Here is a 113,920-nt window from a genome sequence, read left to right as displayed (position 1 = left end):
AGAAACTATGCATCTATGCCCTTTACGTAAAAGTAAACATTAAGCATGCTTTTCTAGAAGAAAAAAAATACACGAAGCATAGAATTTAAATATCTTGGATGCTTGCAAAGCCGGGAAAAAATCCGAGCTCAAAAAATGAGGTTACGCGAAGAAAACAGAACTCGGGAAAAAGACGAATAACGAAAAAAAAAAAAAAAAAATTTGCCAAAAAAGAAAAAGGGAGTAAATGACCGAGTCATTACATTCCAAGTCCAAATCTCCATCACCACTGCCTTTCGCCGCATCACCGCCTTCCCCAACCGCCACACCTTCCCCTGTTTCCGCCACCACCATCGCCTTCCACCACTTTCATCGCCACCACCTTTCACCACTACCACTTAGAATGGTGATTATCATTTTATTTTTTCATCATTTCATAATTGCAACCAAATAAGGGAAGGCATAGTTTGGTATGGACATTTCATTCCATTTCAATCATTTCCTTGTTTGGTATGACATTTTAGAGTTTATCGGTTGTGGGTTAACTCCCTTTTTTCCCGGACCCCCAAACTGTTATCTGCAGCAACCATTCTACATTAGCAAAGAACTCTCCAATGTGTGTGTTTTTTTATGCTTTTTTTTTTTCAAAATCTGTATTTTTAACCCAATGGGATTTTAAATTGTGTAATGGGGTCGGGTAGGATTCAGTCAATCCTGCCCAAACCCGGCCCGTTGCACATGGTCATATATTAAAAGTAAATGCTGTCGTATAGACACTTTAGTTCTTTAACCTATATGAAATCATGAATAAGGGTGTGCAAAAAAATCATCAACCGGAAAAACTAAATCGGACTGAACCGAATCGGGCGGTTTGGGCTGGTTCCATAATGGCTCGGTCTGGTCACGGTTCTAAAATAATAGAACCGTGAATTTTTGGTTCGGTCCCAAATTAGGATCCTACAGGACCGGACTAACCCAAACCGAACCGTTATAATATGTATATATATATATTTTATATTATATATATATATATATATATATATCTATACTTATATACTGCTCTTAACATTGCAAGGAATTTCAACACAACGATCAAACGTGAGCCAACATTCATCACTATCTAATTTTTTTTTTTTTTTTTTCTTTCTCCCAATGTTTTGATTTTTGGGTACGTTCCAACATCCCTCCACTATCTTATTTTTTGTTATTGTTGCGGTATCTAGTTGTTGATCAATCTCTCTCACGCAACCTTCGAAGTTCGGTCATTGCCGTTGATCTTTTATTACAGCTGTCAGTGACATCCTTTCTCACACTCTCTCCACAGATCTCTCAGTCTGAGAGCGTATTTGTGCCTCAAGCACAATCAACAATCAAGTTTCATAGTTTTCAACCACAGATTTATCATCCTTTTCAGTTTCAGCAAGATTTAATCTTATTTTAATTTCTAAGGTTTAGTTTTTGGGTCTATTTCACCCACCTTCCCTTATGTTTTTCTCTATCTATTTTAATCCTGGATTTGGGAATGTGAATGTTTTCATTATTATTTTTGTTATCTATACAATTCTAAGGGAAAAAAATTTCAGCTAGAACCATAGAACGGGACCGAACCAACCTATTTTTTCACAATTTGGGTTGGTTTGGTTCCATAACTCAAATAGTTTGATTAGATTTCAGATTTTTTGAAACCGTAGAGGGTTGTTTAGTTCCAAAAATCCTCAAAAACCCGACCAAACCCTAATCGTGAACCCGGTAGCCTGGCACAACTCCTCCTCAAACCCTTGACCCTCCTTACTTGTCGCAGTCTCTCTTTATAAACGCAGCAGAGAGAAGCGGAAACACTATAAGTATTTTAGGGTTTTCTACTCGGTCCTGTTCTTAGTTTGCTTTATATCATCACAGGCTCATCTCTTCTCCTCGAGGCACAGTACATTATTCTCTGTTTCTGCTAATCTAATCTTTTTTTTTTTTTTTTAATCACCATTGTAAGGGTTACGAGAGTAATCAAAGACATAAAATTGGCGGATTTTGCAGGTTAATATGGTGTTTAACCGAGTGTTTTAGGATATGATTGTGTTAATGATTATTGCAGGTGTTCTTTGAGGCGTTAAATATGCTTGTGTTGTTTGAAACTCCTGCGGGTTTTGCCCTTTTCAAAGTATTGGATGAAGGGAAGCTCTCCAAAGTTGAGGTAATTGGTTTCATTTTATTTATTTATTTATTTTTAATTCAGCTGTTCTTATCTATCTATATATATAAGTATCAATGTGTGTAGAAATTTGTGGGTGTAAAATTTGTTTGGTTTTAGGTATGAAGCTTGTGTCCTTGTTTAGTAATCGTTTGATTTATATTGCAGGATTTGTGCAAAGAGTTTTCGACAGCTGACTCAGCTAGACAGGTCATATCTGTGTTTCCTCTCTCTCATTAAAAAACATATACTTGTATACTTGTATGCATATGTTTGTGTGTGTGTATATATATATATACATATATATCTTACTATTTGTATTGCTTTTGAGATTCTTGGGTCTTATAGTTTTATTCTCTGGTTACTTTTTATAGATAGATGCTCATAGGTGAAATTGGTTACAAGCTCTGCAATATATCTCAAAAAGAAAAAGGAAAAAAAAAAAAAGTGAAAAACAAATAGAAAGAGGAGTCACTGTAGAATTGGAACTTTGATATGCTATTGAACTATTTTATGATGGTGTAATCAACTTGTTTAAGTTGGTATTTAGGAGTCTTATACATGCAAAGTTGTCTGTCATGGTAACTTCGCATTGATACTAGTTTTTCTTCTCGGAAGAGCATCCATCTAATGGAATGTTAGTTGACATGTTAGAAGGGAAATGAAGCCTGAGTTGGAGTGTCATTTTAATATTGGGTCAACTTGTGATGTCTCCTCTTGCATTGTTTGAAATGCACTTGGACTGTGTTAGACATAGCTGTTATATGCTTTGTAAATTTGCAAAATTTTTGTATTCTATGCATTGGAGTGAGAATTCCCGGATTCTTTGTTTCTTATTTTATTGATGTTTGTGTTAATATCAGTTTATTTTAAGTTTGATAATCCTATCACAGACATCTATGGATCAGTTGCATTGATTGATTTTTTCAATTGTAACCTGATAAGCATTTGTCTATTCCTTGTGTTGTTTCTGAATATTATCAGTTTCTAAAACTGCAAACTTTTTTTCCCTTATGATACTGTTATCATGTCCATTTACCTGATGGGTAAATTATAAGGTTTATGATGCAATAATTTATTTGTTTTCCTCGGAAGTTTTCTGTGTTCTTGTTCTTATTCTTGCTTTAATTTGTCATTAAGTAATTGATCTAATTGTTATTTTTTAAATCAAAATTAGGTTGTGAAACTAAAAGCTTTCTCTAAGTTTGAGAACACATCAGAGGCCCTGTCTGCTGCCACCTTATTGATTGATAGCAAGCCCAGCAAAGGTCTCCGCAAGTTCCTGCGTGCCCATTGTGATGGTGAAACATTGGCTGTGGCTGATTCTAAACTTGGAAATGCAATTAAGGATAAACTGGTCAGCTAACACCTTAAATCTTGAGAAATATCAGATGTCATTACATTGATTCCCTGCTTCCACTTTATTCCATTTTAAGTTGGATCATTTAATGTCCCACAGAAAATTGAATGTGCTCACAACAATACCGTGATGGAACTGATGAGAGGGGTGAGAAGTCAGTTGACTGAACTCATATCTGGTCTAGCGACTCAAGATTTGGCTCCAATGAGCTTGGGTTTATCCCACAGCCTCTCTAGATACAAGCTAAAATTCAGTCCTGATAAGGTGACTTCCTTTTTATAATTGTTATTATTTTTATTGATTGGCAAGGTGGATTTGCTTGTTTTTATATTCTTGGCTTCCACTTTTTTTCCCCCTTTTTTCTTTTCATAAGCAACTACATATGTAGATAGAATCAATGCTTGTAATGAACAATGGATGGATCAAAATAGGAAGTAAGCTAATTAGGTCTGTTTTCTTTTTACTCTTTCAATTAAAACTGAATTCTCAATATTATCACTTAATTTTTGCTGTTCTACTAGGTGGACACAATGATCATTCAGGCCATTGGCTTGTTGGATGATCTTGACAAAGAACTGAACACGTATGCAATGAGGGTTCGAGAATGGTACGGGTGGCATTTTCCAGAGCTTGCAAAGATCGTACAAGATAATATCCTCTATGCCAAAGCAGTAAAGCTGATGGATAATCGTTCAAATGCTGCAAAGCTTGATTTCTCTGAGGTAGAACTTTTATTTTGTTCTCAATCACAATTGTGCTGACTAGGTCTATCCATATGGGCAGCAAATTATGTTACCATTTGTTGTTCGTAGTAGGTTTTGAAATCCGAAATCCGAAATCCGCCTCTTCACTTTATCCTTTTGCTTTTCATATTAAGGCACCATATGCACCCACTAATTTTGGCCCAATTGTACTGCCTGTACGGTTTAATGACAAGTCAGTGGAAATGAAATTGTAACCTCTCCCAACTCCAAGACCCAATCGGGGCAGCATGGAGATCATCCGATGGTATCTTGTTCAATAGTCCTTGCATAATTCTAGCAATTCTTCAATTATTGTGGAAAGGTATTGGGTATTCTGTACAGAAAGTTATGGGTTGGATTGAATCGATAGGGAAATCTGCTAGGTTTATATTGATCTAGGTTATTGAAGTCTGTTGCGCATCAAATAAGTTTTCTGATGCTTGTTCCTGAAACTATGTTTTTAGAGCTAGGAAATTACTTTCTATTTTGGCATTTGAGTTGGTGATTATTAATGCTCATTGTAAATGTTCACAGATATTGCCAGAAGAGATGGAGACAGAACTGAAAGAGGCAGCCATGATTTCTATGGGTACTGAAGTTAGTGAGCTTGATTTGATCAACATTAAGGACCTCTGCGACCAGGTTCTCTCTCTTACAGAGTATAGAGCGCAATTGTATGATTACTTAAAGAGTAGGATGAACACAATCGCGCCAAATCTTACCGCTCTTGTTGGAGAACTAGTTGGTGCCCGTCTTATTGCACATGGGGGCAGTTTATTGAATCTTGCAAAGCAACCTGGGAGTACGGTTCAAATTCTTGGTGCGGAAAAGGCTCTCTTCCGAGCTTTGAAGACAAAACATGCAACCCCCAAGTATGGACTTATCTACCATGCATCTTTAATTGGGCAGGCAGCACCAAAACATAAAGGAAAAATTTCCCGATCTCTTGCTGCCAAAACTGCATTAGCAATTCGATATGATGCTCTTGGAGATGGTGAAGACAACACCATGGGATTGGAGAACCGAGCTAAGGTACTAGGGATCATTAGTTGGCAAGTATCTATGCTTCTTGTACATTCGTCTTTTAGTTAAAAGAAATTCGTGTAATCTTTCATAGCTTGAAGCACGATTAAGGCAGCTTGAAGGCAGAGAATTGAGTCGTTCTGCTGGTTCAGCTAAGGGCAAACCTAAGATAGAATTCTATGACAAGGACCGTAAGAAGGGAGCAGGAGCATTGATAACCTCTGCCAAGGTCTGTAATTTATTTCAAATGGTTGTATAATATTGTTGATTTTTTGTCCTAGTTGCATGCAAGTAATGACTCCTTGTTTTCTGTAGACTTACAATCCTTCAGCGGATTCTCTTCTTGGGCGGACTGAATCAGCAGCTGAGAAAGAAGTCACAAAGAGGAAGCGTGAAGCAGAACCATCTGAGACTGCCGCAGCAGGAGAGGAGATGACTGCTGCAACTGATGAACAGAAGAAAGAAAAGAAGAAAAAGAAGAAGAAGAAAGCTGAAGAAGAGGTTACAGACTTGCCTGAAGATGGGGCCTCTGCTGAACCAGAAAGTGAAGAGCGGAAAAAAGAAAAGAAGAAAAAGAAGAAACATTTGGCTGAGAATGTTGAGTTGGACAACAATGGCAGTAATGTTGAAGCAGGAGAGGAGATGACTGGTGCTACTGATGAACAGAAGAAAGAAAAGAAAAAGAAGAAGAAGAAGAAAGCTGAAGAAGAGGTTACAGACTTGCCTGAAGATGGGGCCTCTGCTGAACCAGAAAGTGAAGAGCGGAAAAAAGAAAAGAAGAAAAAGAATAAACATTTAGCTGAGAATGTTGAGTTGGACAACAATGGCAGTAATGTTGAAGCTGGAGAGAAGAAGAAAAAGAAGAGGAAACATGCTGAACCGGATGAAGAAGAAACTGAAACACAAAGCAAGAAGAAAGAGAAAAAGAAGAAATGTGAAGTATGATGAGGTCAGTTGAAGTTTATGGGTGAGTAGGAAACTTAACAATTTTGGGTTATCTTAGGCGATGGGTTGATGTTCGTGTAAAATTTATGCAAGTTCTCGTGGAATCTCTAGACCACCTTCCACAGCAGCCCATGTATTGATCAGAAATTTGGATCCCCTGCTTTTTCACTTGGATCTAGACCGCAGAATGTTGGTAACCTGATACCTTCTCCATTAGAAATGGGAGCTGGAGATGCTTCATGTTCCACTAGAGCAAAAAATGGAATTTGGAGGGCTGCATTCTCGTTTTGTTGCTCCTGCTGTTTAAATTTCGTCTCGCCTGGGAGAAAGATGCAAAGTTCCAGCGCAAGTTCAGAACTTAACTATGCTTCAAATGTGAGCAGCACATAGATATTTAGAATGCATCTTCCTTTTCCTTCTTTTTTTTCATGTTTATTTTACATATTGATAATTATATATTACGAGGAGCTGCAAGTCTTCAAAATAGTTGGAATAAGATAATATGAGGTATTTATTCGATATCTCCTGGAAATATAAAAAAATTAGAATGCTTTTCTTGCTATCTGCATCTGATAATTTTTTTCGACTTCTTTTTTGCCCTTTTGTGTGTGTGAGGCTATGTTCTAAGATTTTGAGGCTGAAAAAGTATGTTTATTGATTGTAAGCATTTGTGTGAACCTACATAACATAATATATGATCCCATGACCCTTCTATATGCCTGTTTCATAGAGGTATGGAAATTATTGACATCCTAGACACAGGCTCAATTCCATTGTGTGTACGTTTGTGCTCTTTCGCAGTATAATTTATTCATATATTGGAGTCTTTTTTTTTTTTTTTTTTTTTTTTGGCTTTGGCATCTTGAAGCGACAAATCGGAACAATGCGGTGTCATGGGGACCCAAACCAAAACTTGTCTCTTCAATGGAATCTGTCAGTCTCCTCCTTAATGCCCAAGTTTCTGTGCACTATTTAACACATCGTCATCAATGGAATCTGTCAGTCTCCTCCTTAATGCCCAAGTTTTTGGCCCTCTCTGAGAAATCGTCATGACAAGAAAGGGAATGCTAGTTGTTGACCTTGTGTCTGTTGTTGAACTTGTGTGTCAAGGCACGACAAAAACAGAGAATTAACAGACTGTCACTGATGGAGGTGATTCCGACCGCAGAGAGGAATTGAGAAAAGCACGAGTTTCATCAGATGACAACACCTTTGTCGAAATCGGGCACTTATTTTCTTTCACATCGGGAATTCCCCATTTGTCAAAATCCTTTCACATTGGTACGATGTTTTACGGCAAAGATTTCCCCACGATGACGACCATTCATACGGTTCTTCAAAGAATATCTAATGCGGAGAATGATTATCAGGAGAGATTATATGGCCAAAAATACTTTGGCTCCTAGAAAGGAGAGGCGGTGTGCAGAATTATATGGCCGTCATATATACTATATATGTATATATATATATATATTACTTGCCAAAAAGGAAAAGGAGATATTACTTGCTAACAAAGTTTCAGGTTTTGGGAGATTGGCGTTTGGAATTTGGCTTCTTGACAAAAAATCTATAGATAATACATATATAAATGTAGGGTTTCCCTTTCTTTGTTTTCTCATTTACTTCGGTTAATTAGGGTTTACCTTTTATATTTTTATTGGGCAATACAGCCCAACTTTAGTCGGAGAGGCCCATAGGCACAAAGAAAACAAAGGTCACAAAACGCAAATAGTGGCCCAGATTTTGTGGCCCAATCAAACTCTGGAGAACTACTTTTGACATCCGATTCTGAAACAGTAGGTGGTTTGTGCCCTTGTTTTTTGGGCCATGTTTTGTGCTCTTTTGTTCACATGTGCCAATGGCCTGTTTCTTCAGCATAGGCTGAAGCCTACCTTAGTTTATACAACATGCTCTTTATTTATTATTAAAAAAAAAACACCCACTTCTTTATTCTTATGTTTCAAAAATAAATCTTAGCAAATTAATTACAAAAAAATTAAAATTTCTAATTTTCCTGCCATTGAACTGAGGATTGTACAACACCATTCTTCTTGAAATCTAACCATTTTGTCAATCAATTTTTGTTGACTTTTGAGAATCTCAAATTTTTATTTGTAGAATTTTGATGCACAGATGTTAGAAAAACTCCATCTTGCTATTTTGAATGCAACTATCAGAATAATTTTCAAAGAATTAAACAATTTTTAGTTTTTTGAGTGTAAAAATAAACCAGTTTGAAAAAACTACAAAATAGTTTCTAAAAAACAAAAACTACACACATACAACAATATGAGTGCTCTTGTACTTTTAGTGGCACAGTCATTTTAAGTTTGAGTTCTACAACTGCATAGAATGTGTAGATAAATCTATCTTCCCCTTGGGCTCTTTGTAAAGCAAAAACAAGAATTACACAACCAACAAGAGTTTACATGGAACTGAAATTAAAACAAAAATAATTATATCACAATGAGTAACACAAAACAGAGCAGCTACTGGTGTGTTAACATGTTTGACGAAACAGTCTTTAAAACATGGTGTTCTTCCATTGATCCCCCAAAATTCTCCTCAACACTTGAGTTTCATCATATACTGGCCTCATCTCAACCATGATGCCCACGAAAACAAAAGGAACACTACCAGTACGAAAACTTGTGTCATTAATAATGTTGGCACAGCATAAAGAGAGAATGTAATGAAATAAGTGACCAACCACGGAGGTTATTCCGACTAGGCCGGAATTGAGAAAACCATGAGGGTGGTCTGTTAACATGTTTGACGAAACAGAGATCAATTAATGAGTAGTCCAAACTAGGTTAAAAATAAAAAATAAAAAAAAAAGGATTTAAGTAAAACATGACTAGCACAACAATAGAAGAAATGACCAAAAAGGAGGGGGAAAATGACACAAGCACTACCAATTGCAAATAAATCTAACTCCTTCTCAGTGGTGGAGTAATTCAATTAAGCTTCGTTTTGCTTGCATAGTATATGACGCATGGTAGTTTACCCACCCTTTGGCCTAAGACGGCACCCATTGCATGGTCAAACGCATCGCACATGATTTCAAATGGTTGGGACCAATTTGAGGTTGCATGATGGGAACGGATGATAGAAGAGATCGAAGTTGATAAAAAGCATCTAGACATGCTTTATCAAAAACAAATGGAGTCTTCTTGACAAGTAAATTACACAAGGGTCTAGCTATCTTGCTAAGTGACTCTAAGCAATCTAAGATCCTACACTGACACACCATTAATTTTTAAATTTTAGCAGTTACTAAAAAAAATGTTAACAAAGAAAGAAACAGAAATTACCTATCTATTTTACCTATAGTTGTTTGAACACCATAAAACAATATGCAGCCATCAGCTCATCAAGCTGCTCAACAACACATGAACAAACTGAACATCAAGCATTTCCTGGGAAGGCAAACAAGAGAAAAGGAAATATTTTAAAAAAACAATTTTAAATTTATAAAGAACCATCTACAACATAAGAAAATGCAAAAAGGAAAAGAAGACAATTTGCGACCCGATTAATTTTGTTTCATATATTATTCAGCGATTGGGAGCAACCAAGCATATCCTCTCCAGACTCCCATATAACAACATTTCCACAATTGCACATGTAATAAGTATACGTGTTTGTATGCGTGTATATATTAGAAAAGAATGAAGATTTGACATATTTCTACCGTGAAATATGTTTTAAAGATAAATGATTAAAAAATACAAGACACGTAGAGTATACATGTTTGCATTCCTTTAATTTCTTTTTTCCTTTTTTTTTTTTTTTTTTGTACCAAATGTTCCTGGACACTTCTGGTGATAAATAATTTAATGCTTCTAGAATATTGATGACATGGTATGACCGATCTATTAAATGCGTAGATCCTCTATACATAATGTGATAAGTCGATGACAATTTGGGAACAAGTGCCACAGAGCCACACCACAAGAATTGGATGAGTTCGGGTTAAAGGCTTGCCACCTAACTTCTAGGTCATGCCAAGAGGCCTCATCCACCAAATGATAACCTTAGGTTCGTGTTTTAAAAACAATCCTTGTGAAATTACTAAACATCGACTAATGTTGATGCAGAAAATGGTGTTGAGATTGTAATCAAAGTGTTTCAATAGTAGCAAATGTTTATCCAATAATAAACTGCAACTAATGTTGATGCTGATGATAAACCGCCAAGAACAAGTAAATGATTCATCTTTTACTATGACTTCAAATGGAGTGTGCTTGATTTGAGATTCAATTTGAAGTCCTCCTTTTATCAGGTTTGGATCTGCTTTTGAATCTGAATTCAAAAATGGGTTGCATGGATCACATCCCATGTTGTTCATATTACAATTTCGGATTCAAATATGAATCCTGACATTAAGGGTATGTTTGGTTATATAGAATTAGAGTCTTAAAATTGAAATTGAAGAAAATTTTTGTATAACTTTGAACTAAATTTTTCCTCCAATTTCAATTTCATATAACCAAACATTAAATGGATTTAGATATGAATTCATATGAATTTGCTCCATTTTCAACCCTTAGTTCTCAACTTTAACTAATATTTTGGTGTAGATTAGTGTTGCTTGATTAAGAGAGTCGGTAAATTGATCAAGGACTAATTCAACCGCCCATTCCAACACCACTGCCGCTATTCACCTCCACCACCACCGTAATTGCTATCTACCACTGCCGTCATTTCTTTTTTAAAAAATATAGAATAATGTTATTTTGTTATTTTAATTTATTTGTCACTAAAAAGGATATTTTTACAGAAAGAATTTGCCACCCCTAGTTTGGATGCAAATATAAAAATATAGAATTAATGATTATTGCAAATATAGTTTGAGGCATTAGATGCCTAAAAAGACACCTTTACCCTTTCACCTACTCTTAATTTTCTCTTACATTTCCATTTTTATCCAAAACAGACCCATTCTCTCCCTCAAATTCCCTACGCCCATCCTCTATCTCCGCTATATGTTAGACACAGTTTTTATGAAAGAGGCGGATAACACACCGAATATCTCAAACTCAACAATTCACTCTTCACCTTAAAACTAAAGTTATGTTTTGGTTCGTAACTGGTAACTTTGAAAACATATAACTGTTTTCAGATAATTATAAAAGACATTTATTTGCAACACATCTAATTTTATAATTAAATTTTCAAAAAACAATTTTTAAATAATTAAACCATGCAAAGTCTTTGTGCAATTTTTTGATTTTCAATTATCTGAAAATAATTTTTTATTTTCAAAATTACAATCAAGCAAACCCTAAAGTTATCAATTTTCATAATTTTGACACAAAAAAAAAAAAAAAAAAAAAAAAAAAAAAAAAAAAAAAAAAACAACGGATTCAGATTTTGGAATGATCGTTATCGAGTTGATGCAGATTTTGGAATGATTGTTATATGGTGATGCAGATTTTGGAATGATTGTTATATGGTGATGCAATTATATGGTTTTCACAAATTTTTCTTGAAGCCTTCATGTTTATTTTTTGGTATTTTTATAGGTATTTATACATTCGTATATATACGCGCATAAGCGTGCTTATATAAGCTGTGATTTTAGGCATTTTGATTTGAATTTTTTTAGTTAAGTGGGAAAAACAAAAAACAAAAAAAAAAATTTGTTTAGTTGTGTATATATATATGTAACTCAAACCGGTTCAGGGTACGGATGGGTATGCATTAAACCCATTAATTAAACCGGGTTCAGGAGTGTGTCTATATATATAATACAACCTATTTCTCACTTTACTTTTAGGGTTTAAGAGCCGCAGCCCCCTCCCCCTCCCCCTCCACCAAAACCCTAACCCCGCTGCGAGCGACCACACCACTCCTTTACTAAAGCTGCGCTCCCACTCTCTCTGCGTCGACGACCCTCTTCCTCTCCTTTCTCTGGGCCGGCGATCCTCTCATCTCAAAGTATAAATCTGCAACTTAATATGGTGTTTAACTGAGTGTTTCAGAATATAATTGTGTTAACGATTATTGCAGGTGTACTTTGAGGCATTAAAAATGCTTGTGTTGTTCGAAACTCCTGCGGGCTTTGCCCTTTTTAAAGTATTGGATGAAGGGAAGCTCTCCAAAGTTGAGGTAATTGGTTTCATTTCATTATATATATATATATACGTCAATGTGTGTAGAAATTTGTGGGTCTTTTGGGTATGAAGCTCGCGTCCTTTTTTAATAATCGTTTGATTTCTATTGCATTATATATTGAGGTAATTGGTTTCATTATATTTATATATATATAAGTATCGATGTGTGTAGAAATTTGTGTGTATTTGGAGTATGAATCTCATGTCCTTGTATACTAATCGTTTGATTTCTATTGCAGGATTTGTGGAAAGAGTTTTCCACAGCTGACACAGCTAGACAGGTTATTTCTGTGTTTCCTCTCCCTCATAAGCATTATATACTTGCATGCCTATGTTATTGTGTGTATATATATCTTCGTCTTTGTATTGCTTTTTAGAATATGGAGTTTTATTCGATGGTTACTTTTTGGGACATGGTGAATTTCATTACAAGCTCTGCCATAAATCTGAAAAAGAAAAAAGAACAAAAAAGTGTGGAACAAATAGAAATAGGAGTCATTTAGAATTGGGACCTTGATGTGCTATTGAGGTATTATATGTTGGTGTAATCAACTTGTTTAAGTTGGTATATAAGTGTCTTATATCTGTCACGGTATCTTCACGTTTGATTCTATTTTTTTTTTTTGCTTGGAAGAGCATCCATCCAATGGCATGTTGATGTATCTTGCATTGCTTGAAATGCACATGGATTGTGTTAGTCATAGGTGTGTAAATTTTCAAAATTTATGTATTCTAAATATTGGATTGAGAATTTCCGGGTTTCTTTGTTTCTAATTTTATACTACTTTATTGATGTTTGTGATAATATCAGTTTATTTCAAGTTTGATAATCCCATCACGGAAAATAATTCGTATGTTCTTTTCAATTGTAACTTGACAATAATTTACCCATTCCTTGTGTTGGTTCTGACTATTGTCAGATTCTAAAACTTCAAACTTTTTCTTCCTTGTTCTACTGTTATCATGTCCATTTACCTGATCGGTTAGTAATGAGGTTTTTGATGCAATAATTTATTTATTTTCCTCGGAAGTTTTTTGTTTTCTTGTTCCCTGGTTTGGGTTCTTGCTCTTATTCTTTCTTAAATTTGTCATTAAATCATTGATCTAATTGTTATTTTTAAAATTAAAATTAGGTTGTGAAACTAAAAGCTTTCTCTAAGTTTGAGAACACATCAGAGGCCCTGTCTGCTGCCACCTTATTGATTGATAGCAAGCCCAGCAAAGGTCTCCGCAAGTTCCTGCGTGCTCATTGTGATGGTGAAACATTGGCTGTGGCTGATTCTAAACTTGGAAATGCAATTAAGGACAAACTGGTTAGCTCACACCCTAAATATTAAGAAATTTCAGATATCATTACATTGATTCCCTGCTACTTTATTCCATTTTATGTTGAGTCATTTAATCTCCTGCAGAAAATTGAATGTGTTCACAACAACACCGTGATGGAACTGATGAGAGGGGTGAGAAGTCAATTGACTGAACTCATATCTGGTCTAGCTACTCAAGATTTGGCTCCAATGAGCTTGGGTTTATCCCACAGCCTTTCTAGATACAAGCTTAAATTCAGCCCTGATAAGGTGACTTCCTTTTCATATTTGTTATTATTTTTATTGATTCTGGCAAGGTGAATTTGCTTGTTTATATATTCTTGGCTTTCTTTTTCTTTTCTTTTTTTCTATATTTTTTCTTTCTATAAGCAACTACATATATTGCTAGAATCAATGCATGCAATAAACAATGGATTATCAAAATGGGAAGTAATTCAATTAGTTCTGTTTTCTTTCTATTTCAATTAAAAAAACTGATTTCTCAGGATTAGCACTTAATTTTTACTGTTCTACCAGGTGGATACAATGATCATTCAGGCCATTGGCTTGTTGGATGATCTTGACAAAGAACTGAATACGTATGCAATGAGAGTTCGAGAATGGTACGGGTGGCATTTTCCGGAGCTTGCAAAGATTATACAAGATAACATTGTCTATGCCAAAGTAGTAAAGATGCTGGGTAATCGTACAAATGCTGCAAAGCTTGATTTTTCTGAGGTAGGGCTTTTATTTTGTTTTCAATCACAATTGTACTGACTAGGTTTATCCATATGGGCAGCAAATAAGGTTACCATTTTCTGTTTGTAGTAGGTTTTGGATTCCAAAATCCATCTTTTCATTTTATCCTTGAGCTTTATTATCACTTCTTTTTTTCTCTTCCCGAAAGGTCCCTTTAGCTTTTCATATTAAAGGCACCATATGCACTCACCATTCTGCCCGATTGTATTGCCTACCCAGTTTAATGACGACTCTGTGGGAATGAAATTGTAACCTCTCCCAAGTCCCAATCAGGGCAGCATGGAGATCATCAGATGGTATCATGTTCAATAGTTCTTGCATAATTCTGGTTATTCATTAATTATTATGGAAAGGAAATGGATATTTTGAACAGAAAGTTATGGCTTGGATTGAATGGATAGAGAAATCTGCTAGGTTTATGTTTTATCTAAATTATTTGAGTGTGTTGCATGTCAAATAGGTTTTCTGATGCTTGTTCGTGATACTATGGTTTTAGAGCTAGGAAATTATTTTCTATTTTGGCTGATTATGGATTTGGTGATTATTAATTAATGGCCGTTGTAAATGTTCACAGATATTACCAGAAGAGGTGGAGACGGAATTGAAAGAGGCAGCCATGATTTCTATGGGTACTGAAGTTAGTGAACTGGATTTGATGAATATTAAGGACCTCTGCGACCAGGTTCTCTCTCTTTCAGAGTATAGAGCTCAACTGTATGACTACTTAAAGAGTAGGATGAACACCATCGCGCCGAATCTTACTGCTCTTGTTGGAGAACTAGTTGGTGCCCGCCTTATTGCACACGGGGGCAGTTTATTGAATCTTGCGAAGCAACCAGGGAGTACGGTTCAAATTCTTGGTGCCGAAAAGGCTCTCTTCCGAGCTTTAAAGACAAAGCATGCAACCCCCAAGTACGGACTTATCTACCATGCTTCCTTAATTGGGCAGGCAGCACCAAAACATAAGGGAAAAATTTCCCGATCTCTTGCTGCCAAAACTGCATTAGCAATTCGATATGATGCTCTTGGAGATAGCGTAGACAACACTATGGGTTTGGAGAACCGAGCTAAGGTACTTGGGATCATAAGTTGGCAAGTATCTATGCTTCTTTTACATTATCTTTTAGTTAATTTTTTCTCTTGTGTAATCTTTCATAGCTTGAAGCACGATTAAGGCAGCTTGAAGGCAGAGAATTGAGTCGTTCTGCTGGTTCAGCTAAAGGCAAACCTAAGATAGAATTCTATGACAAGGACCGTAAGAAGGGAGCGGGAGCATTGATAACCGCTGCCAAGGTCTCGAATTTATTTCATGTGGTTGTATGATATTGTTGATTTTTTTTTTTACTTGTTGCATGGTAATGACTACTTGTTTTGTGTAGACTTACAATCCTTCAGCGGATTCTCTTCTTGGGCGGACTGAATCAGCAGCTGAGAAAGAAGAAGAAATTGTCCCAAAGAGGAAGCGTGAAGCAGAACCATCTGAGACTGCCGCAGCAGAAGAGGCAGCTGATGAACAGAAGAAAGAAAAGAAGAAAAAGAAGAAGAAGAAAGCCGAAGAAGAGGTCACAGCCTTGCCTGAAGATGGGCCCTCCGCTGAACCAGAAAGTGAAGAGCGGAAGAAAGAGAAGAAGAAAAAGAAGAAACATTTAGCTGAGAATGCTGAGGTAGATAACAATGGTGGGAATGTTGAAGCCGGAGAGAAGAAGAAAAAGAAGAGAAAACATGCTGAGCCGGACGAAGAAGAAACTGAAACCCCAAGCAAGAAGAAAGAGAAAAAGAAGAAGAAGAAAAGTGAAGCATGATAAGGTCAGTTAAGTGTATGGGTGAGTATCGAACCTTAACAATTTTGGGTTATCTTAGGTGATGGGGTGGTGTTCCTGTAAAATTTATGCGTTGCCAGTTATTTATTGTGGATTTCAAAATCAAAGTTGTTTCTAATGTATTTTCAATTTATTGAGATGATATGATCTTGCAAGAGTTTAATTTGCTTGAGGGACATCACCACTTGCTCTCAACATATGACAGTTTCATTTTCAAATGAAAAAGGCATTTTCAACATATGACAGTTCCATGCACATGATTTTGTTGATTGTGTGCTATGTATAGATGTTCTTATGAATCTTTTGCATGGTTAAGAGATCATAAAATTTTTGTTCAGTCCTCCTTGGTGTGTGGGATTGAATTTTGTTAGTTTTTACAGATTAGAGTAGGTGACAAGTGTTGGATTGACTAGTGTGTGCAGATTACCCACTTGAAGCCAACCTCCTGAACTCCATGCAATTTTGTGGTACTAATTTCTTGGTTATGAAGCCATTCAAACACCTTATTATTGTTTATTTTTATTTTTCTCAAGGGAATGAATGATTGGTCTTGGTTCTAGGTTCAATATTTTGTTTTGATGATTTAGTTTGTCCAAATGGGAGATTTGAAGCATTTTTTGGGTGCATTTATACGTTACAAAAGTAGTGGATTAAAAGTAATGTTTCAATGTACTAGGATGGTTATCAACTTATCATACGTAAAAAGTGATGATTTGATTGAGTGAGGTAGTTTGGTCATCATCTTCAAATGAGCAATGATATTTAACATGGACATATTGTTGTATTGAATTTTTGTATAATTATAATTTGAGGGTCATATTGTTGTATTGAAATGTAGTACTTTGGTCAATGATTGGTTAGTTATTTTAATAAGCAAAATAGACTTTCAAGGCCCAACCCGTCTTGGTTCAATACCGCATGGAGAAAAAAAGCCAACTCTTTCTCTAGAACCCTCCACCGACACACCTTTTCAGCCGCCACCTTCTCGTCTTCTCCGTCTGGTTTCTCCCTGCTGCCTTCCATGGGAGTGGGGAGGTGATGTTTCTTGCCTCTCACAGGTTAAATAACATCGGTGTGTAATAATAAGTACGTTATGTGGGTAATTTTTACGCCGTTTTTGTTTTTGTTTTGCTAGATTTACTTTGGTTTGGCTTGTTTTCGGCCAGATTGGGCAGATCTGTGTAGATCTGTGTTTCTTTCTTCAGCTAGATTTCAGATCTATGTCGGTTTTTTGTTGTCCCTGGCTAGATCTCAGATATATGTCAATGTCAGTTTTTGTGGTCCCCGTCTTGTGCGGGGTTTGGGTGGTTTTTTCACCAGTCAGAGGCGCCTTGTGGACGGAGCTTTGGAGCAGTTGTTTTGCTGATGACCTGACCTTTGTGTCACTCCTGTTGATGCTCGTCTCATGTGGTAGCTTCTGTTGTTTTTCTCAGCAAATCTGGAGCCTAATCTTCATTTTTCTTCATTTTGCTTCAGGTTTTGTTTGCCTTTTTATGGCTTACCTTTGTTGCATCTGTTCTGTCCTTTATGGATGTGTTATGTAGATGGCGTATGACTGTTATTTTATTGCCAGGAAAAAAAAAAATTAATAAGCAAAATAGTGAATATTCATTGGCAAGTTCAATATTTTTCTTTTAAAGTCGTCGACATAATATCAAGTCCGAAAAACTGAAACGAAAACAAAAAAAGAGGTCACTAGAGATAAATACCACCTCTAGAACAACAAGAGAGCCTCATAAGAAGTCTCAAGACAAAACTAAATCCGAAAAACAGAAGCGAAAACAAAAGAAGAGGTCAATAGAGATAATTCAACACAAAACTTGAAGACAATAGCAGAAGCTAAAGTCAAAACGAACTAAATACGAAGATAGGGGTAAAATGAACGGTCATTTTATCCAACGCAGAGGAAATTTGACCGTAAACAAGTCAAATGAAGTGATCTCAATCCAAACTAAACAATTTAAGACATCCAAAGAGGTCCTAAGACTCAAGAATTTTGAGTCAACTTTTCAATTATATCCACCGCATTTTCATATTTCATTCTTACAAGGAGTTATACGCGTTTTAGTGGACATAGAAGTCGAGCATATATGGGAAAGCCTAGATTGTTGAACTTTTTTTCTAATCCATGTCTTATAATTTAGAAACTTGCTGATGTAAAATACCACAGTACATAACTCTAGATATGTCTCATTTTGAAACGTGTGATGAAAAATAAATAAATTTTGCAGAAGGGTTTGTATAAAAGGTTGAACCCATAATTTATGTATGATAAATAGAAGTTGGAAAGGTAGGTTGAAGAAGAAGAGTTGGTTGGATAAGATTTTCCAACACTGTTACTTAACCTTTTCACTTAATAGTCAAATATGGTTGCTGGAAGGTGGAAGAAGAATACTTCTTCATTAAGGACTCTCTCCTCTCTCTCTAAGTTTTTATGTATATAAAGTAGAAACCTTTGCAAGGATTGTATCAGCCCATTCGCTTCACTACTACATTTTATATAGTGAGAGAGAGTGTGAGAGAGAGAGAGAGATGCCTCCAGGTTGGGGACCGCCACCAGGACCACCAGGGCCTCCGGGTTGTGGCTGCTTTGATTTTCTGTGTGGAGGAATATGCCGAGCCCTATCTTCATGGTTAGTTCTCTCTCATTTACAAGATTGAGAGTCATTTAGCTACAAATGCATACTTTCGTTGTTGTTTTTTGTTTTTTGTTTTTTATCCGGAAAAAGTTAGAATTAAGGCGCCGTGCCCTAACTTGTCATTAAATTATTAGGTCAATTTTAGGATCCCGTGTTTAAAAAAAAAGTTAAACGGCGAATTGTGAAAATTTAATAATGTTATTGCACAAATTACAAATATATTCAATTTCAGAATATTTTACCGGTCAATATGCGATCCTTTTTTTAGTCCGATACGCGATCTGTATCGGTTAATTTACACCTATTTTGTCAGAGTCCATTAAACATGATTTTGGACACCATAAAATGAAATGGTGCAAATGTACCCATTTTTCCTTAAAGTAAATTATATAGTGACATGACTAAAATTATGTTCTTGCGACAATCAGGGGATGGAGGTATGTATAAGTCTGGGGCAATTGCGCCCGCTGAATTTTTTTTTGGTTAAGTAATATGCCTTACTATTTTAGTTGTTTTGATATGTATATCTATAAAATTACACTACTGCCTCCACTAAAATTACTTTAAAAATACACTATTGCCCTCTCTCACACAAGTAGACAATATTGTGTATCAAAATGTTGTGATTCTTGTGAATATGTATTTTTAATCCAAAATAAGGAAGCAAAACATCATTGTTGAAGTAAATTTTAACTATAAAAAATAAAAAATGTTGATTAGTTAATTAATGGATTTATTTATTTATTTTGCAGTTTCTATCTCCTATGCTGCTGCTGCATCTTCGAGAGGTGCTGTGGACCAATGTTTGGTGGACCACCTGGACCACATGGACCACATGGACCAGGAGGCCCACGTTTCTAATTAGCTGATTTCTTTTTCAAGTTCTTATGTACGTCAGATCCATATCTGATGAGTGAACATACAAAAATAAAAAGTATAAAACCAAAACATTTTGCCTTGGCTTTAGTTCTGTTGCAAAATCTATTTCTTCTACTTTATTTTTTATTCTTTTATTTGTTTCTTCAATTTATTGTTTCCATTGCTGCTTATGTTTGGGGCGTTTGGGGATGCGAATAACAAAGGCCAGTTTTCTTTCATTTAACTTGAGCCAGACCTCACTTGACATGGTTTGGTAATTAAGTCCTGGACCTAGTATGTGAGTCATGTGACCAAAACTTTGCAAAAACAAGTTTAACCACATAAATGGGACATTTATAACAACATTCATTTTCAACGTTTGTCCACTACTGTGTAAAATTCTTACTTTGGTTCATCATCTTCCTAGTAGAAGGTTAAAAGTTCAAATGTTATAGTTTAATAGTAATTTATCCTCTTTCAGAGTAAAAGGTTAAAAGTTTAAGTCCATGTAAAAAAAAAAAAAAAAATTGTATGATGTTCTACTTTACATTTGTTATTATTTTATAGAAAATAATCTGAACGGGGACGGATATATATATTATTCTTTGTCCAAAATGTATCACTAGCGTACCTCAAACTTAGATAATATGATCTCTCATTTTCGAAGAAAAAGTTTGAAACTTCCACTAAGTACGCATAAGAAAAAAAATTGCATCACCACTAAAATTAAGGAACAATATTTCATAGGAAGTTTAAGTTTGAAACGTAGAATCTTATCCATAATCCTTATCCTTATCACATAATTGAAATAACATCAGTTGGATATTGCAATTGTGTAACTTTGAAAAGCAGTACTTGCATTTATTTTCTTAAATTTTTTCTAGTGATATAAAAGTGATAACCAAATCTCTTTCGGGCTTCAATGCTGTGATTCAGTTTCAGTCATGTCATCATCTGGTTAAAGTCTACCACTTACAAATTCAGTTACAATGAAATTCTCAATATGAACTTCAGTTTCAGTCATGTCATCATCTGGTTAAAGTCTACCACTTACAAATTCAGTTACAATGAAATTCCCAATATGAACTTTAACCGGTTGATGATGTGACTGAATTTAGACCACAAGATTGAGAGTTATTTGGCTGAAGAGGATCCTCGGCCCTAAAAAAGAGCCTATTTGGCATGCCCATACATACCCTTTTTGGCATGCCATTTGGTGATGGACAATTTGATGCCATTGAGCTTTTAGCCAAATCTCTAATTTAGAGTCCTTTAAATTGTACCCAATTTTATTATTATTATTATTTCCTTTTACCATTATTTGTTTAAAGAGTGATATTGGGGCTCTACAAACAGCATTTTTAGAGTGCTAATATAATTTATATTTTTGAATTGTATTTTCGCCTTAGCATAAAATTTATAAACCAGTAAAAGAAGAATATAGAGTATTGAGTGAGACCCAACTCTTTTAACTCCCAAGACAAAACCATTAATGAATGGACCATTTGTGACGGAGACAAAAGACATTTTATTTTGTTAGCCTCCTAAAGAAAAATGCAACTTCTTCTTGTTGTTCAAATTTTATTTATTTTTTGTTATTTAATAATAAATGTCCCAAATTCTTAAAAATGTACACGTCTAAAATGATTTTGTGAATATATATAATTTCTAATAAATTATATTTTATTATTACTTCTTTTCTTTCAAAAAAAAAAATTAAGATGCTTAATTCTTTCATCTAAAAAAATTAAAACAATCTTTTTTCCTTGAAAATAAAAAATATAGTTCCAATATAACTTTATGCATCTTAAATTATATATCAAATATTATGCATTTCTCAACATAAAAGAAAATACTACATCTCTTATTATCTCAAATGCATTCTCGTGATTAAAATTATAAATTTTTCCTCATATGCTTTGATCCACATCAAATAAGTTACAAGGAATTAACTTGAATTAACTTTCAAGTATCAATTTTTTTTCTATCCCCAGTAAATATATATATATATATATATATATTTATAAAAAATAAAAAAAATAAAAAAACCAGTTATAGTTTGCCTGCTCACTGTTCTCTGCCAAAGGGGGATGGGACAAATCATTTACATTCGCTAATCACGGACAAAATCTCTAGTCTGGTAAAACATACAGCACCAGTATGATGACACAACACATGCAATATTTTCTTGTAAAAAACATCCATCAACCAGCTCGGATCCGCGTATGAATTTCTTTATTCCCTCAACCCTCTTCCTCGGATGCCTCATTCAGCCACTGCACCGATTCATACACAAAGTTGAGAATGCTATAATACAGAAATGACATCCGCGAGACCGAAAAAGAAACAACTAGACAACTAACACGAATATAAATGTATATAAGGCAAGCCTGACACATTAAATTTTCTATTTAAATAAATATCATAAGTAGCTAGCTAGGGATAAACAGTGTTGACATGGTTGACAAACATATAAAAAGCTGAAATAGCAGTTTATTTCGTTAAAATTGATACAAGGGTAGGGTGCATGGTAGTACTTCATTGTGCTCCTTAATTATATTGATGTCATATCAACATGCAAATATTGTTCGACTCCGCGAACTTAGTGATTACGCAATTCCTATTCCGAATCACGTTAAATATTTATTCCACAAGAGATACTGTGAGTGAATGGTATACTACTGGTTTATTTCTGACTAGAAGATTGAGCCTAGCTTGTAAGTTTAAACTGAAGTCACTAATTAATGAAAGCTCGAAAAAATGGGATATTGTCGAACATGCTCTCCGCAGCCCACAAATGAAAGGGACATGGCAGCTGTTGATCAAGAAAATGCGAGGCAAACTAGATTCCACAAAATCCAGTAATTCCAAACCATGTCAAAAGTGTACTGTCTTAGAACCATGGTACCTTACTGAGCTTTCAGATAGAGTAATAATTTTGAAATCCAAAACAAGCCCCTTTATACTTACCTGCCGGGAGAGAAGGGGGGATTTTGTGGACGGGGTGGGGGATGTTAGGGTTCCAACTTCTGAGGACTAGAATCTAACATTCTGGTTGCAAGCTGATGATCAAAAGTAAGCTTCCTTTTATTTATTATTATTTTTTTTAAAGGTGTGAATTTATCACACACACAATTACACAAACAAGACATAATGTTTATCCAATATACTATAGAAGGTGCCAACATGAAAATAAGAGGATAGAGAACTCGTCATTGTCCACAAAATGAGAACTGAGAAGACGCCAAATTAACATGCAATTAAAACAACATGCTGCATGACATATTGTAATGAACATACCAAGTATTGAAAGTGAAAAAAGTACAAAAAATGCTTACTTGAATGAACTTTTCTGCCTGCCTAACAAAAACTTTATCAGATTCATCTGCCCCCTCTTTTTCAGCTGCCCAGTTAAGAATAGCCTCTTCTTGTAAAATATCTTTGTCATACAGAAGATGCAAAATCTGTCGAGGAAAATGATGATGATCAGATCACGAAAATAACCACTGTATGATGCTCATAAACTCAACATCAAATAAAGATGCATGACACCAAAGGTTAAGTGAATGACCACAAAAATTTTCTAAAAATTCATCATAGAATTTCTTTGAAGCAACAATAAATAAGGCAGTGGTTCGTTCCAACATCTTCCCCACTGCTAAACAAATAAACATTGCCTATTCTTGACATATTTCAAACCCACAGCATATCAAACGAGGACCATATCATAGAAAAAACCAAACCTTCTTGAAGAATTATATTGTCGTGAATGGGAATGCAAAAGAGCATTACAATCCTGGGCAGTTTTCAACAAGCATGTAGTCAATATAAAAGATCATCCTATTATGCTATTTTAGAGCAACAATTTTATTCCACAATCACTAGATAATTCATTGCTAGACATTCCACTTTTGCTTAATCGTGACATGATCCTACTAAATGTAAATTTGGGACACCTAAAGTTATTCTATAAGCAACTGTATCGAATATGACACCCTAGGAAGCACGGACACTCCAAAATGGGCGAAGAATCCGTGTCCGACACGTGTCGGACACGGACACGCGTGGGACACGCCCCGACACGTGTCGGACACGCCCCGACACGTGTCGGACACGCCAAAAAACGTGTCTGGAATTTTTTTATTTTTTTTAATTTTTGGACACACCACGGACACGGCTCAGACAGCTCGGACACAGCTCGGACACGGCTCGGACAGCTCGGACACAGTTCGGACGCACTTTTCTGGAATTTTTTTTTATTTTTTTATTTTTAATGCTGATATGTTAAATTTTTTTTTTTTTTTAAAAAAAATTTTTAATGCTGATATGTTCTATTTTTTGTTTTGTACTACCCTAAAAATGCTGTTATATATATATACTAACCTAAAGATGCCACAATTCGCTGTGTCCGTGTCCTAAAGATGCCGATATATATATATACTAACATATCAGTGATGTATATATATATTCCAACCTAAACATATCAGTGTTTTTTTTTTTAATTATTAATGCTGATATATATATATATATATACTATTCGCCGTGTCCGTGTCCTAATTTTTTTGGATTTGCCGTGTCGTTGTGTCCGTGTTGTGTCGTATCCGTGTCCGTGCTTCTTAGATGACACCCCATAGATCCTTTAGGATCTCAAACAATTAGAGGTGCTTCCTATCAAAAGTTTAAAGATGAGAAAGTAATCTAATAGTAAAGAAATGACAGTATTTGCACCCTTAACCAAGTAAAGGCAAGTGAAGAAGTACAGATTCAATGCATCTACTAAAACAAAGGTGAGATAAACTTGTCGAGTCAATGTTGATAGTTTTACAGATTGTAGCTGAGAATGCTAATTCCAACTTTTGGATGTAAGAAAGCTTTAATTGGAACAGGAAATCACAATGAATTTGAACAGCAACAAAATAATAATAAATTTCATTGTATATTTCTGTTTATAATTTACATGTGGTGACTTCAAAGGTCTAGTTTGTGAGGGATTTGATGCAGGTAATAAGGATCACATATATTCTATTCCGTAGCATGATAAATGTCACGCTTTCTTGCTATTTAATTTTATTATTTATTTTTTTACAAATATCCATCATACCTAAGTTTGTCAAAGTATCAGAAGGTCAGATTTTATGAATCTTTAAAATAATACTTGAAAAATAAAGTTAACAGTGGCATTAGTATTATTTCAAATCTTCAGGAGCATGCCTTTCTGTTAGATGTGATTTGCGATAACAGTATGAGGAATGGGCAATCAGGTGATCGTCTATTTTTTTTTTTTCTTGCAGCTATGTGAAGTCAGTTTGGAACTGGTTCAATGTAAAACTCAACTGGAATCATCCCCATTTCTCTACTCTAAGTTGAGCTATAGTTTGTAGGTTATAAGAAAACATATTCTTAAAAACGCACATTTCTAAGATGCTTGTTACTGGGACTATCTTGGCCCTTTGGTGTGAAAGAAACACCGATACTACGCTGATCTGCATAGAGAACCAAAAGAGGATGCTCGTAAATTTTTCTAGAGGTCCTTGATCATACATGCATTAGCACTTGAAAACCTCGAAGTGATTATAACATAAGGACTGTTATTGCAATAATGCTGCTTATTCCTTTACCCCAAATTGGATGTTCTACTGCATGTTAGGTATATGAGTCGTGTTGGCAATTTCTACTCAAAAATTGCTGTGAAGAGTCATATGAGTACAACCACTGAAGACAAATGCTGACAAAGATTTGCCAAGGACACACAAGAAATCCACATCCTCAATCACATATCTGGTACAGGTAAATTGAAACGAGTCGTGTTAGGTATATGAGTCGTTGAAACTAGCATTTTGGAACATCAATCAGCCAAAATAACCATGAGACGCTACTATATCTTAAGTTTCTTCATCTTGACTTAACATCTACCCGTCATTAGCATATTCATTTCCAGGGGTTTCTTGAACAAAAAAGAAGTTATAAGGAATCATGCATAACACTGAATAGGGAGCCGTCGAATAAACCAGCCTAACATGTGAAATGGGTTCATAAGGATGTTGTACTCAGCATGGAATTCAATCATAAAGTTAAAAGTACTAGAGATTCCAAGAGGCACACCATCATAAAATCTTCCTCGACCCATATAAATATTAATTTTGGAAGCTCAAAGTTTTGTTTAGAACATGCTTTTGTAAAATGGCTTTTCAAATGTAAAGGATTTCAACATTTTTCGGAATTGTGTTTTGTTGGAAAACAGGAGAGGTCGATCAAACATTGTCAAGAGACTATCAATTGAATGGTCGATCAATTGATAGGATGTCTATGTTACTGGGACAAAATCTTGAGAGCACCAGTTGAAGTGTCAATCGTTCAATAATTTTTTCTAAAGAACTATTTTAAAATCCAGAATGCCTTGATTGATAGTTCTATTGATCAAAATTTGTCCGGCATGTGTGGATCAAAGTTTCCATCAAACCCTTCAGACCTATATTTTTGAAAACTCACTCAAAGTAGAATTCTACAAATATTTAACTTACCAAAACATATCACCTACCAATATTGGCTATAGATATGAGGTTATAGTTAGTTTAGGTTTTGATTTGAAACCTCTAATCATATAGAGAGAGAGTGATATTCTTAATTACACAATCTATGGAATTATTAGACACTATTATATGTGATTGGGTATTCATCAAGCACATTGAGACAATTCAAATCCATTGAGACATCTGAGCATAAGAATGAACAACCATTAGAAAAGCAAACTCACAAGGAGTGCAGTTTGTTGACTAGGGGATGGACAATGTAAAGACTTGAGTGGAGAGTTTTGTGTCAGTTTGTGTCAAGAGGTAACTAGGAGTTATAGGTCGTGAGAGACTCAGAGCTTTTAATCTAGTTGTAACTTTATTATCATGTAGCACTAGTAGATGAATAAGGCTGGTGGTTTTTTCATGTTCATGATTTTCTAGGTAAAAATAGTATGCCTCTGCCCTACTTTTTCTTGTATGACTGCATGATTGTGGGTGTGATGAAAGAAAAGGGGACGATGCTAAATATTCATGTGTTACATGGACTTTGGTGCGTTTGAGGGTACAAGTATGTATCTAAGTATTGAACGTGTCAAATCCCTATACAGAAGGACACAAAGACTGAAAAAAAATCATATTATTTAATTTTTGTTTTTTGAGTAAAATAAGCATTTCACTTATTTCGAAACAATAATATAATTTTTTTTGATAAATAAAAAATTTTATAAAAAAAAACACTCCAAGGGGGAGCGGAACCCAAGAACAATACAAAAAGCCACTCAATCCTTCAAAGAGGCCAAAAAATTAACAATTTCCTCCAAAGATCTATGATCTCTCCCTAAAACCCAACAAAAAAGAGTGGAAATAATCGAGAATTTAAGCACCGAAATCGACATCGCCTTTCCTTCAAAATATCTCCTATTCCTTTCAAGCCAAATGCACCACCATACACAAAGCGGTGTAGCCCTCCACGCATCCTGACTGTGAGTCCCCACAGGGCAACCTCTCCAAGCCTCAATCAACCCTCTTGTAGATCTAGGCATAACCCAATAAAGCCCAAATAAGCCAAGCATCTAATCCCAACACTCTCTAGCCGCATAGCAATGAATGAGAAGGTGATCCACTGATTCCTCATTACGAAGGCACATAAAACAACGATTGATCACCACTTGGCTTCTCCTTCGCAAATTATCCTGGGTTAGGATCTTACCCATAACCGAAGACCACACAAAGAAAGCCACCTTGAGAGGAGCCTTGGAGCGCCAAACAGACTTCCAAGGAAAACGAACATCAGGATCAAATGAGAGACACTTGAAGAAGGACCTCACCTCAAAACGCCCATGAGAGTTTGCTACCCAAGACCAACAATCCGAATCCTCCTCCACAATCCTTTGGCGATAAAGCAGCTCCAAGAAGCGAATGACCTCCTCGATCTCCCAATCCTGAAAGTGACGCCTGAAACGAACATCCCAAACCAGTCTCCCATTATCAAGATGATAACAGTTGACCACCATGGCCTGCCTATCCGAAGCAATCCTGTAAAGCTGAGGAAAAGCGAGAGGAACATCTCCACACCACACATCCTCCCAGAAGCAAATCCTCCTCCCATCTCTAAGATGAAATCGAATGTGTTTAGAGAATTCATCCCAACCCTTCCGAATCACTTTCCAGACCCCTACCCCCCGAGGATCCCGCACTTCCAAGGAACTCCACCCTCCTCTCAATTCCCCAAAACGACACGCCACAACCCTCCTCCAAAGCCAATGTCTCTCCACACCAAATCTCCACAACCATTTCCCGAGAAGGGCCTTATTAAATGGCACCAATCTACGGAGACCCAACCCACCATTCCGAATAGGCTTGCAAACCTGATCCCATCGCACCAAATGGAACTTAAACTCTTCAGCTCTACCTCCCCAAAGAAAATTACGCTGCAACCTCTCAATCCTCTCCGCAACTGAAGAGGGAATTTGAAAAAGAGAGATAAAGTAAGTGGGGAGGCAAGAGAGGGTGCTCTTAATCAGAGTGACCCTGCCGCCCTTGGAAAGATACTGCTTCTTCCAACCCGCTAGCCTTCTTTCAAATCTATCCACCATTGGGTCCCAAATTCCTACACATCTCGAAGGAGCACCCAGAGGCAAACCTAAGTAAGAAATGGGAAATGACCCAGTCCTACAACCAAGAATGTCAGCAAACATCTCAATCTCAGGAACCTCCCCAACCGGCACCAAAACACTCTTGCCCACATTCACCTTAAGGCCGGAGACAACTTGAAACCAAATCAAAACACATCTCAAATATCTAATCTGGGACACATTCGCATCACAAAGAACTAAAGTATCATCAGCAAACATCAAATGAGAGATCTCCAACTGAGAAGCAACATCCCTGCCCACCCGGAAGCCCCTCAAAAAACCCAAATCTGAAGCCTTTCTCATCAATCTACTAAGGGCCTCCATCACAAACAAGAACAAGAAGGGAGAGAGAGGATCCCCTTGTCTCAAGCCCCTTGAGCTAGAGAAAAAACCGGAAGGAGCACTATTAACAAGAATCGAAAACCGAGCACTGGAAATGCAAAAGTGAATCCATCTCCTCCACCTATCACCGAACCCCATCCTCTCCATCAGATAAAGAAGGAAGCTCCAAACTCACATGGTCATATGCCTTCTCTATGTCCAGCTTACACAGAACACCTGGGACCCCACTACGCAGTCTGGAGTCCACACACTCGTTTGCAATAAGAACTGAATCCAAAATCTAACGACCACCGACAAAAGCATTTTGAGAATCCGAAATGATGCCATCCATAACTTTCCTCAGTCTAGAAGCTAGCACCTTGGCTATCAACTTATATATACAACCCACCAAACTAATAGGGCGAAAGTCCCTAACATCCAACGCCCCCCCTTTTTTCGGAATTAGGGTAATGAACGTGGCATTCAAACTTTTCTCAAACGAACCCCGAGAATGGAAAGCATGAAGAGTGCCCATCACCTCCCCTTTGACCACCCTCCCAACACTCCAAAAGAAATTTCATGGTAAAACCATCGGGACCTGGGGCTTTATCCCCATTACAACTCTTCAAAGCAAACAGAACTTCCTCCTCAGAAAAAGGCAACTCCAAACCCAAGCACTCCTCCTCAGAAATAGAGTCAAACTGTAACCCTTCAAGCAAAGGTCTCCACTCAACAGTCTCTGTGAACAACTTCTCAAAGAACTCTGAAAATTCTTTGCAGATCTCTTCTTCCTTACAAAAAACAACCCCTTCAACCCGAATCCTCCCTATGTGATTGCCTCTTCTATGAGCATTGGCCAATCTGTGGAAAAATTTAGTATTTCTATCTCCCTCCTTAAGCCACAAGGCTCGAGATTTTTGCCTCCACGAGATCTCCTCCATGATTGCAATCTCAGTAAACTCCGCCTTACACTCCGCCCTCCTAATCTTCAAAGCCTCCACCAAATCCCCTTGACCCTCCATCCGATCAATAGCCGCAATCTCAGCTAAGACCCGATTTTTCCTCCATTCCAGATTCCCAAAGACCTCTTTATTCCAAGTCTTAAGGTTCACCTTTAAAAGACGCAATTTGCCTGCGAGCACGTGACTAGGGGTGCCAGCCACACCATACCCCTCCCACCAAAGACGGACCCTCTCCAGAAAGCCCTCAGCCCGCAGCCACATATTCTCGAATCTGAAAGGAGAACGTCTACTACACAGTCCCCCACAATCTAACATCAACGGAACATGGTCAGAGATAAGACGTGCTAAAGTAGTCTAGACAACATCAGAGAACCTCTCCTCCCACTCCCCTGACACCAAGAATCTGTCAATCCGAGAGAGGGTAGGGGGAGAGCGGCCACTTGACCAAGTAAACGGACCTCCAACCAAGGGCAAATCAATCAGCCCAAACTCATCAATAAACTCCGAGAAAGCCTCCATATCAGACGTCCACCTACCTCCCCTTGACCTCTCAAACGGAGAACGAACAACATTGAAGTCCCCTCCAATACACCAAGGCAAACACCATTGACTTCGAATCTCCCCCAATTCCTCCCAAAGCAAGTGGCGCTCACCGTCCTCTGAAGGACCATAAACACCCGAAAAAATCCAATGAACTCCATCCTCAACAAAAGCAAGAATGCAAGAAACAAAGAAACGCCCAACCTTAGCATCCACTTTAGACACCCATCTGTTGTCCCACAAGATCAAAATGCCCCCCGAGGAGCCAATAGCATCCAAAGCAACCCACTCCACAAATCGCCCCCCCCCCCCCCCCCCCCCCCAAAGACTCCTCACAATCCTATCAGACATCGAAGCCAGTTTAGTCTCCTGGAGACACACCACATGACCCCTACTTTTACGAATAACCGACTTCACCACTTTCCTTCTAACCGGATCATTGAGACCCCGGACATTCCATGAGAGAATTTGTAGCTTCATAGGGAAACACTTGGAAAAGCAAATCCTCCCCTCCTTCCACCACCTCTCCCTCCAGATCTGGACCCCCTATTCCTCCTTTCGTATGTGATAACATCATTGGGACTTTGCAACATTGTCTCCCCTCTCTCCTCCTGCCGCCCCACCTTATCACTCACCTTTACCTTAAAATTGGAACTGAGGACATCATTAAACAAACACATCGCCTCATCCACCCTGCCTTCAAAAGAAACACCCAACAAAGGGCCCACTTCCAAGCCCTTCTCCCTCACCCACTCCTCCTCAAGGTCATTCACTCCAACCTCAGTCGAGTCACTAACCCAATTCTCCCCTGGTGGAACAACAGCCAAAGGGACAGCCAAATTCACTGCTTGTTCCAAATCTTCCCATGGAATCATGCCCGAGTCCCCATCAAGGGATGAACCTGCAGCTCCCTCCCAATCATCAAGAACTGAAGAAGAATGCGAACAATACTGTGAAATAGGCTCCTCCTCTGTCAAAACATCTCCTGAATCAGAAAGAAAGCCTTTTAAAGCCAAGTGGTCCCGTAACTCCTTCAATAGAACAGAGGCTGTTTCATCATCCAACTTTACCTTCACATCCCGACCAATACAAACCGTAATTCCCTCACCCATACCTTCACTTCGCCGAGAGAAACCAAGCCTATAACCAGAATCACCAACATGCCTTCCAGCCAAAACCGAGTCCTTCTTAATCACCGGTGCCAAGGATTGAGAAACCATGACAGTCCCACCCATCACCCGATCCAGTGAAGTCATCGACCCCCCCAAAGAAGGAGAAGAAGTAGAAGGAGAGCACAACTTAGGAGGAGGGGAGTCAGAGGGAACTGAAACTGAAAACATACCCGGATCGAACCCCGACTGCGAAGATGCCACCCATTTCTGTTCATCTTTCCTTGACCACTTTTTGCGAAGAGCAGGAAGAATAATTTTCTTTTTGGGCAACCGATGTCTCAGTACCGGATCCTTCACTCGTCGATCAACCTTGACATTCGCAGATAACAACCCGGCAGCACAGGAATCTCTGTCATCACTCATTGATACCAAGGGCTCAAACCTATTACACAGAAACCCAAATCCACAACTCGGCCCACTCTTCAACCCCGAAAGTCCACCAACAGAATCATCTCTAGAAGAATGGGCGCTCGGCCCACCAACCACCTCACAAGAGACTTGCCCACCACAATCCAATTCCAAAGAATCTGACAGAGGCCTTTTAGCAGTAGGCCTATTAGGCCCAACAAGCGGCCCAACAGACCCAGGCAAAACATTATTAGAAACAAGGGCCCCATTCTCAAGCCCACCATAAAGCCCATCTGAGTGGGGAGCCGAATTTGAATAGATCGTGGGAACAGTTGTTCACCATTGGGAACGGGCAAAGCCTGAGCGCCAACCACGTGGAAAAGCTGGAACCCTCCCCCTCCCACGCGCCTGCTAAGCGTGGAAGCCACCTCGTCGTCTTGTTTGATCTCGCTGCTGCGCAAAAGGTCTACGACTATTTCCGGCGAGACCTCCACCCCACTGCAACTTCCAAGACGCTTCCTGCCATCGGCGATCTGACAAAAAGGAAAGCCCATCCTTGCGATTCTGATTGTAAATCCTTCTAAAACACTCCGAATTGCGAATCCATAAGTCTTCACTCCATTCCTTCCATGCCTAGAACTCAGCCATACCTTTTTTCCCCATGGATTCCTACCTCAACCATACTTTCTCCTTAAGCAAGTGCGAACCCTCCCCACCTTCCAGGCTATCAGTCGTCGGAACAAGCTCAGGATGCTTCTCCTCCCAAACAAACACCTTATAGTAGAACTGGTCATCATGAATGAACACAAACGGAGGACAAACCTTCCCATCAGAGACAGTGATTCGGACTCTTTCAGCATCCAAAGCTTCATCGGCATCCACCCAAATGAACCCACAAAGATCACCAACTGTCACAAACAGAGCATGGCTCCAAAGGTGGAGAGGAAGACCGTACAGCGTCACCTTTTTCAGACCCTGCTCTTTCAACACCTCCGAGCACCCTACCCTAAAATTCCAAGCTTCCAGAGAGAGAGAAGCCGTTCCCCAGTCACGGCGACCCCTCTTGAGAACTCGAGAAGCTTCCGTCGAGGAAGGAAACCGGAAAAGCAATAAAGAATCCGGCAGAGACGAGACCATCACACCAGAGGAGACCTTCCAAGCACGCGAAGCCCAGGCAGCAATTTGAGCCCCATCACCCACTTCCTTATCAAATTTTCCAACCAGACACGACCGAAGGTCTTCTCTTCTTCTTCGTACCGAATCATCATCCAAGAAAATAGATGGGCCTCTATACGGATTTGCAGATCTAGCAGATCCACCTTGGAACAAGCGAGGCAATCTAGCAACCTCCAAGAACGAGCGCATGACAGAGAAGAAAAACCAAACCAGACCAGCAATACACACCAACCACGAACCATAGACCCAACAGAGAGAGCGAAAAGCGAAAGAAAAATAGCAGAGGATTTCACCGGAGTAAATGACTCTGGTGACTGGACGGAGCAGTAGACTCCGACCGCGTCTCTACCATGACAAACTCTCGTCTTGCTTGTATTGCATCTTAAAAACAATAATATAATACAACTGAAACATTTGATATAAATATTTTTTATGTGCGTGTCCAACCAAAAGTGTCGGATACTCTTGAAGGGTCCATTTAACATAACCCTAAAAACGGAAACTGCATTTAATATAGTTGAATTATTTGACATATTTTTTAGGTGCATGTCCAATCAAAAGTGTTAGATACTTTTGAAGGATCCAGGTAACCTAGCCCCAAAAAAGGAAACTGCTGTTTCGAATACCTCGATTGATAGAGACACATGTTGCTGGATTGACATGACTCCAGTATACAACCAATATCTGGATCAATCGAAATATTCTGCAATAGATAGAAAAATTCCCGAAAAGGTAGTTTTCAAGTCATCAATCTCAAAACCCTAAATTATGAACATATGAACCCTAATTTTTGTGAGTGCATAAGAGTGTCAATTTACCTTTATATCATTGGCGTAGAAGATTACGCTTTCACCCTTGAGTGAAGCTTCGATTCCATCTTCAACCATAACCAAGATGTAACTACCAGACACTTACTTTTGAAAATTCTAACTAAACTAAAAAATAAAATAAAAATAAGTAAGTCAATTTTTTATTCACAAAATATGCCAACATAAGTCATATTGACCTAACACATACTTTTTGCCCAAAAGATACAGGTCATTTCCTGATATGGCCCCATTAATCAAGTGTAATGGTACAAGTAACTGCAGACAATTCAAACCACTGGCAATATTTGCACAAACTGACAGCTCTCAACGTTCTCATAGTGGACAACCTAACTTTTACCACTACGTCAAGAAATGGTAAAAGATAGTTTGGGTCAATAATCAAATTATAAAGCATGAGGAATACATGCTGCTTGGGATCTAAAAGAGTTTCAAAATCTAGCGTATCAATACAACGGGAAAAAAAGAAGAGAGAGTTGCTGCTCTTGTGGTCAATAATGCTTTCACTGAATAATTCTTGTTATTTTAAAACTTTGCAGTACAAATTGGTTGGCTATGTCTGTACTCTAGATCATACTAACCTGGATGATTGATTTCTAGCAGCATATATTATAAAAGGCCGAATCCTTTAAACAAGAAGCCAAATATAAGGTTTTGCAATCTCATCGACAAGTGAAATGAGAGAAATCAACCAATATTCTAGCATATGTTTGCTCTGACATGAGGTAACAGTACAGATTTGGTGGAGAGAGATTATACTAATATTAAATATGTTTACATAGACCAAATGGAAGTTTCCCTAAAAAAACCCCTCCTTTTCTGGTCTTGGACCAGCTATGTAAAATTAAGGCACTAAGCATGACATAGAGTAATATTCAAAGTGTAGTTTTGATAAATCATTTATGAAAAAAAAAAAACACTTCTTGGAACAAAAAGTTGTCATACAGAAGCACAAAATTTAACCAGCCAACCAGGCAATTAGCACGAGAGAACATTAGCATCATTTAGTTTAATGGACACATATCATGCATTGCATAAACCACTTTAATCCAATTAGAATAAGAATACCTGTACAAATAACGGAGAAAATTCCTTAGCAGACTCCAAGCACATTTCTTCAAATTTCATTATCACTTCAATCTATAATGATAAAAGACAAAATAATTTATTAGTGAACATTTGAATATGGAAGATAGAACATTGATTCCATAACCAATCAAAGCTGAGGCAAAGCATATATTTATAAATCAAGTCCCAAGTTTTCAGCTCAACTAACAAATTGTATGCTACAGCGACATGAACGGAGCTAAAATTTCATGCTCTTTAATAAGAGTCAAAATGAAAATTGCTAGGAAAAAAAAATCCTGTTATAAAATAACAATGTAAAAGAAACAACACAAATTTGTTATGATCGCATGAGAAACAACACAGATACGGAAAATGACATTGAAAATGAGGGATTAAGAACGCAATCCAAGGTGCTAATATGGAGTAGCCTGAGCCTGTGATCCAGACCCAGAGGAAGGACGAATAGTTCATAATTACTTAATCAGCTGCTTTTAACTCATTTTTTAATTTTAACTTATATAACAACAATTCAAAAATAAACTAACTAAAAAGCATGCAATTCGTGGCATCCATCATGATTGCAGGCATATAAAAGTATGCAAAGGAAAGTAGACGACCACACAATGAGAACATGTATCTTTACGTGGAAAAACCCAGGAACCTAAACCAAACAGATCAAATCCACTATAAGAAAAATATAACACAATTAGGTTGACAGGTTTTCTAAATCCTAGAAAGCCCCTAGTTACCATTTCTCATGACCTAAGAAGCACGGAAATGGATACGGGACACGGATACAACACGACACGGACACCGCAAATCCTAAAAATTAGGACACAAGGACGGCGGGGACACAGCGAATAATAAATATTATATGTGTGTGTGTGTGAGATTTTTTATTAACCTAATAATGAAAAATAAATTTTGTGTTGTGATAGGAAAAAAAGAAAGAATGATAGATAGAGTTAAGAAAGAGAAAAAAAAAAAAAAAAACAAAGAGGATTAAGGTTTTGTTAGAAAAAAGAATTAGGCTTGGTTAAAAATAAAGATAAGAATATATAGAAGAGGAAAAGTTAATGGAAACAAGAGGAAAAAGGAAAAAGAGACAAAAAGAATTTTGTTGTGAAAGGAAAAAAAGAAGCATCTAGGGTTTGTGAAGAAGAATAAAGAAGAGAAAGAGAGAGAGAGAGATTCACCATCCACCGAAACGAAGATTTTCGATGGGAGAACAAGAGAGAGTCAAAGGTGATCGTGCAAGAGTTTGAACCTTTGAACTAAAATATAAACATAAATATCTGATTGTGTTTTATAAATCAAATTTTTTTAAGTAATTATGTAATGACTAACATATTACTAAAAGTTATTAAACAATTCCTCATATTTTCACCTCAACCCACCTTTCTTTCTACTACTTTCTTAAAAATACCCAAGCATGACTTACATATCAAAAATTAAAATAAAAAATCTCCAAGAATGGGACACGTGTTGGACACGTATTCATGGCATGTCGGACGCGTGTCCACAATGTCTCTGTGGTGTTTATTTTTAATATATATATATATATATATTAGACACATTTTTTTTGGTGTGTCCAACACGTGTCGGGGCATGCCCGACGGTTGTAGGTGTCCGGCGCATGTCGGTGTCCAACATAGATTCTTTGTCTTTTTAGGCGTGTTCTTGCTTCCTAGTCACTAAGGCCAAGCCCTCGATTCTTGTATCTAAGTGTTGGTTTGTCAATAGATCCACTCCTTAAGCACATTGATAAACGGAATCTTTGCCATTTTAAGCATGTTCTTGCTTCCTAGGTCACTAACTAAGGCCAAGCCCTCGATTCTTGTATCTAGGTGTTGGTTTGTCAATAGATCCACTCCTTAAGCACACTGATCTCCATGAGTAGTCAACTAAGCTTCATGCTCGTCGTGTCAGAAAACTTAGGTACTGAATTCTCCATTAGCACAACAAATTTGATGACCAACATCTCATGAACATATATATATATTTTTTGACAAGTAACACCTCATGAACATATTCTCAGCGAGTCAGTGTTGAAGTATGAAAGAAAGAAAATTCTAGCAAAGAACTACTAGAATGCACTCTAGGATGATCTAAGAATGCTCAGAGATTGCTTTCCTTGGTTTTCTGAACATGCGTGGTCCTTATATAATAAAGTTTAGAATCCTATAGAGTCAAGATTAAAAAGAGAGACGATTTTTTTTTTTTTTTTGGTTCAAGTACGGTTCTAGTAGGAAGTGTTCAAACGGGGAACGCATCTTGCAAAAGCTACACTAGGACAAATAGGGCCCCTAAACTCTCAATTTATCCAATCTCCCCCATGGATTTACAATTTCTCCCAATAACCCGAAATAAAAAAAGAAAAAAGAAGAGAACTAACAAAAGATAATTTAAACGCCCCCAATAGGAGTCTCCCCACCATCAAAGGATCTCCTATTCCGTTCCATCCACAAGCACTACCAAACCCACAAAGGCGCCACCCTCCAAAAGCCACGGGTTTGGGAACCCACTGTACAACCTCTCCAAGCCTCTATCATGCTTCTCTAGAATCAAGGCATGACCCATTGGACCCTGAACAAGCCAAAAGCAAGCCTCCACTATCCCAAGCCATAGGGCAATACAACAGGAGATGATCTACTGACTCTTCATCTCTCTTAAACATGCAGCACCAACAATAACCTGTCTCCTCCTCATATTATCCAGAGCCAGAATCCTCCCCAAACGCGACAGATTATCTAGAGTAAAATACCAATGACATGGCATGCCCAACTCACCCAGTATCTTCTCCCCATCAACCCTTTCTCCTCGAACGCAAACCCAAATACGAAATAGGGAAAGATTCAACTCCGCAGCCGAGGATGTCAGCCAGGAAACAGATCTTTGCAACCTCCCCCACTGAAACCAACACACTCTTCCCCACATTGACTTTCAGACCAGGACTGCCTGAAAGCAAATCAAAACACCCCTCAAATATCTTAACTAAAAATTGTCTGCACCACGGAAAGTAAAGTGTCATTTGCAAACAACGGGTGGATTATCTCCAACTAACCAGCAGAGTCATTGCCCACCATAAATCCTCTGGTGAAGGACAACCCCACTGCCCTCCACACTAACCTGCAGAGAGCCTCCATCAAAATGACGATCAAGAAAAAGGATAGTAGGTTCCCCTGCCTCAGCTCCCGCAAGAAGAAACCAGTCAAAGACCCATTCACAAAAACCGAGAATCTCACCGAGTAAATGCAAAACTCAATCCACAACCTCCACCACTCCCCGAACCCCATCCTCTCCATCAAATAAAGAAAAGAGCTCCAACTCACATGATCATAACCATAGGCCTTCTGAATGTCGAGCTTGCTCCGTTGATCAATTGATATGCCCTGTCCTTCTATCATTAGGATTTTTTTATTGAATGAATGCATGAGAACATGAACCAGAACGGAGAGTGCATATGCAAGAGTTAAAATTACCTCTTTGCCATTGATTGTAGCTTTAATTTCCAAGTTAAGTCCTACAGACCTAGCAAATAATTACATACACAATCCAACAAAGATGACCAAGCTTGGTTCCAGCACAACTCGCAGATCATACAATTTTGAATGAGTGAGAATTAAGCTCATCAGGTTGTTCAATCAGCCTGGACGAGCTATTTGACAAGCCAATCGTTTGCCTATACAACAATGATATTGCCAATCCTTGTTTCCCACGTGGTATTTAGGGTCTTTAAGCTTTGACATCCTGAAAAGATGCTTCCACATAACTCAAGTTTGACCTCCCAAAAGAATACTATTTACATTGATCTTTAGAAAACTGAATTATTAGTTGTCGACAGCGGATGCAACATTCTACACCCAACCTATCTCAGACATTGGTTTGGTTTTTCGAATGAAATTTTAAGAAACAAGAACGTAGTATGGTAGTCTTTGTATATTTTATTCTGGTTTTCTTTTTGCAGCAAAGTGAAAAGGACATAGGTAGAAGACTACTTATAACAGTAACCCTAGAAGAAAAATGTATTTGAGGTGTAAATATCCTACACCAATAGCGATAGTGCTGGTGATGAGGGCAAAAACAAAGGCAATACTTGAGTATACGAATTGAAGAGGAACTCAGAAGAGATCACAATTATAGTATGATGCCATCAATAGAGGAAGCAGTTGCATTTAAATTAGAGGAATGCATATGCCCTTCACTCATTGTTTCGCAGTGATAGCTGATAGAGATAGATGTTCGGAATAGGATGGTGGAAAAAATGGCGGTAGTAGTGTAAGGTAGCGATTAATGATGATGGCGGTGTACGTCGCAGTTCTTTGATGTAGCCCTAAATGTATGAGTATAAAGAAAAGGCCAAATTTAATATTAAAAAAGCAACAATTTTTGCTCCAACTAGAATGCAATCAAACATAATTTCATTTGCTTTTCTGGAATTTTTATATCATAGGCAAGAAAAAGATTCAAAACATCTATCCAAGTAGAGTATTTATCAACTTCAGAAACCTAGACATATAGCATAGTATATATGTGAATAAGAGGAGAGAGAATTCCAAGCATAAACAGAAGTAATATAGAGCTAGAAAGTCATAGCACAAGAAAGAAGCGTTAAACATAAATCCGACTGTTCTACTGTGTGTTTTGCATCAATAATTTGGCATCTTAATACATTAACTTGGTAAACAATTTGTAAAAAAAAAAAAAAAAAACTTATAGACTGCCATCACTCATAATATTTGCTGAAAACTTGTACAATTGATTCGTTCAGACATCATGATAGGCTTTTGTAAATTGTTATCTTCAATCACTGTTTTGAAAATATGGTAACTGTTTAGAGAGAGAGAGAGAGAGAGAAAGGTCATCATCAATATTGGTCCCATTGGCTGGGGATATCAGGAGGAATTCACTGGGACCAAACCTTTGACTTTATTACATGACAAATTATACCAAGAAATGGCCATACTAAATAAACTCGCACTCATTGCCATTTCCTCTCGTTTTCAAAAAGACTATCTTATTTTCAAGTTAAAATACCAAATATATTGGTTTTTTAACGTATTCAAAAGCCAAGTACACAGAAAATTTAGGGAAATCAAGAAATTGATATATGGTCCATTTGGTGATGCGAAAGAGTGGAAGGAAGGAAAATGGAAGAATTGCATGGACTAGGGAGTATCCACTGATTGGTAGATATAAAAGGGGAAATGGGTGTAATCGTTTCACCCAGAAGTGGATGTAAAGAGAGGAAGGTAAAGAATACTCACCCTCTCCAAGGAAAAGAATACTGACACATCAAGCAACACATATTCACTCCCTCCCTGCGTTCCATCGCTCTCAACCAAACAGAAGGAGGGAAAGACACTTTCTCCAAAACTAAAAAAAGCCCCTTTGCTTCTTGTTATGACAAACGCAACAAACCCAAGAACAAATCACAAAACACGACAGAAAAATAAACACACCACGAACAAAGAACACAAAGATTTAGTGTGGTTCGACAAAAGTTGTGTCTACATCCACGGCAAAGATCCGGCGAAAGGTTTCAGCCCCCCAAACCATAGCCCTCGCTCTCGCCTCTTTTCTGCGATTTTCAGTGTCTCTCAATATACCACTCCAAACCTTAAACGCCCTTATATATCGGGCTACAAGAGAGTACTAAACAGGGTCCACAATCCGCAAATGAAAAACGGATTGTCAGGTCGAAAACGGGTCACAACACGACCCTAGACCAAATTCAGGCGACAGTTCACCCTTCCTACCAACCAAACACAAACCGCTTCCTTTCCTTTAGGGATTATTTTTATGTCCCTCCTACCTACCTACATTCCCTTCCAATTCTCCATCCCCCTTACCAAGCTTTAGACACAAAAGAAGAAAAAAATATACTCTATATATTTAGAATTTGGAAAACCAGTATTTGCTAGAGTTGGCATAAAGTGAGTGTGATAAAAATGCAAATGTTGAGATGGATGTGTGGCAACCAAGAAAATATATAATTAGAAATGAACACATTAGTGAGATGGTTAATGTAGCACCAATTGGAGATAAAATGAGAGAAAATCAATTAAGGGTAATAGTAGGGGAAGGGAAGCTTGAAGCCAACGTAAGTAGAGTTAGCAAGGATACGATAATATGTGGTTTGACTGAAGCTATGACCTTTAGATCGGACAGGATGGAAAAAAGTTTTCATGAGTTGAGTGGAGTATATTGCTAGAATGCCAAGGGGAAAAAAAAAACAACAACAACAAATTCAGTGATACAAGTATATTTGGCAAAGAATCCTGGAAAATAAATAACTTGCATTTGATACATTTATAAACAGATAAACTATAAAAGATCAAAATTCAAGACATTTTAAGCATTTTGATGTATGCAAAGCATGAAATAGAATAGCACATGTAATGTGGTAAAACTCTTCTCGTTTTGCCTAAAGATATGATGCTTGACAATATCATGACTGAATTAAGAAAGTAAACTAATCATAGAACTTTGAACCAGGTTTTTTACCAAAAGGCTTTTACACTGTTAAACAGACGAGCATGTAAAAAAACAAAAGGAGAAAGGTGCCTAAAACAAACTTAGAAGGGAAGGGGCTGCTTACAAATTCCCTAGTTGAAACAAAAATATATATATTGCTTTCAAATTTTTTTTATTTTTAAATGACCAGATATATGACTACAAACAAGCAACACACTGTCAAGAGACCCACCTCCTCATCTAGGCCTGTAAGGTAATACTTTAAAATACTTTGATACTTGGTAATTACATTGGCAGCGTTTCTACACAGCTCACCTGCAAGAAAGCATAAATAACAATTGTGTAAATGAGATATCAGGTAGTAAGATGAGTACAACAATGACCTATAACTATTTTGCAGGAGCCTCCAAACCAAACAAATAAAATAACAATGGTACAAATGACAATATGCAATGCAGTAAAATAAAAATACAATTTGCACCCTTCCATTCATGTCCACTTGCGCACCTTCTCCTTTCCCCAGTCTGCCAAGGCAGCCCGAAGTGTATAACACAGCACCCTCATGGTTTTGAAGAGAAGACCCAATTTTTAGGATAACTGTTACTTCCACCAAAAAAATTGGTACATCCAACTAAACCTTGTGAAATAAAACTTTAGTGAAAATGCATGATGCATCAAATTCATTCAAAGTCAATGGCCAATAAGGGATGCACTGAATTTGAGGGAAAAAAAAAAAAAAGCAAACAATGCTATGGAGGTGGCCATCAGTAATCTTATTATTTCATGTATTATATCTGAAATTACGTCGTGAGCAAGCGACCGGAAATCCACATATAACAGCAAACAATTAAACAGAATAAAAGAAAAAACTCAAAATAATAAGAAAGAGTGATGCAGAGCAAGGGGAAGAGAACTAACTTCAAATAGTTGAACATCCTAAGAAGACTAGACTGGGTTTCTTTTTATCAGAGGCTTTACTCTGAGCCTTTGGGGTGGAGACCTAGGCTTGGGGGTTCAACGCAATTTCAGAGATGGAAAGGGATCGATTCGAGATTTCTTTTACCGAAGAGGAAGTGGTAAAGGCGCTCAAGAGTTGTAATGGTGACAAAGCTACGGGTCCGGATGGGTTCACTATGCGGTTTTGTTGGAAAGCTGGGAAGTGGTTAGGAGTGAGGTGATGGGTACATTTCACGAGTTCCACTCTCATGGTCGGTTCGAGAAGTCGTTGAATGCATCTTTTACCGCCCTCATTCCTAAGAAGGGTGGTGCTTCCGATGTAAAGGATTTTAGGCCAATAAACTTGTTGGGTTGCATTTATAAGCTTATTGCCAAAGTTCTTGCTCTGAGGTTGAGGGAGGTTTTGGATGGGGTTATTTCAGAGTCCCAAAATGCTCTTCCAGCCAACGAGTGTGTTGATTCCAGACTAAGGAGTGGTGTCCCTGGAATTTAGTGCAAACTTGATATTGAGAAAGCTTATGATCATGTTAGTTCGGGCTTCGTGCTATATATGCTTGAGAGAGAGGTGGATTGAGACTTGTATCTCTTTTGTCAAATTTTCCATTATGGTGAACGGGTCTCCTGCCGGCTTTTTTGGTAGCTCACGAGGATTGAGACAAGGGGATCCTCGTTCGTCGTTTCTCATTCTCATAGTTATGGAGGCCCTGAGTAACTTAATGAGGAGAGCAGAGGACTTGGGTTTTATTATGGGATTCAGGGTGGGTAGAGATTCCACTCATGAGATGGAGATCTCACATTTCTTATTTGTGGATGACACTTTGGTCTTTTGTGATGCTGATATGTCTCAGTTGAGATATTTGAGGTGTGTTTTCAGGCAGTTTCTGGTCTGAAAGTTAATGTGGGAAAGACTATGCTTGTCCCTGTTGGGGAAGTTCAGGACATTGTTTCTCGTGTTGCGGTTCTTGGGGGTGGGGTGAGCTCTTTTCCTATTCCCTATCTGGGTTTGCCCTCGGGGACTTCGTCGAGGACCGTGGGAAATTGGGATCCTGTGATTAAGAGGTTCGAGAAGAGACTAGCTGGAAGAATCAATATCTGTTGAAGGGGGGAAAGGTTACTCTCATGAAGACTACGTTGTCCAATCTTCCTACATACTTTTTATATCTCGTCCAGATTCCGTCTTCTGTTGCTGAAAGGATTAAGATGATTCAACGGAATTTCCTTTGGGGTGGTCGAGGCGAGGAGTTCCAAGTATCATCTTGTCTGCTGGGAGCAAATTTGCAGGCCTATTCAGTTTTGCGGCCTTGGCATTAGGAGGTTGGTTCCCTTTAACAGAGCTCTCCTTGGTAAGTGGTTGTGAAGATTTGGTAGTGAACAACATCGTCCTTGGAGGAGGGTTATCTTCTAGTCCAGTCTTTAATGCTGGGGGTATAGGTGTGTGAAAATTTATTCGAAAGGGCTAGGACGAATTCTCTAAACATATTAGATTCAAAGTGCGGGTTGGTAGAGGGGTTCGGTTTTGGGAGGATTTATGGTGTGGTGATCGCCCATTGTCTTGTTCTTTTCCCAGACTCTATAGGATTGTTGTTAATAGACGTGCCCATGTGGCTGACTGTTACAGGCTCAATAGCGGTAGGCTTTCGTGGGATGTGCGGTTTCGAAGTTCTTTTCAGGACTGGGAGGTGGACGAGGTCTGTTGCCTTTTGGATATTTTGTATCATCAGGAGGCAGATGGCAGAGGTAATGACGTTTTGCTTTGGGTGCCCTCTACTCAGGGAAGGTTTGAGGTCCGGTCCATGTTCTCGTGCCTCTCCAATTTTGTTGGTTCTGAATTCACTTGGAAGACAATTTGGTGCTCTAAGGCTCCTCTCAGAGTGGCTTTCTTTGTCTGGACTATTGCTTGGGGTAAGATTTTGACTTTGGATAATCCAAGGAAGAGAAGACACATTACTATTAATTGGTGTTGTTTATGCAAAAGGGACGAAGAGTCAATGGATCACCTACTTTTACATTGTCTTGTAGCTCACAACGGTTAGAATCTTATCTTTGGCCTTTTTGGAATCCATTGGGTTATGCCTCGGTCTTCAAGGGGTTTGATTAACGCTTGGACAAGTTGTTCTGTGGGTGGGGCCCATGCTCGGGATTTTTGGAGAACGATTCCCCATTGCGTGTGGTGGTGCACATTTGAAAGGAACGGAATAATAGACCTTTTGAAGGGAAGAAATCATCCATTGTGGTTTTGAAACTTCATATTATTAGTTCTCTTTTCAGTTGACTGACGGGGAGAAATTGTACTTCATAGTTGTTAAAGGCTCAAGGCGCACTAAGGCGCCAAGGTCTCTAGGAGCCTGAGGCGCAAGGTGCAAGGCGAGGCGAGGGCCTAACTGAAGTGAGAAGTGAGGTGCAAGTTGAAAAATATATTACATTTGCAGCCAACAACACAAAGCTAGCAGCAATACAAAGTTTACAATTTTCAACAACTTTTTTTTTTACCCTTTTTTCTCTCTGTAAAAGATGATTTTTTGGCAAATAGGGTTCTTGGTTTTTTCTGATGTGATCATGGACTGAAGTACATGGAAAGATCGTTTCTCGAAGTTGCGAATCTCCCATGTCTCTCTCTCAATGGCGAGGTAGAAAGTTTCCCAACGGCAGATGGTAGGACCTTCACGGTGATCATCTTAGTACGGCCAGCAGAGAATCAACCCTAAAATCGTGCCTTGTTGGACGATTTGATAGGGATGTGGGAAATCTAAACTTGATCGAGAGGTGGGCGATGCAGACATGGAAGATCGGGAGCCGAGTAAAGGTCTCTACCTTGCCTGACCGTTTGCTATCGTTAAGATTACCGTCGGAAAAAGAGGCACAACGAGTTCTCCGGTATGGAAAGAAGAATTGGGGCGCTGCTTCTTTGTCCATTGATGTATGGTATTTCGCAGTTGGGTGCTCGGCAGTGAGACCACGAGGAAGGGGACAACGAGTGGTGATGTATGGATTACCCCTTCATCTTCGATGTCAATTGCTATTTGAAGCAAGAGGGAACCTTTGTGGTGGTTTTCGAGAAGTGGAGGAGGAGGATATGGTGGAAGGGGAGAGAATTGTTCTTGTTGTCGCTGATGGAGGATTGATCCCACACATTGTTTTCGTTGAAGATCACAGAGTGGCATTCAAAGTTGATTTGAGGGAGGAATTTTCACCTTCCATTATTCCGAAAGTTTCCATCGATCCCTATGTTAGACCCATATCTCAGAACGGACGCGAGGAGCTGAGAACTGGAAGGCATTGTCCTTCTTGTACCCGGCCGGAGTTTCAGATCACTTTTGGCCCTCAAGGAAAGAGACGTGTGCGCTTTAACGCGCCGTCTGTGAGAGGGGTCAAGGGAAACACACAAAGTAAGCCCACGCGTTTTATTGATGTCCACACACGTGGACAAGCAGGTTACAAGATGGGTTATGGTCATAACGGGCCTGTTTTGAACAGTGAGCTTATTAGGCCCAAACCTACTGGAACTTCAATTCGGGCTGGGCTTCAGGTTCCTTAAGGGATTAAAAGAAGGGTCCAGAGAGGGCCCAATAGCTCTTTGAAAATCTCATTATCAAATGATACGTGCACCCCAAATGTTTTGATGGGGCCACGACATGGAAGATCAGCCCGGGCCCAGGTTCAAGCCCAGACTCAGGGCCGTGCCAAGTTTGCTTTAGACTGTGATACACACACGAATGACCTTGGTCCTCGTCTGAGAAAACAAGGTGGAGAAAGTTGAGTGGATACGAGGCTGGATTAAATGGGAAAGAAACGATGTCCAGTCATGAAAAGTGTTGTTGCACTGGCTCCTTTTGTGTCCCGTCGAACGAGTGCTCTGGATCTTCAAGCCAGAGATTCCAGTCATCTCACCATGGTTCTCGTTGGTCACGCAAAGACAAGCAGAAGTGGATAGCACAATCTCATCATCTCATTAGCGCAAGTACGTCCTCTGCCATTCAACCTCGGAGCTCCCTTTCTCCTTCTTCTTCCTCTTGGGGTGTTGAGAAGCAACAGTTGTGAGAAGGATGTTTGTGTTCATCAGAGGGATGGGTTTGGGGCCATTGTTCCACAGTTTGATGGGTCAGTGATTATGGATGGAAAGGAAAAGTCTGGAAGTGCAGGTTGCTCTGAAGGAGTGACAGTTTGTTTGGGACGAGATTTACACTTTAAACTGACAGATGATTCAGCCGTGGCTCTGCTTAAGGAGCTTCGACTTTTTTTAGCCTTGAAAGGTCTAAATTGTTCATCATCCGAAGGGTCAGAGACAAACGATACTCACAGTTTGATGACACTTGACCCGGATGATTCTATGACTAATGCGGACTTACAGATGGATACGTATGTTAATGGTAAGGAGAGTGAGGGGGAGGAGTATGAAGAGTGGGCCTTCTTTCAGCAGGATTGTTCCAATGATGGTTCCCCATGGATGGAGACAGACCAATCTGATGTGGGAATGGTGGAACCTCTGGCAGTAATGCGACCCAACAGTGTTGTGACAACTAATGATTTGGGCAAGGATTGGGTGGTGGAGAATATTGGTGTTATTAGTGAAGCATTGGGTGTCTCTTCAGAAGGCAATGATGATCAGGCCTTGTCCATTCTTCATGCAATTGTTGGAGGGGGAGAAGCTGCAGAGAGTATCCAGGGCACAAAAGAGGTCAAAAGGAGACCTTAAACGTCTTGGAAAAGGGAGCAGGAGGTCAAAAACCTCATTTCTTATGTCAACTATGAGAGGAAGGATGGGGTGGTAAAGGAAAGGGGAAGAACCCGAAGTGGGAAGTGGGGAGGAGGGGACATGATTGTTTTTGGTTCTCAATGAAGCTACGAATTATTACGTGGAACGTTCGCGGTCCAAATGATCTGGGGAGGGTGGTTAAGGGAGCTGTGAGGAAGTGGAGTGCCCATGTTGTTTGTTTGCAGGAAACTAAGTTGGCCTCTATTTCTGACGAGGCGGTTAGAAGTTTATGGGGAGGAAGATTTGTGGAATGGGAAGCGTTAAACGCCTCAAGCACCTTTGGTGGAATCCTTGTTATGTGGGACCGTAGGTGGTTGTCAAGGATGAACGCATGGAAAGGATTTTATTCTTTGTCGTGCATGTTCAAGATGGAGGAAGACAATTTCAGATGGGTTTTTTCTGGGGTTTACGAGCCAGTTATTGACAATGAAAGACCTACCTTATGGGAAGAGCTTTGCCACGTTAAGGAACTGTGGTTATTGCCTTGGTGTTTGGGTGGGGATTTCAATTCTGTTAGGTCTCCGTTTGAGAGGTCCACAAGGGGCAGGTGGTCTTCGGAAGTGACCCTGTTCTCAGAATTTATTGATAGTAATTTTCTTATTGATTTGCCAATGGAAGGGGTTGCCTTTACTTGGTCTAATGGAAGGGATCCGGTTATTTCTCAAGAGTGGATAGATTCCTGATTTCTGGGGAGTGGGAAGAAAATTTTCCGGATGATACTCAGGCAACCCTCGCAAGGGTGACATCTGATCATGTTCCCTTAGTTCTTGACTGTGAGGTTTGAGCTCTATATTCTAGTGAGAGAATATATATATATCTTTAAAGAGTGAGAGTCTTATTTCTCAATCTAGGGTTTCTCATTGACTACTGATCATGCGTCATTGAGTGTTTAAAGCAAGATGCAAGTAAGAGTGGATCTGAAAAGAGCAAATCAATTGAGGAAAGCTAGGAGAAGGAATGAAAACATTAAGAAGCAGCTTGCAAAAGGAATTAGTATGTCAAAGAATCAGCGGCATAAGCATCTGGGGTGATATTGCATAAGTCTGAGTCGGGAGGGACTGCTCATGGTTGGACGAGGACCTGTAGTTTTCCCTTATGTGCTTGTGTGAATGTTTTTTAGACACATTTCAATCTAATTAATTGAATTTTAACGATAATTTAAAAAGTTGGTTGCAAAATAATACCCATATGACCTATTCACATTTCATGCCCCCGAGTCTAATTAACCAGATGCATTGGATAACTGTCCTTTAGATTTCTCAAAGGAGAAGAAATAGAAGAGCAAGAAGGTAAGAGAAGAATATCCGGACAGCAGGCCCTAATTTCTCAAAATGATCTCAAAGTCTCCACAATTAGTGGGACAAATTATAAAGGAAAATGTACAAAAGCCCATAAGCTCAATGAAGTAACGAAAAAATACAATATTTATATTTCTTAGACATATGGTGTCTTAGCACCAAGTATAGTAATGAGCTGTAATCTACTCAAACAACTAATGTTTCAAGCATTTCACTAAAGTGATGACCTGGATCCTCCCCGAATCACAAAACAAAATTAATCAGTATGTTATCCACTATAGATGTCATAAATAGTACTTAAAATATCACGTGGGGAAAAAATACTTAAAATTAAGTACTAAAATACCATGTGGAGAAAAAATACTTAAAATTAAGTGCTTAAAATAGAAACTTGGGTTAAAACCTTTGTTTCCACAGATAGAAAGTAAGCTATAAACTACCAAAGAAAATCCTAAGCTAGGTCAAGGAGGAGAGATCTGGTTATATAACAAGTGCTACAATGAAAGATGAAGGCAAAAAAAAAAAACTAGGGTTGAGGCGGCGAAAAAAGAAACCATAAGTAATGATCTATAAGAGGATATAGTTGGTTAACCCTGAATCACACCAAAGAGAAAGAACTAAAATTGCATTTCATCTGTCTCTAAGTAACCATGCATAACATGTTAAATATGTTTTAACATAATTTGAATGCATGAAGAAAAATGATCTTTATTCATGCTAGTTACAATGTATTTTTTTTATTTAAAAAAAAAAAAAAAAAAAACAAAACAAAACAAAAAAGAAAGAAAAAAAGATCTTGTACCACAAAAAATGCAATTGTTCCAAATAACTACACCGAAATATAATTAAAAAAGACAAAGCTCAGAGCACTATTTGATAAGGAAGACAGTTACAGCAGCATTTTCAATAACGAACATTGCAACTGCAATAACCCAATCCGGAACACACGGTACATTTACACAGCATACCAAAGTAACATGAAGATAACCATAAACATATTGTTGAGGACACTAGGGAACAACACATAATTGATGTCAGTAATCAAATTGACAGATACAAAGTCAAGGCTTCTGAGGTGACCATTCATCAACAGTAGGACAATAAAGTAACAGGGTTTTTTTAGCTTTAGCAATTCTGACATGATATCACCATTGCATTTAGCTTTAAGATCATGGACAAAAAATAGAATCTGGTCAATTGGTGTTACATGTGTAAGAATGACGAGGAAACTGTTGATCATCTTTTTTTGCAGTGTCTTGTGGCTCGGGATTGCTGGATTTTGATGTTGGGTTTGTTTGGGGTTCAGTGGATTATGCCCAGATCTTCCAAAGACTTGGTTGAGGTTTGGAGAGGTTGTATAGTGGGGGCCCAAGTTCGTGATTTCTGGAGGGTTACACCTTTATGTGTCTGGTGGTGTGTTTGGCTTGAAAGAAATAGAAGATCCTTCGAAGGAAAGGAGAATCCTATTGGGACATTGAAGTTCTCCATTATTAATACTCTTTTTTGTTGGGTTCCAGGGAGAAACTGTAAATCCGTGGAGGAGCTTGTAGATTTTTTGGAGTGTTTGAGGGTTTAGAGGCCCTATTTGGCCTTGTGCAGCTTTTGAGGGGTGTGTTACCCTATTGAACGCTTTTTATACAATCTTTACTTATCAAAAAAAGTATAATGTGTTCCGTACTACTCCATTCAGGTCTTCTATTGAGGGGCTGAAATGTTCTATAAGACAACATATAATAGCTTATTCATCATTTAGTGAACAAACTAACCACATTTGGACATGTATGTCAGAGTTCAAAAAAAAAAATCAGCGCATTCATAGTGCAAGACATGTTAGACAAATTACAACACAAGAAGATGATGTAGCTCAAATAATATACAGAAAACGAGAAGAAATAATTTGATTAACATAAGAGAACTTACTAGGCGAATTATGAGGCGCATCTAATGCTAGCTTAATCATTGAATAAAATAATGCCCCAGCACAGTCTGCAGAAGTCAGATTGTATGACAACCTGAAGCACGAAAGGGACAAGAAATGATAAAAAAGATTAAGTACCAAATCCGAACATAATACAAACTGAAGCATTATATAACAAAGTCCAAACAAGTGTTGCAAAAAATTGTAATAAGCAATTAGATACCGGAAGCTACTTCATAGCTCATACTTGATCAAAGGTGTACATTTTACTTCTTAAAAATGAGGACAGTGAAAGAAAGTGTTGTACAAAATAGTTTGATTTGGTGCAACAAACACCAGCAGAAGCACCAAATAGGATAAAGAATTTGATTCAAACCAAATTAGAAGTACAGTAGAAAGGCCAACGAAAAAATGTATTAAGGCCAAGAGAGACGTTATAGCTCAAGATATAACAAAAGACGGCCAAAGATGGAATTAAATAGTGAGAGAGATTTAATGTAATCAAATGCCAAGTAGTTCGGATACTGGTCTTTGCTAAATTTAGTTGAGACGAATGATCCAATCGTATTTTCTTTTTCCTTTTTCTTCCAATCTTCCCCCTTCTTGTTCTTTCCAAAGTAGCTTTACCTTTAACGGTCTAGTTATCATTAGACATAAAAAAAAAATTTACTTAAAAGCGTTGATCCTTGTAGCCAATCCAAAACAGAGCATTAGCGCTTTTTAGACATATTTCACCCACAAGAAATGTGACTTCGTTGCTTCCCATATGCCAAGATCTTGGTCTCTAGTCTCTAATACTATCAATATAGCCCAAAACATTGCATTTATGAATGAAAAACTGCCCTCTTTCTTTTTCCAATACGAGTAAACAAGCTACGGCATACAGTAACCCAGATTAGTAAGGAGGAAGATCAAATATGACATACCGCAGTGAGCTCACTTCCAAAATTACATTCGCTTCTTCAATATTTTCATGAACAGCCCTTAGAAAAGTTGATTCAACCTGCAAACAAAAGTGAAGAATGAAGGTTAGATTCAAACAATGTGCATTTATCATTAGGATCCCAGTAAAAGCATACCTCTTTCTCAAAGTAGACAGAGTCATTTCTAGTATCAACATCAGAATCATCAGTATCATTACTGATAGAGTCCGTTCTCAACTCTCCAGATGGAGGGAGAAGATTGCCATCTTGAGTTGATATTTCCAGGTCATCATTCAAAGCTTGTGTAATCTCAGAAAGTTTATCTGCAGGTATTGGGGCAACTGAATGTCTCCATTCCTCTTCATGAACTCCTTCACCAAGTGACCAAATGTAACCTGCCCCACCAGTGCCAACCTGATAAATTATAGTAACAGGTCAGTGAACATATAGATATGCAACCAGTGGTATCATCAAAATTAAATCTGGAATGGTAAAAGGACTTCCTATTATGAACGAAGAGAGGAAATTGTTGGAATAATAATTACAAAAGATCACCATAAATAATATTGTGTTTCTAGTAGAGAAATTTACATGAATGATAATTCTTTTTTTTTCCCCCCCTTTTTTTTGGGTAGGTACATATCTTCTGCTTATGCACTCGCATGCAATTACATATATACTATATATTAGTGTTCAATTTTCCCTGGTGATAATGCAAATTATAGTATAACTTTGAAGGCAAAGTTCAAATTCAAACATGAATTGAAGTTTCATACTCCAAGTTACTTTCTATTTATTAGACCATGCATTGGCAACAAATTAGCTATCAAGGGTACATTCGTATAAAAATGGACTCAAGTTTGTAATTGTGTATTCGTGCATGCAGGAAGACATGAAAAATGCTCATAAGTCAATAGGGTGAATTTTTCACCAAATCACATGGCAATTCATGAGGAAAAAAAAAAAAAAAAGGAGTGTAGACTTGAGTAGAAAAGGGGGAGTTTTAGAGCTCTTGACATTTGTGTACTCCTTGTTATTTTCATAATTATAGTCTGTAGTCATGTCAATCGGACTTTACCACACTAAGTCATCTTTCACGATTTGCAAGTCATGTATGTGCATCCACAAATTTGTCAATATGATTTTCACCATATAGCGTCTATGGGATCAACAATTATCTATTTTTATTTTTGAATCTTTAGCCTGTAAAATAATAACATGTTTTAAGTTCGGTCAGATTGTGTCTCATGTAAAGGTATTGTAAAAGAATTGCCAAAGGAAAATGTTCTTCAACACATGCATTGGTGCTAGCATATTCCATGAACAAAACTCAGGTTATGTTTTTAGAGCTAATCTAATTCATGGAGCTGTTTATTATTGCAATGTAATTCCAAATCGAAGACAAGGTCCTACGAGAAATTTCTTCAAGCTACTTTAGTAGACACTTTTAGGATCAATTAGTGACTTCGCTGTAGTAATTATTGCTAATTTAGTTGGCCTAAAAATCCTTTATTTGACCCTTGGTAATTGGAGGAACACGTTTGGAAATTAATTAGGAAGCTTGTTGAAGAAAGGATATGGTCAACAAGCCTTATGCTAGATTGATCCATCCAAGTCAACCTTAAACCTATCAAGCTAAGAGGTAGACCAGCACAGGGTGACTGACTAAGTGCTCTACCAATTGAAATCAGAGTTGGACAGGACCAAGTTTAACCAGTACGTGCTAGGTGTTCAACTTTTCAGCTGGATCGATCTATAGCATTGACCTCTGTTCAGCATACACATTATTTCTTACTTTGATTAAACTTCTTTGCTTCGTAATTTGATCTAAACTATTTTTACATTTATATGCTGAATCACGTTTGTCCATAAGTAAAATAATAAGAACACAACAAAAGACCTTTGGCTCTTTTGTTGTTGGGCTTGTGGGAATCCAACCCAAAACGTTAACCTACTAGGCGCAGTGACCCTTGCCCCATATAAGTCCCGGATTTCCTTCTTTACTAACCGAGGTGGGACTCGTTCAACTACCCAACAATCCCCCCTTGAACGAGGCTCACCCCGGTGGATAGAACATCACCGGTCTTAGCGTCTTCCAACCAGCTAGGGATCTCGAGTCCACATGCGGTTCTTTGGGACCTGGCTCTAATACTAGTTAACAACCATTTACTCCAAAAGCTTAAGCTGTTAGAGAGGGTGTAACTTAAATATATAAATCCTTCAACAGAATTTTTATGATTCAAAGGGTTTTTCAAATTGTGGCTATGAGATAGCGGATTGAAAGGTTAATTCATGGGTAGTCAAGGATGCATCTTTTGAAACGGCTGATGATTTCTGCTTCGAGTCGGTATGGAGTAATTCTGTGCATTATTTTACACATAATCTTGAATAATCATAATGCATTTGATAGCTTTGGACAAGCTTCCCTTATTTTTACCTTTTGGGTTTTCCATGTAAAAATTCTGCGCTTCCCTTATTTTTACCTTTTGGGTTTTCCATGTAAAAATTGTGCTCGTCTCTAATTGTATTTGTTAGTGAACTTGTTTTGATTACATGAACTATTAATAGTTAGGCACCATCGCTTGATGCAAGGTAAGAGTTCAGCTGACAAGCCTGATCAAACGAGTTGGAGTTTGAGAACAGCCACTTTATGCAAAAATAATACCAAAGATCAGGTCACTCACTTCCAGCACCCTGCCAAGGTGGGACACCATCTGCTGGTTAATGGCCTCCTATGAAATTTTAAAGGAAATCCATGCAATCAAAACATAAAATTTCCATAGTTGTGTTGCAAGCAATCAAATTACTAATTCAGTGTTAATCGGAAAAAATAAACCATAGAGAGCTATCCAGTCCCCCTCTAAATCCTATGAATCCATGCACACTAGATTTTATCTTTCAATTAGTCAAAGAATCAATAAAACAAGCATCCATTTCACATCTACTTCTAACCCCCCGCCCCCATACCAAAAATAAAAAAATAAAAATAAAGAGGGGAAAAAAGAAAGAAAGAAAAAGATGTAAAGCAAACCGTTAAAAAAACAAATCTAAAAGCTAACCTCTGATAATTTGGAGGTTACTTCTCCATTCAACTTGTCTGACATACTACTGCTTGCTGCATATCAAACAGCTTATGTCAAGAGTATATCACAAAACAGAAAGCCCAAATATCCATCAGTGAATGGACCAATAAGTAAACAGTACAAGCACACATGCATATATGCACACTTTACAATAAAGCAAAAGTCTCAAAGATTATTTAGTCTAGACACGCTGAATCATGGACATCGATACAAAGGATGAAGCTGAAAAGTTCCATCCACATCTAGTTAGCTGTGACGGAAAACCAATAGTCTTAACAGCATGTTTCTTTCTATGATCATTGTCAGGATAGCTGCACATATGTATATGATATCTAGATGTTTTTAAGAATATAAATTTGATGCATTTTAAAAGTAAATTATATCCCATTACCCATTTCCAGCGAATGCATCATATTTAACTTCCAAAAGAAAAGTTACTCATACTAAAAAGGACAACGGTTTGGGTAGTAACTAAAATAAAGACAAGCATGGAGCAGGGTATTCATCATAAGAGATCATCATACATCAAATTTCTTAAAAAAAATGTTTATTAGTATACATAAATCAAAAACTAGAAGACAGAACCACCTTTTTTTTCAGTTGGTATACAAAAGCATTTTCTTACAAATCTACTCCATCTCTAACCAACATAAAACTTAATAGCCCAATAGAACATGTACAAAAGAATCTTTGGTAAAGGAATTTCTAACTCCAGCAAAATATCTTAAAAGAATAACCGTATGAAGCAAAAAGTTGGCCGCAAGAGCAAAAGTTAAATAACTATAAAATATCTACAATGCCCAGTATTTGATTTAATCATAATTTGTTAAAATAGTTGAACGCCACACACTGTTTAAAATAACAGCAATAATGTTTTCCCTGGAGGCAACATTTACAAGCCAATCTATCGATCCTATTATATTTCACAGCCGTAATAACCGTTACAACGCAGTCATGGCTGTATCAACAATTTGACAGCAGTATTAAAATGTGAGCTTTACAAGCTTTATGCATGATACGTTTCCAAAATTTCCACAATTTCAAGTCCCACCCTCCAAAGATACACCACGATACCCTAGACCTAATGTCCAAAACTTAGGTTACACAACATCCAAGCTTAATACTTGAATCAAGACTCAAGAGCTTACTTATCAAAAAAAAAAAAAAAAAATACTTGAATCAAGAGCTTGGCCAAACTCCATTCCATTTGTAAGTTTCACTTATTTTTTCTTTCCTTTTTTACTGCACTTGGGTTAGATCTTACCTAAATTTGATATAATAAGATTATGAGAAATAGTCGGTGAATCTGTTCTAATCAACAAATGCAATTCCAGTTCTCCATCCAGAGGTAGGTTATTATATATATAACTATTTTCTTTCTTTCCTTTCTTTCTTTTTTTTTATTTTTATTTTTAAGATCTATTTTTGAAGTTTTAGTGGATCATTTGAAAATATATGCATTTTCTCTTCTTTTTTTCTTGTTTCTTTATACATTTATTGGTTTACTCAATAAGAATAATGGAATGGTTTTCACTTAATAAGACAAATAGTTAAAAAGTGTAGGAGTAAGCAAAAAGATGTACATATGAGTTTCCTAAACTTTTATAAAAATAATATGATAGGGTACCAAAAGATACTATTTGGTGAGCTTTACAAAGAAAATAAATTCCTACATAAATGAAATATATTATTCAAGAGTTCAATTTAAATACAAAACTAAAGTTTCCACTATATGTGGTGAGACTAGTGATTTTTCTATAATAGTAGAATTTGTCGATGATGTAGAAATGCGGAGAAATGCATTAGAATAAAAGATTATTAAATTAATAGAACTAAAACTGAATATACGGAATGTAAATATAAAAAATCAGATATTGATAATATAATGGTCATGTGACGACCTCTGTGGGCGGGTGTAATGTGGGCGGGTGCGAGACACTGGACGAGAAAGTGCTATATGTAGGTTCAACACCCTTCTATGACACAACGCATTTTAAAGCCGTGATGGTTGTGAACCTTTCAAAAGTTCAAAGATAAGCGTGCTTAACCTGGAGTAGTACCAGGATGGGTGACTTCCTGGGAAGTCTTTGGTCTGGGGGAGCCAAAAGTAGACAATATTGTGTCAGGCTAGGGTGAGGGTTGTTATAGATCGTAGTTGAAAACCAAAGGGTTAACCAAAACAACCATTTTCAGTATTTAGAATCAATAATAAAAAAGAATGGTGAGGTAGTTAAATAATTAGTGGAATTTTATGCGATAATAAAAATTAAATTAAAAGAGAAATTTTATAACACAATTATTAGACCAACTATTTTACATGGAGCAAAATGTTCGGTTTTAAAAAGGCAAGAAGAACAACAAATTAATGTAACTGAAATGACGATGTTAAGATGGATGGCAGGAGTGACTAGTAGAAATAGGGTTATTAATCAAGTGTGAGAGAGAAATTGAGGGTGGCAATTGCTGGTGATTAAAAAAGAGAAAGTAAACTTGGGTGGTATAGACATATAGTTGATGCACTAATTTGTAAAGGGGGTAAGAGACGGAAACGGAACCAAAAAAAATTCTAGTAATGTAGGAGAGATGTCTTATGTAATAGAAAATGAAAAAAGAAAATTCATGTTGCAGACGTCATTTATATGGGATTAAAGGAAGGATAATGATGGTTATGATTCATATATATTTATTTATTTTTATGTTATATAGACTTAATCATTAATTGAACTCCACAAGGTTAATAATATAATAAGTTCAACACTTCAATGTTCAATGTCATGAGAAATTTTGGAACTCTTGAGTACTAATTTAATTTTACATAATTAATCTATTGATCATTAGATCTTTAACTCTTACGACAAACAAAATCACACTACCATATAGTAAATAATAAAAATCTAGTTACTAACCAAACAATAAGGAGACAAGTAATGAACACCACTCATATGGTTAAACAAAATAAAAAACAATCGAGGTCTAAGTTTAAAATTAAGGACCAAGATTAATTCTTCTCCAACTCTAACATCATATAATGCCCTCCGAGTTGTCTTGCAAATTGGAAGGGGGGGTGAGAGTGACCAAAGAAGGGATGAGCAACCTAGAGGAACTTTTATGGAAAATCAAAGGTAAGAAGATGTTCCTATTCTTAACATGGGATTGAATTAAAGTGTCTTAATTTAAATTTGTTAAAATAAATTATTAATATATGTAAGTAATCAATTTTATTCAATCAAACCAATTTGACTATCAATTTGTTGATGATGTGCATAAATTAGGGATTTTTACAAATTATATTACAATTTGTTGATTAGAACATGACTAAATTAAAATGAATTTCAATTAGTTGATCACTTTTGTGCATATATATGAATGAATTATGTTTTGTGAATCGTGGGTATATATATGAATATATGCAGACGCAAAGTTAGGTTGTATTAAAAAGGCATTCAAAAGAGGAACGCATCCTTTGGAAGCTACACAAGGCCAAATAGGGCTTCTAAACACTCAGAGAGTCCAAAAAGTCAACTATTTCCACCATGATTGATTGGGGATTTCAATCACCATGTAAAATAGAGTAGAAAATATGCACCAATTAAGGAACACTAGAATTAGGTGATAAAATATATCAAATTTTCCATGAATACCCCAAACTTTCTTATCTAGTTTGAGCAATTTCCTACAAATTGTTTCACTGATCTTCAGTCAATCTGTATAATGTAAAATATTCATTAATTTTCAAATTTCATCTATATTTCTTCTTCACTATATTCTCCTAAATGTTGGGAAAATGCTTGGTTTTTGTTGTATATCCTCCTCAATTCTCCACAACAAAGATTGCCTGCTATCTATCAATTTAAATGACTAAATAGCCCATCTAAACCACAGTTGCCTCCAATATCCATTCCATCATTTCCAAATCATCCTTAATCCAAGTCACAGAAACGCTAGCCCTCATTCTTCCAAATCAGCCGGCATGAATTTGATGTGCCTATCTTGATGAAATTTCTAACTATAATCTATACAAGCCACAGCTTTTCTTAAGGATTTTGCTGTTTTATCATCTACAAAATCGTTTAGAAGGATGAACTGAAAAAGCCTTGCAAAAAAGATGATAAATTCAAGAGTTACAGTAAGTAAAATTGAGGTTTTCTAATTTCAAAATATAAATTTTCTTTAAAAATGAACAAAAGAACAAAAGGGTGAGTCAAAGAAATCGTCGAGGAACAGTTACATGGAATTTCTACGATCCCACTGCTACTGTCAGCATATTCCAGCTCCTCATCACTATCTTGCTTGGTTGGTTCTTGAAGTAAAGATACCTTCGAGTAAGCAGGAACAACGAATTGTTGTCCAATTAATACCTGGAGAGCACGATATAAGACACCTTATGAAACTAAGGTAACAAAAAGTAACAAAATGTTGAACTATACATCTTGAATTAATCAAACTGTGAAAATACTCAAACAATTTATAGCCAAAAAGAAGAATAAATTTCAGAAGGTCATTTTTATAAAAGAACTAAATAAACTACCGTATGACAATTCATATTTCTTGACCAATCTTCCAGGCATAAAAACATATGATTTTCAAATAAACACTTTCAATATCTGTTTTTTATCCTCTCTCTCCCAATGTTTTCATAATAGGACACATAAGTTCAACACCAGAATTGTTGGTGCAATTGTCAAGTTAAGAGGTCTATTAGAAAATTACCTCTGTTATTATACACATGCACTTGAATGTTAACTCCATTCATCAGGTGGCTTTTTTCAGTATAACAGTAGTATTGGGGAGGATCTTGATAATCGATAATCTGAGAAGACGGCAGCAGATTATCGTCAACTGGTTGTATGTGTAAGAGGTGTGAGGAATCAGTGAACCACCTTCTCCCTCACTGTCCAGTGGCCAAGTATGGCTGGGCTTTGATTTCCACTCTCTTTGGTGTCCATATCAATTGGTTGTTTGTGAAAGAGGGGTGAGGAATCAGTGAACCACCTCCTCCCTAACTGCCCAGTGGCCAAGGATAGCTGGGCTTTGATTTTCACTCTCTTTGGTGTCCATTGGGTTATGTCGGAGTCCCCGAATAGTTTGCTCGAGGTTTGGAAGGCTAGTATAGTGAGGAGGCAAGTCCGAGATGCTCGGCAGGTGGCGCCTCTTTGTATTTGGTGGGGTTTATGACGGGAGCAGAATAGGCGGTCTTTCAAGGCTAAGGAGGTTCTCATATGGGTTCCTAAGTTCTCTATTCTTAGTTCCTTATTTTTTTGGGTATAGGGATGGAATTGTAAATCACTTAACGATAAGTGGATATGTTGATAGTTTAGTGGGCCTTGTTCAGTCGTTGTGACTTTTGCATTTGGGTCCCTCTTGTGTGCTCGTTAATGAAATATTTATCACTTTTCAAAACAATATATATATACAATCATTCATTTACTATTCTTACTTGAAGGTGTAGAAAGTTTCAAGAAGCATGGCAAACCAGGATCAGAAATATTCATATATATCTCCAACAAAAGGGTGTTTTGAGGAGAGATACAAAAGTATGCATAACTACATTCCATGTGACCAAGATAAATAAGTGCAGGTCTAGCGTGCAAATGAATGTAATTATCTTGCAAAATTTAAGCTCAACCACAGGCCCAATGGTATAAATTTCTCATTGGTTAAATATCCAGTGAGCGTCTGTTAGACAGTTAGACTGCATCTCTAGTGCAAATTGCACTTACCATTCCAAAATCATACAAAACGCTAAACCTTTGACTTCTGTTGAGAAATGATATTAAAGATAATTTTACAAATCCAATTAATTATAGTTCAAAAAATTTAGATGTGACTTAGCAGACCTAGGAACATTGGAAGAAGGTATTTAGCAATTCAAAAGGGGATATAGTTGGGGTGCAGACACATACCTTGAAAGACAAAACAGCACCAGGTTCCAAAACTGCTCCCGACTTCATTAACACCCCGTCGCATACTATTGCATGCCTCAGCTTACAGCCATCCTCAATGGTTACATTATGCCATATATAACAACCCTCTATTAGAACATTTGATCCAATAGTACAACCTTCGCCAACAACTGAATTTGAAATTCTAGTGTTGTTCCCAATGGAAGTGCCATTTCCAACAACAGTAAAAGGACCAATTTGTGCAGAACGCGATTGCCCAATCTCTGAAGAAAATCAATTACACAAATACCATAAATGAAGTGCTGAAAAGAGTAACCCAAAATTGAATTAGAAGTAATGGCTCTCGATTCAAAACCATGGATGTGATACAAGGGTATATGGTGAACATCACTGCTTGATATTGCTTTGAGATTAACTGTGTGACGGAACAGTCAATAAAATAATTAACTACCTGAAGTACTTTATACTAATAATAAAATGAACAGTCAATAAGATAATTAACTACCTGAAATACATTATACTAATTATAAAATGATATCAATATACTACCAAGGAAAACATCCAACCAACCGAAATTTCATTCATATAAGTAAAATGATATAAAATAAAGGGGGGAAAGATAGCTGGTTCTATTACGGTCAATTAATAATATAACTGCTCAATCCAGTCTATCCAGTAGCACAAGAGCTTCTACTAACATAAGATGTAAGAAAATTGAAGAAACTTGCGCGTTTGAAAAGGTCCGAAAAAATTGTCAATTGTCATAAAACACTATGACCAAAAGATTGTCATTCGTCCATATTTTCGAGTACCATTGACCTTACCCCTTCAAAATAAATGTTCAATAGTCAATATTTTTAAGCACCTCAAACCAATGTCCAAGCAAAGAAGATGAGCATGGAAAGAACTTTGAGACCTATATTCTTTTCCAACAGAAGGAACCATCAACCTGACACAACAGTACCTAATAAAAGAATCTCTATTCAAATATTTCATATCTAGATACCTCCAAATTCACCTAATTAACCTAAAAAAGGTATTAGTTAGTGTTGATATCCATTAATCGAGGATAGCAGGAGGGATGGACTAGGTTAAAAACAAAAAAAGGCAAATCCAGTGCACGAGGCTCCCGCCATTGCAGGGTCTAGGGAGGGTCAAACGCATGCGGCCTTACCTCCGCATGCATAGAGGAGCAACCATACCGTTGCACCACGGCTCACCCTCAGGGGTGGACGAGGTATAGATCTAAAATTGCCATTATTTGCACAAAGTGGTCACCTTTCTTAGGTTTGAACCCGTGTTGTCATATGCTTGGCAACTCAAGCTTTGACCACTGCACCAAGCAACGGCCCTAAAAACATCCACCAACAAATAAAGAAAAGAAAGAAACTCGCTTAATTGTCCCCTTAAGCCAGAACACACTCTTTGTCCGGTAATTCCTCAAACTCCTAATCACGAACATCACCACATAAATTAATATCTCAAACCACTGCGTGTTTGACACATAAAAAGAACAGCAAAACATTTTGCACCACCAAGTCGCAAATTATAACAACTCAAGAGGCACAAAATACTTCCTTCAAGCGACACTTGGACCATGGTCATAAGTTTTGCCCCTATTACCTGTAATTCAATCAAGTTAAAGCATAGGCAGACACCAATATGGTAATTGAAATCAAGTAAACAATAATCCTATAATAAGAAAACCAAATGACTAATAATCTCCCATTAAAATTTGCAATATCACAACTCCTGTACTAAGGACACCATAGGGAATGATGACCTGCCATTTCTGTAACAACTTAGCGGCTTCACAGCACAGTTATAATTCATAATGTCATCAATGTCAATGAACAAGCTACAGAAGAATGGTTATTATTATTTTTTTTCGTCTCCCCTTCTCAAGATTAACGAGGACCATGAGGTTTATGTGCCCTCCTTTTAAACCATCTAACATTCAGGCTTGAACACTGCCATAGGGAATGATAGGCTAGAACTGAATACAAATATTTCTTGCCTCAAAGGACCCCAACACAAAGAATGCCAAATTTGCATGCCAACCAAAAAAAATTTGATGTTAGGTATACGAGTTATGTGTTAGCAAATGTGTCCAAGTGTCAGTCATTAGTCTAAAATCAGTGAATATATTAGAGAAAAAGATTATCGAAGAACATGGTGTAAAATCCGCATGCTCAAATACATATCTAGGTTAAAGGTAAATGAGACCTTCAAAGACCTTAATTGACCTAGATTTGATCTTAAAGCTTTTCTGAACTTGCTTTAAAGTTCAGAGTTCTAAAATATATGTTTTCCAAACAATTTTAAAAGACTGATTTTTATTTTTTTTTAATTTCAAAAAATTGAATTTGTACAAAACAGAATGTGTCGATAAACCAATCAGTTGAGGCTCTCCAGTAAGCCCCGATTGATAGGTGGATCGATTGAAGTTTATCAAGAAAATTGGTTTACAATTCAGTGTCCCCCAATCGAATGTTCTATCAAAGAGTTACCTAAAGGTGTCGATATATAAGGTCAACCAATCGAACCCTGCGGACTTTTATTTTTGGCAACTCTCCCAAACCAGATTTCTAAAAGGAATCAACTTACCATATAGCATGAGTCTCCAATATTTACTAGAAACATGGAGTTAAAGATAGTTTATGTTAGAAGATGTTATACTTGGAATATATTATTATAGGAATCCTTAAATTACTCCTTGACAGAATATTTGATATGAGAATATCATAGGAGAGATTTTAGCCTATGATAGAATATTGATTGGAGTGATTTATGGTATTGATTTTAGGAATCTTCCGTTAATGTATTTTCTATATTTATCACCTCTATTATTTCACCTATAAATAGATATGATCATTGTATACAAAGATCAAGAGAGAATATATTATAAAGTGATGTAGCCCTTTGGGCACTTTGTGCCGTGGATGCAGGCCTTAGTGGCTGAACCACGTAATATCCTTGTATTCTTCGTGTTTCATTTCTCTCTTCACTTCTGTTTTATGCTTTTCAACATGGTATCAGAGCCTAATTTTCTTCCTAGGTTCGGACCCCTATTTTGGGGTATTCCCTTAGCATTTGAAATGTTGCTAAGGGTTTCTCAGTGCTATTTGTGCCTTGTTTGGGCTGCCGGTTTGTTCGGCAGTAATGTTTTCGCCTTTGCCGTGTCTCCGGCAATTTTTATTGACTTGTTTGGGCTGCCGGTGTGTTTGGTAGCATTGTTCATCACCTTCGCCATGTGTTCGGTGCTATGTGGACTTATTTGGGCTGCCAGTGTGTTCGATAGCACTGTTCTTCGCATTCACCGTGTCTCTAGCAGTTTTATTGTCTTTTTCCAAATCGTTGGAAAATGATCTGTTTCATGATTTGATATGCAAGCTGAGTGTTATTTCCATACACCCTTCAGCTTGAGGGGGAGTGTTAGAAGATGTTATATTTGGAATATATTATTATAGGAATCCTTAAATTACTCCTTGACAGAATATTTGATATGAGAATATCATAGGAGAGATTTTAGCCTATGATAGAATATTGATTGGAGTGATTTATGGTATTGATTTTAGGAATCTTCCATTAATGTATTTTCCATATTTATCACCTCTATTCTTTCACCTATAAATAGAGGTGATCATTGTATACAAAGATCAAGAGAGAATATATTATAAAGTGATGTAACCCTTTGGGCTCTTTGTGCCATAGATGTAGGCCTTAGTGGCTGAACCACGTAATATCCTTGTGTTCTTCGTGTTTCATTTCTCTCTTCACTTCTGTTTTATGCTTTTCAACAGTTTAAGATGGAGATCTAAGCCTCTAAGCATTCTAGAGAGAATTTTATTTTAAAAAAGAAAACCCTAGTTCCCAAATACTAGATTTTCCAATAGATTGACCAATATGTGTGATTGAGTAATCAGCTGCAAGGAGATCATCATACAATCGAGTAGAGAGTTTGCCAACAGTCTACATCAAGAGGTAACTAAGGTTCTAGCGTGTGGAATCTGTTAACCTAGTTGTAACATTGTCCTAGTATAGTGGATGCTTCATGGTTGGACTAGGTTCCATGGTTTTTTCCTGTTTAGGGTCTTCACGTAAAGATTCTTGTATCCCTGCTCTAACTATTTACCTTTGTGTTTTTGTGATTGGATGGATGAAATTGATTAGTAAAACTAAGTAGAATAAGGGAACTTTATATCACAATCAACAATAATTTATAAAGATGGTTAAAATTTAGGCAAATATCCATATGACCTATCTCCCCACTCCCCGCCCTCTCTAAGTCTAATTTATTGCACGCACTCCGACCAAATTATAGCGGATGGTTCATGCTTGGACTGGGTTCCATGGTTTTTTCCTGTTTAGCAATTAGCGTTCTCCATGTAAAGATTCTTGTGTCCCTGCTCTAACTATTTACCTTTGTGTTTTTGTGATAGGATGGATGAAATTGATTAGTATAACTAAGTAAAATAAGGCAACTTTATATCAAAATCAATAACAATTCATAAAGATAGTTAAAATTTAGGCAAATAACAATCATAATCCGACCTAATTAGAATATAGGGTAACAATCTTAATCTAACAGTAAAAACATTGGCATTTTCTATATTTAATAAAAGAAAAAACGTGAATCATTTCTTTCCAAGACAAGATGTGTGCAAATACCGAAATAGCATAATTATGAATAGCTAAACAAAATTTAATAGACCTACCAAAAAGTAATGAAACTTATTAGGGCATAAATGTTTCTTGCAAGCAAGACAAATTGTTTTTATGATCCTCACCTGATGCTCGGTACATGCCTTGTCTTTCAAGCTTAGTTGCAGAATTTCCAAAAAATTGGACATCGGGAACCAATGGGTATGTCCATCTCTGGATTATGTCCTTGCTAATGGTGTCATAGCTTCGAAAATTATCGATCCTAGCCGCATAACTTGAGTGAATTTCATGAGTGAAAATTTTGTAGCCCATAATCTGAGAGTATAAAAATAATAGTTCAAAAGGATCATAGAGATAATATATAATCCAAAAAAAAATAGATAAAAATGTAGAGCTCATACAGAAACAAAGTCATATTTGATAAAATTCTACAAAATTGTCATTATTAACAAGATAATTTCACCTTAAACAAAAACAACTGAGAAAAAGAATCCCAGACAGATTCATTCACAAAACAAACACATTAAAACAAATCAACGAAAGGTAAAATACATATAAATTAGTATTCTCAAGAATATAATGCCCTTATATAATCCATTGAAGGATGAAAACAGCATATTTTCACCTTCTAAGGCAACAAATGGCACATGTGCACACACACATACACATATTTATTTAATTCATCACACTTCGATGAGAACATAGTGTTGGAGAAAATTTTATACCTTTCTTGCAAAGTTGAACAACCAGAATCAAGGTTTTAAGTATTTTTCTGCTAGACTTGTACTATGGCATTTAATATTGAATTCAACCTTGCAATTATATAAAATTGCATCAGTTGGCCGATATAAAACTACATCCATTGGCAGTGACCATGTTTAAGTATGGCTGGCACTTGAGCTACTGTAAAATCCTACTTGCATCTTCTCTTTGAAAATGAGACTCATTAATTTTATATCCATTAAATATTATGGTAGGATGAAGTTTTCACAAAGGTCAAGGCAACCACGTCCGAAACCCGTGTGTGCGTACATGATTTATAACCTTGGGAGCAACCCAATACCCTGTTGAAGAAATAGCACATGCCATAGACATGAAGTAACCCTATTAAATATGCAAGCAGTATACTACAACAACGGATTACAAAAATCTATGGAATACTAAGAAAGTGATCATTGCAATGCAAGATGCATTGAACTACAGAAAGCAACCATATTCGTAGTGCAAGCCTCCAGATTTTCAAACTCCAACTCAAAATCCCTGAAATGCTTTTAATTCCTTCCTGAAATCAACCATAGAAGTGCTAGAAAGGATACTTTCCACAATATATGAACCTCAGTTGCCTATTCCTTTTAAATCCACCCTGCAAATAGTTAGCATTAGACAAGATATACTAATTCATCCCATATTCGGGGCCCACCCCCCTAGAGTGAAGGAACAATGTACCAATAAATGATCAGCAATCTCCAGCATGTCTTGCAAAGAACAGATATGCAAGTTCAACGAAGAGTGCAGATGATTCCATTCATCACTTCAAAATATGATGCAGGTTCAGGAAACCAGAGACACACTAGATATTAGATAGATATTATACGTTTGTGTCGGCCATATCATACACACAAACAAGAGAAACCGTATACATATTTTATCATTCTTATCCGATTCTCGGCATGCTTTAACATCCTTAGTAACTCCCAAGGTCCCACCTCACCAACCCTGTCAATCTAAACCAAATGCAAAAAGTGGACATGGGCAGGTCAACCTGGCAAACAGAGATTCTTCTGCCCAGTAGGGAACCACATACATACACATAAAACTATGCAGACACATGTGTTTAAATGCACAGAACTCTAAACTCTAAACTAGAAAAAGGGTACATATAATTGAGCCCGGATACATGGACCATGCTTTGTAGATTCAGTTATATACACACACACACACACACCCCACACAAAGAGGGGGAGAGGAGAAATTCTCAATGTCATTTGAGAGAGATATAGAGCAACACGTACATCATCATCAAGCAATCCCTTGACAAAATGTCGGCGTAGATGTTGATAATCAAAATTGTCCGAGAAAAGGCTTAGGACTTCTGGAGAGCATATGTCAATATAGCAATCCTGCAAAGAACATTATCAGTGTAGCTATGGATATTAATCTTTAGTTTGATTTCAAAGAAAAACATTCATAAACAGGTAGGATAATTTACTCTTGATTTATATTGCAAATGTTTTCTTTTCTATTGTCTATTTGGTTATGCTTGTGTGTGTGTGTGTGTGTGAATCTAGATGCAAATGATCTCATTATATACCTACTGTTTGAGAATGTGCCATGGACACCTATAGCTTTCCTGGTTAACTTATTTAGGAACAATCTAATTATTCGCGTGCATGATCATTTGGGTGACTAATTTATATTTGAATGGTGTTATACTTTTAATATGCCTACACCACTACCTATATTTGGCACTTGAATAATCTGATATATTTTTATAAACACACAACATACATACATATAACTATATAAGCATGTTGATGTGTATATATTGAATGTGAAATTTTATTAATAGGTGCTGGATCTTTAGAGCATATTTTATTAGATATTTGGTTATCATATGATGTCTCATGATAACTTGCTTCAAAAATTTTAAATGAGAACAGAGCTAAGGAGGAACTTAAACGAAGAACCCAAATCCTCTGATATTTTCTATTTATCTTGGTTTTAGTATATCTTGATAATTAATGTGGCTCCCGATGTAATATGACGTAGTATTGTTAAAGGTGACTTAATTTACTTGAATAGCTCTATAACTTTACATGATGCTTAATATTACTGCATTGGTGTAGTTTGACATGATGCTTGCTTAAGTTAAAATTTGGTACATGAACAGTACAAGATTTGTTTGTACCACATAATTGGTGGAAAAGGAATTGTATCTTATAAGTTCCATAAGTGATGCAACTTGTTAATTTATTGTGTGCGCTCGTAAGGTACATCCGGCAGAAAACAAGTAGGGAGTGAAAGCCCTTCAATTGAAAAACCAAGAATTGTCCGGAACTTAGTTACGGATTAGTGGTCTCAGTGAGAATGACCAGGAATCCGCCGGTGTGTGCGGAATACATGTCGAGGTCATTATGTTTAGGTTTGATTCTCTAAATTAGAATTGGTTGATGGTTGGAGTCTGAATACTTCTTCTTTTTCTTATTTCAATTAGATTTCACATAGATAATTACATACATATATTTTACAATGCAATATGTCATTCTTCTGCCTTCTATCTGGTTGTATATATGAATTTAGCTACAAGTTCTCTAGAAGCAAAGAGCAATGAGGAATGGGTTTGTGTGTTTGCTTTAACTTCCCCGGGGGGTGGGGTGGTGGGGTGAGAAATAGAGTTGAGTTAACGAGGAATGAACTCACCAGAGGATGATGTTAACATGTTGCTACAAATAAATAAGTCACTAGAGAAAACCTAATCATTTTAATTTTGTAATTGCCGAAGAACTATGATTACAATTTTATGAAAATGTTCCCCTTCGATGTTATGAGATTTTAAATTGAAACTTTTGCTGGATTTACAATTTTATTAAAGTGGATTTCCTTTGTTAAATATTCAAAGGCTTAGTAGTATTTTATTTTTATCATGCCATAAATTATTGAAAGTTTATTTCAAGACTTGGGGTGGGACACAACCCCTCCCTACCTTCCTAACATTCTTCCAAATCCCCAACTAAGTTCCTTCAGAATGGGGATGATGAAATCAGCATTGATACCATTAAGTATTAACAAGAATGCATCATCAAAGAAATTGGAAGAGGAGCACAGATTCACATCCATGTAAGCTCCAATCTATAATAATCTAATCCTTATGGGGCATAAAGATCAGGGAACCCAATCGAATCCAATTTTAGGTGCATTCTATCTTCATTACTTATCAAAAAAATACTTCGAATATATCTGCAGAACAAAGAAATAAGTTGTCTAGCCACTAACCAAATACAAGTAGACAAGCAGTGTGAAACATTAATCACTGTATATCAAAACGTATCAACACGTAACATCAAAGCTTTCATTATTGCGGAAGTAGTTGCATTCTCAATCATGACCCAAAGAAAAAGGTTGCATGATCATTAAAAAAATCTCATCAATGTCAGAAAAGGTTAGCAATGGATAAGATGGGCATTAGAAGCACAAGAAGGTAAACTTGTCACTTAACAGAAGAGTGAGTGATTTAAAACAAAAACAAACAACTTAACTGAAAGATCTAAGAAACAAACCTGCTTGTCATTATGAAGAGAAATAGAATGATTATCAGCAAGCAATGCTTTATCAAGAGCTATAGTCCCTTTTGAATGGTCTGCTTTATCCTCGTAGTACAGAAGCTGTTTCGTATCAGGATCAATTGCCATTAACAGCTCATCAGTACCAAGTCGAGATTGGTGAGTAACTGGAGAAGGCTTTGACTGTTGAATAACCATGGTCATCACAGCATTACTATCTTTTTTCCGTCTCTCCTTGTGTTCTTGAAGTGCTTGGGTAAGTGACATGTTGCTCAATGTATCTCCAGTAATGAGGATAAAATCTCCATGTATCTTCGAGGCAAAAGAAGATCAGAAAATTATCAAATAATCAAGTTGAAAAAACCTATTGACAATCAAGAAAAAGGGAAAATATCTTAAATTTCTAAAAGAAACTCAGAGGCAGAGACCAGACTTCAGCCAATTCCCTTATAAAAGTATATTCAACCTCTCAGACTTTCAGTTTCAAATATATGCAACAGAAATCTTCACTTGAAAGACAATAAATGATATACAATGACAGCGACTTGATATATTCTCATGTCAAATAAGCCTTCAAAGACACATTGAACAATGGCTTCAGCCACGATCAAGGGTTTATGGTGTTGGGGTGCATCAATATATGACCAATTTATTTGTCATAGTGAATTACAAACTGTTATTGATGGGAGATTAGCGAGAATATAGATGTCCATTAGAGAAATACTGTCAGAAGGTAAGATCCAGGGAGAAGATTAGTTTCTAGAAATAGCAATGATGCCCAGAAATTTTGAGAAATTCTTCATAGAATATAAGCAATAGAGTATTCCAATTAAAATATGAATACGAACTGGCCTGCATGTACCAAGCCATCAATTAATTGAACATCCCATATTCCATAAAGAAATCTAACAGAAACAGCATTCCAACTTTCTTATTGCCGGAGTTCCAAATTACTTTAATGGATATTCAACCGAATAGAAATATAATCATTGGTATTCAAATACTGAGATGCATATTCAAATACTGAGATGCATGATTGAATGTCACTAAACTCTTACAAATATTCATGACTTTGTTTTCTTTCCAAATACTCCAAAATATCATAAGCAAGCTAACTTTGTAGCAAAAATCCTTGGTGCTTGAAATCGCTCAAGCAAAATTAAAGCATTCATCCATCTACACGTAGCCTAAGCAACCAAAAGGCAAAGCAGTAGGAAAAGAAAAGTTTTACCGTTCCCAGGAAGATGAGAATGTTGAAGAAAGATAAATGAATAAATAGAGGAGGAGATCTCCTCAAAGAACAAAAGAGCCTGTTGAGAGGGCAAAAAAATAGGTAAAACATAAGCTTGAGAGGTCATTTAATTTCGAGTGAGAAACTATTCAAAGGGGACACCCTCTTAGTTAAAAGTTCCAGATTGACTTGATCTCATAAGCAGTAACCAAAAAGAAAAGGACACCAAAGCAGTCGATAAATTTGACACCTAAACAAATATGATGTAATTGCTAAGGGCAGCAACATAACGGCATCTCTACTAAGTTTTTTCTTCTTCTTTTCTTTTATTTTTATTTTTTTGATAAATTTTTATAAAGGAGCACCAACAGCAACCCAACAAAGAACTTTTCAGCATAAAATGAGTAGTGACCTTAGTTATAACTAGATTCGAATCCCTAAGTGCAAACTTTAAGCTGCCATAGAACAGCCAAAAAAGAGATTGTTCACTAAGACTCCGCTAGCAAAGTACAATGCAATACTAACTATCGTCGCTGCAGATGCTCTAGTTTAGTTTCCATCCGCACAGGTTTACTAGAGCAGCCATCAAAATTCAGCTTCCGGTGCCAAACACAATGAGCAAGGAATGCATAATTGCATTAGAGCAAGAGAAAGAAGTCCACTAAGAGACAGCAACTAAATGGTACCAAAATAACACTATGTCATAAACCCATTAATAGGCCTTAAAGCAATTTTAGATAAGTCCATACAATATGTAGAGAGATAGTTATATATATATAAAGATTCAACCAAAAACAATTAAAATAGTCTAATGAAAATATATATGTTTGTAGATATTGTAATAAAATTTAAATATTAAATGATTTTATGTGAAATATCTAGATCTAAATTCCTATAGAGCAAGGACAGATTTAGGGGTGGGCTCTGGTGGGCTTGAGCCCACCCCAAAAAAAAAAAAAAAAAAAAAAAATTTTACTACAGGCAATTTTAGCCCAGCCAAAAAAAAAAAAAAAAAAGTATTACTAGTGTTAGCCGCCCACCCCATTGACAATTCCTAGATCCGCCCTAGCTATAGGGTCATCATCAACTTTTATACGAAAACTTATAAGGCTATTCTTTTCTTTAAGGTATCAGGCTAGAAAGCAGTCTTTGCTTTTATTTTATACAACCATTACCCCTTCACTTAGTCAAAAAAAATCCTTCAATTCTTTTCGTAATATCAAAAATGTCTAATCAAAATCATGCATGTGAGCTTTTGGATGATTTGGAATTTCCTCAAGTCAGTTTGAGATAATGTCCCAAGTATAATTGCAATCCTAGTTCACGGATCATCCCTCATTTGTGGCGCAACTTTATTTCCCGCTAACTGCAATTATACTCAGGTTTTGTATTAAATAATAAATATAACTAAACATAATCAAAAGCCTTTCCACATCAACTTCAACAAAATCCAATCATTCTGTTTTTCCTTTTTGTTTCATACAGCCAGCAAATGCGAACAGAACCATAATGATAAGTCAGTCCCATGCTTTCTTCCCATAAGATGCGCATTTTACAATTCTGTTAATGGATCAATGTGTTCTCTAGTCTTTTCTTCTTCTTTTTTTATTTCAGAATAATATTACCTTACAACTTGTAAGAGCAGGAGAAAAAAAAAAGTTAATATTACAAGCATAAAAGTCAAGTCCAGAACAACTCATATAAAAAGAGAACGCATGCTTATTTCCATGACAAAAAACACCCAAATCATTCATACAAAAGAATATTACATGCTTCTTGATATGAAATTATTAAAACCAACCATTTTCATGGGGAAAAAAAATACTTTCTTTTAAATACACAAAGATATTATATCACAAATGAGGCATAAAAATATATATATATATATAAATATATATATAATTAAAATCAAAAACTTAACATACCACATTTCGTTCATAAATCAAACGCAATGCCTCTCCAGCACTAGCAGAATTGTGTGATTCTATTGTTGTGACTGAAAAGTTTGGTTGAACGAACCACTTTGAATTATCCAAATAATCGATCACTTGCTTGGAATGAGCACAGCAAAAAACAAAAACTTCTTCAACCCCAGCAGATTCAAGCCATGCTAAGGTGTAATCAATCATAGGGACATTAACCAAAGGCAATAGTACCTTCAGCAACAAAGCATTCCCGTAAATGTAAGAACTGGCATCATAAGAAACATAAATCTTTTAAATTTAAACAAATTCACAAGTACCCATTCACAAATGCATGATTCAACTTATGTGGTTTTTTTTTTTTTTTTGGGGGGGGGGGGGGGGGGGGGAGGATTATTTTTATATATATATATATATATATTTAAACATGTTTGATGTCTTCACTTTAAACGTACAAAGCAAATGCTAAAGCGAGTTGCAGAAATTGTCGCCAAAAATGAAATGAAATTCAGAATGTAGCAACATGCTTTGATTTTCTTCAGACAGAAATTGCAAAAAAATAGATAGAAAGGCATTACCTATTTCCCTATCTTAAGATCTTAAATGTCATTTCCAATCATTCTTCAGATAAGTCAAAAGATAGAATCCATTTAAAAAGAAAACGGAAAAGGAAAAAAAAAATTGACTGCTAATCGTCAAAAACAAAGGAGCAGGATAATGTTGAACTGCAAAATATAAAGACTGATCTTCTTCGGTAATATAAACCATTATTTGAGCGGCAGTGCTGCACAAGGACAAATGCAATGCAGCAATACTATACTGAGTCATGATGCAGTAAATAAGCATGTATCGTTTGAAGTTGTCACAGATTAAAAAAATTAAAAAACATAAAACTTCTTTTTTTCATTTTTTACTTTTTTTAAATGGTTTGACAAGTTCAAACTCACCCCTAGAAACCACTTCTGTGGAAATACCTACTTTATTAAAATTAAAATAAATAATAAATAAAAGAAGAAGAAGAATTCATCATTACCTTCATTTTGTTAGCGTAATCCTTGATAATAAGTGACCATGTGTACTTAAAAGAAGCTACTTTTTAGAATCATAAACCAAAAAGAAACATCCAATTTTTTGGTATCTTCTAAAGCCTCCTCAATCCAGTTGAAGATGGGAGAGCGGCAAGGAGACAGCAGTTCTGCTAGCTTTGGTTAGTGCTACAAGGAATGATATTATCGTCCAGTTCAGACCTTGGAACTTCAAGGTCATGTGAACAGTGAGCTGATAGAATAAATTATCAATATGGAGCCCATGTTCATACTTAATCATATAATCTTGAACTATGTGCTTATATTGACCTTTCAAAATGAAAATTTTTAATTATGTCAAAAATGGTGTGTAAAAGTATAGAATATTTGTCCAATATGTTTAGTTGGACATGCACCTAGCAGGCATCTTCAATAGTTCAAGATTATAATATCATTGTACATAAATTTTATTGCTTCAAAATCAGTGAAGTGTCCATATTGAACACTCTATGTTACATACACACTATTTTATCCCATAAAATAAAATAAGAACATTAAAAATACGATGTCTTTACCATATCAAATGTCTTTGGTTTGGATATCTATAAACCAATAGTTATTAATGGCAAGCCTGGAGGCAAAAAATGCCCAGCTTCAAGTGGAGTCTCAACCTGAATATATATGATAACATAACCTACGTTTAAAATATAGGGATAGCCCAGCACACGAGACTCCCGTGTTGTGGGGTATGGGGACGGATAGATGTACACAGCCTGACCTCCGCATGGAGAGGAGGTTTCCGGTTTCAAACCCATGACCTCCATGTCACAATGGAGCAACCTTACCGTTGCACCAAGGCCCACCCTCAAAGTAATACATGGAATGTAAATTTAGTAGTTGTTAACAACCATCTACTCCAAAAGCTTAAGCTATTAGAGAAGGTGTAACTTAAATATATAAATACTTCAACACATCACCTCACGTGTGGCCTTCTTTTGGTCCAACAAGTGTTTTTTAATTTTTTTTATTAGGGTGACAGTGAGGTTTAAATTCGAGACCTTTGACTCTGATACCATGTTAACAGTTATCTATTCCAAAATCTTAAGCTGTTAGAGAGGGTGTAACTTAAATATATAAATCTTTCAACGGTAGTAATATAGGAAATGATAATATAGTAATAAAAATTCAAGACCAAAGCATTACTTAAAGTGATTATTTTCAATAGTTAGGATCAATTGTACAAAAGGATGGAGAGATTAATGATGATGTCAGTGGTAGAATTTGAATAGGTTGGACAAAGTGGAGGAATGCTAGTGGGGTTCTATGTGAGAAATGAATGCCAAATAAATTTAAAGGGAAAGTATATAGGATAGTGACTAGACCGGCAATGTTATACGGCGCGGAATGTTGGGCACTAAAAAGGAAGCTCGAACAACGCATCTATGTGCCGGAAATTGTACGCCTTGCGCCTAGGCTCCAAAGGATCTCTGGCGCCTTAGTGCGCTTAGGCCTTTGATAACACTGCTTGCAACCTCTCAATCATCTATGCCAGAAGATGGAATCTGAAAGAGAGAGAAGAAATAAGTGGGAAGGCTGGACAGAGTGCTCTTCATCAAAGTGACTCTCCCACCTTTCGAGAGAGATTGCTTCTTCCTCCTCTCAAACCTTTCCACCACGGGATCCTAACTCCCCACGGGATCTTCCATTGGAATCTTCCACCTTTCCATTGGTGGTGTGGGTGGAAGAAGCTGTATTTGTCTAAGGTGGGAAGGTCACTCTTACGAAGACTTGAATAACATTTTATGACATGAAACACATTAATACATTATATATGAATGTTTCACCAAGCTAAACAGATTAAACAAAATAGTGTCCTTTTTTTTTTTTACTCCAACAGATCAACCTATTTATGAATTTTTGTTGTACATCACTCACCAACCTAGTATCCCATATTTCCAGGTTAATTTGAGAGTGAGGCCCATGGAAGTTAATACTTGCTATACAAGAACCCAAGGCGCTAGGGTGGCGAGTTTGGTGGAATAGCCTCATAGCCAAAGCTTACTTGATCCAAACTACTTGACCAAAACAAAATCTAAGGAGAAATTTACTAATTGAGTTTTGGGCTTAGCTATGCGTAGAACTTGACAACGGCTCCATCAACATTGTTGGTTTATCCAAGCCCTCGAGCCAAAAACTATTCAAATGACATGGGTAATAGTTGCATCTACCCAAAGATAGTATGGAAAACAGGATAGATGGAGAGAGAGAGAGAGAGCTCTTATAGGTCTTGAAAAAACTGCTATGTTGGGTAAAGACGTATTACAAACATAGATGGAGAAGAAGAGCTCAACCCTGGTATGATTCAATCCTAATCTCATAAACCATCCCAAATCCCAAGTAATCACCAAATTATTCAGGTATCAATTTTTTTCCCCTACCTTCCCTTCTCTCTCTCTATGTCTGCATGAAAATGGGTGTTCAATCCAACATCTTTTTCGCAAAATTTTATTCTTCCAACTCAATTTGCATGATCAATTTTTTGTGGTTTTTCTAGATCAAGGTTTACAAACCCAAATGAGGGAATAGAATTGATTGCATTTGTTGAAGCACCAAAGAAAGCAGACTCATACTATTGTCGCAGCACTTTTTAAATGGTCATTGCTGACTAGGGCGAGTCAGGCCCAAATCTCCTGTTTTTCCACCATGTATTGGTCTGACTCGGATTCTGCCTTTGCGACTCAGCTGAGGTGTGCCAAGTTGGTGAACCATACCTACACCTGGCATGTAACTAAGTTCATGCTACATGACTTTTTTTTTGGGGGGGGGTGGGGTGGTTAGATGAGACATGGAATATATATAATATGGGACATAAAAGGTTTGTTTTATTCTCTTTTTTCCTACTATAATCACGCCCACAGGAAGTTGATCCTTCACGACCAAACTAGTTTGGTTGGCTACAGCATTTCATTGCTGACACGTTAATGGTTCGGCAGAACAACACTCCAGAAGTGTTTCCACGTAAATCAAGTTTCACGGTTGTAAATATTGATTCCCAATTTCTTCATTTTCTCTGAGAACTGTAAAATTTTGCTGCCAATAACAAAACAAACCAACCAACCTAAGCCTCAAGTTTTCCAGGAAACACTTAGCAGCCTATATGGTTTTAAATCTCCATACAAAAATTTAATAAAGAAAAAAAAACATTCAAATGATTAACACATGCATATATATACATAAATGTAGGTTGTTTTCATTTGATTAAAACTAAGTGTATATAACGAAACATATATATACATCCATTCATAAAACATATACTTATGTACTACAATTTTATAGTAAAGAGCTAGAATCCTTGAATAGTATTAGTGAGCACCTGTAGTTCTTGGTAATCGAAATTTTTTAACTGTTAAATTATTAACTAAAATTAACAGTTAATAATTCAAATGATTGTATTAAGCTACAAATTTGATCAATTCTCTAAACCCCATTTAGTTAACATGTATCACGCATAAATACCCAATAAAAACAACAGAATACGTAACAACAATAATCAGAAAATCAACTGAGTATGTAAACACAACAGAGTGTGTGTGTATACGTATATATTGTATTTATAGATAGAGAAAGAGATAGGGGATACTTTTGGGCGTTCAAGCGTGATAGGACGGAACTTTTGAGCGAAACTATCAGCCAAGAGGATGGCTTGTAAGGAGACGCGTGCCAAATCCTCCGCAACTTCTGAAACCCTAGTTGCTCCTTTCTTTGCCACCATTGCTTCTACTCTCTACTGACGACAGTGACGAAACCAGAGGTTTACCACCACACCTACGCTGAGGAAAAAGTGAACAACCACGAAGCCCCGAAGCTCTTTTCTGTGAAACCCGAGCTTTGTTTGAACCAATTATTTTGGGATTTGGAAAAGGAATAGGAATTGGAATTAAAATTGGATTTGAAATAAAAATATTACGTAGTATTATATTATTTTTGTTCTTATTTAAATAATAAATAATATATTTATTTTGTTTGGAATAAATTGGATTTAAAATTAGATTTGAAATAAAAATATTACGCAGTATTATATTATTTTTGTTCTTATTTAACTAATAAATGATATATGTATTTTATTATAAAATATATTTTAAAATTACATTAAATATAAAAACAACAATGCTAGAATTGAAAAATAAAATTTATTTAACAAATCAATTAAAAAATAATTATTATTTATTAATATATAAAAAATAAAAAAAAATTTAACTTATTCAACTACCATTACTAACGTACTTAAACCAACATATTAAAAAAAAACACTAAAATGTAAACTTAAGTCTAAGCATTGATTTAATTAATATTTTAAATAAATTCATTTATTAAATACTAAGCACGCTTATTAAAGTATATTAATTACTTTGTGGCAAAAATAATATGTATATTAACAAAAATTTGTATAAATATATATTAATAACTTATTAGTATATAAATTACTCAGCAAATTACTAGTAATTAAATAGTATGTCAGTATGCTACTTAGAAATTGATATACAACAAATAACAATATATACACTAAAAAATTAAGAAGCATATTAATTGATGGCTATACTTTCGCTTATAGATTAAATTTTGAATTATTAATATATTTATTTATTTATTATATAAAAGGCTTATGAACTTGGCTTATATAAGTGTAATGTTTATTTTTTCAATCTGTACTACGTGAATATAAGTTTTGTTGCACGATGTGAATTGTGAATGACTTTTGGTTATAAAATTTTGTAATATATTATGTACAAAAATACAAAACTGATGGTGGATCAATCTGGTTGGAGAATACCAATTAAAAAATGATGATATTTGATTACTAACTTTTATATATATATATATATATATATATATATATATATATATATATAACGATATTTAATAGGTTAGAGCTAATAGAGAGATTGTAATAGGTTAAGTAATATTTAACAATGTTAATTACGAAAATATCATCTTAAACAGTATTTATCTTTCACATTCCGTCAAATTCTAATTTTTAGACGGTATTTGAAACGGGTTAAAAACGGCATTTGAAATCCCATCATTTTTAAATCCCATTTGTAATCTGATGATACCAAACAAGGTAAATCTTGTTTCCAAATCCAAATTCCATCAAATATTCCAAACACAACTTAGTATAAAAGCTATTTAAAAAATGCTCGGGTTTAGATCAGACTCAGGTCATAATTGAACACATTCGACCCAAAAACTCCATTCACCTAACAAATGGAAAATTTAAAAAAAAAAAAAAAAAAAATTTGATATTATTATAAAATTAAAAATATAATATATATATATAATGTATTAAATGTTCCTCAAATAGGAATAACCAAATAACCAAAAGAATGGAAAATGTAATGATAATCTTTTATCATGTTTGAACAATATATGTTAAAATATCACATTATTAGTGTTAAAATATCCCACTAATCATGGGATGTCGATTTATTTTCCTTAATTTAGATTCCTGTAAATTTATTAATGTCTATATATTCTTGTATCTACTGCACATGGATATGAAAGAAAAATTAGGGGTGCACACGATCCGATTTGGATCGGATTTAGCATATTTTGGGACCAAACCGTTTATAACGATTCAACTTTTTTTTAAATCAGACCGAACCATAATATCCATAGAACCGAACCAAACCAAACCGCAAAATACCGGTTCGGTTCGTTTTGTTGGTTTCAGTTAATTTCCTTTTTATTTTATTTTAATTTAAAGGGGGTAAAGTTTAAAAAATAATAATAATAATTTAACTAAGATATAACACGCAAAAAAAAAAAAAATTAAGACAAAAAAAGGAAAGAAAATTGATATATATTTGAAAGGAAAGAAAATTGAGATATATTTGAAAAGGAAAATTTGACTTTTTTTAAAAGAAATTTAAGGAATTTAAAAAATAAAAAAAGAAAGATGCACGTGAAAACTTTACTTGATTTAGGTTTAGGATATGATATATATATATATATATATATATATAACATATAGTAACGATTCGGTCCAGGCTGGTCCGGTCCAGCATAACCCTAAAGTAAGACCGGACCAAAAAATTACGGTTCCATAATTTTGGGCCAAGGACCGGACCAAACCGCTATACAACTAGCTCAAACCGTCCAATTCAGTACGGTCCGGTCCGATTTTTCAATTTACCGAATTTTTTAAACACCCCTGAGAAAAATATATTCCTCTCAATTTTCACATGTTATCTATTGATTTATATTTCAGATCTGCAATTCATTTGTTGCACTTTGCTGATTATATAAATTTTCTTCGATCTTGGTCATTTTTTTCTTGATTGGTTCCAGCTCCTCTATGTTTTCAATCCGGTTTAGCCGTTTCAGCCATCTTTACTGCTGTTCCGAATCTGTGACCACCATCGCCATTGCGGTTTTATCCTTAAGACCTATCCAAGTTTTTGTTCACATCGATTCATAAAAAAAATATATAAAATAAAATTAAAAAACTGTCCAATTACATAGCTAGTATTCTCTCATGTAATTCAACTATTCATTCTTCTTCTTGGATTATTGAGAGTGGTGTTACATATCACGTGACATACCTTGTCTCACACCTCACAAAAGGTATACCCACTCCTCATTCTAGACCTGTTAAACTTCCTACAGGTAGTACTGCACTGATCACACATACGGGTTCTATAAATTTAACTCCTACAATTTCCCTTACTGATGTTCTTTGCGTTCCCAAATTTCATTTCGACCTTCTATCCATCAGTAAACTAACTCAGAGTTTAAATTGTGCAGTTATTTTTTATCCCACATGCTATGTTTTTCAGGACCTTACCTCCGAGAAGCTGATCGAGAGAGGTGAAATGAATGATGGCATATATCACTTTATGCCAAATCTTCCACCCATTCCTAGAGCCATGCCAGCTTCCCACTCCAGTCACACCCATCTTTGGCACTTGTGTCTCGAGCATCATTCAAATGATCATTTGAATCAAATTCCTCCACCAGTCATGGAGTGACTGGTGTTCTTGTGATACCCCGAATTTTCAGATGCGGGTTCGCCAGGCCCACGCCCGAATACCTGAGGATATTAAAAACAAATGGTAATAAACGAACACAGAATATAAACATGATAATTGAGAATAAACAAAATTGCTGAAAGAAACTAAAACGATAATCCACTAATGAAATCCTCAGAATAAATTTTTATAAATAAGAAAATATTCTGATACATCCAAACCTCCATTACTAATACAACTCGGGAATCCATACTATGTAGACCTCTAGAAAATCCCAACTAAAAAAACGACTACATCAGAACGCTGAAACATAAAGAAACTCCTAAATAACATAATCTGGAAGAATGAAGTAGACGATCCCTGCTCAGCACGAATAATCCCCACTCATGATGAATACCTAAAAAATGAAGGTGGGTCAAGCCCACATGCAAGTTCTACTCTACTACAGTCCAAGTAAAGACCCGATACGCAGATACATCCTAGATATCTCAACAATATCTATATAGTCCGTAAAAATATAAATATATATATTCACACTACAGGACTCTCACTGGACTATATATCAGTCTCAACCTGACTAGTAGGCATCATGCAAATCGCATATGGAGTGCGCATGAGTACCTAGACCTAGCAGGGTACACATTAAACCATCATAGCCAGTTATGCATCCCACTGCATATACGCGCCATAACCATCGACTCTGAGACTCAAGCTCACATCAAGGAACCATAATTGTAATACCCTTAATTTTCAAAAGGATAGTCATGGTATTTTGATTAATTGTTTTCTTTTCATTAATTGTTTTATTTAATGTTTTAATTGGTTTAATTGTAATTAGTTGTTTGGTTGACCTATTTATTGACTTTAATTATTTAATTGTTTTACTTAGTTTAATTTTATTTGCTTCATTGTGTTCTTTAATTCTTTGTTAATTGTTTTATTTAGTTTTTGGTTAATTGGTAATTAATAAATTAAAGTTACTTGTTTTTCTAAATTCACGTTACTATAGGATTGGTGGTAAGTAGCAGACATGCTTATTCACTTAGATGGTGTTATAGGCCGAATAGGTTTCACATCAGGGCTTCAGTAAGCTTTAGGTTTTGTGTAACCTTATAAATAGACGTAATAAGGCTACCTAGGGTTTTACATACAAACAAATAAAAAAAAACACAAAGAAAGGAAAACCAACACACGTCTGTGGAAGTAGCAGAGAGAAAAACAGAGGAAGTTTACAACAATTGTGTTCGCCGGAGGTCTTAGAAGACGGTGTAGAGATTTTGAACAAAGATCTCAAAGGCAAGTTCTATCCTTACTCTCTCCCTTAGGCTTCGTGTTCTTTGCATTCCTAAACTGTTCCAGGATTAATTGTAACTTAAAAAGTTTCTCTGTTTGTGCTAAAGTTTGATACACACCAGTATATGTTGCATGGTTGTTAAACTGTTAAAACTTGATAGTTGTGTGCATAATTCTTGATTTAAGTTCATGATTAATAATGGTATAAGGACTTAAACATGGACTGGGAACACACTAGGGTTAGGTTACAGGATTTGGAAGTCATAACAGTGAGGTGTAGAGGCTGCAGAGTTCATTGGAGGAGGGAACGACGAAGCAGAGAGGGAGGGAGCCGGCTCCCCTTAGTGTGGAGGCGGCTCCAAGAAATTGGAGCCGGCTCCAATTTTTGGAGACGTCTCCTTGCTCAGTTTTTGTGATTTTTCTTCGTTTCCAGTCAGTTTTGCATGCAATGGTTGATTTTGGAGTTTTCAATTGAGTGCAGAATTGAATATGGAAGATCTAAGTAATGTATAAAGATAAATTAAAGCTTCAAAGGTGATGTTAACTTAGTCTACTTGTGTAGAAAAGTTTGGACAATAGGGTTTTAAACAAGTATTTCCATAGTGTTAAATTATGTGAGTACACTGTGTTTAATTCTGAAATCTTTTGAGACGAATGTTATAATTGGAACATGTATAATTCTATATCATGAGTATGTATATGAATTACACTTGTTTAGAATATGGTAGTGTTGAAGAATAATAATTCTTAAATTAACACTAATGGGATTTTGTAAAACAACCTAAACTAAGTAGGTATATGTACTTACTGTGGTTATGTCTTGATGCTTGCATTAATACTATTAGTATTAACTGTTGGAGGAATGGACTTTGTTAATGGTTATCTTAAATGTTTGTAATATCAACTGCTGAGTATTGAATGATAATTTAATATAATCTTATCATTATATTTGATTGAATGAAACAACCTAAACTGAGTAAGTTTGTGTATATACAGTGACTATAATTCTTGATGCTTACATTATGTCTGTTAGTATCAGTGTTGGATATAAAACTGAGTCTGTTTATGTTTATACCTGATTCTTTTTATTGATGCTTACACTATGCCTGTTAGTATCAGTAATGGAAATATGGATTTAGCTGATGTTTATTTTAATTGTTGATATTATCAACTGCTGGATGATTGGATAGTATACCCCGGTATGGGACGATGGTATGCTAGGGATGGTTTGGTTTCAAAATACCAAAACCTACCTACTCTGGATTAAGAATTGGATTAACTAAAAGTTAAGTCCTATTAATTGTAGTGTCATGGCAACGACTAGTTGAACGGCACTACAAGGATTTGGGATGGACTTTAAATATATTGTTATGGTACCTCGATATGAGCTTGAGTCTCAGGATCGACGGTTAGGGAGCGTATATGCATTGGGATGCATAGCTGAATACGATGGTTAGAGGTATACCCAGTTTAGGTATAGGTACATATGCCCACTTCGTGTGCGTTTTAGCATGTTACCTCTATTTAGGTTGAGACCGGCCTGTAGTCCAGTGAGAGTCCTTTAGTGTGACTATATATATATTTACGGACTATTAGCTATTTTTGAATTGTTTAGGATGTACATGCGTATCGGGCCTCTGTTTGGATTGTAGTAGTATAGAACTTGCGCGTGGGTCTGACCCACTTCTATTTTTCAGGTACACGACAGTTCCAGGCTTAGACGTGTTCGTGCTGAGCAGAGGTCTCTATTCATTCTTCTGACGATGTAGAACTCTCTCCATAGTTTATTTCTGGATGTTTATTACAGTTATTTTATTTTCCGTTTGGATGTTTAATAGAGGTCCACTAGAGATGGATTCCTGAGTTGTAAACTGATGGAGTTTTGGAGTTTGAGTTTGATGGATTTTAATAATTATAATATTTTGCGGATTCTCTTTTTAGTTTCTTTCAGCTTTAATTTCATTTCTTAATTCATTTTGTATTCCGTGTTCATTATATATTAATTATTTGATATTCCCTTGGGTTTGGGCCTGGGCCTGATTAACCCGTGTCTCGGATCCGAGGGATATCACAATAATCATATATATAAATCCTTCCTAATACATAATATAAAATAAACATCCAATATATCGTCCAACTATTTTAGTTGACAAGACATGAATTCATGTAGAGTTTAACTATTTTAGTTAATCCATTCCGTATGTATAAATAGGTAGGAATTAGCATTTGATCTAATCCATCCTTATTATGCCACCGTCCCATACCGGTGCATATAATGCACATGATCCATAAATAATGCAACATTTAAAACAGTACATCAAATAAATCCTCAAAATCCATATAATTGATAGAAACGGAATTTAATGTTTCATCAATTAAAATCCAGAATAATATCCATGTAATTGATAGAACAGAATTTAATGATTCATCAATTAAAATCCCGAACAATATTCATGTAATTGATAGAACAAAATTTAAATGGTTTATCATTTAAAATCCAAAATAAGCATAATAAAATTTAAGAAGTAGATAACCCCATTATGCATCCAATACAGATTTAAAACTTATATTACAGTCCATTATATTGCTAAAATAAAGTAAAGCAATTTAAATCCCTTCTATCCATTAACAGCATGCAAAGTTGTTTAACCTTTCATACTGCGTAAACCATTAGCATATAATTGAAGATTATGCATTATAGTGTTTTAATATACCATGAAAATTAATATTTAGAACCCCCATTGATATCCCAAACCAATCCAGAAATCTAAAAACAAACATGTGCTTTTAAAAGAAAATACTCCAGAAAGTTACTACGCACGAGAGCTTGCTCTCAAAGTGTGAGAGTAAGCTCCCACACAAGGGAGCCGGCTCCCAATCTGTGACCTAGGGAGCTGGCTCCCTGATAAGCGCCAAATATTGTATATTCAAGCGCCCTAAATTGCATTAGTTAAGTCAATCGATTGATTATTTAAGTAGATTATCTTCATTTGTTTGTATGTATATATTTTCAGGTCCATTTGCCAAAAAAGGAGCAAAATCAAGGCTTTGTGGAGTTTTGGCCATCAAAAGGCACAATTCTGAAATTCTGGCAGCAGTAGAACCTGACTTTTGTCGCCATTTTTGACCTATCAAACTCAAGAACTGGATTTCCATCATAACATGAAAGATTTAGAGCTCTGAATCAGGTTTCTAAATCTTCAAGCGGTTCATCATTCGGAGTTTGGAGCAGAGAGTTATGATCTTCTTATCATAGGTGCTCAGAACTGCCTGGCAGCAATGAATTTCTGCCTTTCTCTTCAATTTCGACCAACCAGACTTGAGAATTGGATCTCCACCAAAACATAAAGTTTTTAGAGCTCTGAAATAGCTTTCCAAATCTTTAAACGGTTCATCATTCGGAGTTTGGAACGCAAAGTTATGACTATTTTACCAAAGTAGGTCCGGGCAGAACAAGGCAAGAATGGAGCATTCTACTCCAATTTCGAGTGCTCGAGCCCTTATTTCGAGTGCTCGAAATTAGGGCAGAATTGCATCCGGAAATGCCTCATTTTCAGCCACTTGCATCTTGGGTTCCTCAATTCTAATTTCCCTCTTTAATGGTTGGTTGGAGATGTTGGTTGGTGGGGATTTTTAGAGGCTTATCTCTAGAAGATAAGAGAGGGAGGCCACACATATCATTATGCTTCATTTTTTTACAAGATAGAGGAGAGAGAAGAGAGCAAAAAAGGTGTGTTCTTGAAGCAAAGGAAGGAGCACGAAAATGGAGTCTTTCTTCAAGCTTCCTCCTTCCTCTAGTGCATCAATGGGTAACTAAACTCTATCTAGGGAGGTGATGAAGCCTCCCCTTGTTGTTCATGTTCTAGATTAGGTTCTATTTTGGGGATTTTAATGTATAGATTTTGGTCTTTTCATAGTTGAGAGCATATTACTTCTTGTAATGAACTCTATTATGTTTAAATGATTGATGTAAGTTATTTAGCTTGACTTGATGATTCTTACATTAATCTTATTGCTTGTATTCTCATGGTGACAATGGGGAGAAAATTATGAAATGTTTTCAAGGCATGTTGATAGAAAAATGGATAGTTCATTGCTTAGGAACTTCCTTTGATGGGTTATGCTAGTTTCCTACTTCATGTGCTTTGTCATTTGCTTGAATGCTTGATGGTCTTTAGCTTAAGATAATATATTTGACTCTACATCCTAGTTTAGGTAGTTCAATGTGTTAACTTTTGAAGGATCATTCTTGTGCCAATTTAATGGATCTCTTAACAAATATATGGTAACTAAGTATTGTCATGTATTTCTTGACCATTGCATATATTGTCCATCCCCAATTTAGACTTAATCTAGCATGTACTTAGAGTGTAGTGTGAATTCATCTCCTTAGTCTTCTCTACCTAGATCTCTCTTTCTAAATTTCTTACAATTTTATTGTTAATGTATCTTTGAATTCCTAGTTTAGTGACAAACAAACAAACCCTTATTACCCCTTATCATTCTAAGAACAATTCTAGACACTTAGGTTGCCATAGACTAGCGCAGTCCCAGTGGTTCGACTTACCCGACCAATAGCCCTATTTTACAATGATTCGTGCTATTGCGAAGGTTGATGTTAATTGACCAACTGATCAATTTTTGGCGCCGTTGCCGGGGACTGCAAACGGTTTAGCGACCAAAGTTCTAGGGTTAATTTTAGTTTGATTGTGAATATTGTGTCTTGTGAATACTCCTTGTGTATTTTTGATCATCTTCGTGTTTGTGAGATTCTAGGGACTCGAAACTCGCCGTGGGAACGCTAGCAAATTGTAAGTCTAGAGGCCCCCAGGTAAGTCTCGTGACTTCTAGTTTCGCATTGTGAATATTGTGTATGTGTTTAATTTAGCTTGTGAAGCCCTTGTCAAGGCTATTTTTGTTTTACTATATTGCAAAGCATCAGTCCTTGTCGTGACCATTTATTTCCTATCTTGTTGATAATTGAGGAGAAAGGGATCATTGTATATGGAGTTGATGATAAAGAATTGGTGTGTTGATTATGTTGTGTGTTGTTGATGTTTAAGTCCTAGATGGAGGGTAGTTATCCTCCAACTCAATTCTACACACCACATGAGTTTTGTGCATTTTGCTCTAGTCATACACATCATACAAGAGAATGTCTTCTAACGAGACAATTCTCGGACTTCTATCTAGAGCAACCAAATGAAAATTTCTTTGAACCAGGTAGTGATCCATACTTCAATGGTTATAACTCGGGTTGGGGAGACCAACAAAACTTCTTGTGGCATGACATAGGAAATTCAACCCCACAATCTCATATGCAACCTTTTCAACCCAATGATCATTCTTTCCCGCCCTCTTCTCCTTGTCCACCGTCTTCATTGGATGAATTTATTGCTGCCAATGAACAAATGATGGAGTCTTTCCACACGCAAATGATGGAGTCCAATAAGCAAATGTTGGATGACATTGTTGGCATGCAATCTACTACTCATTCTCATTCCCAATCTAGAGTAGAGTTAGATGACCAAATAGCTCAAATTCAACAAATGGTTGATGCTTTAAATCATGAAAATGAAGAAGAATTTTCCATTGAACTTATGGCCAATCCAAAAGAAAATTCTATGAATGATAAGATTACTCCTAGTAACTTTCATCATGAGAATGATCAAGTGGTTATTACATGTGAAAATGATGAAATGGTGGTTGAAGATCAAATTGTTGCCCCACATCAAAATGAAGCAATTGTGGTTCAAAATGGGAAAAATAATGATATAGAGATTGTCTACCCTACTCCCAAACAGCCTCTACAAAATCCTTTAGTTGATGCACCTCCTTTAATAGAGGATCCTCTAAAAGCTTGCTTAGCTCATTTCAATTATGAGGATTTTGATGTTGATAAGTCTATTTGGGAGGTAAATTCTTTGTTTAATATTCCTCCACCCATTCACTCTCTTCCTTGGGCAACATCAAATGTATCCCTCTCTTGGGAGCTTGCACCTCCTCTCATTCCTTCACTTGAGTTATCTCAAGCTATTGAGCCTAAGCCGCCGGATAAGTGTGAGGAGGATGTTGAAATCTGAAGGATAATTGGTCAAGCATACCCGTGCTCAATATGGCCCTTCACAAGTCTTTGCTTGATGTGCCTTCATTTGATCCACCTTTCCCTCATCCAAATCAGCCCCTAAATAATCCAAAGTTCTTCATTGAGGATGAAGAGTGGATTGAGGTCTTTCCATTACCTCTTTCCAACTTTTGTCTTCAAGCTCTTTTCCTTCCGCTTCCAAAAGAACTTTCTTACTTAGGGAAGCTTGAATCTCTAGAGAGACATGGTATAGGGTAAGGAGGACTAACTTGATCTCGGTGTGTCTAGCTATCGAGATTTTTGAGGATTAGTGCCTGCTCTAACTTCGTCTAGCTATCGACATTAAATTTAGCAAAGCAAGGGAATAAATTCTTTCGATGTTCCAAGCTTCCCTACCTTCTCAAATTGCTCGTGCCTTGAAATTTTCTGGGAAATGGTTTCGAAAAGCCAAAAATTTGATTTTTCTGAAATGGTCTTCAGTTGTGTTCCTCAATTTTAGACCGGCTTCTTAGACCTTCTCAGCCTTAATTTTCATTCCCGAAAATTTCCATCGCTTCCTAGCAATTTCATCGGATCTTAGGAATGCTTCTCATGTGTATATTTTCTCATTTTTAATGCACAAGTTGGAAATTTTCTCAAAATTCTCCATGGATTAGAGAGAAGCTGCAAGGTTTGAAAATTTTCTCAAAATTTTCCATGCATTGGAGATGAAATGCAAAGTTTGAAAATTTTTCATCCAGGCATTAGAAATGTTGAGCAATTTGACAATTTTTCCAAAAATTTTCCACCCATGCATTGGAACGGACTGAATTTGCAAGTTTGAAAAATTATCCATGCATTAGAGAAAAGTTGCCAAGTTTAAAAATTTTCTAAATTCATCCAAGTATTGGCGCACAATTGCAAAGTTTGAAGAATTTTCAAAAATTAATCCATGCATTGGATTGACATTGCAAGTTTTAAAAATTTTTCTACATTCATCCATGCATTGGAAATGTGTTGCATTTTGAAAAATTTTCCAATTTGATTCATGCTTTAGCAAGATGTTGCAAAGTTTGACACATTTGTTTCAGCAATTGCATCCATTCAAAATGCTCACTGGGCCAAGATTCTAGTGCTCGAATGATCACCATCAATCCCAAGCTCACTGCCCATTTTTGGAGCACTCTAGCTTCCATTTGGATTGCTCCAAATTACCACACCAACTTGCCGAGGACACTGCCTTCATTTAGAGCACTCTAGCTTCCATTTTAGAGTGCTCCAATTGTGAACCAATCTCACCCCAAGCTCACTGCCTAATTTTGGAGCACTCTAAATCCCATTCAGATTGCTCCAAATTACCACACCAACATTCCACAGCTACTGCCTCAGAATCGAGCACTCGAAGGCCAAGCTTCGAGTGCTCGAAGCTTCACCATTTCCTTAGCCTACTCGCTGCCTAATTGTCGAGCACTCTAGATCCCCTGTGGAGTGCTCGAAAATTTCCATTCCTCTCTTCTCCAACCAAAGCGCCCACAACCAAAACCAACCAAAGCTCCCACAACCAAAACCAACTCCCATCTCTCGACATATCTCTCAACCCCCATCAACACCCCTCTCTTTCATCTCTCAACCTCACAACCATCTCACCCATCCATCTCTGTCAACCATGCAAACTATAAACCATAAACCATGCCTCCTGCAACCAACCCCTCTCCAACACCATCTCTCTCTCGGCAACACACCCAACACTCACCACCCAACCAACCCCATGCAAGCTCACACCATTAAACCAACCTTCTCACACTCAACCAACCTCTCTCTACACAACCCAAGCCTCCATAACCACCACCTTCACCACCCATGAACCATACCAACCTACTGCACCAACCCAACCCATACTAAACAAATAAACCATACCTCAAAACCATCTCTCTCTCAAAAACTAACCAACCTTCCTCAACTTGTATGCACCTCACAACCAACATACAACTCCACCCACCCTCTCATCGACCCACATCTCTCTCAAACCAACCCACCCCATGCATTCACAAACCCACCTGCTCGAGCTTGCTCAACCCTCACCCAAGCAAACCTCACACCTTCCTTCACCAACACCAAACCCATCTCGGCAACACCCAGCAGCCACCTTCTTCCTTACTCGAACCTAACACACCTTCCTCACCATTCATCCCGAGCCCTCGAAGCCCTTATCCCCCTCTCACCCTCAACTCTTTGCCTAGCTTTCGAGCACTCGAAGACTAGTTTCGAGTGCTCGAACCAACGCCAATGCCCCCACTTCGACTGCTCTAGGCTACCCAACTCACCTTCTCTTTACCTCTTCTCCATGCAAGCTCACACCATTACCTCAACCCCACCCTCTCGGCCATCCACCACCATGCATGAGCATCATGCCACCACCACACCACTCATCTCTCGGCATCTCTTTAACCCACACACTACCACAACCAACCTACCTCCTAAACCACCCACAAACCCTCTCGGTATCTCTCTCTCTCACCATCATGCCATGCAAACCATGCATCACCTTCTCCTCCATCAACCATCTCCCTCTCAGCACTACACCCACAACCCACCATGCAGCAAACCACCTTACCTCACCACCCCTCAACCACCCTCTTCCTCTAACCCCCTCGGCAGCAAACCACCCTCATGCATGCTTCAAAAAACAATAAAATATATATATATATATATATATATATATAATAATAATAATAATAATAATAATAATAATAATATTAATATATATATATATATATTTACACTTAATACTAACTATACTAAAAAAAAATTTGTATAGATTTTGTCTTTCTTTAACATTCATATTTGTATTCTTATTTATGTTTTGATTTTTCTTATGATACATATGCTTTCACTTGTGTATAGTAGTTGTGTTTCGATAGGTTTTCCTGTCCAAGTTTGGGGGACGCAGTTGCGCACTCACATAGCTGACCATCTTCGCCTTCGTCACTCCACTTGGTATTATTGTTCTTTAACCCTCTCTGTTCTTATTTTCATTTCCTTGTCTTCTCACATTGATGTGACATTCAAGTTTGGGGGTATAGTGTACGGTATTGTATATTGTAGAGTATTTGCATTTGCTATTTTGTTCAAATAGATTTGTATAAAACTGAAAATTTAAAAAAAAAATAAAATGAAAGTAATGATTTTAGAATTTTGGAATTTGTTGAAGATTAAAGCATGTGTTGAATACTTTGTGTATAGAGGTAAATGATAGTTTTGAATTGAGAAAAATCTAAAATGAACATATGGATTCAAAAATGTTTGTATAAATGCTTCAATTAGATTATCTTCAAGTATCATTCTCTTCCATGCTTCACAATGCACAGATGCACATTGGAAACTTAACTGTGAGGCATGCAACTTGATTGACCTTGACCTTGGTCTTGTTAATCTGATTTGATGAACCTGATAGATGGATACCTTTGGCATGCATCTATTAAAAAAAAAAAAAAACTGAGAAAGAAAGAAAATAATGACCAGTTAACGTTCGTAGCCTTTCCAACTCGAGCTATTAAGCCCTAGGAGTGTCTCTACACTTAGCACCCTAAAGTCGTTTGGTTTGGGAGTTGTTGGTCTAACACTCGCTGCAAGGGTTGGTTAGAAAGCTTAAAGGACTTAAACATTGCACGGTCATTCAAAAAAAAAATTGTAATAAGCATGGTTCGCTGGAGTTCGTAGCCTTTCCAACTTGAGCTATTAAGCCCTTTAGAGTGTCTCTTCACTTAACACCCTAAAGCCATCTGGTTTGGGAGCTGTTGGCCTAACGCTTGCTACATAGGTTAGTTAGAAAGTTTAAAGGATTTCAGCATTGCACAACCATTCTATGTTTCACTTCTGAGTTACAATAAATTGTCAGCTTTGTTCTGTAATAAATTCATGCCTTAGGGACTTCATTTAAAAGGGAATTCAATGATTTGAAAACTTGTGCCTTGGAATTGGAAAAGAAAGTAAAAGCCGCATGTTGAGAATCCAATCCACTTTCACTGAAGCTTGAGATGATTTCTATTATAGATATGACAATTGAAGTATTTCTATAGACTATGATGCTAATGCATAAAAGTTGAAACTTGAATAACCATTTTGTTCTATCAATGCTTCATATACACAAGGTAGTCTTCATAATGATTCCATCTCCAGTGTTCTCTATATTCTAAGTTTTCAAATGAGCTTTGTGCATCTTCATGCACCATGTTTGATGTTTGTGGGTATCATTTCTGTTAAACCCTCACGAGACTTCACTCGTCCTCTAGGAATGCCTAGGGGTTTAAAGGGCTTGTTGCATATGCTAAATGCAACCGTTGCTCTCACGAAAGAGGAGATTTGTTGTCATTCCATTGAGTTTTCCATTTTGGTTTTGCTAAGGGACTAGCAAAATGTAAGTTTGGGGGTGTGATAAGCGCCGAATATTGTATATTCAAGCGCCCTAAATTGCATTAGTTAAGTCCATCGTTTGATTATTTAAGTAGATTATCTTCATTTGTGTGTATGTATATATTTTCAGGTCCATTTGCCAAAAAAGGAGCAAAATCAAGGCTTTGTGGAGTTTTGGCCATCAAAAGGCACAATTCTGAAATTCTGGCAGCAGTAGAACCTGACTTTTGTCGCCATTTTTGACCTAGCAAACTCAAGAACTGGACTTCTATCATACATGAAAGATTTAGAGCTCTGAATCAGCTTTCCAAATCTTCAAGTGGTTCATCATTCGGAGTTCGGAGCAGAGAGTTATGATCTTCTTATCATAGGTGCTCAGAACTGCCTGGCAGCAATGAATTTCTGCCTTGCTCTTCAATTTCGACCAACCAGACTTGAGAATTGGATCTCCACCAAACATAAAGTTTTTAGAGCTCTGAAATAGCTTTCTAAATCTTCAAACGGTTCATCATTCGGAGTTTGGAACGCAAAGTTATGGCCATTTTACCAAAGTTGGTCCGGGCAGAGCAAGGCAAGAATGGAGCATTCTACTCCAATTTCGAGTGTCGAGTGCTCGAAATTAGGGCAGAATTGCATCCGGAAATGCCTCATTTTCAGCCACTTGCATCTTGGGTTCCTCAATTCTAATTTCCCTCTTTAATGGTTGGTTGGAGATGTTGGTTGGTGGGGATTTTTAGAGGCTTATCTCTAGAAGATAAGAGAGGGAGGCCACACATATCATTATGCTTCATTTTTTTACAAGATAGAGGAGAGAGAAGAGAGCAAAAAAGGTGTGTTCTTGAAGCAAAGGAAGGAGCACGAAAATGGAGTCTTTCTTCAAGCTTCCTCCTTCCTCTAGTGCATCAATGGGTAACTAAACTCTATCTAGGGAGGTGATGAAGCCTCCCCTTGTTGTTCATGTCTAGATTAGGTTCTATTTTGGGGATTTTAATGTATAGATTTTGGTCTTTTCATAGTTTAGAGCATATTACTTATTGTAATGAACTCTATTATGTTTAAATGATTGATGTAAGTTATTTAGCTTGACTTGATGATTCTTACATTAATCTTATTGCTTGTATTCTCATGGTGACAATGGAGAGAAAATTATGAAATGTTTTCAAGGCATGTTGATAGAAAAATGGATAGTCCATTGCTTAGGAACTTCCTTTGATGGGTTATGCTAGTTTCCTACTTCATGTACTTTGTCATTTGCTTGAATGCTTGATGGTCTTTAGCTTAAGATAATATATTTGACTCTACATCCTAGTTTAGGTAGTTCAATGTGTTAGCTTTTGAAGGATCATTCTTGTGCCAATTTAATGGATCTCTTAACAAATATATGGTAACTAAGTGTTGTCATGTATTTCTTGACCATTGCATATATTGTCCATCCCCAATTTAGACTTAATCTAGCATGTACTTAGGGTATAGTGTGAATTCATCTCCTTAGTCTTCTCTACCTAGATCTCTCTTTCTAAATTTCTTACAATTTTATTGTTAATGTATCTTTGAATTCCTAGTTTAGTGACAAACAAACAAACCCTTATTACCCCTTATCATTCTAAGAACAATTCTAGACACTTAGGTTGCCATAGACTAGCGCAGTCCCAGTGGTTCGACTTACCCGACCAATAGCCCTATTTTACAATGATTCGTGCTATTGTGAAGGTTGATGTTAATTGACCAACCGATCACTCCCAAATTCCATGAAGCTAGCTCCCTCTCCCACAAAGAGCCGTGGTCCAAAAATCCTATGCAGACGGTTCTATTCCTTTGAGAGTCGGCTCTGCACCTGCTTTCTATCATCATCCTCACCTCCGTCAATGTTATAAACACTCTGTAATGTCTTATTTAAGTTCCGAGAAATCCATCTATGTCCCAAAGTTACCCAGAAAACATATAAACTCCAGTATGCATCATTAATATGAATTTAAAACAAGTTATTCAGAAAATCAAACTAAATCATTCATCACATAAATTACAGTTAAAAATTTGAATTAACATGCATACTTAATCTATTTAATATCCGTTTAGTTCCTGGAGATTACCTAGGCATGCACAGAACACAGGTCAAAGAGAGAGAGAGAGTAAGAATAAAACTTGCCTCTAGGTTTCAAATTGAAACATTTAACTTCTTCTTCCTAGTTTCTTTCCGGCGATCCTTGGCCACCGTCCAAGCCTCCTACTACTCTGGTACTAACCTTCGAATAACCATCGACCTTCCTCGGTCCGGCCTAATTAATTTGCCCAAACCCTCTCTCCGGTCTCAAGGTTTCTCTTATTTCCTCTCTGTTATTTCTCTTAATTCTCTGTTACCACTTTCGTCTATAAGGTGGCGTGAATAGGGTTTTATAAACCTTAAGGCAAACAACACTACAAATATATATAGGTTTAAACCAACCCTAATCCCAACCCAATAATAAGTCGGCTAATTCTAAAAGAAAATAAAATAAAATAAAAATACAATTACATATACATATACTGCCCTATACGTATTAACCAATTATATACATATAATTTCTCATTTATATATATATATATAACCTAGTAATATAATATTATTATTATCATCATTAAAATAAATAACAAACAATAATTACAATCTATATTCTCCAATATATATACGCGAATATATACATATACAACCAACTATACATGGGAATTATTCGTACCCATCTGCAACCTCTATTTAAGTAGTCCATGAGACTTACTGTTGGTCTATTACTATTATCCAAATCCATCATTTTAAACTACAAATAAAATAAAATAAAATACACATCAAAATCAAATAACAAATAATTTCATTCAACACTTAATGTAAACAAAACACTTAAGCACACACAAAATTAAACAATTAATTCAATTACACATATATCATGAAAACATCTAACCACATAGCCACATAAACAACTAAAATGCACAAGAAATAAAAATTTAAATTTCAATTATATCCTTTTGAAAACTAGGGGTATTACAGTTCTTCCTTGCCATTCTAGTTATGATATTTTTATACATGCAAAACAAACTCATTGTGCTTTTCCAGTAAGTTCCGATAGATCCACTGAACTTTTTGCTTTAATTTATTGTGATATATGGGGTGGTTATCATACCACTTTTCATGATGGTGATCATTATTTCATCACTATTGTTGATGATCATACGCGTTGCACTTAGGTTTACCTTATGTGTTTCAAATCTGAAGTTGGCATACTCCTTCAAAATTTTTGTCAAATGGTTAAAAACACAATTTAATTCAAGTGTGCATTCTATTCGCTCTAATAATGTCTCTGAATTTTTCTCTAATCCTATGATGGCCTACTATCAGAAACATGGAATTCTTAATCAACACACTTGCATTGACACACCACAACAAAATGGTGTTGCTGAGCGTAAACATCGGCATCTTCTTGAGATTGGACAGGCATTACGTGTTCAGGCACATCTTTCTTTAGCATTTCGGGGTGAATGTATCTTAACTGCCACTTATCTAATTAATCGCATACCTACCCCCAATCTCAATGGTAAAACTCTTTTTGAAATGCTTTTTAAAGTTGTACCTTTTTACAATCATCTTCGTGTTTTCGGTTGTCTATGTTATGCTCATGTTCCCACATCTCATCAACAACATAAATTTGCTCCATGAGCACCAAAATGCATTTTTGTTGGTTATCCTTTTAGGCAAAAGGGTTATCGGGTATATGATATTTCCACTAGGCACATTTTCACATCCCAAAATGTTACTTTTATTGAAGATTATTTTCCCTTTCAGTCCATCTCCACCACTGAATCCTCTAGTGTTGTCCTTCCATGCCTTATAAATGACAATGAATCATCTAATGTTGTCTTACCATGTGATACCCCCGGATTTTCGGATGCGGGTTGGCCAGGCCCATGCCCGATTACCCGAGGATATTAAATCAATTAGCAATAATCGAACACAGAATACAATTAAGGAAATAGGAATAAATAAAACTGCTGAAAAGAAACTAGAATGATAATCCAAAACTGAAAACCTCAAAATAAAATTTTATAAATAAAGTATTAATCTGATACATCCAACTTTTCCATTTCCAATACAACTCGGGAATCCATCTGGTGGACCCCTAATCAAAACCAATACTGGAAAGCGAACAACTGAAAAGAAGTCCACTGCTAAACCATGAAGAAACCTCCTACATCATCGGTAGAATGAGTAATCGTCTCTACTCAGCACGAACAAGCTCTAAGACCTGGAACCATCCGTTACTTGAAAAATAATAGTGGGTCAGGCCTACGAATAAGTTCTATCCTAACTACAATCCAAACAGAAACTCGATACGCAAATACATCCTAGATGTCCCAACCATATTTATATAGTCCGTAATAGATAAATATATATCCACACTACAGGACTCTTACTAAACTATGCTGAGGGTCTCAATCTGAATAGAAGGCAACACGCAATACACACCTGAGTGGGCATGACTACCTAAGCCTAACAGGGTATATCTCAACCAACATAGCTAGTTACGCATCCTACTGCATATACGCACCCTAACCGTTGACTATGAGATTCAAGCTCAGATTGCGGTACCATAATAATATATTTAAAATCCATTCATATCCATCTATAGGAAATCTAATAAATCATTCAGCTTATTCAACCGCACAGACTTATATAAGAGATCCAATAAGTCGTTCAGCTTATTCAACTGCACAAACTTAAATATAAGAAGAATTGTGTTTTTATAATTCATACCCTTATTCCAAAATAGATAGGACTGAGTATTTGGAATCAGTCTATCCCAAGTATGCCACCGTCCCCTACAGGTGCATACAATCCACAAAATCCATATAATTGATAGAACCGGTAAAGCTGTTCACCAATTAAAATCCATAAGGTAGGAATTAGCGTTTTGAGCTAAACCATACTTAGTATGTCACCGTCTCATACCGGTACATACAATCCTCCATATTCATGTAAATTACAATATATAAATAATAAGCAAGTAATTTACAATCCAAAACCAAATATTCAAATAATTGCAGAAAGAAGATTAACAATCTCGCAATTAAAATCCAGTATTAATCCATGTAATTGCGTCAAAGAATTTAATATTCTAACAATTAACATCCAAGGCATGCATAATTCCAATCTAAAATAAAAACCTTATCATGCATTTAAAACAAGTTTCATTAATATACTGGATCCCATTAAATTGCCAAAAATTAATTAAGCAATTAATCCGTCTTCCATCCGTTAACAGCGTAGAAAATTTATCAATTTTATACTGTTTGTCCCATTGATTTAGAAATCCACTTTAATCAATTCAAGGTTTTAATCACACCTAAAATTAACTATTTAATCCCTCTGTGAAGTCCCATTAAATTTCTGAAATTTAAACAAGCCACTCAGTTCCTTTCTTTTGTTAATAGCATGCACAGTTGTATATTTTTACACTGCTTCCTCCTTTATCATAGAGACTTAAACCATGCAATAATAAGTTTAATAACACTTAGAATTAACCATTAAGACCCTCTATCAAACCCCAGAGTCAACAGAACAGTTCCCATGCTCCAACAGTAAACAAACTGTTCGTAAAAAAAAAAAAAAATCAGAGAACACTATTAAAAAAAGCCTTCTCTAAAAAACTGGAGAAGGCTCTAAACCACCTAAAGCCTTCTCTAAAAAAAATTGGAGAAGGCTCTAAGTTACAAAAGACGTCTCCAACTAAGGGAGAGCCTTCTCTAAGTTTTTCGAGAGCCTTCTCTAAGGTTTTCAAGCTTATGTAACACACGCTGTAACACCCAAAACCACAGAGCCTGCTCCATTCACTTAAATGAAAACCCCTCTGTACCTCTAAAACCAGTTTAAACACATGTTATAATCTATTTAAATTGCTAATTTAAACTTAGGCAATTAAATCATTTCTGTCCACAACTAGCATACAGAGTTGTTTAAGTTCCCTCTGTTAATTCCACTTGCGTAATTGCATCTCTTATGCACTGATAACTTATAAAAATACCTAGGTTGCATGTTAATCATCTTAGTCTACTTCCCACACAGTTCCAGACTCAAGAATCGTGCACACAGTTCCAAACAGAGCCTAAAAACTACTTCAGAACCCATCTAAACAACCCTGTACGTGAAAACCATCATAGAGCCTACTCTAAAAAAAAAGTGGAGCGGGCTCCAAGCATCCTAGAGCTGGCTCCCTAGCCCTTGGAGCTGGCTCTGCAAAGGGGGAGTCGGCTCCCCACTTCTGGAGCCGTCTCTCTCTTTCCTTCTCTGAGAGCTACTCTTTCCTGCTTCGTCTGTGACGTTTCCGGCTATTTTTCAGCCCTTCTGCTCTTCATGAAAACTATTCCTAAGAGTCTAAAGAATATCCAGATGCATCCTAGTGGTTTGTTACAATAGTTTAAGTTAACTATAATGGCTTAAAACTGCTACCGATTTAATATGCTTTCTTGTAAAACTGGAACTTAAATTACCAAACATAGATACTGAGTACACCAAATTCATATAGTCGCTTAATTTAATGAAAATCAAACATGCTAGATTCAATTACTATTTAATTAAACCCTAGAGTCCATCTAGATATGCACAGATCATAATCCAAAGGGAGAGAGAAAGAACAGAACTTGCCTTTATAGTTTTGGATTCAAAACCATGTCGCCATCTTCCTAAGCTTTCCGACGACGTCTAATTCACTGTTCAGTCTCCTAGGGCTTAATCTTCCCCTCTCCTATTTCTATTTTTCAAGCCACGGCCAAAGCCCTCACCAAAGTTGTTCTGTTTGTTTCTCACAACCTCTCTGTTTTCTCTCTATATTATGTTGTACGTGTATAGGGTTCTAAACCCTTTGAAGACACATAATAGTATATATATAGGCACTAAGAAACCCTAAGCCCAATCCTAATCCATGATGGAAAAATTAAACCCTAATCCTAGTCGGCCTTAGTTAACGTAATATAAAACCCTACAATTTAATACACTAATAATGTAAACCTAATTAACTCATTCAAATAAAATAACAAAGCATTTAAACAATTAAAAGCGAATTTAATTCAATTAAAGAAAATAAAAACTACAATTAAACAATTAATTAAGTCAAATAAACCTAATTAAAGAAAACAAACCATTTAAATAAAACAATTAATTAAACCAAACCATTATGCAAATTCAAAATTTGACACCTAAGCACATATCCACAAAATCAAATTAAAATTGCAAATAAAATAAATTTTAAATTCCAATCTTATCCTTTTGAAAACTTAAATTCCAATCTTATCCTTTTGAAAACTAGGGGTATTACATACCATGCCCTGCAAATGATGTGTTGATTCCAAAAATTAATGAGGACGATTCCATTCATAATGAGATAGATTCTGCTTGTCCGCCCTATAATACTGAGCCTTCATCAACTGAACCTAAACCTCTATCCGGTCTACCCACTGGGCGACCACACCGCACCATCAAACCCCCAAATTATCTCCGTGATTTCATATGTCCCACCATTCTCAGACATCTCCACTTACTGCTCACCTTTCTTAATGGCGCATTGAAGGTAAGGCATATCCCTTATCTGTATCTCTCCCTATGCATAAATTTTTTTAAAATCACATTGCTTTTCTATCTGCTATTGTTAATCATGTTGAACCCAGATCGTTCTCTAAAGCAGTTAAGTCTCCTTCTTGGTGTGAGGCTATGTCACTTGAAATTGTTGCCTTAGAAGTAAACAATACCTGGATTCTTCGGTCCTTACTTGCCGGAAAGAAATTAGTTGGGTGCAAAAGGGTCTACAAGGTTAAGCATAATGCAAATGGTACTGTCAAACGATATAAGGCTCGGCTGGTTGCTAAGGGTACACCCAAACAAAGGGATTGGACTACTATTAAACTTTTGCTCCAGTTGCCAAATTGGTCACTGTCAGATGCCTTCTTGCCATTGTTTCTATTCGGAATTGGTCCCTTCACCAATTAAATGTTCACAATGCCTTCTTTCATGGTGATCTCTACGAAGAAGTTTACATAGCCCTTCCTCCCAGATTTTCTCGGTAGGGGGAGCATCGTGTTTTTCGTTATAAAAATCATTATATGGCCTAAAGCAAGCCTCTCGGAATTAGTTTGCAAAATTTTCTTTTGCTCTATTGGAAATTGGTTATGCTCAATCTATAGTAGATCATTCTCTTTTCACCTTCTCTCTTGGTGAAAGTTCACGGCTATTCTTGTGTACGTTGATGATATTATCATCACGGGAAATGATCTCACTACTATTTCAAAACTCAAGACCTTCCTTCATACCAAGTTTCACATCAAGGATTTTGGGCCTTTGAAGTACTTTATAGGGATTGAAGTTGTTCGCTCTCCAAAAGAAATTTTTCTTAGTCAAAGAAAATATGCCTTTGATATCCTCAGAGATAGTGGTTACCTTGGTGCTCGACCTGTTACAACCCCCATGGAGCCTAACTCAGGCCTCTCTAATGAAAAGGGAGAAATCCTTCCAGATCCGAGCCCATATCGTCATCTTGTGGGTCATCTCGTCTACTTGACCATCACTCGCCCAGATCTTACCTTTGTTGTTCACGTTCTCGGTTAGTTTATACATCAACCTCACTATGATGCAGCCTTATGGGTCTTACGTTTCTTAAAATCAACGGCTGGCAATTGTGTTCACTTGTCTTCTGATAACTCGCTCCAGCTCCCTGCTTATTGTGACTCTGATTGGGCAGCTTGCCCTATGACTCATCGCTCCACCACTAGCTATTTTATAATGCTTGGTCATAGTCCCATCTCATGGAAGAGTAAGAAACAGTCTACCATTTCTCGCTCATCTACTGAAGCTGAATATCGTGTAATGGCAACCACCAAATGTGAACTTGTTTGGCTTAAGGTTCTGCTTCACGACTTGCGGTTTTTTTCTTCCTAACCGATTCCTTTCCATTGTGACAATCAAGGGGCACTCCATATTACTGCTAACCCAGTTTTTCATGAACGCACTGAACAAATTGAAATTGATTGTCACATCGTTCGCGAGAAACTTCTCGATGGTATCATTTCTCCATGACATGTCTCGTTCGCTCAATAACTTGCCAACATATTCACAAAAGCCCTTGGTGGTCATCCTTTTCATCGACTGTTATGCAAGTTGGGTGTTATGGATCTTCACCCTCCAACTTGAGGGGGTGTATTAAAATATCTCATGATTAGTGCTAAAAAATCCCACTAATCATGGGATGCCGATTTATTTTTCTTAATTTAGGTTCATGTAAATTTATTAATGTCTATATATTCTTGTATCTAGTATACATCGATATGAAAGAAAAATATATTCCTCTCAATTTTTACAGTATAGTTCAAAACAAATTAAGTTAAATGATTATTTTATTTTGTGAATAGTGAAGATAAAATACAAATTCGTTTGTTTTAATCATTAAAAAAAAAAAATGAAACAAAAAAAAAGGATAATTACTACTCTACTTTTGTTGTATTCACTATCTTATACAAAAAAAAAAAAAGTATGGAATATAAAACTCAAACTCCATATATGGCAAGTGGAAAGGTGTATTTCTCTCCTTGCTGTTTTTTCCCTTCTCTCAATCTACACGAGGTGTGTTAAGATTGGTGGTCATTGGAGGGAACATAAATAAATAAGAGGGAAAATAATGGAATTTTCAAAAGAGTTAAATAAAACATTGCTATTTATTATTATTATTTAAAAAAAAGAAAAGAAAAGAAAAATAATGAAAGAAAGAACAAAGAACAATAGATTACAAGTTATATTTATTCCGACAAAAAAAAAAAAAAATTTATGCTCATTTTCATTCACACGCTAAGACATAAATTTCATTTTATTTTCCCTCAATTATCTTTTCAAAAATACCATTAAAGAGCTACCATTGCAATCTTCATTTCTTCCTTGGTTTGTTCTAGGGTGGCCATGGATTGGATCGAAATAGGCAGGGGCAAAGCCAATGTATGCCCAATGGGCACGTGTCTTTCCTGGCCTGGCCTCGCTCACTATAATACATATACTAAATTTATATATTTTTACATGTATATATGAAAAAATTCATGTAATGCCCCTCTAAAATTTTTATTTTCTAAAATTATATCTTAAATTTTGTATTTCATCTCCTTTTCACTCTTTAAATTCGTTTAATTTCCTTTTCGAATCAAACTCCATTTTTTTTTCCTTTCCTTTATATATATATATATATATATATATATAACTATTTATCTTTCTTAAATTACTCATTGATTGACATATTATTTTGAGTAATTTTTTTTCTTTGTCTCTTGATTTATAGAATATATATTTATTGTTGTGATTATTGAATTTTTATTTTTTTATTTTTTACACTGTGCCCCTTAATTTTATTTTTGGCTACGCCCCTGGAAATAAACATTAAATCGAATCATTCTAATATGTTACTTTATGGATTAGATAAAACCTTTTCATGGATCGGATTTGTTATACTGATTACACTTTTCTAATCAATCTAATATTATTATTTTTTAACCATGGCCTAGTAGGTGATTTTTTATATGTGGTATTGTATATATATTCAATTGATTTTTTAATACCACAACCTTTTAAACGATCTGTGGACTATGAATTTCTTTTTTAAAAATCATGTTGATCCAAATATTTCAACCTAAAGAAAATTTAGAAATTTTGAAGATTAATGACGTTTTAAGAAGTAATATCATAAGTGTGACATATTTTTAATAATAAACTCGGTGAATGAATCAAGAGTGAATCAAAACCGGGCTAAATTCACATGAACTCATCGAAGGACTCTCTACTCCTTAGCCTTCCCCCTGGCATTGGGTCCCACGGACATTTGTCCGGACTTTGCTCATCCTTGGCCTTCCCTTAACATTAGGTCCCACATGCTCCACGTCATTGTGGCTTATCCTATGTTTTGGGCTTACCTGCTATCTGGACTTTCTAACCAGTCTAGTGTATTGCAGTAACTTTCGTACTGGTCAAACATCCCGCATCATCACCCTTCCAAGTTCGTGAAGATAATGCACGCATGATTTTTTAATTTTTGTATGAACTTTATTATTATTTTTTTAATTTTTCGGAAATTAAAGCCAATTTTTGTATGAACTTGCAATGTCTTTGAGTTGTATTTTTTTTTACCAAAGGTCATTTAGCCTCCCGCCCTCAAAGAGAATGAGAGGAGTTCAAGCTCCAGTGTGAGTAAAAACAATGTCATTTAAAAATACCTTCAAAAAAATAATAAGAAAATAAAATAAAAATAATAAAGAGTTAAAAGATAAGACACATGACTTACCCAAAGTTAAATGCTTGGTTAAACCCATAAATCTCTTGATTTTGTTCTCCTTTGGAGAGCTTCTCCAGGCATCAAATGGTCCTTCCAAACTTCAAAATTCCCTATAATTTTTTAAAAAGAAGAAGAAGTAATGTTTGATTGCATATACCATTTTTTTTTTTTTTAAAACCAATCGTTAGGAAGCTCATTTTATAGAAGAAAGAAAATATGGCTTTTAATACCTCCTTTTCGGAAGTCAATATATATATTTTTTAAAAATAAATATGCTATTTTACTAATCAGTTCATACACTTTTCATTGATGGACAAGATTGTTCTATATTATCTCTTGGTCCTTCATTCCTTTACCGCCACCACCTCCACCTTCCACTACCACTTCCATTGCCTTCCACCATCGCAATCGCCACCTTTAGTTTCTCTATTGTTCGTAGGAATATTGAAAAGAAGTACTTCAGTCCAACGATCAAATGAATTTGAGATATTATGTAGCCGTCGGAAATTCGAAAAAATCATCGCTCCAAATTGCTGTTAATGGTGTCTAATTAAATTTGAGAGAGAGAATAGGAATAGGGAGGTGATATCGAATATAGAGAAATAGAAGCTACGATATCGTCTTCGTCCAGAGAGAGAACAGAGAAAAAACTAGGGCTCTTCGACTTAAGAAAAATTGAGTTGTCTAAAGAGTTCTGCGAGTCTTCTCTCACGTGCGCTATGATATATATACTAATAGACAAAAACTACGTCATTTGTTAAGATCGCATATGTCATGGTACATCCACCGTCCCGAAAGATTAAATTTTAATTGTATTTCTTTTAAAAAAAAAATTCATATCTCCTTGGTGTCAAGTTTCCCGCTAGCAAAATGGGGGAAGAAATTTGTTTGAGGGTTTTAGAGATGGTAACTAATACACCGTGCCCAAAAATAGTGTATTTAAGGACAGTTTTCTGTACGGTCACTAATACCCATTTTTCTTATAGTGATATATACCATCACTATTTACTACCGTCGTCGCCGCTTTTCACCACCACTGACCACCTCCATCCAATGGCTATCTAGGGTAGGGCTAGGCTCCGGCCCACCCCAAAAAATAATTTTTTATTTATTTTATTACTATGGGTAATTTTAACCAAGTCAAAAAAAAAAATTTATTATTAATATTAGCCTACTCAAACAAGTCCAAATCAGTTAAACCACAATACTAAAATAAAGGCCCAAGCCAAACAAGCCCTAATAAAAAATTTCGCTTAAGAAATTGTGTTATTAAATTTATGTTAGCCCATCCCATTAACAATTTCTGGATCCGCCCTTGCCTCCATCACCTTCCACTACCACCATTGCCGCCGCCACCTTCCACCGCCTCACTACCACCTTCCACCGCCACCAACACATTCACACCTTTTGTTATCACTGTTGCCGCCTTCCTCCACCGCCATTTTCCACCACCTCCACCTCCACCTTTCACCTACAATCACCTTCACACTGCCACCACCTTCCATCGTCTGTCTCACTTTCTATTGGAGGCTTGCAGAAATGGTTAAGTATAGGAAATTATATTGTTAAGGATAGGGGATAATATTGTCAAAAATAAAAATAAATTTTTTTTTTGAAAAGTTCAAGTACATTTAAGAAATGCACTGGCCAGACGTTTTTTTCCTCATGTATTCAACCAAAATCATTTTATGAAGGACTTCTCAACAAAGTACTTTTGATATTGGAAGCTTCCCTAATGGGGCTTTGTCTTTGTGTGTCGAACTCCTCCTCTTCTGTCAATTTGAAGTTCTAGGATCAAATAGCTTCATAAGAATGATGGGTGACATTTTTTTTTTGTTATAAAAAATAAACAGATTGCAAAAGAAAGTCAAATATTACAAATACGATAACAATTTATTAATCAAATATAGAAATGTTACCAGTAGAAATATTGAATTTATATAACATTAACCCTCAAGTAAACATTTAAGGATTAATTTCATTGATATCTTAACAGATTTAGTCAAATATTACATTAAAATATATTTCAAAAATTATTATGACTTAGATTCATTTTTACTTTTCTATCACTTTCACCTTTTAAATGTGCAAAATGATAATTTTATCCCTAAATTTTTATTATATTTTCTTTCACTTTTTTTATATCTACTGTCTCCACCATTGGGACACTTCTCTCTCTCAGACGTTCCCGCTTTTCCTTTGCCTTCTATGCCTCTCCCTTCTCTCCCATTTAATTACCCATTTTCTTTTCATTATTACAATGAGGAAAATATATATATATATATATATTCCAATACAAGTTGCTGAGTAATCCAAAATATTTTGTAATATTGTACCACATAATATGAACTTGATTTTAAAAAACATTGGAGGTGATTTTAAAGTCTCTTATTAACAATATTAATTCAAATATTTTCAATTGTTTTTTTATATTTTTATTTTTTTTATTGAGAGTTCAAGTTCATAACAATGGGTGTCTATGTAAAATTTACCTATCAAAGATAAATTAAATAAAATAACCTTTTTAAGATTCGTAGTTTAATTATATCTCCTCTAACTTCCAAATTAAAACCTTAAAGTTCAAGTATTTACTAAAACTTTAAGCGTTGAATGTATTAATTTGAAAACTTGTTTGATAACATTTTAATTTTAAGTGTTGAATTCATTAAGATTGTTTGTTATATACAAAAGCTAAAGTCTAAAAATTGTTCATATTATATTTTTGCCTTTAATATTTGATACTCATAACAATTGTATATTTATAATACAAAAATATTAATAAAACAACCACATTCACTTAATGAAATAAATAAATATATGGATTTTGTATTACAAAATATTTATGTATGGTATCGAAAAAAGTGTTACAAATTAAGATTAAAGAAAGTAAAATTTAAAATATATGAGTTTTGGATTGAATAATATTTAGGTAGGGTATTGAAAAGGGTGTTACAAATATTAAAGAAAATACTTGAAAAATAATTCTTATTTAGGAATAAAATTTTATTATATAAATAATTGATGAAAATTTTAAATCTATTAGTTTTGGATTACATAATATTTATGTAGGTATGGTGTTATTGAAATTAAAGAGAGTAAAATTTAAAATATATGTGTTTTGAATTACATAATATTTATGTAGGGTATTAAAAAATATGTTACAAAAATTAAGGAAAGTGAAAAAGACTTCTTATCTAGGAACATAATTCTATTATATAAATAATTAATGAAATTTAAAATATATAGGTTTCGGATATAAAAAAGAATGTTACAAAAGATTAAAGAAAGTAAAATTTAAAATATATGAATTTTGAATTTTATGGTAGAATATTGGAAAGAGTGTTAAGAAAGTACTTGAAAGACAATTATTCTCTTATAATAGACATAATTTCATGCAAACCCATGTTGGACATAATTTCACTTTACATCAGTTTCTCACGTCAACCAAACACAATTACATAAAACAAAATTTTTATACACATAGTATGTTATAACGGGTATTTTGGTTATATGCTCTTATAGGGGTAGTTAAGTTATTTTACACATAAAATAATATGTTTATAAGTCAATATAAAATGGTAACAATTAGGAGTGGCAATTCGTGTTCGCGGGTCGTAATCACGTCATGTTGATTTAAGGGTATTCTACTAAACAGCTCAACACGACTCGTTTAATAATCGTATCAGGAACCTTCAACACTAACTCGATTTATTTATTAAATGGATTACACGTGTAACCTCTTTAATGACCCGTTTAATAAAATCAAATATTTTATTATTTAAATTATTAATAATACTTAATTAAACATTAAATATTAGAAAAATATAAGTTTAAATCCAATCAAATTACTAAATAATTTCTAATGTACAAAAGAATAAATTATAAGATATAAGTTTAGATAATTATTTTGAAACTTAAATAGAAATTTGCTTGTGACGCGTATAGTTAAAAGGGTATAAACGGGTTACACGAGTTGAACCCCTCAACCCAAACACTACACGATTAACTAAACGGGTTAAGCATGTCGATCTGTTTACTACCCGAACCCATTTTAGATCAATCCAAACCTGTTTAACTCGTGTCGTGTTCGAGTGGTGTTGGCGGGTCGTGTCAAACTTTGCTATCCTTAGTAACAATGTTATTTTACATGTAAAAAGTGATTTGAAATTTTGACACCACTTAAAAATGACTTTCGAATGTGAATAAAAACGGATTAAAAGTTTACAATGTGATTGATAATAATTTTTGAATGTGAGGAAAAACAGATTAAACATTTGCAATGTGTATGATAATAATCTTTTTAAAGTATTTTAATGTGATATTTGGTCAAATTTAAATAGTATCAGTGAAATAGTAAAACATGGCTTTAATCTTTTAACCAATAATATGCCTAGGATTAATTGAAATGATCCTAGGCTTTATTTCATTACACTTAATCCTGGGCATATTATGTTGGGTTTTATTTCAATAATTCATGTAGAAATCAAATATACTGTAATTAATTAAAGAGTGATTTAAATATCGTACCTGATTAGAAGATTAAACTTTAAATACCTTTGAGAATTCTTGAGTGCCCTTTGAGAGATCTGAAAAATTAGAACGCTTTACCCCCTTCTGAAAGTTGTCGATACGATATAATCTGAATAAGGGTTTTAAAACCCTTATGTATAACAACAACATAGAGGGACGGTTTCTCTACAGACAATCATATATAAGTCTCAATTCCTATCATGGAGACTTAGATATCAATGGTTAGAAATAAATCACACAAAATAAGTTGGAAAATCACAATCTAACGGTATAAAACCATACTCCCAATTAGACCACCAAATTGAAAAGTACAAACCAAATCCATCAAGTATCAATAATCACATTGCAATTCTACTTTAGAAAACGTAGTGCGTAGGACCATAAAATAATTTTTATTTTATATATATATATATATATATATATATATAAATTCCAACAATCTCCCACTTGGTCCATACACTCTAAGTTTTATAAAATGACACTATGCATTGCAACACACTTTATAAAAGTCAAGTGACCACTCATTTTTATTTAGAAAACACAATTATCGAAATTGATGGATTGAAACTTTAGAACACTTTCCTCCATAAACTTCCTCAATAGTGGATTATGAATGCGTAGACAAGTAATATATTATTCTAAACAGTTCCATGGTCTCAAAACCGATTCCATCTAGGATTCAAGCAAATATAGTGATTTTTACTGTATTTCACGAGATGTGCAAACTACATGTGGTCTAAACACACACCTCACTATCCATCCTACTTCATACCATCGCGGTATGTCACCTGAACATATTATGGTAAACTGTCAACCTTCTGTCCAGTGTGAGGGTTTACCGATATGGAGCCAATCCCATATCTAGCCCAAGCTATCCTCATGGAGTGTAAAATACTCCCACTGAAAAACTTTAATATTTATATTTGGATTTACCAATGTGGTGTCAATCTCACATCTAATCCAAACAACCTCATAAGTAAAATACCACTTCCAGACAAATCTTATATTTGGATTTACCGTTATGATGTCAATATCATATCTAACCTAAACAACCGTATAAGTGAAATATCACTCTCATACAACCTTTAATAATTATTTTGGACTTACCGATGTGGTGTTAATTTTACATCTAACCCAAACAACCTCATGAGTGAAATACCACTCCCAGGCAAACATAATAGCACGTGCATAAATCATAAATATCAAGATAATAATAATGATGCATCATAACTTTATTTTAGATGTAAATAACTGTAACCATAAGGTGTAAACTGAAGGAAAAATAACTGTCACCACAAGGTGTAAAGAAACTAATTGCAATGTAGCATATACAAAAAAAAAAAAAAAAAAAAAAAAAAAAAAAAAAAAAAAAAAAAACCAGACATCATAACATAATGACTCTCAAACACCTATACGAATCACGTGCTCTTTAAATACTTTATTATCTTCAGCTGAAGACTTTAGTAAGAGGATTTGCAACAATCTTTCTGTAACCATATAAGGAAATCTTAATGACACTTAAACTTTAACCTTCTCACGCTTGAAAATTGTACTTTATGTCAATAGGTTTATTACGCTTAGTCACCCTTAAATTGTTTCCATATACTTAATTAGTATAAGCCTTTGGAGAAAGTCCGAGTATTCCAATAGTGTGATCCCTATGGATCCTAATGCCAAGGACATACTTTGCATACCCATGTCCTTCATGTCAAAAACTTTACATAAAATTCTTAATATTATGTATCACATGAATGTCATTGCTACTTTACAAAATATCAACAAATAGGACGAGGAAAACAAAAAATAACTCCCACTGAACTTGAGGTATATGCATTTATTCATAATATTCTCTTTGAACCTACAATTAGCAACCACTGTATCAAAATTTTGGATACCATTGCTGTAAAACTTACTTAAGCCATAAATGAATGATAATGAAAGAATGACTCTTAAAGAGTCCTTTAATGAAACTGGAGAAAAATCTCAAAGAAATCAACACTTCACTTTTGCTTCAGCACTTGGCGATCAATTATTGTCTTATATCCACTAGACAACTCAAAATCACTAATTACAGCATACTTCCAAGCTCTAGAAGATCTCCTAAGCTAAACTAGCTTAGGAACTAGATTGAAAACTGAAAGAAGAAACTGTAAAAGAGAAATAACTAATTGAGTGGAAATTACTGAAATAGTGAGAATAACAACTATAAATAAAACCACTAAATAAAGTGGAATGAAATCTGAAATAAATGAAATAGATATTGAAAGTTGTTCATCTACAAAAAGAAACTACAGTATTCTAAACTCCCACTAAATTTGTCACTCTCATCAAATTTGTATGATATATATCAATAATATCCATAGGTATACTGAACAAAAAAAATCTCGAATCCTTTAATCTTTCAAGATGCCCGATAAAATAATTATTGATAGTGTAAGTATCAAGCTCCTTGATATCTGCATTATATACCTCTGACTTTATAAGACATCCCCACACTTTCTCTTTTTTACAACTTTATTTTGCGCAGGAGAACTAGGAATGGTGTACTATGGCAAAATGTCTTACTTTTTAAGTATGTACTGAAAGTACTACGATTTACACCATCCTTACCATTCTCCCAATAATACTCACCACCTTAGTCCAATCTTAAAATCATAATCTTTATACCAACTACTTTCAACTTTAGTCTAGAAGATTTTACACACATCAAGTGCTTCGGACTTCTGGTGGATTAAATACACAATCATACATTGAGAACTTATCAATGAAGACAACGAAATACATTTGCTGCAAATGAGTTACAATAAGAAATGAACCACAAATATCGGTATAAATATAGTCCAAATGATCAAATGACCGATCAGCCTCAAAATTGCATTTCTTAGCATCCGTCCTTTGACACAACCAATACATAAAATTTGTGACCCAATAATCTCATCATTGACCAAGCGTTCAAGTCTCTTTTGAGAGACATTCCCCAATATCCTATGCATAGCATAAATGAATCATCTCTAACCAAAGCACGATTTTATTCGAAAGACATTAAGTCATTGAAAAACAATAAGCAGGTAGGATTACACCCGAATCCATCTACCATGTCTATACCTATACTTTTACCAAGTTAGGCTCAAATATTAACATGACAATTTTCTTTAATGCTTTATTTTCCCTTTTCACCACAATAGCCTTTTTCCTTTTTATGTCATTTTATTTCTACAGAACCAACATTTATCATTCCATTATCAATGTATTTTCATATATTGTTCCGCCTTTCTTTATTCTTTTCAGCCTTATACATTTTCTTGCCTCCTGGTTTCTTCTTGAAACTATTCTTGATGTCACAACAAGATGAGCTGACTCAGTTTTAACACCTTTGAGTCACTCCCTTTCAATCACACAAAGTGCTAACAGTTGGCTAATGCCACATTTAACTTCTTATGAATTATAATTCACCTTGAAAAGCTAAAAAAACCTAAGTAGAGAATACAATAGATTACCATGTGGACTAATAACTTATCATCAACAATGGTTCCCTATTACCTCAGATCATTAACCAGCTTGCACATCTTATAGATGTACTCCCTCACTGAACCATTGCCATCATATCTGACTAACAGAAATCATGTCAGATAATAGTATTGTAGTTGCTTCTTAATGCCCATTAACTCTTTCTTGATAAAATCAAGAAGTTCATTAGCAGTATCAAAACAAGAATACCACCTTGAATAGTATCACCAATAGAAGTATAAATTAACCTAATGGCATTGTAGTTCCTTTAGTCCACCTAAAAATGCAGCAATTTGTCTACCTAAGAAGACTCCGCACTGGGCATATGGGTTTCTTCCTCAGAAAAATAGACTCATGGTCTAAAAAACCCAATATAATATTAAAACATGTCTTCTAGGCAATAAAATTTTAACCATTCAATAGTTCAATCCCTATGAGCTATCTTTAAAATTGCGGAAGCGTCTGTAATCTGAATAAATATTATATTGAATAATATCACATAAACAACATATAAAATAATATGTCATAACTTTAGGGATTATTACTTTAATTTGTGCTTGAGGTTTTTAAGCCGAATTTCTTAGGGTGTTTTACTATGTGCAAAAACCATCCACCCTGCGGGAACAAATAAAATCTCATCTAAAAATCACCTTTTGGCAAAATTTTAGATTTTACTTTACCACCCAAACCTGCAATCAAATCGCACATAGACCTAGTTAATTATACTTGAATTATTGCTAAACACTTCCAATACCTTTTGGCAAGAGAGTTATTTAGTTCTAATACAAACACTCTCAACTATTCTACTTATTTATCCCACATTAAGACATTGATCACCTTTTGGCAGAACTGATATCTTATTGTAGGTAAGCTCCATGTGAAACCTCAATAAGACCTATGCTTTAAAATTTCAAAAAATAATAACCTCCATGAGCATGTCACCTTTTAGCAGACATCACCCACTTTGGCTACCACCTTTGAAACTGTCACTTTACTGGTCTTCCTAAACCCCAAGGAAGAACCTATGTTGCAGAAGTTCCATTTATTTAAATGAAACAATTTCTTTATAATGCACATAAACTAAACCCAAATATTATGGATCACTTGATTTCACTGTAATATAAATGGCTTTAACACAAATAAAATTAAGCCTCCTCATACATATCAAGAAATTACAGTAAATAATATATCAATAACATGCATATCTATCAAGATTTAAAATCTCAATTCTTTATATCCTTTAATTAAAAGAAAATAATAAAACTTAATGCATGTATATTATATATCCGATAAACAATTTAAAGTATTTGAACCTTTATATCAATAGGTTAATACTGTTTGCTTATGACACGCAAGCCCATAGGTTTTCAACCTAAAATTAAATAATTAAAACTTGAATCTTTAAATAAATCAGATTAATAATACTCGGTAATGGAACGCAAACCCCATGAGTCATTCAATTTAAAATTGAACAAGTATGGTTAAACCACCATGCAACTTCAAATTAAAATAAAAAATCACTTACTCATATAATTCAAGATAAATACCTCGTAACAGAGATCTCAAATATACATTGTTTCTTTCTTTTACCAATAAATTATTCTTGTAATATAATATGAATTAAAATCTCAACCTGACATCAAATCGATTATTCATACATGATATAAATTAGGCAAAAACAAATCACGTTTTAGTACCTCACTGTCCATTTATGCATTTGATGCGTGTATGTATAAACACATTCAAATAAACAAGTCCACTTTAAATCCATGAATCCATGATCCAACCTTCCATGCTTAGGTTTTGGCCTATTTCTTTGGTCCAAATAGCACTGTTCTTTATTTATATGCTACGAGTAGTATTTAGTACTCCGTACTTTAGTACTATCTAAAGTAAATGCTTGTGGTCAACAATTTTATTAAACAATTTGTGGCAACCCCTAGATTATCTGTTCCCCTCTCTCTCTCTCCGTTGGATAAGATGACCAAAGGAGTATCAGAATCATAAATACCACTCTAGGATGCTAGTTGACCAAGTAATTGTACTCAATCAAGAAAGAGAAAAACAAGTCTCTAATCTAACATTCTGATTGATGATTTAACGATGATTCCATGTGAACTTATAAAAGAAACAAATATTTTAATATATATATATATATATATATATCTCATTCGGCGCGTGCATGACTTGATCATAATACAAATTGATAACAAATTCGTCAATACGACACTTTCCCAAAAAAAAAAAAAAAAAATCATCAATACAACAAACTGATAACAAATTATATCTCGTTCGACGTGCATGACTTAATCAGAATACAAATTGATAACAAATACTTTATTGTTGTATAAAGTATTTTTCCAAACAGAAGAATTAATTATTACTATTTTGATTTCTACAAATCCTAACTTTACTCTGATATCAATTGTTGGGTTTTATTTCAATAATTCATGTAGAAATCAAACATGCTGTAATTAATTAAAGAGTAATTTAGATATTGTACCTGATTAGAAGATTAAACTTTAAATACCTTT

At 35.9% G+C, this 113,920-nt stretch overlaps 3 protein-coding genes across 3 annotated transcripts; 2 read left to right on the top strand and 1 right to left on the bottom strand.

The window, feature by feature from the left end:
• The first annotated feature begins 1,530 nt into the window (after positions 1–1,530).
• Positions 1,531–6,797, top strand: LOC132299816 (probable nucleolar protein 5-2). Its single transcript, XM_059796640.1, has 9 exons — positions 1,531–1,898; positions 2,069–2,167; positions 2,333–2,374; positions 3,342–3,521; positions 3,624–3,788; positions 4,046–4,246; positions 4,802–5,299; positions 5,385–5,519; positions 5,606–6,797. The coding sequence occupies exons 2-9, from the start codon at positions 2,090–2,092 to the stop codon at positions 6,233–6,235; spliced, it is 1,929 nt and encodes a 642-aa protein (XP_059652623.1). The 5' UTR covers positions 1,531–1,898; positions 2,069–2,089; the 3' UTR covers positions 6,236–6,797.
• A 5,240-nt stretch (positions 6,798–12,037) lies between these two features.
• Positions 12,038–19,845, top strand: LOC132299817 (probable nucleolar protein 5-2). The gene is made up of 10 exons (XM_059796641.1): positions 12,038–12,178; positions 12,251–12,349; positions 12,594–12,635; positions 13,488–13,667; positions 13,767–13,931; positions 14,199–14,399; positions 14,995–15,492; positions 15,579–15,713; positions 15,800–18,873; positions 19,632–19,845. The coding sequence occupies exons 2-9, from the start codon at positions 12,272–12,274 to the stop codon at positions 16,220–16,222; spliced, it is 1,722 nt and encodes a 573-aa protein (XP_059652624.1). The 5' UTR covers positions 12,038–12,178; positions 12,251–12,271; the 3' UTR covers positions 16,223–18,873; positions 19,632–19,845.
• Positions 19,846–21,580: 1,735 nt separating this feature from the next.
• LOC132299815 (uncharacterized) lies at positions 21,581–77,151 on the bottom strand. The gene is made up of 15 exons (XM_059796639.1): positions 76,874–77,151; positions 72,212–72,442; positions 69,053–69,367; positions 66,788–66,895; positions 64,901–65,090; positions 60,111–60,373; positions 58,436–58,565; positions 54,184–54,239; positions 51,281–51,538; positions 51,128–51,204; positions 50,204–50,295; positions 41,508–41,590; positions 34,799–34,870; positions 23,076–23,201; positions 21,581–22,013 (listed from the first exon to the last, which is right to left on the bottom strand). The coding sequence occupies exons 1-15, from the start codon at positions 77,003–77,005 to the stop codon at positions 21,981–21,983; spliced, it is 2,166 nt and encodes a 721-aa protein (XP_059652622.1). The 5' UTR covers positions 77,006–77,151; the 3' UTR covers positions 21,581–21,980.
• Positions 77,152–113,920: the final 36,769 nt, after the last annotated feature.

The sequence above is a fragment of the Cornus florida genome, unplaced genomic scaffold (assembly GCF_030987335.1).
Source record: "Cornus florida cultivar Cherokee Brave unplaced genomic scaffold, ASM3098733v1 CherokeeBrave_3.0.0_Hap2_Chr03, whole genome shotgun sequence".
Lineage (NCBI taxonomy): Eukaryota > Viridiplantae > Streptophyta > Magnoliopsida > Cornales > Cornaceae > Cornus > Cornus florida.
Note: the sequence above shows the minus strand (reverse complement) of the source record. Positions and strands in the feature narration are given on the sequence as shown.

Bases quoted from the DNA above. Each gene is read 5' to 3' on its own strand.
- LOC132299817 (XM_059796641.1), top strand. From the start codon at position 12,272: ATGCTTGTGTTGTTCGAAACTCCTGCGGGCTTTGCCCTTTTTAAAGTA. The intron at 13,932-14,198 runs GTGACTTCCTTT...CTGTTCTACCAG, and splicing joins TTAAATTCAGCCCTGATAAG to GTGGATACAATGATCATTCA. The intron at 15,493-15,578 runs GTACTTGGGATC...AATCTTTCATAG, and splicing joins GTTTGGAGAACCGAGCTAAG to CTTGAAGCACGATTAAGGCA.
- LOC132299815 (XM_059796639.1), bottom strand. From the start codon at position 77,005: ATGGTGGCAAAGAAAGGAGCAACTAGGGTTTCAGAAGTTGCGGAGGAT. The intron at 69,368-72,211 runs GTATGTTAAGTT...TTTGCCTCGAAG, and splicing joins TGATTTATGAACGAAATGTG to ATACATGGAGATTTTATCCT. The intron at 65,091-66,787 runs GTACGTGTTGCT...TTATACTCTCAG, and splicing joins AGGGATTGCTTGATGATGAT to ATTATGGGCTACAAAATTTT.
- LOC132299816 (XM_059796640.1), top strand. From the start codon at position 2,090: ATGCTTGTGTTGTTTGAAACTCCTGCGGGTTTTGCCCTTTTCAAAGTA. The intron at 3,789-4,045 runs GTGACTTCCTTT...CTGTTCTACTAG, and splicing joins TAAAATTCAGTCCTGATAAG to GTGGACACAATGATCATTCA. The intron at 5,520-5,605 runs GTCTGTAATTTA...TGTTTTCTGTAG, and splicing joins CATTGATAACCTCTGCCAAG to ACTTACAATCCTTCAGCGGA.